The 135,858-nt window shown below is 49.7% G+C and overlaps 7 protein-coding genes across 13 annotated transcripts; 5 read left to right on the top strand and 2 right to left on the bottom strand.

The window, feature by feature from the left end:
* The first annotated feature begins 6,016 nt into the window (after positions 1–6,016).
* SLC9A5 (solute carrier family 9 member A5) lies at positions 6,017–26,451 on the top strand. The gene is made up of 16 exons (XM_053449820.1): positions 6,017–6,137; positions 7,697–7,999; positions 8,691–8,854; positions 14,957–15,035; positions 15,223–15,400; positions 17,413–17,633; positions 17,960–18,162; positions 20,183–20,272; positions 20,476–20,546; positions 20,838–20,967; positions 22,450–22,538; positions 22,845–22,971; positions 23,361–23,525; positions 25,451–25,520; positions 25,676–25,798; positions 25,994–26,451. The coding sequence occupies exons 1-16, from the start codon at positions 6,017–6,019 to the stop codon at positions 26,449–26,451; spliced, it is 2,592 nt and encodes an 863-aa protein (XP_053305795.1).
* Positions 26,452–31,778: 5,327 nt separating this feature from the next.
* LOC128468049 (puratrophin-1-like) lies at positions 31,779–56,445 on the top strand. Its single transcript, XM_053449819.1, has 23 exons — positions 31,779–31,812; positions 37,790–37,987; positions 38,723–40,442; positions 41,335–41,508; positions 41,678–41,801; positions 41,886–41,979; positions 42,182–42,268; positions 43,401–43,517; positions 44,126–44,224; positions 44,320–44,468; positions 45,422–45,560; positions 45,652–45,774; positions 45,891–46,082; positions 50,980–51,872; positions 52,177–52,426; positions 52,723–52,812; positions 53,015–53,239; positions 53,415–53,585; positions 53,701–53,878; positions 55,138–55,254; positions 55,403–55,669; positions 55,787–56,010; positions 56,369–56,445. The coding sequence occupies exons 1-23, from the start codon at positions 31,810–31,812 to the stop codon at positions 56,408–56,410; spliced, it is 5,676 nt and encodes a 1,891-aa protein (XP_053305794.1). The 5' UTR covers positions 31,779–31,809; the 3' UTR covers positions 56,411–56,445.
* Positions 56,446–69,895: 13,450 nt separating this feature from the next.
* LRRC36 (leucine rich repeat containing 36) lies at positions 69,896–76,604 on the top strand. The gene is made up of 14 exons (XM_053449818.1): positions 69,896–70,310; positions 70,373–70,500; positions 70,607–70,799; positions 71,472–71,559; positions 72,076–72,158; positions 72,368–72,441; positions 72,578–72,632; positions 72,745–73,107; positions 73,239–73,534; positions 73,895–74,054; positions 74,253–74,386; positions 75,310–75,433; positions 76,100–76,211; positions 76,325–76,604. Exons 1-14 carry the CDS (start codon positions 69,896–69,898, stop codon positions 76,527–76,529), a joined length of 2,430 nt encoding a protein of 809 aa, XP_053305793.1. The 3' UTR covers positions 76,530–76,604.
* Positions 76,605–77,871: 1,267 nt separating this feature from the next.
* AKTIP (AKT interacting protein) lies at positions 77,872–85,547 on the bottom strand. 3 transcript variants are annotated; one of them, XM_053448953.1, is made up of 10 exons: positions 85,443–85,547; positions 81,778–81,846; positions 81,336–81,544; positions 80,633–80,697; positions 80,404–80,504; positions 79,856–79,944; positions 79,334–79,432; positions 78,831–78,938; positions 78,656–78,716; positions 77,872–78,118 (listed from the first exon to the last, which is right to left on the bottom strand). In XM_053448953.1, the coding sequence occupies exons 2-10, from the start codon at positions 81,820–81,822 to the stop codon at positions 78,011–78,013; spliced, it is 885 nt and encodes a 294-aa protein (XP_053304928.1). In that variant the 5' UTR covers positions 81,823–81,846; positions 85,443–85,547; the 3' UTR covers positions 77,872–78,010. The 3 variants fall into 3 exon arrangements, with proteins under 3 accessions (XP_053304928.1, XP_053304929.1, XP_053304927.1); XM_053448954.1 differs by lacking the exon at positions 85,443–85,547 and adding an exon at positions 83,402–83,534 and having other exon boundaries at positions 77,872–78,115; XM_053448952.1 differs by lacking the exon at positions 85,443–85,547 and adding an exon at positions 83,402–83,533.
* N4BP1 (NEDD4 binding protein 1) lies at positions 84,289–91,373 on the top strand. 2 transcript variants are annotated; one of them, XM_053448938.1, is made up of 8 exons: positions 84,289–84,364; positions 85,451–85,742; positions 86,544–88,042; positions 88,826–88,956; positions 89,201–89,297; positions 89,620–89,727; positions 89,834–89,941; positions 90,682–91,373. In XM_053448938.1, the coding sequence occupies exons 2-8, from the start codon at positions 85,500–85,502 to the stop codon at positions 91,049–91,051; spliced, it is 2,556 nt and encodes an 851-aa protein (XP_053304913.1). In that variant the 5' UTR covers positions 84,289–84,364; positions 85,451–85,499; the 3' UTR covers positions 91,052–91,373. The 2 variants fall into 2 exon arrangements, with proteins under 2 accessions (XP_053304913.1, XP_053304914.1); XM_053448939.1 differs by having other exon boundaries at positions 84,291–84,371.
* A 13,238-nt stretch (positions 91,374–104,611) lies between these two features.
* On the top strand, positions 104,612–112,616 carry SIAH1 (siah E3 ubiquitin protein ligase 1). Of its 4 annotated transcripts, none has more exons than XM_053448951.1 (2): positions 104,612–104,755; positions 111,300–112,616. In XM_053448951.1, the coding sequence occupies exon 2, from the start codon at positions 111,302–111,304 to the stop codon at positions 112,148–112,150; it is 849 nt and encodes a 282-aa protein (XP_053304926.1). In that variant the 5' UTR covers positions 104,612–104,755; positions 111,300–111,301; the 3' UTR covers positions 112,151–112,616. The 4 variants fall into 4 exon arrangements, with proteins under 4 accessions (XP_053304926.1, XP_053304925.1, XP_053304924.1 ...); XM_053448950.1 differs by having other exon boundaries at positions 104,636–104,809; XM_053448949.1 differs by lacking the exon at positions 104,612–104,755 and adding an exon at positions 107,447–107,513.
* Positions 112,617–114,458: 1,842 nt separating this feature from the next.
* LONP2 (lon peptidase 2, peroxisomal) lies at positions 114,459–134,299 on the bottom strand. The gene is made up of 15 exons (XM_053448937.1): positions 134,014–134,299; positions 132,827–133,061; positions 132,245–132,376; positions 131,926–132,048; positions 131,193–131,368; positions 130,513–130,607; positions 126,805–127,063; positions 125,750–125,891; positions 121,865–122,015; positions 121,499–121,625; positions 121,123–121,256; positions 116,810–116,946; positions 116,150–116,357; positions 115,542–115,732; positions 114,459–115,030 (listed from the first exon to the last, which is right to left on the bottom strand). Exons 1-15 carry the CDS (start codon positions 134,244–134,246, stop codon positions 114,809–114,811), a joined length of 2,565 nt encoding a protein of 854 aa, XP_053304912.1. The 5' UTR covers positions 134,247–134,299; the 3' UTR covers positions 114,459–114,808.
* Positions 134,300–135,858: the final 1,559 nt, after the last annotated feature.

The following is a 135,858-nucleotide window of genomic DNA, read 5'->3' as shown; positions in this document are numbered from 1 at the left end:
CCTCTGTGTTCTGTATGTCAGTCGAAGTGATTGACGCTGACAGGTTCTCGTATGCATATTGATGATGCTGACATCCATCGCCAGCGCCCTGTGTATCCGAGTACGCATAGGCCTGGTTGTGGTGATTTTTTTTCTCAACTTTTTCACTGTTTTTTTTTCCTGTGGTTATTCACTAAAACAGGGAATCCTTTGTGTGGAAAATAAAGCAGCATCTGGCCGTCTGATAAGAAATCTAATGATAAATCATAATGAGGAATATATCGGGCTTTTTGTAAGCGATCTCTGGTGTCCGCGAGACGTACCGCGCCAGCTGCAGCGAACTATTGCATGTGATATGCTGTTGGAATGAGAGCGCACTCCGTAACTCTTCAGTAAGTGTGAAGACGCTCTGTGAATCACCGGGTTGTATTGGAAAGGCGAGCGTCCCATTTCGCTGCTGTGTCATGTCTCCTTAATGAGACGTTATTACCCGCGTGTTCGGTGGGCACAGCTGATCACAAGTGCTGCAAAGGTCACTCCGGCTGGGGGGGGGCGTTTGCAGAAAGTCCTGAAACTCGATCCGTGAAGACGAGGAGTCTGGCGCGGTTACGACATCTCCGCACAACACCACGGTGACTCACAGGATGAGTTAATGTTTCCAATTTACTGCCACAAATCCCAGTCCCCTGTAAACAGGTCACCTCGGCGTGGCGGCCGCTTCATTTCGTGAACATTACGGTTACTGGCTGCGAGGGGACAGAATCTCTGCCCTAACCTCATAAATAAAGAATTCGGCTTGGCTAGTCATTATCAGGCTCATTATATCACTACGAGTGTAACAGAACTAGAGTACAAAGAGTAGCGTTTTAACATAACAATCCTCATCACTCTCTTTCCCTCAGGAGCTGCCTTTCACCAACGCCGAGGGTAACGTTGCTCGGCACCAAAAGCTGAACGCAAACCCGTGAACAATTGCTTTTTTTGGTTAATGAAAAGCAGGTCTCCGGGATCCATCTAACTCTTCTTGTAGACATGCCATAGCACGCCCCGCCCAGAGCTGCTTCCTTCATTGCTGTGCCTCGTTATATTACTGTTTATGTACCCGTGTATAATATATATAATGTGTATGATATATATGCATTCCGGACGGCCATAGCACGCCCCGGCCAGAGCTGCTTCCTTCATTGCTGTTCCTCGTTATATTAATGTTTATGTCCCCGTGTATAATATATATAATGCGTATAATATATATGCATTCCGGACGGCCATAGCACGCCCCGGCCAGAGCTGCTTCCTTCATTGCTGTGCCTCGTTATATTACTGTTTATGTACCCGTGTATAATATATATAACGCGTATAATATATATGCATTCCGGACGGCCGTAGCACGCCCCGGCCAGAGCTGCTTCCTTCATTGCTGTGCCTCGTTATATTACTGTTTATGTACCCGTGTATAATATATATAATGCGTATAATATATATGCATTCCGGACGGCCATAGCACGCCCCGGCCAGAGCTGCTTCCTTCATTGCTGTGCCTCGTTATATTACTGTTTATGTACCCGTGTATAATATATATAATGCGTATAATATATATGCATTCCGGACGGCCATAGCACGCCCCGGCCAGAGCTGCTTCCTTCATTGCTGTGCCTCGTTATATTACTGTTTATGTCCCCGTGTATAATATATATAATGTGTATGATATATATGCATTCCGGACGGCCATGGCACGCCCCGGCCAGAGCTGCTTCCTTCATTGCTGTGCCTCGTTATATTACTGTTTATGTCCCCGTGTATAATATATATAATGCGTATAATATATATGCATTCCGGACGGCCATAGCACGCCCCGGCCAGAGCTGCTTCCTTCATTGCTGTGCCTCGTTATATTACTGTTTATGTCCCCGTGTATAATATATATAATGCGTATAATATATATGCATTCCGGACGGCCATAGCACGCCCCGGCCAGAGCTGCTTCCTTCATTGCTGTGCCTCGTTATATTACTGTTTATGTCCCCGTGTATAATATATATAATGCGTATAATATATATGCATTCCGGGCGGCCATGGCACGCCCCGGCCAGAGCTGCTTCCTTCATTGCTGTGCCTCGTTATATTACTGTTTATGTACCCGTGTATAATATATATAATGTGTATAATATATATGCATTCCGGACGGCCATAGCACGCCCCGGCCAGAGCTGCTTCCTTCATTGCTGTTCCTGTGATAGTTATATTACTGTTTATGTACCCGTGTATAATATATATACTGTATATAATATATATAATTATATATGCGCTTGGCATCTGTACCCATGACAGTGACTCTCTGTACTCCGCACAGGATGCTTTTCCTACTGCATGTCCCCCTGCTAATCCGTTGGTTGAAACGTTATCCCGTTACGCAGGCACACGCTCCACGGTAATTACTTTGTGTTTAAAAACTAAAATAAAGCTCACGTTTGTTTACACGCCGCTGTGGAGTCTTCGTGTTCGCACCATTTCTTGCACGTTGGTTAGACTTTTCACGTGTGGCTTATGATTAACTAACCGGGCCTGAGGAGCCTCAGTCAGTCATCGTTGGTCATATTTAGTTGTTTCATATAAAGTGTGTTCAATAATAGCGTGACTGAGCCCCATGCCTCTGTGATGCTTTATACGTACTGAAGGAATAATGGGGCGGAACCGATCGTTCGCTTTGGAGCGTTCGGCCTGGCGATACGGGTTTCTTTTATATTATTTATTAAATCTTAGCGTAAACCCCGAGGTCGCCGGCGCGCTGACTGCTGTCCAGACGGCGTATTCCAAGCATTTAATCGCGCTCTCTAGTAACAAACTTGTGCATCATCAGGGCCGATCTCGGCACCGGGGGCCCCGTATAATGCAACCTAAAACAGAAAAAAAAAGATGGGCCGTTTGGCTTCCGGCTGGCGGAGCGCATTATACGTCCACTGAAATTATTCTTAAATCATGCGCGTTCAGGGGCCTGCAACACCTTTTATTACAAAAACAAACCAAAGAGGCTCCACGTTACACATGCCAGGACTTTCCTTTCCTTTTAATACTATTTTTAACGGCCAGCCTCCAATTCAACCTCCGTTGATTATGTTAAAAAACAAGCGTTCTCACGCCTCGCATATTGTAATCCAGTGATTGTGTGCAATAATATTACGCGTTTAGTAAATATTCCATACGCGTAACAGTCCTGTCTAAATGGGCGACTTTAACAATATTGTTAAATGCTTTTTTGCTTTGTTTTGCCACGTTTCGGCGCAGGATCGAGGCTTTATCATGCAGATTGTTATTTTGTTTTGGGTTATTTTCAGTCCTTTGTGGAGGGACTGGTATGTATATATATATAATATACAATATATAACATATACAATGTATAACATATAAAAAATATATAGCGCCTGCAGAGCACCGATATTAAATGGTAAAACGTATTATTTTTTGTCATTTTGAAGTAGGGGAGGTGAGAGTTGGCCTTTGGCCCTCGCCGGCCCGTGGGGTTAATAGTCAGAGTTTTGTTTGTGCTGTTCGGTCCGTCTTGAACCCTGCTTCCCTTTTAGCTGATAAACAAAGGAAGGAACTGCTGAAAAGATACTTTAATTGTAATCCAAAAGCCGGCGCTATTCCTGTGAGTGATAATTAACAGGAAATGTTTTCTGGAGCTTTGTTTAAAGTTAAATACTACGGGAAATTATAATTACGCCACAATATAATAATAATAATAACAGCTCCCTCCGAATCGCTTTGAAGGTACGCAGCATCCTCGTGTATTTTCAGCGTGCCCGTGTCATGTATGCTACGCTCTCTAACGGTTCCCTGCTGCCTAGTTGGTTACCTGTCTGTAACCGCTGCAGCGAGGGACGGCGGGGCGAGCTGCTGCAAAGGGTGAGCCGCTGCTGCGAGGGACGGCGGGGCGAGCTGCTGCTAAGGGCAAGCTGCTGCAAAGGGTGAGCCGCTGCGGTGAGGGACGGCGGGGCCAGCTGCTGCGAAGGGTGAGCCGCTGCGGTGAGGGACGGCGGGGCCAGCTGCTGCGAAGGGCGAGCTGCTGTGAAGGGTGAGCTGCTGCAAAGGGTGAGCCGCTGCAGCGAGGGACGACGGGGCGAGCTGCTGCGAAGGGCGAGCTGCTGCAAAGGGTGAGCCGCTGCGGTGAGGGACGGCGGGGCCAGCTGCTGCGAAGGGTGAGCCGCTGCGGTGAGGGACGGCGGGGCCAGCTGCTGCGAAGGGTGAGCCGCTGCGGTGAGGGACGGCGGGGCGAGCTGCTGCGAAGGGTGAGCCGCTGCGGTGAGGGACGGCGGGGCGAGCTGCTGCGAAGGGGGAGTTGCTGCGAAGGGTGAGCCGCTGCAGTGAGGGGTGAAGCGGAGCTGTATAGAAGCCGCTGACGCTTGCAGTATACGTTCCATCTCTCAGTGCTCCTTAAACATGTCATCAGTCCGATGGAAGCATGTGAGCGGGGCAATGAGGGACAGCCAGCACTGTGACACGTGTGCGCCATCTGGTGTACAGACAATGTCATTGCAGTTGGATGTCTCGGCGTGGAGTCTAATGAGAAAATACGAAAATGTAAAAGAACTTTGTGTGACTGAAAACGGCATCTCGTGTGCAAAGCTGTGTTAAGGTAGGGTAGGTGCTTATAAAAAGTGCATGCTGCAGGGCGCTGCAGCCTGTACCGCAGCTCTGTGATCCCCACTAGAGGGTAAACGTCACCGTTTGAGGGGTGTTTCTGGCTGAATACGGTGTATTACGCTGTGTTTGTTTCACGGTGGTTTCTGTGTAGGTTGGACAGCGCGTGTTCTCCGGTAATGTCTCACCCCTCCAACCACAGACAGACGGAGACCGAGAGAGCGCAGAGAGACCGTCACACCTGAAGACTGCCGGCTCGGTAAGAGACACACACCTCTACAAGGTGCTGCTGCGTTGTATGCAATCATGAAATGCCCTACATGTGTGTGTATGTATGTATATATGTGTATGCATATGTATGTATATATGTGTATGCGTATGTGTATATGTGTGTATGTATGTATGTGTGTATATATATGTGTGTGTATATATATGTGTATGTATGTATGTATGTGTGTGTGTGTATGTATGTATGTGTGTGTGTATGTATGTATATATGTGTGTGTATGTATATGTGTATATCTATACTGCGAGAGACGGTGCAGCACGCTGTATATAGATCTTTACCCGCTCAGTGCCGGCCCCGGTGTCGGTGTGTGTGTTTCCGGTAACACGTCTGCTGGCGGCGGTGGGGTTGTGTCTCGGTGAATTTGTGCAATTGCTGCCCAGAGATGGCGCTGATATTCCACAGAACAGCCCATAATCATTAGTGTGTACTCGCTACTCCGTGTAACTGCAGCACGCGTGTCACGGCTAGTGCCAGAGGAGGGGGCAGTCGGTGTGTGGCCGCAGGTAGATGGGTAGGGGCCCCAGGTAGATGGGTAGGGGCCCCAGGTAGATGGGTAGTGGCCGCAGGTAGATGGGTAGTGGCCCCAGGTAGATGGGTAGTGGCCCCAGGTAGATGGGTAGGGGCCGCAGGTAGATGGGTGGGGGCCGCAGGTAGATGGGTAGGGGCCTCATACCCATTAAACATTCTGACCTCCTAGAGGAGAGGGGCATCAGGGGAGGAGAGAAGGGGCATCAGGGGAGGAGAGAAAGAGGGGGGCATCAGGTGATGAGAGAAGGGGCATCAGGGGAGGAGAGAAAGAGGGGGGCATCAGGTGATGAGAGAGGGGGCATCAGGGGTTTGGAAGTCCAAACAGGGACTGGACAAATTGTACAGGGACATTTGGCAGATTTACCTCTTTACCGATGCCTTAGAACGAGCACATGGAAGCCCAAGAGTTACATCGTGAGATCAGCCGCCTGTCTCTGCTCGGCCTCCGATTGGCTGAGATGCGTCCTCGTGACGTCATCGCCGGCTTTCGGAGGCTGCAGAGAGCCGGTGGCGGCGCTGGGTACCGGCGGAGAGATGCTGCGGCTGCTGCTCGCGCTCCCGTTGCTTCCGGTTCTGGGCTTCATGGCTCGGGAGGAGAGCGCCGTCCCGGGAGGCTTCCAGGTGGTGCGCTGGGAATGGCACACGGTGCAGACCCCCTACCTGGTGGCCGTGTGGATCCTGGTGGCCAGTCTGGCAAAAATCGGTGAGCGAACCGTAAAGCACGTGCTCGTCACCCCCGGTACCGGCCTGGGCCCCCTGACCCCTTATCTATTACTACAGAGCAGAGACACGCGTAGAATGTAAGGCTGGTTGGGGATAATGTGAGTTGTGCATACAGGGCGCAGGGTTTGGGCGCAGGGGGCTGCTCTCTGTACTCTGCAGATTACTGTTTCTCTGTGAGGGGCCCCTAGGCTCTCTCCGGTAAAGGGCCACAGGTCTGGGCTGTCAGTATACATGCTACCCACAGAGCTTTTATTCTTTTCATTCTCCTGATAAGACATTTTGCTGCATGTATTAAGCATCGCTCTGTAGCACCTGCCAGAAGTATACTCTGTGCTGCTCCTCTTTTTGTGGGTGAAAGGAACGTGTCCTCGTACAGAAGACGTTTCCATGGCGCAGATTCAGCGAGCGGCGTGTTATTTATTGCTCTCTCTGACGGCCCAAATCCACATCTTTTTTTATTAATAACTTTGGTGGGGGGGCAGTTATCTCCTAAGCGGAACGTGTCCTTTTTTCCCATGACGGGAGTTATAGGACGGCGGTGGTCCTCGGCGGTGGTCCTGGGCTACGCGTAAGAGGGGTCTTGGAGTAAGGACATCCTTTGAGGATTTCTCTTAAGGTTCTTGGGGTAATAGGGCAGATTCTCGGGATGATTAGAGGGCCGGTTTGCCTCGCTAGGTTTATTTAGCCGCAGGCTCTGCGTAACTCTTTGCGTGTTGCTTCCGTTCCGTGTAACGTTCCCTTCCCACCGCGGGAGGAAGAGGGGCAGACCCGCTCAGCAGGGGGTCTTATTCGTGGCGTTCGTATAACGTGGGTTGAGATATGAATAAAGTATCGCAGGCTCCATGTTCGGCTCGATCTCTTGAATATCCGCACGCGTCGGCATTATGCCTCGTGTACCGGTATGTCATGTATGCGCACATACGTGACCCGGCGCACACGTACGCAGCACGCTGACTGTCTAATCGTGGTTCTTACTTATACCGATTCAGCCTCCAGATGCTGTGTACACGGGGGTGCGATGTATGTATTAACCCTTTCATGTGGAGGCTCTGCCGTTAGGAAGGGTCCCCGTAATCACCGCTGTCCCGCTCCTGGAGGGTCCCCGGCAGTAAAGCGGTCGGGACTGACTTGCCTGACGCTTTCGCGCATGTGAACGGTGCGTTTAGTAACTAGGGAAACCAGTTCTTATTATAGGAACGTATAATTAGTTTGCAGTTAGCGGGGAACATGTTATGTCAGCGGCGCTACGTATCCTAATTCATTTCCGTCGTGATGCCACCGCCTGGCCCTCAGAGTCCGTCACTTAACCCTTTAACCGCTTTGCTGATAAATGGTCCTTTCGTTAAGCGTGTTTTTCTCGTCGCTGCGCCAGAAGTTGGGATTATGAGAGCGCAGGGGGCGCTAGTAACGCTGAGCGAGCAGCATGTATGTGTCCTGTCCGGTGAATGAAAGCGCCGTGTAGCCGTGTGTCCCCACGATGGTTGGGCCCCGTCACGCGGTGACTTCTCGGTAACGTGCTTATCCCACCCTTTGTTACAGTGTTCCATCTATCCAGAAAGGTGACCACCGTGGTGCCAGAAAGCTGCCTCCTGATTATCCTGGGCCTGGCCCTTGGCGGAATAGTCCTGGCCATCGCGCAAAGAGCCGAGTTCCAGCTGGAACCCGGCATGTTCTTCCTGTTCCTTCTGCCTCCTATCGTCTTGGACTCTGGCTACTTCATGCCCAGCAGACTCTTCTTCGACAACGTTGGTGCGATTCTCATGTACGCTGTGGTGGGCACCATCTGGAACTCTTTTGCGACTGGAGTGGCCCTATGGGGGGTCAGTTTGTTGGGTCTTATGGGTAAGTCAGGCACGGAGTAGCTTTGTGGCATGGAGAGCGGGTGGCAGCGTGTGATTATCCCAGTTCTTTGGCTGGCGCTGATCTCCTGAGTTAAAGTTTCTTACCATTAGGTCCAGCGGCCATGAAATAATATAATAAAATATATAGATATAATATATAATAAAAATATAATATATATACTGCGTATAATCGAGGAAAGTGTGGTTATTAACGATTAGCGTGTTGTTTCCCGTGATGTAAACGGGCAGCACGCAGGCATCAATACTTCTTATCTTTCATACTGACGTTAAAAGACTTCTTTACTGACCGATGTGTGGGTCTGAAACGTAACCCCTACCCGCCACAGCCGTCATGGCTTCATTACACTTCCTAAATCGCACCTTCATGAGCCCCGAGCAATCTGTGAGTGGAAGCCGGGAAGATTTCTTTTCTAGAACGCCAAGGGGCTCGTGGTGGTGAAAGCTGCCCCCGTTGGGGCACTCGGGTGTAGAAGGCAGCTTGGAGCGCATGGAAGGCTCTCCGTCCGCTCCTGCCGGGTACGGGTAGTTTAAGCGGGACGGCAGACAGCACATGGCGACTTCCCTAACCCAGTGTCTTTCATACAGAGCGAGAGCCGCTGTCCGGCCAACGTTTAGGTTGGCGCCGTTTGTGTGATTCTCGGGGTGACCTCTTTCCTTTCTCCATGTGTCAGACCAGAAAGTGGAAGCCGGTTTGATGGATTTCCTGCTCTTCGGCAGCCTCATTTCGGCTGTGGATCCCGTGGCGGTGTTGGCTGTGTTTGAAGAGGTTCACGTAAACGAGACGTTGTTCATCATCGTGTTTGGAGAGTCTCTGCTGAATGATGCCGTCACTGTGGTAAGGATGCGTTACCCAACATGTAGAGCCACTATGATCGTTATTGTTTTATATAGCGCCATCGTATTCCACAGCCCTGTACAATGGATAACAAGTAGTTAACATAACAGTTTGACTTATAGAACAACAGGTGGCGGGGTCCTGTGCACAGGAGCTTACAATCTAAAGTAAGTTGGGATGTATGATACAATAGGTAAAAGTGCCGCTGTTAGGGGTGGAGGATCCGGTTTGCGTGGCGTGTAAGATGTGCCGCGGTAACGCGCTTCATGTTGCTTCCCTGCCACGTCTGTCCAGTCATCACCTATCCCAGTCTTTCCGATATAGAAATCGTGTCTCCAAACGGTGTCGTATCTGTGTACCAGAGCCCTAAATAATCATTTTCTGATCAGATATGCACAATATGGCCAATAATGGCATCAGATGGTCACAGAACGTGAACATCCGCTGATACACGTTACCATATGTGTGTTACGGCACAATGAAGCTGCACGTGTACCGCAGAACATAAAGCGCCTGCGATTCAATGATTGCAGATCAGACACTCTTCATTTTATATTCTAGAACCCCATAGCCATTCCAATCACCCCATAGCCACTCCTATCACTCCATAGCCATTCCTATCACCCCATAGCCATCCCTATCACTCCATAGCCATTCCTATCACCCCATAGCCATTCCTATCACCCCATAACCATCCCTATCACTCCATAACCATCCCTATCACTCCATAACCACTCCTATCACTCCTTAACCACTCATATCACTCCATAACCATTCCTATCACTCCATAGCCATCCCTATCACTCCATAACCATCCCTATCACTCCATAACCACTCCTATCACTCCATAACCATTCCTATCACTCCATAGCCATCCCTATCACTCCATAACCATCCCTATCACTCCATAACCATCCCTATCACTCCATAACCACTCCTATCACTCCATAACCACTCCTATCACTCCATAGCCATTCCTATCACTCCATAGCCATTCCTATCACCCCATAGCCATCCCTATCACTCCATAACCATCCCTATCACTCCATAACCATCCCTATCACTCCATAGCCATTCCTATCACTCCATAACCATTCATATCACTCCATAACCATTCCTATCACTCCATAACCATCCCTATCACTCCATAACCACTCCTATCACTCCATAACCACTCCTATCACTCCATAGCCATTCCTATCACTCCATAGCCATTCCTATCACCCCATAGCCATCCCTATCACTCCATAACCATCCCTATCACTCCATAACCATCCCTATCACTCCATAGCCATTCCTATCACTCCATAACCATTCATATCACTCCATAACCATTCCTATCACTCCATAACCATTCCTATCACCCCATAACCATCCCTATCACTCCATAACCATTCCTATCACTCCATAGCCATCCCTATCACTCCATAGCCATTCCTATCACCCCATAGCCATCCCTATCACTCCATAACCATCCCTATCACTCCATAGCCATTCCTATCACTCCATAACCATTCCTATCACTCCATAACCATTCCTATCACTCCATAGCCACTCCTATCACTCCATAGCCACTCCTATCACTCCATAGCCACTCCTATCACTCCATAACCATCCCTATCACTCCATAACCATCCCTATCACTCCATAACCATTCCTATCACTCCATAACCATTCCTATCACTCCATAACCATTCCTATCACTCCATAACCATCCCTATCACTCCATAACCATCCCTATCACTCCATAACCATTCCTATCACTCCATAACCATCCCTATCACTCCATAACCATCCCTATCACTCCATAACCATCCCTATCACTCCATAACCATCCCTATCACTCCATAACCATCCCCATCACTCCATAGCCATTCCTATCACTCCATAGCCATTTCTATCACTCCATAACCATCCCTATCACTCCATAACCATTCCTATCACTCCATAACCATCCCTATCACTCCATAACCATCCCTATCACTCCATAACCATCCCTATCACTCCATAACCATCCCTATCACTCCATAGCCATTCCTATCACTCCATAGCCATTCCTATCACCCCATAGCCATCCCTATCACTCCATAACCATCCCTATCACTCCATAGCCATTCCTATCACCCCATAGCCATCCCTATCACTCCATAGCCATTCCTATCACCCCATAGCCATTCCTATCACCCCATAGCCACTCCTATCACTCCATAGCCATTTTCTATCACTCCATAGCCATTCCTATCACTCCATAACCATTCCTATCACTCCATAACCATCCCTATCACTCCATAACCATCCCTATCACTCCATAACCATCCCTATCACTCCATAGCCATTCCTATCACTCCATAACCATCCCTATCACTCCATAGCCATTCCTATCACTCCATAGCCATTCCTATCACCCCATAGCCATCCCTATCACTCCATAGCCATTCCTATCACCCCATAGCCATCCCTATCACTCCATAGCCATTCCTATCACTCCATAACCATCCCTATCACTCCATAACCATCCCTATCACTCCATAACCATTCCTATCACCCCATAGCCATCCCTATCACTCCATAGCCATTCCTATCACTCCATAACCATTCCTATCACTCCATAACCATTCCTATCACTCCATAACCATCCCTATCACTCCATAACCATCCCTATCACTCCATAGCCATCCCTATCACTCCATAGCCATTCCTATCACCCCATAGCCATCCCTATCACTCCATAGCCATTCCTATCACTCCATAACCATTCCTATCACTCCATAACCATTCCTATCACTCCATAGCCATTCCTATCACTCCATAACCATCCCTATCACTCCATAACCATTCCTATCACTCCATAACCATCCCTATCACTCCATAACCATCCCTATCACTCCATAGCCATTCCTATCACTCCATAACCATCCCTATCACTCCATAACCATCCCTATCACTCCATAACCATCCCTATCACTCCATAACCACTCCTATCACTCCATAGCCATCCCTATCACTCCATAGCCATCCCTATCACTCCATAACCACTCCTATCACTCCATAGCCACTCCTATCACTCCATAGCCACTCCTATCACTCCATAACCATCCCTATCACTCCATAACCATCCCTATCACTCCATAGCCATTCACCATAGCCATTCCTATCACCCCATAACCATCCCTATCACTCCATAGCCATTCCTATCACTCCATAGCCATTCATATCACTCCATAGCCATCCCTATCACTCCATAACCATCCCTATCACTCCATAACCATCCCTATCACTCCATAACCATCCCTATCACTCCATAGCCATTCCTATCACTCCATAGCCATTCCTATCACTCCATAACCATCCCTATCACTCCATAACCATCCCTATCACTCCATAACCATCCCTATCACTCCATAACCATCCCTATCACTCCATAACCATCCCTATCACTCCATAACCATCCCTATCACTCCATAACCATCCCTATCACCCCATAGCCATCCCTATCACTCCATAACCATCCCTATCACTCCATAACCATCCCTATCACTCCATAACCATCCCTATCACTCCATAACCATCCCTATCACTCCATAGCCATTCCTATCACCCCATAACCATCCCTATCACTCCATAACCATCCCTATCACTCCATAACCATCCCTATCACTCCATAGCCATTCCTATCACTCCATAACCATCCCTATCACTCCATAACCATCCCTATCACTCCATAACCATCCCTATCACTCCATAACCATCCCTATCACTCCATAACCATCCCTATCACTCCATAACCATCCCTATCACTCCATAACCATCCCTATCACTCCATAACCATCCCTATCACTCCATAGCCAACCCTATCACTCCATAGCCAACCCTATCACTCCATAACCATCCCTATCACTCCATAACCATCCCTATCACTCCATAACCATCCCTATCACTCCATAACCATCCCTATCACTCCATAACCACTCCTATCACTCCATAGCCACGCCTATCACTCCATAGCCACTCCTATCACTCCATAACCATCCCTATCACTCCATAACCATCCCTATCACTCCATAGCCATTCCTATCACCCCATAACCATCCCTATCACTCCATAGCCATTCCTATCACTCCACAGCCATTCCTATCACTCCATAGCCATCCCTATCACCCCATAACCATCCCTATCACTCCATAACCATCCCTATCACTCCATAGCCATTCCTATCACTCCATAGCCATTCCTATCACTCCATAGCCATTCCTATCACTCCATAACCATCCCTATCACTCCATAACCATCCCTATCACTCCATAACCATCCCTATCACTCCATAACCATCCCTATCACTCCATAACCATCCCTATCACTCCATAACCATCCCTATCACTCCATAACCATCCCTATCACCCCATAGCCATCCCTATCACTCCATAACCATCCCTATCACTCCATAACCATTCCTATCACCCCATAGCCATGCCTATCACTCCATAGCCATTCCTATCATTCCATAGCCACTCCTATCACTCCATAGCCACTCCTATCACTCCATAGCCACTCCTATCACCCCATAGCCACTCCTATCACCCCATAGCCACTCCTATCACCCCATAGCCATTCCTATCACCCCATAGCCATTCCTATCACCCCATAGCCATTCCTATCACCCCATAGCCATTCCTATCACCCCATAGCCATTCCTATCACTCCATAGCCATCCCTATCACCCCATAGCCATTCCTATCACCCCATAGCCATTCCTATCACCCCATAGCCACTCCTATCACTCCATAGCCACTCCTATCACTCCATAGCCACTCCTATCACTCCATAGCCATTTTCTATCACTCCATAGCCATTTTCTATCACTCCGTAGCCTTTGTATAAGTCTGTAGCCTTTTTCGAGCCCTGATCTATGGGCACCGTGGGAGAAAATAGATGCCGGGTTATTTCTGTGTTAGGCAGCTTGCTGCAGAGCGCTGACAGAAGGACGGGATCGCGCAGGCTGCTGTAAACCTGGAACATGTGAAATTCTGCATTTTGAATTCACAGGCTCGCACGTCCGTGTGATGTCATTAATCTAGCCGGAGCGTGATGACCTGCGGATACCATCATACACGCGTCATACCAACTCAATGCTCCACCACCGGCCCGGGGCCACCGGCTCGCTTTACAGTTCTGTCAACAGCACCGTTTCCACTAAATACCCCCCCCCCAATGTTCCATGTAGTCGGGATAAACCCATCGTACATCCCTGCGGAATATAAACCCTGCAGATCAGGGAGAGATCGGCTAGTTCTGTCTTGCGTATGGAGAGTAACTGTAATATTTAGTATTGTTTGTGTCGTAGCTTGTAACATTGTTTCGTGTATATATATATTAGATTATAATGTGACTGCAAACTACATTTCCCAGCAGGCAACACTTCGGGTCCGGCACTCCTTAAAGAAATGGGGTGAAAGAGCTAAGGGCATGTGCCGCTCGGGACTCTCCGTAGCCCTCCTGATAGCCGGGAGAAGAGCGCAGTAGAGGGCCTGTCGGTGTGGCCTGTGCTGTGGATTTAGCAGCCGCTATTAGCGAGGGCCGCCATTCGATTAGTTCTCTAGCGAGAGCCGGATTTTCCGTTATTTGCATTCCTTGTAAATGCACGTTTTTAGAAAAGATTTGAAGACTTTGTCACCCGTGACCCTCGCAGACTGTGCCAAGACCCCGAAGTCTGTGAACATACAGCGCTCCGCAATATGATGGCGCTATATAAAACAATACAACTCATTATTATCCACGCTGTGCTCCCTGGTTACGTGAGCGATGGCGGCTTGTGGATTCACTCAATAGCCTGACATGACAAGAATCTATTGTGAGATGTTTCGTAACTCGTGGCCTAAATGCGGTCTTCTATTTAATGATGAATGTTTTTCTTTTCACTTCGTAACCCAGTTTTCCTTCTAACAACTTCTAGCTGTTTCTGCGTATGGGGGGGGCGCTGAAGCCGCAGCCGCGCAGGGGCTTTACACGCGTGTTTAGCGTTCTCCCCAGGCCCTTCTCTTAGAACTGGTGGTGTTTGGGTAAACGGTCTGACATTCTCTTTATCTTGGATTCTCGCTCTTGCAGGTTCTGTATAAGGTATTTAACTCTTTCGTGGAAATGGGCCCAAAGAACGTGCGAGTCACGGACTACCTGAAAGGAGTTGGTGAGTCTGTAAGCGAGTGCCGCTTCCCGTATAAAGCGTGTATACAATGTGTGTCGCTTAATCTCACTCGGTGTTCTGACCCCCTATAGACTATATAGAAGGGTGATAACCCGTAGATGCGAGTGTCGGCGGGGGGGGGGACCGGTAATCGTTGCCGTCTAGTGACCTCCTGTTTCGTTTGCCGCAGGGTCCTTCTTCGTGGTGAGTCTTGGAGGAACGGCTATCGGTCTGGTATCTGCTTTCCTTCTCGCCCTAATCACCAGGTTCACTAAGCGTGTTCGGATCATAGAGCCGCTGTTCGTCTTCCTAATTGTGTACCTGGCCCACCTCACGGCTGAGATGGTCTCTCTCTCCTCGATATTGGCGTGAGTGTCTGGAAGTATCCGTTATGTGAGACTACGTTCAGAAATGAATTATTATCGATCATAAATCCTTTGCTGAGCCCTGTGCAGTGTATAAATCAATATGTGATAGTGATAGCTAAGCCTTTAAACTCTCCATGATGTGAGCGGACGCCCAGCGGTCGGACTCTTAAATCTTTCCCTAAGTCACAGGATTTATGTGAAGATGTGAAACGCGTCGTCGGCGCGGCGTCACACAGAGCTGTCGGGACAGTGAGTCACATCGCTGCACACACAACCAGTAAATCGGATAGTTCTGTCCGGCGCTGTACCCTGCGAGAGCTGTTATACAGAACGCAAGTAAAGCCCTGTATAATGTATACTGAAAACATTGCATCGACTCAAGAAATCCTCCCATTAATTATACATTATACAGGGCAGAACAAGCTGAGTGGGGTTGGCCCTTCATAGTACACAGTGACGTCAGCGAAGTAAAATGCTCGGGTCCGCAGCCAGCTCCCAGTTTAGTGAATACACTCCTGATCCGCTTCTTCCTCTGCATGTGCGTAATAGTGGAGCAAAACACTAAATGACCTCTCCCCTCTCCTCTCGTTCAGCAGGATGGAATCTGTGAATGTAGATTGTAAGCCCATTGGCCAAGGGCCCTTCTGACCTTTAGTTACTTGTTACAGCGTGTTAACGCTTTGCACAGTGTTATGGAACATGATGATGATACATAAATGGACAAACAATAACAACAAACAATAACAACAACCAAACAACACGTAATAGCAGCCGGTCGTTTTGTTGCTCAATGGCGCCATCTAGTGGCCACTCCTCACACGTTACGGTTAGCTGTGAATGTCCGTGTGTCTGTACTGATAGACATGACGTCTGTCGGATGTCTCGGGTTAGACTCTTGTTATGCCGACTCAATGCAAAACCTACTCAGGGTAATACGGGAACGCTGCCTGCTCCTGAGCGCAGAGTAATACGGGAACGCTGCCTGCTCCTGAGCGCAGAGTAATGCGGGAACGCTGCCTGCTCCTGAGCGCAGAGTAATACGGGAACGCTGCCTGCTCCTGAGCGCAGAGTAATACGGGAACGCTGCCTGCTCCTGAGCGCAGAGTAATGCGGGAACGCTGCCTGCTCCTGAGCGCAGAGTAATACGGGAACGCTGCCTGCTCCTGAGCGCAGAGTAATACGGGAACGCTGCCTGCTCCTGAGCGCAGAGTAATGCGGGAACGCTGCCTGCTCCTGAGCGCAGAGTAATACGGGAACGCTGCCTGCTCCTGAGCGCAGAGTAATACGGGAACGCTGCCTGCTCCTGAGCGCAGAGTAATGCGGGAACGCTGCCTGCTCCTGAGCGCAGAGTAATACGGGAACGCTGCCTGCTCCTGAGCGCAGAGTAATACGGGAACGCTGCCTGCTCCTGATAGCAGAGTTATGCGTGAACGCTGCCTGCTCCTGAGCGCAGAGTAATACGGGAACGCTGCCTGCTCCTGAGCGCAGAGTAATACGGGAACGCTGCCTGCTCCTGAGAGCAGAGTAATACGGGAACGCTGCCTGCTCCTGAGCGCAGAGTAATACGGGAACGCTGCCTGCTCCTGAGCGCAGAGTAATACGGGAACGCTGCCTGCTCCTGAGCGCAGAGTAATACGGGAACGCTGCCTGCTCCTGAGCGCAGAGTAATACGGGAACGCTGCCTGCTCCTGAGCGCAGAGTAATACGGGAACGCTGCCTGCTCCTGAGCGCAGAGTAATACGGGAACGCTGCCTGCTCCTGAGCGCAGAGTAATACGGGAACGCTGCCTGCTCCTGAGTGCAGAGTAATACGGGAACGCTGCCTGCTCCTGAGCGCAGAGTAATACGGGAACGCTGCCTTCTCCTGAGCACAGAGTAATACGGGAACGCTGCCTGCTCCTGAGCGCAGAGTAATACGGGAACGCTGCCTGCTCCTGAGCGCAGAGTAATGCGGGAACGCTGCCTGCTCCTGAGCGCAGAGTAATACGGGAACGCGATCTCTTCTCTCCGCAGAGTGACGTTTTGCGGCTTGTGCTGTAAGAAGTATGTTGAAGCGAACATCTCGAACAAATCCCGCACCACGGTGAAGTACACGATGAAGACGTTGGCCAGCAGCTCGGAGACCATTATCTTTATTTTCCTGGGCATTTCCGCGGTGGACACCTCGAAGTGGATGTGGGACACGGCGCTGGTGCTGTCCACGCTCTTCTTTATCTTGGCTTTCAGAGCTGTCGGTGAGTCCGTTTCGCGTACGTCCGGTTTAGTTGAAGCACAATGCAGCCTCTCTTCCGCGAGGTTTATTGACACGTAAAGGCACTGTCTCCTTAGCGTGTATTAAAGGACAGTTTGGGGATGCCCGTCTGGTCTTGCTATAACCTGTTAACTATCGGTCTGTTACGTGGCCGTGTCCCATCATTAGCTCTCTGTAATCTCCCGGAATCCAGCGCCCGGGGCCCGGATGCTCGAGCGGTGTTATTACGTGTGGGTATTGGGGTAGATGCGGCACACGGCAGGGTGTATTTGCTGCACAGCTGCCTGATACTGACTCTTTTTGTTACAGGGGTCGTCCTGCAGACTTGTGTTTTAAATCGCTTTCGGCTCCTTCCCCTGGACAGAATAGACCAGGTCGTCATGTCTTACGGCGGCCTCCGTGGAGCAGTGGCTTTCGCGCTGGTTATCCTGCTGGACGGCTCCAAAGTCAAGGCCAAGGACTACTTTGTAGCCACGACCATCGTGGTGGTGTTTTTCACAGTGATGTTTCAGGTCAGTGACTTCATTTATTTGCGTCTCGCACGTTTACACCCCAGCGTTACCTGTAACATGGTTGGTTTATTCACGGTTTACTCGGCGTTCAGCGTTCTGGCTTTGTGCTTTGGCACATGTGTCTATTATTTATAGATATAATAGTCTGTAATAGATATACATAAAGACAGGTATCTGGTAACCTATAGAATGCCTGATTTCCGGAAAGCACTCATATAAAAAGAATACTTTACACGAGGTGACCGGGAGCTTGGATCCAAAATCCAATAAAGTTATCGTTTCCATGATCTGCAGTTCACAGATTCCCCACTAGGGGTCACCACTCTGCCTCGGTTGGGTTCCGGCAGTAAAGCTGCCACTTTGGGCTGATGTTTCTTATTCAGCAGTATGTGGTATGTGTGCCTGTAGGGGTGTAAGTGTGCCTGTAGGGGTGTAAGTATGCCCGTGGGTGTGCCAGTGGGTGCGTCTGTGTGCCAGTGGGTGCATCAGTGTGCCTTGGTGTGCCCATGGGGGTGTTAGCGTGCCCATGGGGGTGTTAGCGTGCCCGTGGGTTGTTAGTATGCTCATGTGTGCGATATATATATGTATATATATATATATATCATATCTATGTATATCTATTTATATATATATATCATATCTATGTATATCTATTTATATATATATCATATCTATCTATATCTGCTGTGCGTTATAACGCTGCAGCCGCTCGTGTAATCCCCTCGAGCCGTGCTTGCTGCTAAAATCTAATCTGCGTTTGATATTTACATTTTTTAAACGCCTGCCGCCGCTCTCTGGCGTGATTTAGTTATTCAGATACTCCGCAGAGTGGGGCATTAACCCCTTTTGCCCCTCCACAGTCGGCTATTTGCACAGAGGACCCTTTCCCATGCGGTTTGATTTCAGCAGCGCCAGCTGGTGCTGACAATGCAGCCGTCACTCGCGATCCGTGTGAATAATAAGCAGTCGATTTAGGAATCTCATAGCCGTCGCTAGACACGCTGCTTTATCCGCTGCGTCATGTGTGTGCGTGGCATGCGGGTGACAAGCAGGTAAGCGGTCACGTTTAACATACCTCAAGGCCACGGCTAGAAACCAAAAATGTACGTTTAAATCTCCAGGTAAAAGCACTTTTTCTGCAATGTTGTTGCCTTGTCTCCTTTCCGTGTTCGGGAGTGTGCTGCCGTTCTCAGCCTGTATAAACTCTCTGCACTCTTACGGCGGCCGCAGTATGTCAGTGAAGCCGTTGCTATAAGCTGCAGAAAGGTTAATACAAGAAAAGAACGGCTGGGCTTTGGAGAAACACTTGAAAGGAGCCATTAAATAACGGGGGTTGTGTAAATTGTCGCGCCCCCTGTGTGCCTGAGATATAAATACACACAGACAGGCGTCTGAACACAGATAAAATACATTATGAAGCGCTGCTAGAGACGGTACATGCGGGCGATGCCGAGTCATCCCAAACGTTCTCCCCGTGTTACCCGAAGCAGGTTGGGAAGCCATTCCGGTAACTCAGTATACAGATGCAGGGGCCGTGCGGCCCTCACCACATACTTCTCTGTAAAATATCCCTCAGCTCCCCCCGGGCGGCATATCTGCTCAGACATAACAAAAACACCTCGGCTGGCTGTAATCATTCTAACAATCCCAAATGACTGAGCGAGTCCCGCCGCGCATGCATTCCCTCCGCCGGCGACACTGTTACTGCCGCTCGCTCATACACGGATCCTTCTGCACAGAACACGCGGGTTATTCCTGACACGGAATGCGTGTCTTATCCTACATGCCAGATATATAGCCGAGGTATTGCGCAATGCAGAGTGCAGGGCCCTAAATCCTGGATCTATGGTATGTGTATCTAGAATGACCAGTAACGGTGAGACGTGTGCCGCGCTACGTCCATACGGTATAATACAGGGTGAGGGTATGGAGAATGGGGTGATGTACCCCGATGCTCCGGCCTGACGCTGCTGGGGAACGCCGGGGCGGAATTAAACGTGGCTGTGATTCTCCGCCGCAGGGTCTAACCATCAAACCTCTGGTGAAGTGGCTGAAGGTGAAGAGACGAGACCACCACAAACCAACGCTTAACGAGGAGCTGCACGAGCATGTAAGTAGAACGCAGTGCGTGTGTAAAATACACCGTTTTTACCCATTTCCACACTTTTTCCACCAAAAGGGGTGTCTAACATAAAGCGCCAATCGTTTGTGTTGCCCGTTTGTGTTTGGGATGCTGACGTCTCCATAACAGAATGTCTGAGAAGATCCACGCGGATCCCGCCGTTGATAACTCTTCTGTTTTCTCCCATCGAGGCTTTTGACCACATCATGGCTGCTGTAGAAGATGTAGTCGGGCACCACGGATATCATTACTGGAGAGATAAGTACGCACCCTAACCGTCTGTCATGTGTTTGGATGTTGTCAGCCTGGGTACCGCTATCGGCCCCTCCTGGCTCCTTCGTTACACCGTCACCGGCAGAGTCCAACCTGTGCTAGAACCGTACCTGCGCTCATGCACTATTTGTAATCTCGCGTAATAACAACGATTCCATCGGTACCGGGTTTTGGATCTGATCCTGAGCCCCGAATGTTCTTGTTACACTTATGATGGGCCGGTCCTTTTCATGCGCAGCTCTGGCTTCCCTAACCGAGTGTCTGTCTGTGCGCTCACTAGGTGGGAACACTTTGATAAGAAGTACCTGAGCCAGTGGTTAATGAGGAAATCTGCCTATCGGATCAAGGACGAGATTTGGGAGGTTTGCTACAAGCTGAACATCCGCGACGCTCTCAGCCTGGCCGATCAGGTACGGTGATTTTTACTGACGGGCGTTCTTTCCGCTATTAAACTCGCATCCATCGCTCACGCCGTTCCGTGCGCTTCCAGCTGTGATATGTAATGTGCAGACTCCTCAACGACCTGTCAAGGAATGAGCTGTCAGCAGCCTGACGGGGTAAAAGCAGCTGCCGGCTGTGAATACCTTATCATCAAATCATCCGCAACACAAAGCGATTACCGGAGACCGAGCTGCGCACGTCTTATATCCCGGTGTGTGCGTAGCCAAATACCGTGTACACGCGTGGCTACAGATACACGCACCGGGCCGGGTCCTGCTGTATACGTATAGACGGGTGGCAGACGGGTGACGGGTTTATCTGTACACAGAGGCATCCGTTCTATCGTGTCGGTGTGCGCGAGCGCCGCTCTCAGCACTGACCGTCCAGTGATCATGCCATCTTTAATTTAGTAGCCAGTAATCCCGGGGAGCGGTCGGCGTCTCTTCCTCAGCTGTCGGGTGTGAAAAGGATCCTCGTATCTGCGTGGCTTGTTATCCGTGGTATACGGGCAGTGCATGCGCGGAATGGCTGTGGGTCTCGGTGACTCACATAGACCTTTGAATCATTTCTCCTCCGTCCGAGGAAGGGCAGCGGCACGTTGCCTGTTAATAACGCGCATGTAGCCCGTGACCAGCCGTGGGGGACCTTTCCAAGCCGGCAGCTGCGACTCCTCTTGCGGAGCGTTAGTGCGTGAATCAGGCCCGGGGTCCGGATCAGACCCCCGCACAGCGACTCGTGACACTCCGCCAAACGAGACGCGGATTCATTCAATCCAGCGATAAATTCAAATCAGCAGCTGCCAATGGAGACCCCAAGGGGTTAAACTAACCAATTTCAGTACAGTAAAAGACCATTAAACTGCCATGCGGGGGGGGGGGCATCCCCGGGGACACGCGCGCGGGGGGGGCATCCCCAGGGACACGCACGCGGGGGGGGCATCCCCAGGGACACGTGCGCAGGGTCGCGGTTGCTGGCGGCGGCATCCCCAGGGACACGCACGCGAGGGGGGCGCGGCGGCGGCGGCGGCGGCATCATCCCCAGGGACACGTGCGCAGGGTCGCGGTTGCTGGCGGCGGCGGCATCCCCAGGGACACGCACGCGAGGGGGGCGCGGCGGCGGCATCATCCCCAGAGACACGCGCGCAGGGTCGCGGTTGTTGGTGGCGCCATCCCCAGGGGCACGCACGCGGGGGGGGGCGGCATCTCCAGGGACACGATTAGAGTGCCAATGATGGGTTTGAACGCGGAATTGTTGGAAGCATGCGCCGCCATCCCTTAGACGTATACCCGGCCCCAACATATACAGCGTTTCTGGCCAGACTCCAGGGCTCCGTCGGTTGCATAATATTTTTTCGAGCGGTTTATAAACCTGTAAGAAATACATCCATGCATCAAGTGGGTTTGGGCAGCTTTATGCACGCTGTAAATGTTTATTCTGTTATTCTTCCGTAGGGAGGTCACATCATTTCCCCAGACAGACTGTCTCTGCCTTCCATGCCCAGCAGAGCGTCAATGTCAGAGACCTCCGTGACCAACCTTCTGTAAGTGGGGGCTGCCAGGGAAATCTTCTCATTGATACCACGCGCCTTCCCCCCAACCGTATCCCAGCATCCAGCGGCCATTAATCTGTGACGCTCCCGCAGATAACGCGCCCATCATCAGAGCGTGCCCGTGCCTCAGATACCCAGTGGAGGGGCTGCAGGGCTCGGGTGCCTCGCCTCACCCTCCCTGTCCGTCTTCACCATCACGGGAGCGCAAACCCGTTATAAAACCCCCCCCTGTATCTCCAGACAATAAACGTCTCCCCGAGCGCATTCTCCATCCCAACATCTCGTTGTTATCCCCAGGAGAGAAAGTGGAAGCAAAGCGTGCCTGGATCTCCAAGCCATCGACACGGTGCGCAGCGGAAGGGACAGAGAGGACACGGTCATGCATCATGTGCTGAGCGGCAGTCTCTATAAACCTCGCCGGAGGGTAAGAGCGGCGCTCGCTCCGTCTAACGATCCAACGAACGCTTCAAACCAGGGTGCCGTCCAACAAACGGGCGCAGTCTGTGTTTCCGGCGAGCTCTGGGAGCACAAGCGTCATAATCCAGAGAGCCCGAGAAAAGGGGGACGCTGCGTGTGGGGGGTCTCACGGCCGCTAGGGAGCGTTAACCCAACGGCGAGACGAACTTCATGCCCTCTGAGAATGCCGTGTAACGATTCACAGTCCGATAACAGCAACTCCTGCCAAGTTTGTAAAGTGCTTGAGCGGTTTTCATGTGTTTGATATGATTGCGTGTACTGATCAAACACGTATGTACAGTGACATCGGTGCGCTTTTCGCTCTGATGCTTGTAACTTGGCATTGTATTTCCACAGTGCAAAGCGAGTTACAGTCGCCACTTCATGACCCCAGACGAGCAGAGCCGGCAGGAGAAGGAGGTCTTCCAACAGAACATGAAGCGCCGCCTGGAGTCCTTTAAATCCACCAAACACAACACCTGCTCGTCCAAGTCACGCGCAAAGAAGGAAGGCCGCAAAAAGGTGCGTTTGGCCCGTAGCGCTGGACGAGGCGCTAGGGATGGGGCGTTTTTCCAATGTTTTTAATGCCCTGGGCGTAGAGAGAGAGGATGGCCGTCACATTGCGTGTAACTTTCTCATGATTAGACGTCATATATGTACGTTGTATGATGAGATAGCGACGGCCTTCGTAAAGAACATTGTGTCACCTCGGCTCTTCCGATAACACGCTCCCCCCCCCCCGTTTGGTTTCCTTTGTGATATAAATACGAATGTAAGAAACGGCCGTTGGGATCTTTGGTGATTCAGCAGCGATGAACAATGTTTGCGGAATAGATGATTATTCACAGAAATAATCGGGTGTCGCGGAGCAGCCCTGTGTGCGCATGTGGCGTACCCCTCCGCTGTAGAAATGTTTCTGTGGGTTATTTCATGCGCAGATCGGCCCGCAGTAAAGGTTATGTCAAGATTTTTCCTTCTTTCCCGGCCAACATTTGCTTGTTGAGATGAAAACCTCAAGCGCTGATTTGGGGCCAGAGAAAAAGCCCGGCAGGATGGAAGTTTTCGGGGGAGATCCAAGTCCTGCGTTCACAGAGATTTAACCCCCTCGCTGCTACGCTGCAGCCCGGGGCCACGCGGGTCACTGCCGAAATATTAAAGACCGATCTGCGGTCGATTCACCTGTTTGGTTATAGATGGGAAGAGCGGGGGACGCAGCCTCCACGGTCTGTCGGAATCACACACGTGTGTACGGAGCAGCACACGGCGACACGTATCACGTGCAATGCATGCGCTGCTCTGGGTCAGAACGTACCTCCTACTAGGCACGTTATCGGCACAGCGGGAATACCTCGCTAAATACTGTAGGGAAAAACCAGCATCTCGTCAGCTGGTTATTATCCAGAACCCGGACCCTGCCCACCAAGCCTGAAGAATATGATGTGGAGAGTCATACGTGTCCTGAGAGCCCGTGCCAGCAGCGGCCCCGAAGCCGTGTTTATTTAATCATTGCTGGAGATTCTGTTTGGGGGGGAAAGCGATGTTGTTGCTGAAGTAATCATTGGATCTGCGAAATAACGCTGACTGCGCAAGCCGAAGGATATTTTCCACCGAAAGCCGCAGCGATAGCCGGACAGCTAATAGCCGACCGCCTCCGACTCTTACCACAGAAACCAAGATTGTGCTGCGCGGCTGAACACGCGATCCCGGCGCCTCCTAAACTATTTCTTACTCCGTATTATTACATATAAGTCAGAAGCCGAGGGAGCCTCCGGAACGGTATCGAGCATCTCGCGGCCTCTAAACCGACTCTGAATCTGAGATCTCGTGGGGGCTTCGGCTCCTTAAAATCCATCTCGGTCTCACAGAGCAGTCCCGTCGGACGGCCTAAACATGTAAACGAGTAACCGCTTATCATGGGAACCGCCTGTGCCCGTGTTTTACCTTCCGCGTGATTCCAGTCACATTACTCGACAAATGTTTTCTTTAGAAGGACGGCAGCGCTGGACCCGCGTAAAACATGCGCGATCCTGTTTAAGAAGTGATCAGGTTATGGGTTATTCATATAGATAATATTATATATATCGGATATTAAAGGGTTCTGTTAAGCCCGTGGCCATCTGTTCTTGGCAGCGATGTTCAGACACACAAGCCCAGAACAGCACATATTTTATCGCAGAATCCTGTTTTCCTGACATTCTTGATTTGGCTGAACCCCCGGCGCCCCCCGTACTCCGAACCACAGGAGGGCCTTACAAACACGTCAGAAAACTGAAAGTGTCTGAATAAAGTCTGTTTGGGGGAAATGGCGGTGGCCTGCTTGGTCTTCTCCCGGCACGAGCGTCTCTTTGTCTGCTCGGCCCCCGTCTTCTTAGTTTGTCGGTTGCTGTTATAGACGCAGATCTGCCATATTGGTTACGTTGGTTCCCTTTTCCCTTCTTGTTTGGTAGAGAAGAAGCAGCCTAGAAAACGAGTTTCGAAACGGAAGACAGAATAAAGTTGTGAGCTGGCAGAACACGGGTACGTTAAGCCGCCGCCGCTTACTGCCTTCCGGGAATAACCTCCCTCTCGGGCTTACCGGCAGTGGGGTGGGACGGTAACGGTGCTGTACTCGGAATGGGTCCTTCTGTGTTGGTGAGCTTGCAGTGTTCTTGTCACTCTTTTTTTCTCCCCAGCTTCTATTGTCGTGACTGCGGACTCTGAGGCTGAGAGTTCGGACGTAGAGATTGGAGATGATGAGGGTATAACCTTTGTGGCTCGAGCAACAGATGAGATTCTCCAGGGTGTTAAAGTCTCAGGTAAATGAATCTGAATACACTGTGACTGCTGCCAGAATGAAGAGACGTAGATCTTACGTGCATGCGCAGAACCGTAAAACACTTTGCCCAAGAGATGTTTCTGTTATAGTTGCTTTGTTTTTATGTATAAAATAAGTTTAATAGCTCGGAACACCTCGACATGTAAAACCTGACAGTATGTGTCTCTATCTGCAGGCATGTTGGGGGTCTGTCAGAGCCCCCGTTTTGTGCCGCCATCCCCTACGTTAGCCGAGAAAGTGCTGCCCTGGAAAAGTAATTTGGATGAAAACACAGTCTGCATCTCGTTGGAGACGACCAAAATAGTCCCCGTGGACCTGCAAAGATCCTGGAAGCAGAGCATCTCATCCCTAGAGAGCGTTGGTTCTCCTCCGGCCCCGGACCTTCACCCTGACGGAGCCAGGCTCCAGAGGCAGGATGGCCGAAGCCCCCCGGTCCTCCAGACGCTGCCGGAGACGTGTAGCTGTTTCCCTTTTAGCGGCGTCCAAGAGCGAAGTCTTCTGGGCCCCGGCCCGCTCCAGCTGCAGGAACTCCAGCCTTTGATGCCACGAGCAGAAGCGACCAGGAGTCCATTGTCAGCCAGAAACACCCACAGCAAGAGGCTGCTGCAGCTGCACCGGCCCTCCAAAATCTGACTGCGGACCCCCAGCGCCTGGCCAAGGAAAGGGAGTAGTGATGTAGCCTTTTGTGAAGGATCGGTTGCCCACCCTCCATAAAATAAGAGGGCAGTTTTTGCGGCAGTCAGCATTTCAGTATCTGTCGGTATCAAACGCCGACGCCTGAACGACTGGCCGGTTTGTATCAGGTCCAGAACAACACTGGCGCTTCAGCCTCTATCGCTTCCTGAAATAAGGTTATTTGGGCAGAGTCTGCTAAACGATGCGCTGCTAATGATGTCACGAGGGCACCTTTCACACGAGCGTCCGGGAAGGACGTGGTTCCCAGACTATTTTCGTGATCTTCGCGTTGTGTTCTTCTGTGGCCGCGTTGGGCGCTGGGACGGTTGGACCTGCAGACACTTGAGACTTTGTCTTCGCACCGTGTAGCCCGCTCCGCGTTCCCGTGGGCTCTGCGCAGGCTCTGCGCAGGCTCTGTGTAGGCTCTGCGCGGGCGTGTCGCATCTCCCCGGGCACGGGTCTCCGCACACGCGTGGGGTTAGGCATCGTTCTGTAGGGCTCGCGTTATTCTTTAGCGAGATGATATACTTTTCTGTTCCTGTTAATAGGATTCTGTTTGCTTTCGATTCTCTGTGGCTGGTCTCGGCTTTTGGAATCATCTCCGTGGCCCCCAAGCGATGTCTCCGTGGCCCCCAAGCGATGTCTCCGTGGCCCCCAAGCGATGTCTCCGTGGCCCGCCTTTAATAAATGTGTCTCCATTTCCTCTGGCGGAGAAGAGACGTCGCTAGCGACTCCAGCAGTCACAGAGGGCATCCCGGCGCTCCGTTATCGTAGACGTGTTTTGGATTCTTTACATAAAGCCAATGGATTTGACTAAAAGCCACGTGTGACGTGGGTTTGTCGGCATGCGCCGTTACAGCGGGTCTCCCGGTTGTGTCGTGGGGTGTGCGTTATGAGCTGTCTTTGGGTGAGTCTGCGTGTTTCTGACAGTTCCGTGTTTTGATTGCGTGTTCCGAGGAGACCAGATAAACACGCATAGAGCCCCCGCTGATGCCTGGCTGAGCGACTGCTGTTCGGGGCTTGCTTGTTGCGCATGTAGGATGTCTGAAGGCTTGGATTGCTAAATGGAGCAGCTGAATGATTCTTCTGCGTGTGTCATGATGATTGAATTCCGCGTGGAGTCTGGAGTCCGTGGCGTGTGCTCCGTGTTCATCTTCAGCAACCAGGGTCCTGCCGCCGTGTGATCCTCCGGCCCAATGATTTAGGTAACAGAAGACAGACATACAGCTGGTGGACGGACAGACCAAAACCTGCGTGAGACAGGTGCGAAGGGGGCTATGTATTTTTGGTAACGTGAGTCTATTTGGGGTAACGCTTTGGGCTATTTACTATCGCTCTACCGTATGACCGACTGAGCGTGACCAAAGCAGCGCTTTAATAATGCTTTATAATATATATAATAATAATGCTTTATAATATATATAATAATAATGCTTTATAATATATATAATAATAATGCTTTATGATATATAATATATATCATAATAATAATGCTTTATAATATAGATAATAATAATGCTTTATAATATATATAATAATAATGCTTTATGATATATAATATAGATAATAATAATGCTTTATGATATATAATATATATCATAATAATAATGCTTTATAATATAGATAATAATAATGCTTTATGATATGGATAATAATAATGCTTAATTTATTGAATTCATTCGTTTCCGTTGCTCCGTGTTTGTTCTGTGCTGGGACTGATGAGCTCTGCTACGTCAGGATTGAATATTTGATGAATAGTTTCGTGTCTCTCTTTATTTTGAGGAGTCTGCCGAGCGAGGCGTTGTTATCCGGCGAAGCTGCGGCGCTCGTGTCCCGGACGTGGAATAACACGGTAAGATTATAACGCGGAGCCGGCAGTCCCACTGATATCAGACAGTTTGTAAGGTTAGGAGAGATTTACTCCGACCGTCTTGTGCCTGATGGGATTTGTCTTCTGCAAACCACGCGCGTCACCAAGGGGTTAAATTGAGCGGTTCAGCCGGAGGCCGCAGCACCCGGAGCCGGCGCACATAACCTGATTATTACTTCTAGGCGGCTGCGTGACTCACCGAGCGATCGCCAATAAATCCCCGGCTTTAACGCAAGACTTGTCACCACCTGCACAGAACCGCCGGCTCCATGCTGCTGCGGGGTTCGTGGCCGCCGGCTCCATGCTGCTGCGGGGTTCGTGGCCGTCGGCTCCGTGCTGCTGCGGGGTTCGTGGCCGTCGGCTCCATGCTGCTGCGAGGTTCGTAGCCGTCGGCTCCATGCTGCTGCGAGGTTCGTGGCCGTCGGCTCCATGCTGCTGCGAGGTTCGTAGCCGCCGGCTCCGTGCTGCTGCGGGGTTCGTGGCCGCCGGCTCCGTGCTGCTGCGGGGTTCGTGGCCGCCGGCTCCGTGCTGCTGCGGGGTTCGTGGCCGTCGGCTTCGTGCTGCTGCGGGGTTCGTGGCCGCCGGCTCCGTGCTGCTGCGGGGTTCGTGGCCGCCGGCTCCATGCTGCTTGATCCTATTATCCAAGTCAGCGAGTCGCACGGCAGCACGCCGGCTCGGGTTTAGGTGGTCGTTATAGTGAATACAGCTGCCGTTCCCTGTGTACGCCTGAATACTGCGCTTCATTCATTACTTCGTTTATTTAATGCGTTTGTTGCTTATGTGTTTTAATTACCAGAGTATGAACAAACCCCCTCTGCCGGAATGCATTTCCATGCATCTACCGGCTTTCTTTTTAAAGCAGGGCTGTACCTGGGCATCCGACGCTGACCTGCCACTATCAATCCCCCCCCCCCCCCCGCTGTGCAGGAGAGAGTAATGTCAGGGAGGGTACATGCAGATGAGGGAGGAGAGGGGAGGCACACGCGGTAAGCAGACACTATGTCATTATTCCTGCTGAGCCTCCCCGCTTTATCCCCAGCCACGGAGCGGCCGATGAAGTTCCCGGAGAGTTTGCCTCGTCTGCCGGCCGGTCCCTGACGTACCTCGCTCAGCACGCTAAGAGTTAAACCCGCGTGATTTCTGCCCGGTCCGTCTCACCGTAAGTATGCAGCCCCTGTCGGCGTCGCGTGCCGCCGATGTGTACGCTGTGCGGATTGTAAGCTCCCGGGACACGCTGCGGATTGTGTATCGTGTAGGAATGGTGAACTAGCCTCCCGAGTCTCTCTCTCACGGGGGCCGCGCTTTGTTGGTTGTAATGAAGTCTGTTTGATGCTTTGAGCAGCTGTTTAAAGGGGAGGCGGAGGACCCTTCCTCTGAATGTTGTCTTTGTAAATATCTCCCTCCCGGCCACTCAAGTGTTCAGCAAGAGGTATGCACCTGGTAACCCCTTCCTGCCTGCTGCTCCTTAACTGTCCAGCGGCTCAGGGGTTAAGTCTTTCCGCGTCTGCTTTTATATTAAGGACGGTAGCAGCGATCTCCCCCGGGACGGCTCGGCCGGTGTGACTGGGAGCTGCCGCCGGTGTCGGCTGAGGGTATTGGGAGCTTTCTTTTATCCCGGTTAGTATAAGCGAGGAGCGGAATAACCCGTGATAGTTTATTAACCCCCCCGTCACGCGTTCTGCGCCCCCCATTACATCATCGTTCCCGTGATGGCGGCTGCTTGTGATGTAACAAGAAACCAGACGGAAAGCTCGGATAATTATGGTTCAGCAGCTTCCCTGCTCCAGCTTTCCGTCTGTAGAGAGCTGTGTTAGAGTGCTAGCTCTGTGGCCGGCCTCACACACAGTAACGCATTCTGCACGGGATTCTGGGAGATTATCCGCCGTACTGTGTGTAAGCGGAGCAGAGTCCGGGGCCGCCGGCTTGGCCCTCACCCTCCGTTATATAACCCTTCGGAGGCTGGAGCGCGGCCAGATTAATGTGCGGCGGCTCCACAAACTCCTAATCCCCTTTCTGCCTCAGCGAAGCTCCACGTCACATCAATCACATCACCTGCAGCCGGCTGTCCATTAACCTGCCACTGCCCAAAAGCACCGTCCAGGCGGCCCCCCGCAGTGCCACTTGTCACGTAATGCCTCAACGCATTTCACCCCAACGCGTTCTGCCGACTTCCCATTGGCTGAACCGAAAAACGTCCTGAAGACCCCCTAACCCCAGCGTGAGGGTCTTTCAGTGCTTTCCCTACAGAGTTATCGCTGGGCGGGTTAGCGGGACCTCCGCGGGATCTCGTGCCGGTACGGAGTCTGCCAGCAGCCAGGGGTTAATTCCGGCTCCTGCGGACAGGTTCATGTCGCTGGGCGAGTGTAATGATGGGATTCCTGTCCCGACTGGTCTCCGAGCCGCACCTGTATAAATACCGTTTGCCTGGCCCTGAGCCGTCGGCTCCATGGCGGCTTACCGAGGGCCGTGGCGGTTTTTTGAGGGCCGTCGGCTCCATGGCGGTTTATTGAGGGCCGTGGCGGTTTATTGAGGGCCGTCGGCTCGGCAGCGGACGGGTTATTCCCGGTTATGCCGTAGGCAGCCGAGGTCTCGGGGGGGCTTGAGGTCTCGGTGCACCACTCTGTGTTTACGCGCGTCTTTATATCTGTATTTATGTATATCGTAGTAACCGGGGCCACGGGGGCCGCCCTCCACCCCACGAGTAAAAAACGCCATTGCTTTACCGCTTTCTAACCCTTTACCCCGGGGGCCACTGGGCCTGAGCTGCCCCTTTACCCCAGTACATTAAAGCGGTAGACGTGGGGCGTGGGTGTGGCAGGCGCTCTATGGAAGAGTGTTTGGCAGGTTGGGCAGAATTAGACCAGCGGGTGGAGGGGCAGGTTGGGCAGAATGAGGCGGGGGCAGGTTGGGCAGAATGAGGCGGGGGGGCAGGTTGGGCAGAATGAGGGGGATGGGGCATGTGGGTAGAATGTGTGGAGGGGGGGCAGGTTGGGTAGAATGAGGCTGGGGGGCAGTTTGGGCAGAATGAGGGGGATGGGGCAGGTGGGTAGAATGTGTGGAGGGGGGGCAGGTGGGTAGAATGTGTGGAGGGGGGGCAGGTTGGGTAGAATGAGGCTGGGGGGGCAGGTAACACCTGATGCCATTCACTGCCCTGCTCTGGCGTTTATATCTCCCGGGGCCGCTGATAGCTGGGATGGGGTATATCGGCACCGGTGCTCCCCGGGGACTGCCCCGTGTATTTGCCCCGTGTATTTGCCCCTCTGCGCCCGTCACAGTCCCCCCTGGCTCTCCCCCAGCGCGGTGTCCCGGCCGGCCGAGCTCTGCCAGCGATTGGAGGGCGGAGACGGGGCGGGGCCAGGGTTTGTGTCTCTCGCTCCGGGGATACGCGGCTCACTTGGCAGCGAGGTGACCGGGCAGCGGCGGGGGCCGCATGGAGCGGCACGGACATGGTAACGTGGGCACGGCGGGGGGTCTGTCGGCGGGGGCCCCGACTTCCGGGGCAGATCCGTGGGATCCGGCGGTTCTCCCGCGTGGGTGGATCACCGTGACAGGGGCATATCTGCCAGTCTGCCCGCGGCAGGTTTCAGGATCTCCTGGGATGATGGCAGCAGGAGCTCTGTCTGTCGCAATGTGCCGGATCCCCTATAGAATCGGGCTGTATGGGGACCCCCTGTGAGCTGATCTATAGATCCTATGGATCGGGTTATTGTCTGGAGTTACCTGCAGGGACAGATGCCAAACCGCTGTTAACTCTTTGCTGACACGGAGGTGCTGCTGACTTGTTACATGTTATGTGTGAGTGTCACAGTGTGAGTGTATGTGAGTGTCACTGTGTGAGTGTATGTGAGTGTCAGAGTGTGAGTGTATGTGAGTGTCACTGTGTGAGTGTATGTGAGTGTCACTGTGTGAGTGTATGTGAGTGTCACTGTGTGAGTGTATGTGAGTGTCACTGTGTGAGTGTATGTGAGTGTCAGAGTGTGAGTGTATGTGAGTGTCACTGTGTGAGTGTATGTGAGTGTCACTGTGTGAGTGTATGTGAGTGTCACAGTGTGAGTGTATGTGAGTGTCACAGTGTGAGTGTCACTGCGTGAGTGTGAGTGTCACTGTGTGAGTGTATGTGAGTGTCACTGTGTGAGTGTGTGTGAGTGTCACTGTGTGAGTGTCAGAGTGTGAGTGTATGTGAGTGTCAGAGTGTGAGTGTATGTGAGTGTCACTGTGTGAGTGTATGTGAGTGTCACTGTGTGAGTGTATGTGAGTGTCACTGTGTGAGTGTATGTGAGTGTCAGAGTGTGAGTGTATGTGAGTGTCACTGTGTGAGTGTATGTGAGTGTCAGAGTGTGAGTGTATGTGAGTGTCAGAGTGTGAGTGTATGTGAGTGTCACTGTGTGAGTGTCAGTGTCAGTGTGAGTGTATGTGAGTGTCACTGTGTGAGTGTATGTGAGTGTCACTGTGTGAGTGTATGTGAGTGTCAGAGTGTGAGTGTATGTGAGTGTCACTGTGAGTGTATGTGAGTGTCACTGTGTGAGTGTCAGAGTGTGAGTGTATGTGAGTGTCACTGTGTGAGTGTATGTGAGTGTCACTATGTGAGTGTCACTGTGTGAGTGTCAGAGTGTGAGTGTATGTGAGTGTCAGAGTGTGAGTGTATGTGAGTGTCAGAGTGTGAGTGTATGTGAGTGTCAGAGTGTGAGTGTATGTGAGTGTCAGAGTGTGAGCGCAGGAGTGCTGGGAAGGTTTGAGATTTTCTCTGGGAACGAATCATGTTGTTGTTGTTAACCCCGTAACGTGCAGGGGAGGCTGAGGAATGACGGCTGAGAGTGGTTGGCCGAAACGCGCGTTCCCGTTAAGGTGTTGTTATTGTGCCGTTAGGGGGTGGACCGGCAGACGGTGGATCGTGTAACAGCCGCGAGACAGACAGAAGACGCGGGGGGATAGGGAGCGTTCCGCGGGGGGATAGGGAGCGTTCTGCAGGGGGGATAGGGAGCGTTCTGCGGGGTGATAGTGAGCGTTCCGCGGGGTGATAGTGAGCGCTCCGTGGGGTGAAAGGGAGCGCTCCGCGGGGTGATAGGGAGCGCTCCGCGGGGGGATAGGGAGCGCTCCGCGGGGGGATAGGGAGCGTTCTGCGGGGGTGATAGTGAGCGCTCCGTGGGGTGATAGGGAGCGCTCCGCGGGGTGATAGGGAGCGCTCCGCGGGGTAATAGGGAGCGCTCCGCGGGGTGATAGGGAGCGCTCCGCGGGGTGATAGGGAGCGCTCCACTCCATGGTAACCGCTGCCGGGGGAGCGCGCCGGGGCCCTCCTGTTTTTATTGACTGCTCCTCATTTAGTGGGCTTTTGCTTCAGAGACCCCACCTCTCTTACCCCGGGGGTCCCCAGATCTGCCCTGGGGGTCCCCAGATAGTGAATGATGGGTGAGTTCCCAGAAGCGAAGCCCCTCGGAGCCCCCCCGGGATGGATGTCTGACCTAAATATAATGGGCTATTTTGGACGGTTTGGGAGTTGGGGAAGGGCCGCGGTATCCGTGACGCGTCGGGGCCTGAGTGACCCGGGGTGACCCCGCCTAGCAGGGAGCGGCCGCGGGATATATTTATTTCGGGGCACTATTAAATGGAGAGCTACTAATTAGAGCCCCGCTGTGTAACGAGGCGCCGGTGACCTCACTCAGAGGGTAGTGTGAGCGGGGTGGGGTGGCCCAGGTAGAGAGTCGGGTGGTACATGGTGGGGTCGTGCTGGAAGGCGAGCTGTCATGAAGCGCAGTAGCTGAGGTTGCGGGACGTCGTGGGGTTAAACGGGTTTTATTACAGGTACCGGGGGCATTGGCGGGGAGTCCTGCGTGTCGTCCGGTCGCGTGTCCTCCGGTCGCGTGTCCTCCGGTCGCTGTCATCCACTCCGTAGGACAGATGCTTACCCGAGGATGAAACATTTCTGTTATTCCTCCCCAGACCAGTCCGCAGTGGCCTATAGCTCATGATAACTGGGGGGGGGGTGTATGTAAACGGCGTCGCACTGCTCTATATGTTACCTGCGCGGGATTTTATCCGTCACGGGAACGGACACGTTAACAACACGCAGAGCCGTCCGGCAGCTTCTGTCAATATTTGCATGTGGGCTCCGTGTTTGCATTGGGGAAAGCGCTGCCTGTCGTTAACCCCTTCCTCCCCGAGCCGCCACTCACTCTAGCCTTTATCTGGTTGCCGAGACGTTAACCGTTTCAAGTCCGTTCGGGTTTTACGCCTTTAGATGTCTTTTATTGGCCTTTGGCGTGACCTGCGTGTCCCGGAGCCCACCGGCCTCTTCATCAGACAGCCCGGGGTGACAATGCCGTGTTTTTTACGTGTTACCTTCTGCTGTCGGGGGCCACGCTTGTATTTTGCAGAAGCTTGTTGCAGAGGCGCTGACCGCCGGCCGTGCGATACGTTTCCCCGCACGCGCTCCCATAGGATGACTGTGTTTCCTGGCTCTGGGACCGGCCGCAGACCCCGGCTGTGAGTATTAGGTGTGGCCGGCGTGGGCGAAGCGGGCATTCTCCAGCTCGCTGACTCTGCGTTTTACCGCTCGCCTCTTGTCTGTTAAACCCACCCTGGGAAATGTGTAATCGGGGTGGAAAAACCGCTCCTCTATCAGCCCATTGTGTGCATCCATGTACAGCCCGCCGCACACTGTGCTTCTTAACTCTTTGTATGACGGTGTAACCACACAGCTGGGTTATGAAACATTTTAAGTGACGCAGACGTGGTCTGTCCCCCGCCGCGCGCATGCACAGCGGCGAATGCCGGTCCGGTGGGTCCCAGGCGCCTGCGGTGCTTGGAGAAGCTTTGGGGGATATTAACCCTTTGGCGAGGCCGTGGGTATGGGAATTCCGAACGGGCAGCGTGTGTCGGGAACGGCCCGGGCTCCTGCACTGTAATATGTAATATGTTACAAGGAGGCGTCGCGAGAATCCCCCCCCCAACCACAATGGGAGCTTTGTGTGCTGCCGGGACACCCGCCAAAACGCGGGCCAGTACCGGAGAGAGTCGCCGCGGGCACAGAGCTCCGCGGATGGCCCACCGCTACTAAACAGGACGTAGTGATAGAGCCGTTAACCCCGCGCGGCCCAGGGCGTACGGTACCTTTCTATGGTTTTTATTCCTTTACCTTACGGCCCCCGAGGTCAGTCGCCGGTGCGGCCCCCACGCCGTGGCATCCGGGGCTCCCGGGAACATCATGCATTCCAGGCCTTGAAAACACAATGTTATGGAACAGAGAGCAGATAAAGCATGCGCCTCCTGGCCACGCTCTCTGCCGGCCGGCGTACCGATACCGCGCGGTGTGCCGACTCCCAGCACTCTCATCCTGCCCTGGGGGTAAATAGTAGAAGGGTGGTAATAGTTCAAGGCTATCTTGTGAAAATCTCACAATGGTTGTTCTCGTGTTGCCCCCATGTGGGGTTAGTAGCCGTGTAGCTGCGTTTCTTTCTGCCCCTCAGTGGGTTGTTATTGCCCCGGGCATCACGCTGGCACAGTGCTTGGCATTGTATTATTCGTGGGAAACTCTGAATAAACGGCTCTGTAATAAACAACAACGAGCCGCGTGAGGAGCGCCGTGCGGGGGCCAGCACTTCACTGCCGCGGCCCCCTCGCTCTCTCCGCTGCCGCGGCCCCCTCGCTCTCTCCGCTGCCGCGGCCCCCTCGCTCTCTCCGCTGCCGCGGCCCCCTCGCTCTCTCCGCTGCCGCGGCCCCCTCGCTCTCTCCGCTGCCGCGGCCCCCTCGCTCTCTCCGCTGCCTTTAAAAGAGGTGTGGCGGACACCTGGAAGCCCCCAGTAACGCTGTGTGATGGCGCGTCTCGGCACGCTGTCTGGGAACCCCCCGGGCTGCCGCGGGTGGGAGTCGCTTCAGGAAGCTCCCCGCGTGAGACATTTTATTATTGGTTAAATGGGGCTTTGTTCGCTCTGACGCGTCCCTGCGAGTTCCTCTGCGTCACAGAGCGGCTCTTTAACCTCGTCCTGGTTTATGGCTCGGGGGATTTACGCGGCGACAATCCCTCCTGCATGAGTTCAGGTGGATCTTTTCGGTGCAGATCGTGGTGACTGAGATGGAGCGTTCTGGCATCTGCCCCGCGCTCTCGCCCCGCGCTCTCGCCCCGCCACCGCCGGGTTCCTTAATTGTTTGATTGGGAGAGATTAAGCGCGATGTGATTACTCGCATTCGCATGAAGACGTGTGACGGGAGCAGCTGATCCGACAGTGAAAGACGCCGGGTTACTTAACCCCCCGCGGTCGTGCGGAGAGAGGGGCTGTTGTGGGTTGGGGTGTCCTTCATACGCAGCAATAGTAATAATAGAGCGTAACGATGGAGCGTAACGCAAGAGAGTAACGGAGGAGAGTAACGACAGAGTGTAACAGAGGAGAGTAACGACAGAGTGTAACAATGGAGCGTAACACGAGAGTAACGATAGAGGGTAACGGAGGAGAGTAACGACAGAGCGTAATGGAGGAGAGTAATGATAGAGGGTAACGGAGGAGAGTAACGATAGAGGGTAGCGGAGGAGAGTAATGATAGAGGGTAACGGAGGAGAGTAACGATAGAGGGTAACGGAGGAGAGTAATGATAGAGGGTAGCGGAGGAGAGTAATGATAGAGGGTAACGGAGGAGAGTAATGATAGAGGGTAACGGAGGAGAGTAATGATAGAGGGTAACGGAGGAGAGTAACGACAGAGCGTAACGGAGGAGAGTAATGATAGAGGGTAACGGAGGAGAGTAATGATAGAGCGTAACGGAGGAGAGTAATGATAGAGCGTAACGGAGGAGAGTAATGATAGAGGGTAACGGAGGAGAGTAACGACAGAGCGTAACGGAGGAGAGTAATGATAGAGCGTAACGGAGGAGAGTAACGGAGGAGAGTAGTGGTCTATTATAATAGATAGACTGGCCAGGTCTCTTCTTCAGGCGCATCGTACGTTAGTTGGAGACACTTCTGCAACCCGTAGAGTGAACGTGAAAGCCGTCGTGTGTTTATTCAGTATAGAGGAGCCGGGTCTGTCTGGCCCCCGGGGGCCGGATAGATTCTGTCTGTGCGGAACGCGACAGCTCGGACAGTTCTGCTTCTCGGTGTTCTGTTGCTGATTTTCACCCTCCTCCTCCTCCATTCTCGCCCGTCTTACTTTGTCTCTGATGTTTGGCTTCCCTGTCCGTCTCGTTTAATCGTCGCGTCCATTCTTGCTTTCCTGTCTCCTTTCTCTCTCGCCGAGCGCTTTATTTTGTGTCGCGCGGATCCCTCCCCGATAGTTTCCTGCTCTCTTCCGCTGCTGCTGTGACGCTGAGGCCTGGAGATAATCGTGGCAGGCGTGATATCGGGGATGGAGGCTTTCTCGTTGGGGACGTTGGTCGGGGTTGCTCGTTGACCCGGGTCGCGGGTGCTCTGACCGGCGCTCTCTTTGTCTCTCGCTGCAGGATTCGCAGTCTCTGGACGGTTGCATTCAGAAGACGCTCTCCTCCTTGTTCCCTCCTTTCGAGTTGACGGCTGCCACGGTGTTGTGCCAGGTTTTGGATGTGGTGGAGAAGACGTACCGCGGGGATGGACTCGCTTACCTCATCGATTTCCTGATCCCTGCAAAGCGTGTCCTGCAGGGGCTGCAGCAGGAGGCCTGTGTGAGTTCCGTGTGCCGCTCCCGGGGGGGGATATTGAGGATTGTCCTGCTTTTCCTCAGGGCAACCAGGGCTTTATATGTTGTCTTTGTTTTGCTAGCGCCCCGCTAGAGCGGAGGGGGCCGGGGTGGAGATATAAACCCAGACGGCTGCAGTACAGAGAGAAAGTTAAGAAAGAGGAGAAGGTGTTATGGGATGAAAGGAGGGTAACGGAGGAGAGTAATGATAGAGGGTAGCGGAGGAGAGTAATGATAGAGGGTAGCGGAGGAGAGTAACACAAGAGAGTAACGGAGGAGAGTAATGATAGAGCGTAACGACAGAGCGTAATGGAGGAGAGTAACGATGGAGCATAACGGAGGAGAGTAACGACAGAGCGTAACGGAGGAGAGTAATGATAGAGGGTAACGGAGGAGAGTAACGACAGCGTAACGGAGGAGAGTAATGATAGAGGGTAACGGAGGAGAGTAACGATAGAGGGTAACGGAGGAGAGTAACGATAGAGGGTAACGGAGGAGAGTAACGATAGAGGGTAACGGAGGAGAGTAACGATAGAGGGTAACGGAGGAGAGTAACGATAGAGGGTAAAACACAAACACCCGTCCTCGATGACACGAAGACTATCTATCCGTTATCAGTGATGATTAATACAGCCTGCGACCCCCGCCGTGTGTATAAACCATGCCGATTACAGGGCAGAATGATCTAGAAATATGAGGCACTGCTTCTCGTCTCTTTCAGGTGCAGTATTGTGGGCTGCTCTTCCGAGACGCCGCGTGGCCTCTTTGCATCCAGGAGAAGATCGTCCTGCAGTTGGCTTCCATAAACTGGAGGCTTCTCCGGCCCGGGGACTTTTACTTCCAGGTCGTGCCTTATTTGAGAAAGACTCCGAGAATTGTTCTGAAATGCCTTGCTCAGGACCAACACAACGTTGAGGAGCTGGTTCTCCCGGAAGGGTCTTACACATCCATCTTCACTCTGGAATGGCTGGACTTCATCAACTCGGGGAGAATGGGGACCTCTCTAGAGAACTGCCTGCTGACGTGTGATGACCGGGTCTTCAGGGTGCCATGGGAAGCGGTGGTTCAGCCGGAATTCATAGAAGAGACAAAAGGGGCAGAGGCCACAAAGACATTGGATTCCTCCCCGCCGTCCATCGGGGAGCCCCCTAAGCCGCATGCGTCGGGTGTGATGGTTCAGGATGAGGAGACTCCGTGCACCAGTGATGGCCAAGCCACGGCCATCAACATCGAGCGGCGTCCCAGTGAGATGGAAGGTGAATACGTGGAGTTGTCGGAGGTCTCAGTGCCTCGTTTCGGACCTCAGTTGGGGTCCCTAACCCAGTCTATAGCCGCAAACTTCAAGAACCAACAGAAGAGAAATAACCCACGCGACGAGGAGAGTCTTCTGCAGAGCGGGACACGCCATGAAGGTTGCTTCTCTTCCGCTCAAGTTGCAACCGAACCTCTACAGCCCTCCACGCGGGGTACTTTTACAGAGACAAACGCGATCCGGCTCGACACGGAGGTTTCTCTAAGAGCGGTGCAGTCACATTTACGGGACGGTCTCGGGTGTAGAGCGGCAGATGGGTCTACAAAACAAGAACCCGTGTTTATTGAGCGGATGGAGACGGACGTAGCGAGCGGTTACAGCCTTAGCGTAGAGCGCACAATGTGCGGGAGGAATGCAGGGAGGTGTGACATATCAGTAGATACACTGAACAGCCACCCCGGGAGCGCCGACACAAACACAGCGAGCTGTGAACGGCCAACTTCAGAGACAGTTAATTTTAGCGCGTCTTTATCACCCCGACTGGAAGTCACAAGCCGCTTTACTGAGAGCATCGGGGATGCCAAAGATATGGAGGAGGCTTCAACAGGACCCGTCGGAGAGCATCCCGGGACACGCGGATGCCCGATAACCGACCCGGCAAACCCCGGCTCCTCCAAAAGCTGCGTCCATCGTGCTAACGGCGACCAAACTGTGCCTTCATTACAAAGCCCGAGTCTCTCGGAAAGCACCGAGGGAAAGACTGGCGACGTTAATGCTGCAAACCAACCCACGGACGATGCCGAGGCCCAAGAACTCCGTGGTTCCAATCCCGCTATAAATATTACAGACCAAAGTGCCCCTGGCGTTCCGGAGGCTGATCGCGCACCTTATCCGCCGGACGAGGCTCCCTGCAGGGTCAGCGCGGAGCATGCGGATGCCGTTAGATCTTCACAGGTTGACGGAGACTCTCCGGCAGCACTGGTAACGGCCGGCGGTTCTGTGGAGCGAGCGGAGCAGGGGGACACCGCCTGTAACACCAGTGAGCACAGCAAGCGAGAGACTCTGGAGTCCGCCAAAGATCAGCCGCCGCTAGAGACGCTCTACGAGGTGACTGAGGAAGAGCTGCCGCTTTCTGGTGCCAACCATGAGCCAGCAGACGAGCGGGAAGCTCGGGACGTCTCTGTAACCGGTAAGATCCGCTTATACAGAGTTTGTAAACCGAGGAAAGGACAGCTAGAAGGGGCAATAAATAAATATTAACCCTACAGTAACCACAATAAATCCCTAACCCGGGAGAGAGGCCGCATTTGGGAATTATTGTCTGGACTGATTTCGGATGAACCGGCGGCATTCTATCAGTTAGTGTCGGTATTACCCTTCTGGGTTTATTATCTTCTTTCTGGCATAAATGAACTTTCCAAATGTTTCCTGTTTGCTTTTATGAGCACCGTTCACCCGCAGGGGCCGAGCGACTGCTTCCTTTCTATTGTCATCTTTAAATCACGCCGGATCCGGTGGCCGCTGCTAACGCTCGCTGGGGATATCGCTCGTGCATTATGCTTTAGACACAATGTCCATCCCTCCATCCGTCCGTGCCGCGTCTGCCCCCTCGCCCCGTGCCGCGTCTGCCCCCTCGCCCCGTGCCGCGACTGCCCCCTCGCCCCGTGCCGCGACTGCCCCCTCGCCCCGTGCCGCGTCTGCCCCCTCGCCCCGTGCCGCGTCTGCCCCCTAGCCCCGTGCCGCGTCTGCCCCCTAGCCCCGTGCCGCGTCTGCCCCCTCGCCCCGTGCCGCGTCTGCCCCCTCGCCCGTGCCGCGTCTGCCCCCTAGCCCCGTGCCGCGTCTGCCCCCTCGCCCGTGCCGCGTCTGCCCCCTGTGTTCTGCGTTAAGAAAGGGAGAGTCTTTAGTTAAAGTACCTTCCTTCCCAACCACATTAACAATCAATCGGCTGTTGATTTGCACCCAAGAAATGCCCCTTTGGCGGCGGGCCGGTGACTCAGTCTGGTAATCCTTACAAATATTCCGGATGGCGGATTAACGCTCCAGGGACCGGCTCAATGTTTCTCACATTTTGTTGTTTGCAGAAAGGGCTGCGGAGCAGGAGCGGCCGCCGGAAAGACAAGTTTGCGTGGCGTCACGCCGGCTCAGTGTGGTCTCTTCACCTGTCCTCACCAGGAGAGGTCACCGCCAGCCCGTACTCACTTTGGCCGACGATGTGAACGTGGAAATCTTAATGAGTGGCCTTGTGTACCTGCCAGGTTAGTCATATGTGGTCTACGACCTTTTACACGCCATACATGTCTGGTGTTATCACTGAGGATGATGGGACTTGTAGTTAGACTGTCTTGCTATGGCTGATTGCAGCGGATGTTAGTCGTGTGAGTGCGTGGTCGCCGGTGCTTTATCCGGACGCTCTTTCTTGTCTAGGCACCCGGGACAGAAGCGGCCGAGCGGTTGTGATCATTAACACGAGGAACACGGCCTGGCTGAATCCGCACTGCAACGCCTCTGAGCTGGGACGCCTCTTGTTGTATCTGTACGGGATTCCCCGGTACGCAGCCGTCTTACGGTATCGCCCGAGCTGCCTGTGTTTGGGAGACGAGTCCTGCCTGATAACATTTCTCTGTCTCTGTAGGCGAGATTGCCGAAGCCTGGGCTTGACGCTGTTGGTGGATGCGCGGCGCTGCTCTCCAGTTCCTGCCCTGTTTAAAGCCTTTCATAGAGTGCAGGTATGTAGAACGTCACGTTTCTATCTGTACCGACATATTCCATAACCGGACGCAGCAAGGATCCAATGCTGACATTACGGGTATAAGCAAAGTAATGGAGCTGACCATGTACCCGGTGCTGGGTGTAAGCATTCGTTTCAGCGCAGGGAGTGCGCGGATATGAAAGCCGACGTGCTGACTCTCGCTTCTGGCTTTCCCCAAGGCTGCCGTCCCGAATTGCATCCACGGCATTTTGTTCCTGGTGGAGAAAGACGTCAGTCTGTCGGTGGATAAACCGCATGGCGTGCCGGTAAGAAGCCGCGCATGCTGGCATCCATCCCTCTTCCCCACTCCAGCGTTTAGCGATACATCCCGGCCAGGGGCGAAGCATGGGTATAACACACGGTTATGTGTAATGTGCAGTAAGTTAGGGTTTGTGTGTTTAGTGCGTAGAACTCGCTCGGAATCGCTCGTACATCCACATGTCTTCAGACCCGGCGGTTGTGAGCGACATGCCTGTGTGTAGCAGCGCATTAAAGATATGCGTAAGTGGCCCATGTCCGCTCGCACGCGCGCGTCTGACAGACGGGTCTAATTAGCTTAGACTCTTAAGTAACCAGCGTTTTGCGTCAGGTTTTTTCGAATGATTCTGAAATCCAATTTTTTAGTCATTAGTGTTGATTTTGTGACTTAATTATGACATCGCATATGGGAGCTCGGGGGGGAGAGGAGGCTGGGGTATCCCCCGAGGGGGCAGCCACGCTACGAGGTCAGAATTAGCATAGCTTTGAGGCTGACCTTCTCTTCTGTGCGGTGACGAGCCAGCGACGGCCTGACACTCGGCAGCGGCTAATTTGGCAGCTTTCGTGCTCGGTTATTGTTCTCGGATCATTAGAGCCGGCTGAGGGTGAACAATGTTTGCTGCGACCTCTGACCCTCAAACCGTCAGCTCTCCGACTGATGATTTCAAAGCCGGGGCATTTCCTGCGCGCAGTCTACATACACGCGGTCTACATACACGCAGTCTACATACACGCAGTCTACATACACGCGGTCTACATACATGCAGTCTACAGGCACGCAGTGTACATTCACGTTACCCCCATGGAAGGGGCAGATTCTAATAAATATGTTTGTTCGGTCTTTCAGTGATAGTGACAGCGAGCGCGTTTTCCCTGTAGGTTGCCCTATCGCCCGGTTCCTGGCAGGCTGATGTGAGGAGGGGGTACAGAGCGGGTACACGTTGGTGTAACAGTCGGCTGTCATTTCTTGTCCCAAAACGTTGCAAAACGTGCTATCGCTTGTATAGACAGACCCCGCTTTCCTGCCATTGTTCGGAGGGCTGCGCGGTTAGCAGATCCCCTGTTGTTTTACGCCTCGTGTGAGGAGAGTCAGCTGTTTCCTTTCCCTGTAAGAGTCTCTCGATGTTTTCTCCTCCTCAGTTGGATCTCCTCACATCCACAAAGTCCTTGCACAAGCATATAGAAGCCTCTCAGCTGCCGCTGGAGTTTGATGGATCTTTCCCGTACTGCCACAGAGACTGGCTGGCGTTTCGAATGGTGAGTCCTGACTTCGTCCGTCCGTCCGTCTGTCTCTCCTGGCTGGATCCAGTTCGCTGGACTGTCAGAGCAAATACACGTATCACACGTGCTAACTGTATGTAACCACGTGTCCGTCCCGACCTGTCCCTGCGTAATCTTCTTATAATCACAAAGTCTCCTCGCGCCGGGCGTATGTATGTGAATAATATGTCTCCTCACCCTGGGCATATGTGTGTGAATAATATGTCTCCTCCCGTGGGGCGTATGTATTTGAATAATATGTCTCCTCTCGCGGGGCATATGTGTGTGAATAATATGTCTCCTCACCCTGGGCATATGTATGTGAATAATATGTCTCCTCGCGCTGGGCCTATGTATGTCAATAGCATGTCTCCTCGCGCAGGGCGTATGTATGTGAATAGCATGTCTCCACATGCCGGGTGTACATATGTGAATAGTACGTCTCCTTGCACCAGGCGTATGTATGTGAATGGTACGTCTCCTCGCACCGGCCATACATATGTGAATGGTATGTCTCCTCGCACCGGCCATACATATGTGAATGGTATGTCTCCTTGCACCGGGCGTACGTATGTGAATAGTATGTCTCTGTTCCATGGTTACAGAAGTTGGAGCACATGCAGGAGGCGTGCCGTGATGCCTGTACATTCCTACAGAATGCCATTAAGAACCTGCACGCTGGCGCTCTGCCAGACAGGGCCGAGGTGAGTGACTTCATTCATTAACCTCTACCAGTCGCACCGACCCGCAAGATTTATTTCACTGCAGCCTGTGGGGGGCGCTGTGTCTTCGTCTCTAGGAAGCCAATCGACTCCTGAAGAAATTTGGGCAGCTGATGAGGACGGTGTTAGAAGACACTCGATTGGTGAAGCTGCAGACAGAGGGTGGAGCTATCCTTGCACGGCTGAGGAAGGAGGAGTCATGTGTCGCGGTCACTGAGGATTATAGGTGAGTGCCGAGCACTTGCGTGTTTGTGAACCTAGATGTGTATGAATATAAACGTGCATGCGCCGGTAGTTAGTTTGGGGCCCCTGTGGGTTTCTCGTGAATATATGAAATGTTACACACCGCGTGGGGGGGGGGTGATGGATAGTGGGAAGCGGGTGTCTCGTGTACTGGTGACCTGAGCGTGGAGGGGTTACTCCAGGGGTGATGGGTTATCTGCCAGACGGACGCCGCCGCCGTGTGTGGAATCTCATTGAAGTTTTGGAGCTCTGAGTTTGTTCCGTAACCGGTCACCAGGGGCGTTAGTTCCTGTAACGGGGGACGCAGCGAGCTGTAATGGGGGTCTTCCCTGATCAAATGGGGAGCCCTATTAAACCTGCCACTATGTCCAAAATCCTGTGTGCACCTGTCACATGCTTCCCTCCGGGACCCCCATGCAGGGCCGGATTTCAGGATCTCCTCCTGGTTGCCCGGCGGTGATAGAGAGGCCGGTGCCGGCCCTCTGTATTTGTAGCTGTTAGTAATGGACGCTGTCACCTGTGACGCATTCTGACGTCCATGAGCAGCGGGCAGCCCCTCACAAACGCCTGGCCGCTACTCATTAATGCGCTCGCCCCCTGCATTCCTCCCTCTCTAGTCAAACATGCCATTCCCGTTTGGTCAGCGACTGTAAATGTATCGTCTGTGTTTGAACTTCCCAGGGCTGTGTGTTTGGGGGCCGGTGACGAGCCCCTGTGAGAGGGTGGCAGGACCGAGCCGCGCGCCCCTCCGTGCGCAACATTATTACAGATAACACCGTTTTTATTTTATATTCGGGGTTTTAAACAAAATAAGCGAGTCTGTTATAAATCCTCCCTGTGAGATAAAGGTGAGCGTGAGTCGCGGTGGCCCTGCTCGGTGAAGTGTGCGGAGTGTCTGCTCCGGTCGCCTGACGTCTCTTGGTGTCGCTCTGCTAGGGACGCGGTGGACGCCGCTGCCGAGCTGTATAATCGGGTGGACGAGCGCGTTCACAGCCTCGCTCAGCTATCCAACAAGCGCATTCAGGACATGGAGCTGGTGATGGAGTTTGAGGCCTTCGAGGAGACGTTTCAGGAGGTGAGGATGCCGGGCGGATGTCTTTCCGCCGCTCTGAGGTTTGTATAAAAGGTGCCGTAAGATCCTGAGCCGTAGTCTTTGTGATCTGCAGATCAGCGGCTGGATTGAGAACGTTGGGGAGCGCTTACTGAGTGAGTGCGGTGTTACGGAGGACTCTCTGGAAGTGGCCCTCCAGGCGCAGAGACGCTTCCGGGAGTTGGATGGTGTGGCGTGTGTAAGTATCCCGGGGCCGCCGCCTGGCTAGTGAAAGGTTGAGGAAGGGACCTCGTTTTCTGGTTGCGGTACTCGGCTCGTTGGCCACCTTTTCACCCGTATCGTGTTTGATGGTAGGAATACTGCAGACGGGGGCAGGAGATCCTGAAGTCCATGGAGAGATGGGAGAGCCTCTCGTCCCCGGACTTCCAGAAGCACAGATGGAGGCTGCAGACGTACAGAGAGAGAGTTTGGGGTTTCTGCGCGCGGCTGGAGGAATCCCGCAGCAGGCTAGAGAAGACGGTGCGGCTCTATCAGTTCTTCGACAAGGTCAGTGGCAAACACGCAGCTATGATTAGCAACTCATAACACGACGTCCCGGCCGTTATCGCCCGGGGTCAGGGCTGCTGGGCTCGGAGCCTGAGGTTTGTGTATTCATGTTCCTGTCTCCGGTTTAGCGGGTTTCTTGCATGATTTGTCCCTCTAGCCGGTGGTCTGTATGTCTTCTGCACCGTGCGGGTTACCAGCTCGTCGGGGGTAACCCTGTGACTGCCAGGCGGGTGTAATAAGGGTTGAGACAGACATTGTCCATAAGACGTATTATATTGTTTTATGAATGTCTCCCCCGGATGTCACGCGACGCCTCTGTATTGCGTGTCTTCTGCCTGTAACATGCGTGTTTTCTGTGCTCCCTGTGTCTGGAATTAGGAAATGTTCTCTCTGCTGGCCGGAGCTGGTAATGCGTGTAACATGTTACATGTAACTTTAGACTGTTAATAGAGTAGAAGTGAGACGCGGATTAGGATTATTATTTAATGGACCAAAAACAATTCGGACAGATCTCATTCTCATTTTTCATTCTCATTCCCATTCACACTCACACGCTCTCACTCACACTCTCATTCCCATTAACTCTCTCACTCACACTCTCATTCCCGTTCACTCTCTCTCACGCTGTCTAAATGTTTCCCTACCTTCTCTGCCGACCACTTCCGCATCTTCTTCTTCCATCTTCCTCCTCATCTCCGCAGACATACCCCGGAGGTAACTTCTGCCAGAATGGCTGCACTTGTGACGCCCTCATCCCGTTTGGATTATCCCACCGGGTTATGTCTGCAGGGATGAAGATAGAAGGAAGAAGATAGAGGAAGCAGAAGTGATCAACAGAGAAGGGAAACATTTAGAGAGCGTGAGAGAGTGAATAAGAGCGTGAGTGAATGAGAGCGTGAGTGAATGTGGGCCCACGAATTTCAGACAGATATTTTGAGTTTTCTGCTCCCTTTTCGTCCGCTTCGTGGGGTTCTGACCTAGTCTTTCAATTTAGGCGATTCTGTTATTTGCTGTCCTCTGTTTCTGTAGGACCTGTGAACCCAATTACTGTGGATTATTAGTGTCTTTCATGCCCTTTAGGGTGAAAACACTATAGAATGTTCCCTGCATGTGGCGGCTCGGCGTGATGGGCTCAGTGATGCTCAGCACATTAGTTGTTAGGCGCAGAGATAGATTGTGATATCAGGTGAGGGGGGGCTGGTTCTTGGACTCCGTGGGGTAATTCCATGTAGAATATCCTCCCAGGGGGCTGCATCCGGGGCAACTTGAAGAGTGCCTCGGGATGCTCCAGTAAAGAGGGGGGCGCGCTGCAGCTGGCCTTTGGGCAGGTGTTGGACTTTCTGCGGTCCCCACGGGGAAATGGCTCGTATAGGGGGCCGAGGATGGAGTGTCGGGGTGGGTCGCGCTATACGGAGCGTTTTATACCCCGGATAGTGTATTCTGATGCCAGCGCCTGTTACTCCAGTGTCTATTGAGCTCCCCTTCCCCCTCTCGCAGACTTCAGACCATCCCCCGGCAGTCCTTTCTCTTGGTCCAGGGGCTGCCCATCTGCTCGGCTGCCTCACATTTGCTTGTGAATAGCTGGGCTTGGCAGGGTGCAGGCGGCGGGCGCCGGCCCCTCAGTCCTCTCGCCGGCCAGGAGAAGAGAAGCATCAGCCGCGGCGCTCTGAGACATGCTGTCCACCGACACACAGGTACGGAAGGGATTGTCCGAGAGAGAGGGTGAGGTCGGTGCGTGTAGAGAGGAGCAGGAGAATCGCAGAGACCGTGGGAGCAAAACTTTATTTTCTTTCATTTCTGGTGTTTTTAGTTTAATGAAATTCTGTGTGTTGGAGATTTGGGTTGAATTTAAGAGATTTCAGCATTAGCCGGTGGGGTCGAGTAATAAGCTCATTGTGAAGATCTGATGGAGCGTCCGACTGGAACGCGAGCCGAACGAACACCCACCGGCTTTACATTAAACTTCTAACGCCGCACAGCACAGGTGTCTTCGCGCAGGAGTGAACTGAACCCAAGAGCTTACAGTCTGCTTATCATAAATTCCAAATGCCGCTGGCTGGGTGTGCGTTGGCGCAGGTGGCTGAGGGTAATGGGAGTGGAATGCTCTTTCAGGCAGAGGAAAAGTGAAATAGTCATTTATCTGCGGGAGAAGCTGCAGTGCAACCCCCTCTCCGTGGTCCTGTTTTTGCACCACCGTTTGGCTGCTTTAAGCCAAGTGCTCTCTGCGCATGCATGCATGGGGTCTCATCTGACTGAACCCGCGCCGGAACTAACTGGTAGTGAGTATCTCACATAGTCGCCGGCAGCTCGAGGTGGGTTTCCCAGAACGAATCTCCTGCTTAAATGCGTTTGGGTGAATTCTACATTTGCAGGGTGGGGAGGGGGCAAAATTTTAAAATCTGTCCTTTATCCGGTGACGTGTGGGTGGCGTGTGGGTGGCGTGTAGAAGCCGGGGTCGGGGGAACTTGTCATCTTTGGATCTCATTACTAGCGCCGCTCGGTAAGCTCGTCTCATTGGCTGGTGGATTAAGGCTGACTTCCCGCCGCTCTCATTTCCCATGGAAGCTGATTATTTGTGATCCCGCAGAAACCGGTTTGGTGTATAATTGGCGCTTGGATTAAATCCGTGCCGGTTTCCAGAACCGTTGAGCGGTGAGTACCCACCGTTACACGGCCAGCAGTGTACTTACAGGGGGGTCCGGTAACGCGCTGGGACCGGAATCTGCCGGCCGTATAGTGTCTGGGGTGCCTCAGCGGGCCGTTACCTGCCATGTGCTATATGATGGCCACGCTGTAGCCGAAATGTCCAATTAGCTATGCAAGGGTTAAGCCTCAGGAGGATCTAAGCGTAAGCTCTTTGGGCCAGGGACTTCCTTTCCTGATGTATTCCTAATCCTGTGAACTATCGCTGTGTTTGCAGACCGTGTTTTATAGTTTGCCTGTATAGATAAGTCTTACTATGTATGCCAAGTGCTCAGAATTGCCCTCCGGGTGGTTATTTGCCCCATAGTGGCAGCGGATTGGCAGATACTGGAGGTAGTTAATCGGGGGGCCGTGCGTGACGCGGGGAGCTACGTGGAACGGGTTTGTGTCTCCTGGGTCTTTATAATGAGCTGCTTTGGTTCTGGAAACATCTCAGCCCCCTTGATTGGGGTTGAATAGGGAGTGGGGTTGTAGACGCGGCCCCCCGGAGTCGGATCTGCCGTGTAGGGGACAGGTTAGGGCGCATCCTTCGCTGTGAATCCTTTCCGGGCTTCTTTAGTCCTTCTCTGATGTTTCCCTGCCGTGTTAGTCCGCGGGGGGGTCTATAAGACGCTCTATTCATTTGGGAGAAATATGTGCCGGACTTTTGTCCCAAATCCTGGCTCTCCTGAATTGCCCCGAATCGGAGATCTCGGCTTCCCCTTTCAGGACCTCCGCGTGCGCTAATTCCTTTCAGCCGAATTAAAATTCCTGCCGCCAATCGGCCTCTATCCCCGAGCATTTCTCACTGAGCCGGAAACCACACTGGGCGACTGAACCGTGGCGGGCATCGGGTACCCGGTCCAAGCCTCGAGTGCCCGGTCCAAGCCGCGAGTGCCCGGTCCAAGCCTCGAGTACCCAGTACAAGCCTCGAGTACCCGGTCCAAGCCTCGAGTACCCGGTCCAAGCCTCGAGTAACCGGTCCAAGCCTCGAGTACCCGCTTCAAGGAGAGTCATGTCCCGTGTAATGTTACGGGGTTTCGGCCTGTGTCTTCTCCCAGTACCTGTCCGTGCGTCGGGCGATGGTTGGAGAGCGTTTCCCGGGCGGCGTCGGAGCCGATGTCTGTCGCAGCTGCTACGGGTGTCTTTTCTTTGGCCTCATTCATAAGCGAGTGTGTGGCCTCCGCTCACCCCGACGCTGAATGGGAATGAAAAGGATGTGCATCTGTCTCATTCTACGAGCAGATGTGATCGCCATACAAGAGGGCCGCTGGGGCAATTATGTAGTCAGTCACTGAAGTTTAATAGCCCCGGAACAAACTTCAGCCCAGTCCTGCCGGGTCCTGCCATCGGTGTATATGTTTATATACAGAATACAGACTTATCTGCCCTGCTGCCGGCCCCTCCGGAGAAATATCCAGAAAACACCCCTCCATCTAACACACGGTTACACCATGCGATTGAAGGGAGGGGGCGTAGAGTGGCCGTGGGGGCCGCGGGTGTGCTCTGTGTGTATCTAACGCTGATACTGGAGCAGCCATTGTCATTCCAAGCTATTATTCATTGTCTGGTGAGTGGGAATAGACCCGGCCGTGTCACCTCATTCATTACCTCATTCATTACACGCACATCGCGGCAGCAATACGGAGCCGCTCCGTGAACAATCAGCCATTCAGAGAATTACTATTATCGGTTATTGATTTATATCGATATGGTGAGGAAACACGAAACACGACGACAGGGCAACGCTTCCAGAAACAAAAAGCCAAGCGGACTTTCCGCTAAGTTAAGTGGAAGGCTTGTGATATGTGTGTGTGTGTGTGTGTGTGTGTGTGTATATATATATATATTTATAATGTGTGCAGAGACTACCCTGTAAGAGCTGCTTTCTGTGACCCCTGATCCGGTATTGTGGGGGGACGCGGCAGGTACGTGGGAGCGCTGCTCCTGTGAACAGCCCCTGCTGTGTCCTCCAGTGCCCGGCTGGGGCATATAAAGGATTGCTTGTTTTCTTCATGTCCTCATGTGTTGGATGAACACCAAACTTTCCAGTATCAGCCAATATCGTTGGGGATAAATCTTATTCGCAAAACATCCCCCTGTGCCTCGCTCTTTCAGTGATGTAGAGAGAGGGTTTTCTCTGAATGGCCTCTGACGCAGATCTGAGTCTCGTATCTATCGTTTGAATAATGATTGTGTGTTTTTTGTTGTTTAGGCGTATGAATGGGCCCTGGAAGGAATGCGCCGCCTTGCCTCCATCAGCCTGGATGACTGTAATTCCCCCGATCTGTGCGGCGGCGCCCTCGAGGGTCTGGAGAGATACCAAGCGCAGCACCCCGAGATCGGGGAGAAGAAGTTCGAGGAAATGAGGGAGCTGGCGTGTGAACTGAAGAGCGAAAAAGGTGCCAAGCAGTGGAGGTTTGCGTGGTCCAAGTGCCAGGAGGCCCGACACGTTTTTGAAAAGAAGCTGGAGGCTGCACTAAGGACGAAAAGGGCATTATCTGCCGAGCGGCGATCTGCGGGCTCCGGTGCACAGAGGAGGCACTCCGATAGCACAGAGGAGAAGGAGAGCAACGTGTCATATTTCCATAGCCAGCTACTGAGCCCCCCACCCTACTCCAGGGAGAGGAAGCCGGGGCAGGTACTCGGTAACCGATCAGAGCTCGTGGGTGACCAAGCCCCGTATAAAAGCAGCCATTTGCCGTCTGCTGCCTCTGTGCTGGCGCCGGCCTTCAGGGTACGGAAAATGTCACTGCAGAGCATCCCTGGGGAAGACCTTCCCTTCGAATTCCTCCCCCGTCAAGCAGCCAGCTCCTCCACACCCAGCGCCCCCGCTCGGCCGCCCACCAGGCACATGCTGCGGAAGGCACAGAGTTTTGACCTCCCTTGCAGTGAAGGAGGAACTTACGGGTGCCAGAGGAGGCTGAGTGAGCCCGCCAGACATGGCAACACCGGCGTTTTCATCAAAGGCCTGGAAGTGAGTAGCACCGAGTTAGTAGACCGTCCCTGCGCTCCCCGCCAGCCCCTGCCGGTGGACTGGTCATCTGAACGACTCCACGGCGAACGCAGGAGCAGCGTCTCGTCCGCTGAGGGACGGAGCCGCAGCAGGTAAGGGGCTTCTGTGTGAAATGTGCGTGTTTTGTTTACAAAGATCATCCGTGAGCTGCGGAAGCTGTCCAGGAGAGCTCCGGTCCTCGGTTGCCCCGGTTCCGTTCAGAAAATTTCAAAGTGTTCGACAAAGCGTGACGGTAAACTTAGTGCCGAAAAGGGCGTCAGGGCAGGACGACCAAATGCACACGTCCTAAATGTGGCCTTTTAGCCCCAAACAGCCCGACAAACCCCTGCGTGTGGGGTATTGCTGCACTCAGTAAGCCTTTCCCCGCGCCGTTCTTTACCTGCTCTTCTCTTCCAGTAAACTCCGGCACATTATTGATGAGATGGTCACCACGGAGAGGGAGTATGTGCGGTCGCTGTGGTACATCAGTGAGAATTACTTCCCGGAGATGGAGAGATTGGACCTGCCTCAGGACCTGCGCGGGAAGAGGGGCATCATCTTTGGGAACCTAGAGAAGCTTCGGGATTTCCACAGTCAGTACTTTCTAAAGGAGCTTGAGAGCTGCTGCAACCATCCGCTGAGAGTCAGCCACTGCTTCCTCCGCCACGTAAGCCACAGCCGCCCCGAACTACGTGAAAATCGCGGGGGAAACGCTCTTTTCTTACGTTTCCGTGACTTTCCAAATGTCGCGTTAGTGGGGATGTTGGGGATCTCTGTAACACCCCACCCTGTGATCTGCCCCGATATGTATAAATGCATCTAATTAAAGAAATAAGTCTTCAGCTTAGCTGATAAATTCCAAATTCTTTGTTAAAATTTGAATCTGATGGCTGAGAAATATTCTGCCGATTAGATGCCTTTTACTAGATGTTTAGAGCTCCTCTTTTTACTCCTCTTCTGTAGAAGGATCAGTTTGGGATGTACGCTTTATACAGCAAGAACAAGCCTCGGTCAGACGCGTTACTCGCCAGCCACGGGAACGTCTTTTTCAAGGTAACCGGAGTGAAACAAAGTCATCACCTGGAGGTCGAGGGAAATCTCTGCTTGGCCACAGGTGGAACGGATTTGGGCTTGACATGCAGTGCTTCTTCACTGATGGCTCACGGTCTTTAGGCGTCTGCCGCTCTATAATCATAAAATATCATTCATTCTCTTTTGCTTCCACGCCGTTTGATTAATTTGTGTGTTTTATCAGAACAAGCAGCACCAACTGGGAGACAAGATGGACCTCGCCTCGTATCTGCTGAAGCCCATCCAGAGGATGAGCAAGTATGCCTTACTACTGAAGGACCTGATCAAGGAGTGCGAGGAGGCCCAAGAGCAGGAGCTCGTTTACCTGCGAGCCGCCGAGGAAATGGTGAAGTTTCAGCTCCGCCACGGCAATGACCTGCTAGCTATGGACGCCATCAGAGACTGCGATGTAAGTGCGGCAAACGGAAGGCCTGGCTCGGCCATCTACCACCTCTGCTGAGAGTCAGTTCCTTTTTTTCCTGGAAATATTCAGGCTTTGCTAGACTTGAATTGAGCAGAATAAGTCGAGGTCTGTGTTCCGTTTGCCGTTGTGCTTCATGTCGCCTTTATTTTTTGGGAAACAGGTAAATTTGAAGGAACAGGGGCAGCTGGTGAGACAGGATGAATTCACTGTCTGGCTGGGGCGAAAGAAATGCCAGAGACACGTCTTCCTTTTCGAGGATCTCATTTTATTCAGCAAACCCAAGAGAATAGAGGGTGGCCTCGACGTCTTCATTTACAAACGCTCCTTTAAAGTAAGAAGAACATCCTAGTGCGAGAGGGGCAGACGTGTCCCAGCGCCGCGGCGGATCCACCGGGTGAATCGCATGTCGTCAGGGATTCTGCTCTAATGTATTTTATCGATTGCAGACGGCAGACATCGGGCTGACGGAGAATTCCGGTGACAGCGGATTGCGCTTTGAAATCTGGTTCCGGAGGCGTAAATCCAGCGATACCTACATCCTACAGTCCAACGGCCCGGAAACCAAACAGGCCTGGACGGGGGACATCGCCAAAATCCTGTGGCAGCAGGCGACCCGCAATAAAGGTGACGTTCTCTCGGCACGGGGCGCTAGCTGTATAATTACCGGAAATACTGCGTATCGCGCCGAGCCGTAGAAAATCATTTTATAGGATTGAAACGTTTAAAATTCCTTCTAAAGACCGGGGCTGGCGCTCAAAGACCGGGGCTGTCATTTGAAGTCGAAGCATGGTACGTAGGACAATTGTCTGGTTCATATAGAAGACGAGTATATAATCCCGCAGGTAACGCAAGCGATCATGCAATTGGTCCACCGCAGAGAAAGCTTCCAGTGCGCTCATCGTACAGCCAGAGGGGACGGCATCGTCTTTAGGTTCGTCGGCATGAAGACTTTTCCTGAAGAGCTTTAAAGCCCGACTCTTGGACGCGTAATCCCAAACCTCAGACTGTAAACGCAGCAGGAGAAAGTCGCTGGAGGTACACCGGATTCAGAGAAGATTCCAGAACTTATCATATGAAGAATCATTGACTGGCTGTGACTTTTCATCAGTGCCACCGTTGTCCCTGAGAGACCCGGTCTAGCAAACAGCCGCATCTCACCTGCCGGCAGCCAGATTCAGATGCACAAAAGGACCCTGAAGAGGGAATGAGGGTCTGTCTCGCAACTTCAATCACCGGATAAAGGCTTTTGCACTCTTATCGTCCGAATAACTGGACCCGGGGGGGATACCGTAGACCCCAGACATGGGAAAGAGCATCAGAGGCTGCCGGGTGACGTTTTGGAAACGGACGGAATAAAGCATCAGCCCTTCATGTATCCCCGAATACACTGGACTCATTCGATGATACAGACTGCTCGACAGCCTTACCAGCTGGCAAGAGTTCTCGATATCTATGTGCATGAAGGCCTCTTCCTCGAAAAGTCACTCACTGGACCAGCTTCCACTAATAGAAACTGCTGGAAAGCACCTCGATGTCCTCCTGCAGCTCCTTTTAAGGTCCACTCAGGGACCCACAAGTAAGAGAACCCCAATTGCTCCCAGCCACCCAACCGAGGGCGGAGGAAAGGGCTCTCGCTTATCATAAAGCGCAAACGCCGAGGAAGAAGCTGGTGTTTTGGGTTTTCTGCTCTGCCTATAATAATAATAATAATAATAATAATAATAAGGCGCTCGTCTCCTTACCTGTGCTACCAGAGCTAAAAACAGGTTTTTTGGAAGTGTTTGGTAAATGAGGTTTTATTTGGTCATTAAATGGCGGTGCTGCCGTGGTGTGAGCTCCTCACGCTCCCGTTCCTTTTGTAAAAGTAGTTGTTTTTCACGCAGAGATCCGCATGCAGGAGATGGTATCCATGGGAGTTGGGAACAAGCCATTCCTGGACATAAAGCCAAGTGATGCGGCGATAAATAACAGAGCCATCGATTACATCATGAAGGGCAGAGGTATGATGTAATGATCTGTACTTGGAATAGTGCGTTGTCCTGCCTGGGATCGGGGTGCAGCGTGTTGCATTTTGTAACTCGAGTGGCTCTCGGGCTCCCGGTTTTTTAGGTCTGGCTGTTAACGAATATTATTTTTGTCTGGTTTTAGGAGCACGAACAAGGGCTTCCATTGCAGTGTCCCTATTTGACCACTCCGATCCTTACAAAAGGAGTCAAGCGTCCAGTGCTGGCAGCTCTACACCGGCAGCTTGCGGACCCTCTTCTGCCTCTTTACTGGGACCCCTGAACCTCCACATGTACATCAACCAAACACTCCTTCCGGGGGTACTTCCTTCCAAAAGGTCGTTCGAGACCAGCATGTGTCTTGAAGAAGACGAGTTGGAGAATGAGACGAGTAGCAGCCAGCCCTCCATGAGTGAGTGCATCACTTATCTGTAGCCTCGTGTAGCGAGTGCCAGCGAGTGAGCTCATCGCATGATGTCCGTCACGTGGCCGGCTTGGATCTAATGGCTGAGCTGTCTCTCTCTTTCAGCCACCGAGAGCTCGGGGTCCTCGCAGTGCGTGTCGGGCGCTGGGTCCAGCGGGTCTGACAGTGGTTGTGTGTCCGGTATTCCCCAGGACAGCCTGTCAGAAGACGCTGCTTCTCCTTGTGATCCGTCTTCACCGTATTCCCTCCAGGAAACAAAGAATCGCTCCAGCCTGAGGTCTCCAAACGCGGAAAAATCGAGGTTTCCTAACCGGCAATACATTTCCGCAGTAAGAACTGATTTTATCTGCCTACTTAGAAGTCATTGCAGAGGTGCAGGGGACTGGATCAGAGAGGCAAAGAGTTCCACATCTGGCCCATGTCTGCTTAATGCTTGTCTGTTGCTTAATTTCTCCTTTGCAAAGTAATTCACTGAAATGATTGCTAACTACTTAAAAATAACACTTTCCATGAAACAGTAAAGCAGCGTGTTTGTAGCGGGATGGGATTTGTAGCGGGATGGAAATGGAAGAGGGTGCGCAGCGTTTTGTGTCCCGCATTGCGTGTCGCTCAGGAGTGACCCCGCGTGTATTTGTTCAGTCGGGGGGGAATTCTAACCGCTCACTAACCGCTCATTTTTCTCCCCAGAACACAAGCCACATTTCCCTAAGTCCTTCCACTATAGTGTGAGCTCCTCCTAACCTGCGCACTCAAGTAAGTGGAACTTTCCCCGTATCTAACGGAGTCTCTGAAAGCAGATCCCTGCATGCGCAGCGCTCTGTAACTCTACTGACTGCCAAAATGACTGTCTCTGTATTTTACACCCAGAAGGTAAACCCAATTACTGCCCCGCGAGGTTCTGCTCCGCAAGGTTCTGCTCCGCAAGGTTCTGCTCCGGGGTTAATCTGACCTGCTGATGCGTGACAGAGGGCAGCCCGGTCGGGCTTGTACCCCGGCGTTTCCGTAAACCCCTGCTAACCATCCGTCCTCCTGTCTCCTTTAGGTGTGACCGCACCGCTCCTATACCCACGGGCACCACGCGGTGACAGCCTCAGCGAGTGGATTTGCACCTTTCAGAAACGTTCTTTTAGAGTAAATGAGTTAAAAGATGATTTTCTGGACTTGTAATATTTTTGGCGATTCCTGTACATAGTTTGCTGTTCCCACTCCTATCGCTTCCACGACCGTCGGCACCGGCGCGGACCCAAGCGGAGGGAATTCATGTAGAAGCTGCACAGTTTTGTAAAGTTTATTGAAAAAAACCCACTTGGAAAATATATATATTTAAATAACTGAAAAGACAAAAAATACTACATCTTATTTCTCTGTTTTTAACTGGAATTTGACTCTTTGTGTTCTAGCTGTTCTTCTGTTAGAGATAATTTATGCACTGGAGGTAAAACTAAAATCTGAATAAACCGTTGCTGTGTCGCTGGTTATTGCACGGAGCTGACGGGCCGGCGGCCGCTGGACATAAACGGGCCAGATGTAGGCTTTTGTTTGCCGTGTTGATTGCCGGAGAATGTATGTGAATCAGTGTGGCTGTGCATACGTGTAAGTCTGCAGCGTTACAGTAACTGTGACCACGTCAGGGTGACAGGTCGGCTGGAAGTCGTGGTGCAGGGGCAAGATCAGGCTTACAGGGGGGCTGTGGGTAGGACGGGTGCTGACGTGTTGCGTGGCACATGGCTGACGGTTGTAGCCTCAGACTTTGTTTTTGGTGATATCCTGCGCAGTAGACAAGCCGGGGGCTGTAACCAGGTTGGCAGAATCAACGTTGTACAAACCGGGCAATCTGGATAGGTATCAATGTCTTTCAGGAGTCACAGCCAGAGAACCGGATCTGCGTTCAGAATCCACCAAATCAAGCAAAGAGCCAGGCGCCACAATGCTCCGGTGAAAACGCTGGGCCAGGTTAACCCTTTAATAAACATCAAAAATATAAGAAATATATTCGCCTTAAAGACAGTACGCTCCGGCCACTTCAGTAACTGCCCTGATGCTGCTTTATTCGACTGACCAGTCTACGGCACTCGCTGCTTCTGCAGAGCCAATCAGGTACAGACACAGCTTATATATATTTACATATACAGGAGTCACCTGGGATCGATCCAGCAGCCCTTTCTGCTGTGAGTCAGGCGCCGAACCATTACTCCGCGAGACAGATTTTTTTTTTTTTTGCCTCCCAGTGGATATATGATGGCTGCCTATATATGAGGTTCTGTGAGTCAGGATCAGGCATTATATAACCATGGAGAGTGACAATGTCTGGCTATCTTGTGGTGTAGAGGTTAGGACCCTAACCTAAGATCCAAAAGCTTGTTGGTTTGATCCCCATCTAAGTATATAGCGCTATAGGGGCTGTGTGGGTAACTGAGATTGTGTGTGTGTGTGTGTGTTTCTGTTTTTACATTTTATGTCCACAGGCAGGCATCATATGTCCATTGGGAGGAATCATTACCGGGTATCTTGTGGCGTAAAGGTAAGGCGACCTTATGATCTAAAAGGTTGCTGGTTCGATCACCGTGTAAGTATATAGTGCTATAGGTGCTGTGTGTGTTTTGGTTTTTAGATCGGCGGATTTGAGGATATCTATCGCGGACGAGCTCATTCAGGTCGCTGCTCTTGCGGCTCGGTGCTAGGCGCTTTGCCTGCCATGTAGTTGGTCCTTGGTTCTAATCTCCATGAGTCCTAGTAGGTAGGTGGTTAGATAAGTGGGCTGGGTGGGCGCGGCGGTGTGGTGTGTGAACGGAGTATGAGTATGATCGGTGGTGTGTGAACGACGTGCGGGTCGGGACAAATGGGACTTAGAACCAAGAGGCGAAGCACCTAGTTTTTTGTCCCCGAATGTAAATATAATTAATGTAAAAATATAACGTTTCAGTGTTTATTTATTTTGAGCAGCAGGTAAGTTGTTTCTAGTGGGAATCGAACCTGTGCTCCGCAGCACCATAGGCATCACAGCTACCTGCTATGCCACCAGGCAGCTTGACTGTGTTGTTTCCCACGTACATATTATGCCTGACCCGCGAAAACTTTAACTATACAGATGGTCTTTATAACAGCATCCAGCAATCAGCGGGAAATAGAGCCAACAACCTGCTGGATGTAAATTAACACAATTACCCTCTACGCCACCAGATAGCTAGACTGTGTGCCTCCTCCTCACTCACATACACTCAAAAGAACCCACTCTGTGGACGTGGAACATACAGGCATAATATGGTCGCGGGAAGGCAGAAAGTGCAGCTTCTTGGTGGTGTAAAGATTATGCCGCTATCTATAATATGCAGCTGAGATGATTCTAACCCTCTTGCTGTCTCCAGGGGTGGCAAAGGGAGAGAGAGAGACACAGAGACAGACATAGGCAACACTTGGAGAGACACACAGGGACAGCTAAAGGTGGCAGAAAGAGACAAACCTGGAGACACCTCGAGGAGGTAGAGAGAGACACACAGAGACACCTAGAGGAGGCAGAGAGAGACATACAGAGACACCTAGAGGAGGCAGAGAGAGAGACACACCTGGAGACACCTAGAGGAGGCAGAGAGAGACACACGGAAATAGCTACTTAGCTATAGGTGTCAGAGACACACAGGGGGCAGGTATAGGTGGCAGACACACACAGGGGGCAGGTATAGGTGGCAGACACACACAGGGGGCAGGTATAGGTGGCAGACACACACAGGGGGCAGCTATAGGTGGCAGAGACACACAGGGGGCAGGTATAGGTGGCAGACACACACATGGGGCAGGTATAGGTGGCAGACACACACAGGGGGCAGGTATAGGTGGCAGAGACACACAGGGGGCAGGTATAGGTGGCAGAGACACACAGGGGGCAGCTATAGGTGGCAGAGAAATACAATGGGCGGTTACAGCGATTCACAGCCAACTATCTGCCCCCAATCCTTCCTCCTCCTCCGGTTGGGAAGCCCTTTGGTCTCACGCCTCGTCCTTTCCCCTCCGAACTCTTTCCCCCTCAGCTCAGCCTCTCTTAGGTTCCCCCCACAGTTGGCCGCTGACCGGCCGCCACCTTCCGCTTTCGCACATCTTGTCACTCAGAGCCGTCACTGTGTTCGGGGGGAGAGGTGACAGGTCTCGCCCGGGGTTCCTGCTACCGCCGCCGCTTCTCCTCCGGGTACACGTCACCAACCAGGGCCGCAGCCGGAACTGTCACGTGATCGTCGCGCTGCCTACCGGGAAGTGTAGTCGTGCAGGGCAAACTGGGGCAACAGAAGCAGGCATGGCACCTCTGTCAGCGGGCAGCAGACGGTAACAGGGGGCAGAGGGCAGCAGACGCAGGTAGGGGCAGCTGACAGAGGACGGCAGGAGACAGTGAGCAGGGGACAGCTATCAGGGCCCAGGTGACAGAGGGCAGGTAGGACATACAGGATGCTGTGCGAGTCAGATATTCTTCAGTGATGTCATGTTCGTAACAGAGCAGAAAAGCACCACCTCAGAGGCCACACCGCAGCCACGGGGGCCACAATGCATACATGCCCCACAGTGGCGTCAGGGCTGACTGGAAATTAAAACCAGCCCTGGTAATAATTGAATCCCATCTTCCATGGTACCGTTTTTGGGGACACTGCGCATGGCGGGTTCTGGCCCCAATATTTCATGTTAAGAATAGGGGTAAACCCTGTATTTTAAAGCGGGTGTATATGTCACATTTTAGGGCGGGTGATTATGATTATATGCAGAGCAGACGGGCACTCTGTCTCATGCCAACTGTTGGCGTAATGGTTATAACACCCGAATGGTTGGTGGTGGTTACCCCGGTGTAAGTATATAGCGCTATAGGTGCTGTGCGTGTTTATGTTTTTAGATCGGCGGATTTGAGGATATCTATCACGGACGAGCTCATTTGGGTTGTGGCTCGGTGCTAGGCGCTTTGCCTGCCATGTAGTTGGTGCCCGGTTCTGAGGCCTGCGAGTGGCTGTGAGTCTGAATGGTATGAGTATGAATGCGTTTGAGTATGAACAAAGTGGTGTGAGTGAAGTGCGTATAAATGTGAGTCAGGATGAATGGGAATAAGAACCAGACGGTAGTGCCGTAACTTTTTATGCCTGCGTGGAAATATGATTGCTTTGTGTAAAAATATCACACTGCTGCGTTTCTATATTTTTAAGTTCAGAGCCCTGAGCGTTTATTGTCTGAAAGGTTGCGTGTGAAGTGCCAGAAAAAGGAATCGAGCCGGCACTCCCCAGCACTATAAGTATCACAGCTAACCGTTACACCACCGGGCAGCTTTACTCTCTGCTTGTCACATGGATCTATGATGGCTGAATGTTCCACGGATACTTTAAAACATTCAATACACGCACAGCCACTATAACTCTACATACTTACATAGAAGAGTCACCTGGGATCGATCCAGCATTCCTTGCCACTGTGGGTCAGATGCTGAACCGTTACTCCGCGAGACAGTTGAGTATCTTTCGCCTCCCCGTTGGACATATGATGCCTGCCTATATGAGTCAGGATCAGGCATTATATAACCATGGGGAGAGAGCATGTCTGTCTATCTCGTGGCATAGAGGTTAGGTGCCTAACCTATGTTCCAAAAGGTTGCTGGTTCAATCCCGGTGTAAGTATATAGCGCTGTAGGTGCTGTGTGTGTTTTAGGTTTTTAGATCGGCGGATTTGAGGATATCTATCGCGGACGAGCTCATTTGGGTCGCTGCTCTTGCGGCTCGGTGCTAGGCGCTTTGCCTGCCATGTAGTTGGTCCTTGGTTCTAATCTCCATGAGTCCTAGTAGGTAGGTGGTTAGACAAGTGGGCTGGGTGGGCGCGGCGGTGTGGTGTGTGAACGGAGTATGAGTATGATCGGTGGTGTGTGAACGACGTGCGGGTCGGGGCAAATGGGACTTAGAACCAAGAGGCGAAGCACCTAGTTTTTTGTCCCCGATGTAAATATAATTAATGTAAAAATATAATGTTTCAGTGTTTATTTATTTTGGGTAGCAGGTAAGGTGTTTCTACTGGGAATCAAACCTGTGCTCCACAGCACCGTAGGTATCACAGCTACCCGCTACACCACCAGGCAGCTTGACTGTGTTGTTTCCCACATACATATTATGCCTGACCCGCGAAAACTTTAACTATACAGATGCCCTCCATAACAGCATCCAGCAATCAGCGGGCAATAGAGCCAACAACCTGCTGGATGTAAATTAACACAATTACCCTCTATGCCACCAGATAGCTAGACTGTGTGCCTCCTCCTCACTCACATCCACTCAAAAGAACCCACTCTGTGGACGTGGAACATACAGGCATAATATGGGTGCGGGAAGGCAGAAAGTGCAGCTTCTTGGTGGTGTAAAGATTATGCCGCTGTCTATAATATGCAGCTGAGATGATTCTAACCCTCTTGCTTTCTCCAGGGGTGGCAAAGGGAGAGATAGAGACACAGGGACAGACATAGGTAACACTTGGAGAGACACACAGGGACAGCTAAAGGTGGCAGAGAGAGAGAGAGACAAAACTGGAGACACCTCGAGGAGGCAGAGAGAGACACACAGAGACACCTAGAGGAGGCAGAGAGACAGACACACACAGAGACACCTAGAGGAGGCAGAGAGAGACACACCTGGAGACACCTCGAGGAGGCAGAGAGAGACATACAGAGACACCTAGAGGAGGCAGAGAGAGACATACAGAGACACCTAGAGGAGGCAGAGAGAGACACACCTGGAGACACCTAGAGGAGGCAGAGAGAGACACACCTGGAGACTTCTAGAGGACGCAGAGAGAGACATACAGAGACACCTATAGGAGGCAGAGAGAGAGACACCTGGAGACACCTAGAGGAGGCAGAGAGACAGACACACGGAAATAGCTACTTAGCTATAGGTGTCAGAGACACACGGGGGGGGCAGCTATAGGTGTCAGAGACACACAGGGGGCAGGTATAGGTGGCAGACACACACAGGGGAAAGCTATAGGTGGCAGATAGCGAGGCATTCATAGACACCGAAAACGCAACCGGGTACGCCGTGCGACCGCTCCGGAAACCGACCAAACGCAACTGCGAGAGAGTGCTGACTTCCGCAATTATAAAAACAAACAAGTTTTCTAGAGAGTCTCTCCAGGCCCCGTGAAAACGCTGAGCTCCCCCTGCTGGTTGGATACGGGTACTGCAGCCAACCATGCAAGTCAATGGAGCCCAGCTCACTGATCACAATGTGAAAAAAATAACATGTAAAAATAAGTAAAACAATAAATAAAAAGCTGTCAACAGGTGGAAATAATTCCCCACTGATGTCACCATCAGGAGAACAATCTGGTCCCAACAAAATGTAAATAGAAAGTATGAAGAAGTCCTAAAAGCGCTGTATCGTCACAAAAATCCTTGCATGGAAAGAGTGAAAATACTGGCATTATAAATACCCGTGGAGCGTCTAATGTTCAAAAATAAATATATGATATGATGCGGTAAATATATGATATGATGCGGTAAATATAGGATATGATGCGGTAAATATAGGATATGATGCGGTAAATATAGGATATGATGCGGTGAATTGACCGGCTTCACACATGGGGAGAAGGACCAGATGTGTGAAGCCAGTCAGTTCAATTCACGGCATCATATCATATATTTTTGAACATTAGACGCTCCACAGGTATGCAGCTAGGGTGACCGCATCATGTCTTTCAGGACACGTATAATTTCTACATATTGCTGACAGCCCAGATAAAATGCTGCCCTGCAGTATGGATAATGTACAACTGACTATAACTCTATGGAACCAACCATCGCATTAAGAGGCTTTTTGTAGCGGTAGCTCTAAGGTTACAGAGCTCCTTCAGTCCCCCCTGCGCTGTCCTCGGGGCGCGAGCTCGGTGTACCAGTCGGACCCTGATACAAGCTTTGTTCTTGGCATAGATGCTGGCATCCCCTCTCTTTGATGCCCTCCTCTCATTGGGCATCTGTGATGAGACCTACATACGAATTGTGCTGTAGAAGGAGACTCTCTTGCGGGTCCAAATGTCAAATTATTTCACCTATTCTGAATGTTTGAAATGTTTCTATTGTTTAAGTTATTTTATTTCTAGGAAGTTGCTGAAAAGGAAGAACCTCATTCACCTGAACACTGAATGTATCCGTTCCTCCTCTTTACTAACCCTGATTCTTTGAAAGACACAAAGTACCTCAATTCAGCGTTTATAGATATAAACAGGCCTTTCGCTCACATTCCCCTTTTCAGAAAAACAAAGGGGGAGCCATACACTTCGTATACATCATATACATCACATCATACACTTCGTATACATCATATACATCACATCATACACTTTGTATACATCATATACATCACACACTTTGTATACATCATATACATCACATCATACACTTCGTATACATCATATACATCACATCATACACTTCGTATACATCATATACATCACATCATACATTTCGTATACATCATATACATCACATCATACACTTCGTATACATCATATACATCACATCATACACTTCGTATACATCATATACATCACATCATACACTTCGTATACATCATATACATCACATCATACACTTCGTATACATCATATACATCACATCATACACTTCGTATACATCATATACATCACATCATACACATCGTATACATCATATACATATTATATATCATACACTTCGTATACATCATATACATCACATAATACACTTCGTATACATCATATTCATCACATCATTCACATCGTATACATCATATACATCACATCATACACATCGTATACATCATATACATATTATATATCATACACTTCGTATACATCATATACATCACATAATACACTTCGTATACATCATATTCATCACATCATACACTTTGTATACATCATATACATATTATATATCATACACTTCGTATACATCATATACATCACATCATACACTTCGTATACATCATATACATCATACACATCGTATACATCATATACATATTATATATCATACACATCGTATACATCATATACATATTATACATCGTATGCATCATATACATCACACCATACACATCGTATACATCTTATGCATCATATACACCATACACATCATATACATAGTACACATCGTATATATCACATACATTGTTTACATCATACACATATAAATCATACACATCGTATATATCATATACATCATACACATCGTATACATTGTATGCATCATATACACCATACACATCGTATACATCGTACACATCATACACATCAGATATCCCTTTACTACCCACTACTCCCCATTAAAGCATTCCAGATCCTATCCCTCCCCATCTCTCTGCCGTCAAAGCTATCCCAGTACCTCTACGCTAAACCTTTATATGTGAAACCTACCTATATTTGCTCTACTACTCCTGTCCCCCACATAGTCTTCCCTATTCCTATCACTCTAAACCAGCAAACTCAATCAACATGCACAACCTAACCAATCTTATTCCTATCATCTCCAACCATAAGCTACCTCCCGTCTTTAACTGCGCCCTATGGAGTGCCCGCTCGGTGTGCAACAAACTCGCTTGTATACATGACCTTTTTCTATCCCATGCTTTTAACCTCCTAGCTCTTACTGAAACCTGGATCCCCTCCCATGACGTTACCGCTTCTGCTGCACTCTCCTTCGGAGGACTACACTTCAGCCGCACTCCTAGGCCTGATGGCAGAAAGGGTGTTGGTGTAGGCATCCTTCTCTCACCTCACTGCACCTTCCAGAATATACCAAGCCCTCCCTCCCTCTCATTCGGTTCCTTTGAAGCTCACACAATCCGTCTTTTCTCTCCACTCTCTCTTCAAATTGCTGTCATATATCGCCCTCCAGGTCCTACCTCGCAGTTCTTTGACCACCTTTCTGCCTGGCTCCCTTTCTTCCTCTCTCCTAATATCCCCTGTCTTATTCTGGGTGACTTTAACATCCCTTTAGATATATCTAACAACTCTGCAAGCTCCAAACTCCTCTCCCTGACATCCTCCTCTGGTCTCTCTCAATGGACTAATTCCCCTACACACACTGAGGGACACTCACTTGATCTGGTTTTCTCCAGATCATCCTCCCTTTCAGACTTCTCCATCTACCCGTTCCCTCTGTCTGACCACCACCTTCTATCCTTTTCTCCAGTGCTAACCCCTAACAAGACAAACTTACAGCGCTCACCTCATACTTGTAGGCCATTACCAGAAAATACCATTACCCAACTGTCAGCCTCACTCGAACCTCTCTTACCTTCCATGTTAACCCTTTCCTGCCCAGACACAGCAGCCTCTTTTTACAACAACACACTTGCTTCATCCCTCGACACCATAGCTCCAATTACTACAAGTTACCCCCGACAATTTAAACGCCAACCATGGCATACCAAAACCACACGGTATCTTCAGAAGTGCTGCCGCACGGCTGAGCGTTACTTCAGAAAATCCAAATCCAGCGAAGACTTTACTCACTATAAATTCATGCTTCGCACCTACAACTGTGCCCTCTCTCTCACCAAACAGCTCTACTTCTCCACTCTCATATCCTCTCTTTCTTCCAACCCGCGACGCCTTTTTTCTACTTTCAACTCCCTTCTCTGTCCCTCCACACCCACACCACAAACCTCTCTCACTGCCCAAGATCTTGCTACCCACTTCAAAGAGAAGATCGAGACTATTAGAAAAGACCTCTCTTCCTTACAACTCCCTCCTACACCACTCAACACCACTCCCTCCACTCCTACTATACTAACTGCCTTTTCCCCTACAACCGAAGAAGAGATAGCCACTCTTCTTTCTTCCTCTCGCCCAACAACCTGTCCCCTCGACCCCATCCCTTCACACCTCACAAAGTCTATATGTCCATCACTTACCCACCTATTTAATCTTTCTCTATCATCTGGATCTGTACCATCTGCCTTCAAGCATGCGCTAATCACACCAATTCTAAAGAATCCTTCCTCAGATCCCGTCTGTTTGACTAACTACCGCCCTATCTCTCTGCTTCCTTTTACCTCTAAGCTGCTTGAACAGATTGTGTCCAATCGCCTCACTAACTTCCTCTCCTCTAATTCCCTCCTTGACCCTCTACAGTCTGGTTTCAAACCCCTTCACTCTACTGAAACAGCTCTAACAAAAGTCTCCAATGCCTCGCTCTCTGCCAAAGCAAAAGGTCACTTCTCTATTCTAATTCTACTGGATCTCTCTGCTGCTTTCGATTCTGTTGATCACCACCTTCTTCTAGACTCACTTGCTTCTATGGGCATTCGAGATACAGCTCTCTCCTGGATCTCCTCATATCTGTCTAACCGCTCCTTCTCTGTCAACTTCTCTGGCGAGACATCATCGCCCCTTCCACTTTCGGTTGGTGTCCCCCAAGGTTCAGTCCTTGGCCCTCTGCTGTTCTCTCTTTATACTTCCTCTCTTGGCAAACTAATCACCTCATTTGGCCTCCAGTATCATCTATATGCAGATGATACCCAAATCTACCTGTCTTCTCCTGATCTCTCTCCATCTCTCCTGTCCCGTATTACCAATTGCTTGTCTGCTATTTCTTCATGGATGTCACAACACTACCTGAAACTTAATCTTTCTAAAAGTGAACTCATTATCTTCCCTCCTTCCATCTCCACCCCACTACCTGAATTCTCTATCACCATTAACAACACGACTATCTCTCCTACTAACCAGGCCCGATGCCTTGGGGTCATCCTTGACTCAAACTCTCCTTCATCCCTCACATTCAGTCCCTCGCCAGATCCTGCCGCTTGCACCTAAAAAACATCTCTCGTATCCGCCCATTCCTCACCCAAGAATCCACAAAAACTCTGGTTCATTCCCTTATCATTTCCCGTCTTGACTACTGCAACACTCTTCTGGTTGGCGCTCCACTGTCTCGACTCTCTCCTCTACAGTCTATCGTAAATGCTGCTGCTAGGCTCATCTTCCTTGCACGTCGCTCCTCTTCTGCTTCCCCCCTCTGTGAATCCCTCCACTGGCTCCCAATTACCTTTAGAATTAAATTTAAGATCCTGGTACTGACATATAAGGCCATCCACAATACTGCTCCTCCGTACATTTCTGACCTCATTAGCAAATACTCTCCTACTCGATCCCTACGTTCCTCCCATGGGCTAAGGCTCTCCTCCTCACTCATCACCTCTTCCTTTTCCCGTCTACAAGATTTCACTCGAGCTGCCCCATATCTCTGGAATCTCCCCCCGAACCTTCAGAATTCACCCTCCCTCCCGACATTCAAGAAACATCTAAAAACCCACTTCTTCAGAGAAGCATACCATCTTAGCTGCTAGAACATCCTTGTCATCGATACAACCACCACACTACCTCTCACCCTTTCTCTATGCCTTATGTTTGTCACCCCATTTCCCTCTAGATTGTAAGCTTGCGAGCAGGGCTCTCCCCACCAAATGTATCGGTTTGTCTTAGTCTGTCAATTCTTGTCATATCCCTTGAATTTATGTATTGTATTAAGCGCTGCGTAAATTGTTGGCGCTATATAAATAAAGGATAATAATAATAATAATAATATATCATATACATCATACACATTGTATATATCGTATATATCGTACACATCGTATACATCGTACACATCTAAATCATGCATATCATATACATTATATACATCATACACTAGGAGCTTAAAATCTATTTGCTCAATGCAGCCAAAGCACCGATACCCAAGAAATGGAGACGCGCTGCACCCGTGGAACGTGACGGGCCGGCGGAGTCGGTCTGAGCTCGGGAGAATCTCACCCATACGGCAGGAGGTGCAGCATGGAGAGAGGCGGTTTGCCAGGGCTGAGTGTATAAAGTCTAGAAGATGTTTGGATCTGTAACAGACGCCACAGATCGAAGCCTCTGATTGTGGTTTTTAAACAGCCAAACTGTAAGAAATGCTACTTGTACTTATTGTCCTGTAACCTGCAAAAGAACATAAAAACATGGAAACGTTGGGTATTTCTGAACTCGGGACAAATAGAAAAAAAGCCAAAATTAAGAAACGCCGCATAGACCTTCAGGAAGTCTCATCCGCTCGCACAGTTGCTTGTCCTGTCGACACTCACACCGGGGCTTTTTCCATCCAGGGCAAACCCAGAAGTGGCAATAAGTTCTTTAGGTGGGCAAATAAAGAGCCCAGGGAAGATCAGAGGCAGAAGCCGGCTGCCTGGGAGTATCTCACGTCCCCGCTTGTGTCTTGGATCTTCCCGAGGTGGCTGCTCTCTGATCGGCTGAGGTAGGAAGATTTCTGGGAGAGGCTCGTTGGCCGGCTATCTAGAAAAGAAAACCATATTCATTGCACATTTTTGTGAACTGCACTGGGATGGGTGAAGCACCGGCAAGAGGCCGAGCCACAGTTTACAAGCAGTTTACAAGCAGTTTGTGTGTGTGTATATATTATATAGATATATATAGATATAGATATATATATATATATAGGGGGTAGTCTGTATATATTAGGGGGCAGTGTGTATATATTGGGGGCAGTCTGCCACTACAAGTAACCCCCGAGCTGTTCCCGGGACCTCGTTATTCCCGCGGGCCCTTTGCTCACACTATTAGGCTCTCCTGCCCCCCAGAGGCTCCTAGCGCGCATTCCTGTCAGTAGTAGTGATGTCCAGTTCATGAACGAATTGTTAATTTGTTCATTGACTGAAAGAACTGTTCAGAGCAGCTCTGAGTCATCAATTCACTGACTCAAAGAACCGTTCAGAGCAGTTCTGAGTCACCAGTTCACTGACTCAAAGAACCGTTCAGATCAGTTCTGAGTCACCAGTTCACTGACTCAAAGAACCGTTCAGATCAATTCTGAGTCACCAGTTCACTGACTCAAAGAACCGTTCAAACAGCTTTGAGTCACTAGTTCACTGAACCGTTTAATGAATCATTCGAAATCAACCGATTCACTTTACTGATCCCAACTTCCCATCACTACTCGGTACCTGCCGCCGGAACCTTTCTTCGCGCGGCGTCTGTTTCCCTCTGTTGCCCGGGGAGTGTTTGCGGCGTGACTCCCGTTACCAAGGCAAAGGAACGCATGGCGCAGAAGGGCTGGAGGTTGGATAGACAGCGGGTGTGCCGGCGGGCCGGGGTACTGCTGGGCACGGAAGGTAACCTACCCCCAGCATCCTCAGCCAGCTTCTGGTGCTGAGGACTGGAAACATGTCATCTGCATCCCAGCAGCTGCTGTGCACTACATCTCCCATCATCCACAGCCAGCAGCTGTGCACTACATCTCCCATCATCCTCCGCCAGCAACTGCTGTGCACTACACCTCCCATCACCCTCAGACAGCAGCTGCTGCGCACTACATCTCCCATCACCCTCAGACAGCAGCTCCTGCGCACTACATCTCCCATCATCCTCAGCCAGCAGCTGATGCGCACTACATCTCCCATCATCCCCAGCCAGCTGCTGCGCACTACCTCTCCCATCATCCCCAGCCAGCTGCTGCGCACTACATCTCCCATCATCCCCAGCCAGCAGCTGCTGCGCACCACATCTCCCATCACCCTCAGCCAGCTGCTGCACACTACATCTCCCATACTGGAGAAGATCCAGACGCTGTCATGGATCTGCGGGTAACTTTAGCGTGTTTTGGGGCGCACGCCGCACTCTCTTAGCGTGTTTTTGCTGCAGGGACGGTCGAGACGCTGAGCTTGCAGGGAACACATAAAGAGAAAATCTCTTCGCTGGGCGATGCCTTCAGACGTTTTAACATCCTGCGCTGCCTGGACCTTTCCAGAAACGCTCTCCACAGCTTAAAGGTATTCACAAGCCGGGCGTCTCGAGAAGAGACATCCGGGAGATATACGTAACCATCTAAAATCAGATGAGTCATTTAACCCCTAACAGACCTCGTTCCTCCCGCAGGGGATCGAGTATCTGCGCACGCTCCGCTTTCTGAACCTCTATTACAATGACATTGCGGCAGCGGCAGAACTCTGGCGGCTCCGCTCGCTGACGCAGTTACAGACGCTGGATCTGCGCCTTAATCCCGTCACCCAACGCGAGGGGGATTACCGGATTACCGTGCTTCAGATGCTGCCCACTTTACAGTCTCTGGGTGAGTCCCGATATCTGCGCCTCACACGGGGCGAGCAGATCGTGCCCTTCCGCTGCATCGTCTTTATATCACTACATATATACGGGCCGCCACCATGCTGCGTCCCCTATAGAGAAACGGTCATCGCCATGATATAAGTAACATCGCCTGCACACGGAGGAACACCCCCCCCCATTCATGGTTATAAGTATTTGGTGATAAAGTAACTGAATACACCAAGCTTCCGCCTGTATATATACCGTATATATTTCTATATATTTCTATACGTTATAAAGGATCGCTTGGCGCCGGACTCTGTGTTTAGTAATCCCAGCAGGAAGTTGTGGGCAGCGTCCTGTCCCGGTTTCTGTTTTGTGCTACGTTAACAGTTGCCATGGCGACCGCAGGAGTTTGTTTGGTAAATGCCTTGACTTCGTCCAACTGTCAGAGAGGAGCTCACCTTACACTCCGGTGATGCTGCCTTACCTGGGCTGAAGCCCCACTCCACGCATCGCACACTCAGGGAAGCCCTGCTCCACGCATCGCACACTGAGGGAAGCCGCGCTCCACGCATCGCACACTCAGGGAAGCCCCGCTCCACGCATCGCACACTGAGGGAAGCCCCACTCCACGCATCGCACACTCAGGGAAGCCCCGCTCCAAACATGTCAGCGGCTGTGTCCATGTTTTCAGATGAGCGCGCGGTGAGAGATAGCGAGAGGAACACAACGGCGTTTCCCTTCCAATACAGGAAATACAAAGCGCGTGAGCCGTCACAGAGGTGAGAATGGGAACGGATGCCGGGGGGAGGTGGTAGCAACATAATTCTCCTACTCACATTCCCTGTTTATTAGGGCATTTATAAAGCACGCGGGGAATAGGCTGCTTCACATCATCTTTCATTCAGTCTGTTTCAGCCATCTGAGGGCTTGCTAAGCATCATGGGAGTTGTAGTGCAGCAACATCCGGATAGCTGCCTGCTGGCTTCTCGTAGGTTAAAGGGCTGGTTACCGGCGCATGTGGGGTGCGTAACGTTTCTGGGGACGGACGGGTGAGGACTGGCAAAGGCTCCTGACATGTATCCGCCGCTTAAACATTTATTGCTAGACTGTAAAAAGTGTAGAAACTGTTATAAAACATGTTAATCTCCTGATCACATTCGCGTTCCTTTAACTCACGTTTAGAAGATAATACCCAGAATGCAGACTCTGAACATGTTTGGCGAGCGTGAAGGCCGTCGGGGCAGAGTGCCTTAACGTGCCAATATCCGTCGCACTAATACTCTGTATCCTTCTAGAGAAAATACAGCAGAGAGCGAGGATCTCGGGGAGATCGGCCCCAACGAGAACTTATCAGACCTCCAAACAAGGGGTCCAGCAGGTGACCGGTTCATTTTAATCTTCATCGCGTTTGCCGTGGCTGCTTGATGAATTCCTGGAAGTATAGGGGTTAATCCACCTCATGGGTTAAGGGGTTAATCCACCTCACGGGTTAAGGGGTTAATCCACCTCACGGGTTAAGGGGTTAATCCACCTCACATCAAGCTGCGATTACTGCGGGATGATTCCATCTCATTTTTATCATTGCAGAGATGAGGGGGACGCAGCAGAACGTGGAGCCCAGGGACGGTTTTAGGGGCCGCTCATCACCATCCAGATTGACGGTCAGTATACATTCCAGGGCTATAATTAGCAGACATCACCTATAGCGTCCCGTTTAACCCATCTATACCCAGGCTAGAGGAGAACGGAAGGTATGATTGGGAAAGTGTAACGAATGCTCTGCTGGTGTCGTTGCAGGGACCGGAGAGCCGGACGTACAGGAAGGAGCCGGACGAGCTTGAAGACGGTACTGGTGTAGTTTGCGCAGCGAAGCATCGGCCGGCATCTAGGTGCAGAGTCCGCTGCAGCCAATGCATTTTCTGGTTGCAGAAATGACAAGGCTTTGCTACTTTTTTGTGCCCTAGAATATCGCCCTCTGCCCTCGCCAACACGATCATCCCTTCGCTCACCTGGAAAAGGCTCCTCTCTCCGTGCCAAAGAAGGTGTCCGCGTTACCTTCGCAGACAGCAGTCTGGACACCTCGCCCGCAAAACACCAAGAGTGCGACTCCAACCTCATCGCGGCCAAGAAGCCCATTCCCGGCAGCACAGAAAGACCCCCCGCTCTCAGAAACGACCACAGAACGTCAACTCCTCTTAGAAAGGAGAGCGGAGGAAGCGAGGAGCGGACACGCGGGGAGGACTGCTCACTAGAAAGCGGGAAAGATTCACCAAAATCATCTTACACGACGGAAACCAGCAGCCAACGGCTACTAAGACTCAGCTCAGGTAACTACTTCTCACGGCTTACGTCGGAGACCAGGATGTCTCACGGGTCCCCAGGAGCAAAAATACAGAAGAAGTAGCGGTAAGCCGTGGTCCGACGTCACGACCCCTAACAGACGTGTCTTCATTCTCAGACTTGTACGTCGCTACTCACCTGAATGACCACCCCGTGCCTTCAGAGCCCTCCTACGCCTGGAGAAAAGGACTCGGCCACATCACAAAGACCTACACCCTGCCATCTAAACCCTCCATGGCAAATTCCTACCTTTACCCAGCCAAAGCGGAGAGCCGCCCCGAATCCAGAGAGAACGAGGCGTGGGAGCGTGAAAGGGACTTCGGGTTAGGGCTTCAGAACACATCGAAGACACAGAACGGGATGAAACGCTCCAGCAGCCTGAACTCATTACTGCCTTCTGCCCCCGAGAGATACGTGAGTAGCCATACATGACTATAGGCGCCATCACGTAGCTGATCAGATCGCTCGTCACGCGTCGTCTCTATACGGCAGGGCCGCGCACGCTGCACGAACAAACTTATTTCAACTAAACTTTAGGGCAGCTGCAGCACAGGCGAGTCTGCAGGCTTGGTTGAGTGTTTATGTTAAACTCGTATCTCCATGGAGGCCGGGGATCAGCTAACTCTGTAACCAGTTTAATTTATCACTGGGGATAATGCATTGAGCAGAATACCGCGCACGCTGAACCACGACGCCAGCTCGGATCACTTCATTAAGTCACGATTAGACCCATCGATCGCTCTGTTAGTAATTATCGGTTTATCCCTTGCCCAGGCTCGTGACAACTTGCTCTCTGATAAAGGCCTTGCGGGAAGAGACAGTTTCGCCGGTTCTGAGGAAGCCCCCCTCGCAGATGTCATACAGCAGCTTCTGGACTTAGTGGATCGTTACTGGAATGGATCCGGCTCGCTGATCCAAAACATGAAGTTTATGGGTAAGTTTTGAACCTGCACGGGTTCCACCTTATTCCTTGTGACACTTTTAAAGTCATGAGAATGTAGAATATAGACCTGCTTTCTGGAGAGCTTGAAAACTCCTCTCTATAATCTGCACTTTAGCAAAAAAGCGAGGGACTTACATCTCCGTCTTGTGTATTTAATGAGAAGGCGCCTCTCTTCTGTGTTCCCGTTAGTGCCGGCGCGTGAGTTACTCTCCCGCCTGATGGCCGCACGCTCACATTACGAGGATGATCGTCTGTTAAATGACAGAAGCAAAGCAAACGTGTTCCAGAGCGCCCGCGGACACGCCGGGGAACACGACAGCACGGTCAGTACAGTTCTCAGTTACGGGCTTAGTTACTGTATCGTGTGACGCAGATCGCGATAAACGCCTGCCTACAGCCGACAGATAAGCACTAACCCCGAGATCTGCCTGCCATAGCACAGGCGCAACGTGAAATACATTACAGTGACACCACTGGGGGATCCAGCCCCCCCCCTCAGAAAACGATGGCAAATAATCCATGTCCCACAATGCTTCTCATTGGAGGAAAGGTAATTCCGGAGTTTATGATTCCAGTGCCGGATAAAAGTGAACTCTGTGGAATTACCGGGTTACCAGTTCCAAAGATTCCTTCAAGCCTCTAGCGGTTATTCTAGGGTTCCTCTTTACCTCCATGAATCCTCTTTGGCCACTTCTAGGGAGAGTGGCCTCCATACTAAAGTGCCTCCGTTTATAAACAGTTTGTCTAACTGTATGCTGATGAAAATGTAAACGGTTACTTTGTCACCCATTCCATCTTTATGCAAATCAACAATTCTTGATCACAGGCCTTCTGAGATTTCCTTTTTGCGAGGCATGGCTCCCATCATGGGAATAGAAGGCACAAAATGTTTGGGTGGTTTTTTTTTTTTTATGTCTAAGTAGCTCTAAAACTCACCCCCGCTCCCGATTCAGTGATCGGACTCCAGGTTTGATAACTCCTGACTCCAGTTAGCTTTTGTTGAAGTGATGAGGCGGTTCACATACTTTTTCTACCCCTCACTCTGAATGTTTCATGTATTCAATATGGACAATAGAATAATTTGTGTTATTTGTTAAAACAGATTGTTTCTTCATTATTAACTTACATGCAGATCACAGGATATTTTAAGACTCATTACTTACTTTGTCTTGCCGCTGTATGTTTATTTGATCTATGAGGGAGTTCACCTGCGGTGTGGCTACCAACAAGATCTTTTTTTCTTTAGGAATCTTTAAAACAGAAATTGCTAAAAGTCATGGAAGAAAATCGCGTTCTAAACTCAAAAATTTTTCAACTGGAAAACAGTGCAATTCACAAGGAATCAAGCGCCCCCCAGCTCGGCTCCCAAGGTACTGTTCGCCAGCTGTGCGCTCCGGTAATGCCACGTTCAATTGTGCCGATCTATTAAATGAGATTTCAGATCTCATACGCACGGCGATGACTCTGATGAACTATTGGCAACTTGCCCTCTGCTTCTCAATGGTCCTTTAAACTACGGAGAAAGCACCGCATTGTACTCATTATTCACCCCACAAAGATTCGGAATTTCTAATAAATCCCCTCCTAACGCAATTGAAATCTACATTTGTGCTTTGGGATGCATTTTCTTTAATCAGAAGCTAAGTATTAAACAATTAACACAATATTAAGCAATAATAAAACTATATTTCAGACAATTTTCTAGTCAAGATTATAAATCATTTTTAAAGAATCTGGAAAACGTTTGTTTTAAATGTCGCTGTTTGAGCGTCGCATCCCACTGATTTTAGGGAAGCCTCACATTATTTATTTGAGAAATCGCCAAAAAACACTCGGAACAAACATTTTGCGGATGCCGTATTCACAGGGGCCGGACCTGCTGCGGTACTTCAGGGTTGAGGTCCCCCTCTTTGTGATAATAGATTATCATTTCTTCTTATACTATGTTTATGTACCAAGTGACGATGGTTCCAGTGACAGGTAGGCTGGCGATATAATACATGTTGAATTAACCCTCCGATCTCCGTATCGCGCAGGTGACTTGGCTCAGAGATACGAGACGTTGAGCGCACAGCTGGACTCCTTACAGCAGCAGCTAAAGTCCCATAACCTGCAGGACACCATGAACCTTTTACACGACAGTCAGAGGTAAGCGATCGCCCCGGTCGCTCGTACGGATCTAGAGACAGTTTGTGTGTTGGACAGTTAGTTTACGAAGAGCATAGAACGACTTTTAACCATTCGTGTTCTATTACCCGTAGGTCCTTGGTCAGCACTAATGAATACCTCCTGCAACAGCTCAACAAGCTCTCAAGGGACCCGACGTCCATCACCGCTCCACACAAGCAGAGGAGCACGGCGGACAAACTATACTACTCCGACCTGAACGGACTCTCCTCCTCTCCATCTGCCCCCACCTCGGGGCAATACCGAAAGCCAGAGCGGCTCAGCCAGTGCCCCTTATAATCACATACAATGCCAGCGGCGGGCCTGTGGGGTCCGAGATTCTGAACAGCCCTGCACTAGATGGAGACGGTGGAAAAGAGGGACACTTGGCTTTATCTTCAGTGGCGCCTGTCAGGGGTAACTATATACCCTCTAAATGTATTCATACCCACCTGCGCTGTGGCCTTCCTCCGCGTGATGGCGTTAAGCGCTTCCTTCTCTAGATAACGCACGGGGTTCTTTGTAATACTATCGTGGACATGGTTTCCCCACCACAACCAACATTTTATACTATATTTAATGTTTTGCTTTTAATTGAACAGGACTTTGTTCTATGTTCTATGTCTCACGACTAAATCAAATGTATAAACACTTATGAAGGTATATAGGAACCCCCCACACCATTTGAGAATCTATTATAGACCCGATCTTCCCCCTTCTCCGAATATAGAGAAAGACCAATCACGCCAACCGTATGCACGACCATTTACATAATCACAAGTCATACTTTTGTTTTTTACCCTTTTGTAATAAAAATGTACCTTTGATTAAATTTGTGTAATAAAAATGATGCGGTAAGCATGGCAACGGCTTGTGTTTTATGGCAACCAAAAAAAAAGAGACATGTTGGGGTCTATTGACTAGAGGAAGACTGCCGTCAATATTGACATCTCCTGTAATATGTAATATTTTTGTGCCTGTTTTGGCCCCGTATCCGTGGCATCAATGTCACTGCAGAAGCTGACAAAGGGATAAGCCGAGAGAATGCATCCATACCCTCCAATAATAATGCTCAATTTTATCATTTTATTAAACGAAACCAAGTAAAACCGTTTTCAAAACAAGTGGTCGTTAAGGAAAAGATTGCATCGGTTGTCTCTTTCCATTTGCACGCACGTGAGCGTTTGTGACCGCTGGATCATTAGAAACGGCAAAATCAAACATAAATTCCAATCTTCCCCGCAAAGTGCTAAACGTGGAGTTAACAATATTTACAATTTTATATTCTAACAGTATTTACAAAAAATCAGAAAAGAAAAAAAACAACCCACAATTTAAAACCGTTAAATACTAAAGACCATTATTTGTAAAGTATAATGAGCGCAGCTTCTCAGAAAAGATAAACCTCGTCATCCCTCTGTACAGAGACCCCCAGCAGCAATCCGCGTGCCGCTAAATCCAGCGTTAAAACCTACAGCTATAACACGCAACAAGCTGAACGATATCTGCATGTGGCAAACGAAACACAAGGTTCACCACCGGCCCCACCTCAGAACATACGCAGCCTCGACCCCCCGGTTTGAGAAAAGGTTACATTTCTTCTGTGAACCATTGTGTTTAGCCGGTTTAAAAACCGGAGATCCACGAGAGGAAAATAAAAACGGATTAGGAGACTTCTCCACGGCCAGAAGGGCCAAACCCCCAGCATACAGTTAATTTCACAATTAAATTAGAGATCAAGTCCACATATTTGCCTGGTGCCGAAGTGCGCAGAGCCGGCACTATGTCTGCAGAGCGTTCTCCTCTTTGCTGAAGGGCAGGACAGAGCCGGGTTTCACCCAAGATAATCCAGACACGTGGAGACCTTTACTTTGTTCTTCTGACTTCTTCTGGGCGGAAACAAAGAGAAATGCAACTGAAAAGCCGTTTCTCCAATAAACAGTTTAAGAGCGTTGAATGCAAACAATTGTGAGCGTGGAGTGGTATTGCGCAATCACACACACACACACACCCTAAACAGTCACTCGCGGAGGGCACACATCTGACAACCCACAGCACAGCAATGAGCATTTAGACTGTTACCCCGGGAATCTCGCAGCACATGAACACAGTCAGCACAAAATGCATTTAAAGCCATCCGACATATGAACAGAGAATATCCGACATCCCACAGAGGTCAGCGACAGTCTAATCTCCACCGAGCGCGATCGGGAACAGCAAAGGGGCTTCAGATGTCTTTACCCCTCGGCCGCAGCGGATAAATGCCTTGGGGGGCTTCCACACACAGCCAATAACGCGGCTAATGCCAGTCACCGTCGCCAAGCACCATGCACACCAGCAACACATCCCAGTAATGCCCAGTCTAGAGTTCTACCCTACAGCTGGGTGACACGGCTGCTCACATCAACGCTATTTCAGGTGCATACTTTTTGCGCCAGCATTTTTTCCCTGGCTTCGTCGTGTAACGCTGGATTCCAAGGAGAAAAGCTGGAAAATAATAAAACATAGAATCAGCTTAATTCACACAGATAATAAAAGCCCCGACGCGCGATAATATAACAAAGAGCGAAATAAAAGAAACGAGGGGGTCGCTTTACTTACATAATGGCGTAGGGATCGTCTATTTTCGGCTTATCGAATAAGTGACTGTTGCATAGCTTAACACTCTCCACCAGTTTGCTCTTAAACAGCTGGACGTCCTTCTCGTAGCTGATACAGAAAGAAAAGCAATGAGAAATCCTACAGCCCCAGCACACGCGTCACCAAATCACGTTGGTTAGTTTGACACACGGATGGACACGTTTGCGACACAAAGACCGGGAGAATATCGCGTGGGTCGCTCAGCCTCATCGCCCAATGGGTTTCAGCACTTACACGTATAGGTTACAGACACTATATACTCATTTAGTAAAGGCTGTAGAGTCATTTGTGCCGGTCGCTGAGCAGTTAGATAACGTTTACTTTGTTGATGCAAGAACCGTCACGTATCCGGATGCATCTAACGGACGAGGTCTAACGCACGATACTTGCTTTGAAACCAGTGAAAAAGAAATGCTCTTGGCGAGTTACTCTATAGAACCATTTGCCGCTCCTCGGGCACTTACAGCACGGCAGCTTCGGGGTTAAACGGACTGGTCGTGTCTATCTTGTAGAAGATCCTCCGTGCGTACATCAGCACCTGCCATATGTGATTGTGATTCCTCCTAACGGAGCAAAGAAACAAAGTTCTCAGTTAACAAAACAGAAGACATTCACTAAAGCGCTAGGATATCACAGGCCAGCGCGAGGCTTTCACCATCTGTCCTGAGACGTTGCTTTGCTAACCGGTGACCGGGGGGGGCGTCCATAACTCTGTTTCACATACTCTGTATATAAAAACATTCTAAGCAGAGTATAAAACATAACCGCTTGGCTACAGAGATCCACCTTAATGGCACCTGGAACGGTAGCAATACACAGTTAATGAAACCCTGCTGCATTACGCCAAAGAAAGGGCTCCGCTCAGTCAAAGCACTAACAAGGGATCCAGGTCTGTGCAGACGCCAAAACAAAGAGGAACTGGGCGCTTGTTATCAAATATTACACCTCGCCAAATAAAGCGCTTCGCTCAGAAATCCCAAACTCACCTCCACTTGGTGAACGCTCGCTTAACATCAAGCTCGCCGGAGACCGGATCTACTAGCGGATGGAAGACTGGGATGTCGAACACGAGGCGCTGAGGGGAACAGAGAACAAAATACTAACGTTATTCACGCTTAACAAAGAATAAGTGAAGACAGTCACCGGATTAGTAATGATCTGCATCCCGGGAGGAGGCAGCTCTGCTTCACGCAGGGAGTTTCCTTTTAGTCTAATGGGATCTGATTGTGACAGCAGATCATTTAGTAACGCGCTCTATAGGTGCTGCATCACGTCCACCCCACCGCCAACACCGTCCTGCGGCAAAGGCGGTTTAGCGGTGTTACATGGCGAGGAGCAGCTGGTATACGGCCCGTATGCTCTGTGACAATAGACCGTTACACCGGAGTTCATCCAGTGACACTGCGTGTCCCACAGTATATATCATAACCCAAGGAACTGACTGGGGCAACAAGCCGAAGCGCATGGGAAAGCAGCTCCTGAGGCAGAGAGCCACGGGCTGGAGAACGGACACATCAGTAGCCAAATCACTCACCGGACACTCTCCATCGGGATAGTTATCAGGGATATAGACGGTGAATTTAAACACACCGTCCTGGTAGAGTCCATGTCTAATAAATATGACCCCAAACCACACTGGAAAACAGGAAAAAGGGAATTCACCGTCATGAGCAATCACACAGGTAACAATGTAACGACGTATCAAACGATCCGTAACGTAAGCACATCTCCTCATTTAATAGGAATAAAACATGGAGTCTTACTGAGGGCGGACTGGTACGACGGCTGCACGTACACCCCAGGGAGCTTCTGTTTTACCATCAGGGTGCTGGAAAAAGAAATACAATAAAAACATTAATTTGAGGACCACGACAACACACTGCTACTAATGACTATTACACACTGCTACTAATTACTATTACACACTGCTACTAATTACTATTACACACTGCTACTAATCACTACTACACACTGCTACTAATGACTATTACACACTGCTACTAATGACTATTACACACTGCTACTAATGACTATTACACACTGCTACTAATTACTACTACTACACACTGCTACTAATGACTATTACACACTGCTACTAATGACTATTACACACTGCTACTAATGACTATTACACACTGCTACTAATGACTATTACACACTGCTACTAATGACTATTACACACTGCTACTAATCACTACTACACACTGCTACTAATCACTACTACACACTGCTACTACACACTGCTACTAATCACTACTACACACTGCTACTAATCACTACTACACACTGCTACTAATAGAGAAAATGAAGTAGTGGGGGTAAAGTCTGACCCTCTATGACCAAAGTCTGATGCTGGTCACAAATCACATAGTTTAGGGATAATCCGCTGGGGGGTTTTCACTTAATAAACATTTTAACGTTAAAAGTGTAACAGGAGAGGAGAGGAACCCCTCACGGGAAACTCACAATTCCGCCAGCAGAGAGTACTCCAGGTAGAAGGGGCCATACGAAGCGTGGGTGCCGTTTGTGGACTGCGCGGACGGGGACGGGGAGATGGGCTTTGTGATGGGAACGGCATTTTTGGGGATGGAAGGGAGCTGCTTCTTGCTTGAGGAGGAACGAGGGGGGCTGATTTTTTGGTCCCCCGCACCGATCTTCTCCTCGCTGTCTGGTCTCTGAAAATCCAAGCAGGAAATGATTTACCATCCGGGCCAAAATGACAAATGATTCTAAAGCACAATTCAATTGTAACGTCTCTTCTTTATGAGACTCAAACGCAATAATGTAAACCCCGACAGTCACAAGGAGTGATAGGAGTGGGATTCCACGAGAAAGCACAACGCTTGCCTCTGTTCAGCATAAAGATACAAAGAGACAGACGTCATGGTTACTGTTCTTCGGCACCCACCTTCCGCACAGACCCGGACGGCATGCTCCAGAAAGGGTTCATCATTTCAGTTCTGGAAGATCCACCTCACTGTAACCCAAACACACCCGGTTAGCAGAGAAGACAGACTGATAACAGCGCCAGGTCCGCTTCATCGAGTGACAGATAGCGATCGGCAGCGGGTAGTACTATAGCGGACACTCGGTTAGAAAGCTTACCGTGTTCTCTGATGTATTCTGATACAGAACGTTACACTAAAATCTTTACAAAACGGGGCGAGCGTCAGACACATCGCACCGAGAGCGTTCATCTGCCTCGACGAGATTACCTAAACGCAGCAACACTCGCAAGCGAGCGACGACACGCAAACCACGGCAAGAGTTTATCGCGTTAACTCCAGGCCTTCGCTGGCACAGCCATCGTATGCATAACTCCCAGAGTAATCATGCATAGTTACACGCCAAGCGCGTGGCAGGGGACACGGGATATTTTGGGAATGGCGTGTGCCAGGCCTCGCAGACAGCTCACAGGGGCGCGTCGCCAGGAATGCAGATTTACGGTCGATCTAATAACAGGGCAGGGCTGGCCAGTCCCTGCCACACTGAATGGGAAAAGCTGCATAATATTCCTCCCCAAACACCACGAAGAGGGGAACGCGCTGCGCAGGATTACCCAGGGTGCCGAGGAGCCGTCCACCTCTACCTCCTCCAGGGCCTTGCACAGACACTCTAAAATTCTCTGCTTTTAAATGATATATTTTATTTCATGTATTATTTATAGCAGCTCATTATTATATGATTGCGACGGACGAGTGGCGCGGTTCCCACCCAACGCATTCTGGAAAGGTGCAGAGAGATCCGGCTATCACTTTACAGCAGCTAATAAACTCTTCATTCACTATCCACACGGCGCCGCCACCCAGCAGACATACAAGACGTCACTTATTCAATCGGCCACCCGGCAGCCCTTCACTAAACCTCACCGAGCTGACAACGCAAATGATGCCAAGTGGGGTATGAGAAAAGCCACACCGTTAACGACAATAAATGCCACAAAATCAACTGTCATGCTACACAGCTCTGAGATAACAGAGCTTTTTACCATTTAATACCAAAACACAGCTTAGCAGACAAACACCGCGACGGGTTACGAGGGACCGGCAGGCAGGGCTGGGGACCGGCAGGCAGGCAGGGCTGGGGACCGGCAGGCAGGCAGGGCTGGGGACCGGCAGGCAGGCAGGGCTGGGGACCGGCAGGCAGGCAGGGCTGGGGACCGGCAGGCAGGCAGGCAGGGCTGGGGACCGGCAGGCAGGCAGGCAGGGCTGGGGACCGGCAGGCAGGCAGGCAGGGCTGGGGACCGGCAGGCAGGCAGGCAGGGCTGGGGACCGGCAGGCAGGCAGGGCTGGGGACCGGCAGGCAGGCAATCGGTAAGCTCCAACCTGCTAAAGGGCCTGGGACACTGGCACCGAACTTGCAGTACTGGCACCGAACGTCAGTCATGCTCTCTGCAGCTGCAGATTGGACGCAGAAGTGCAGCAGCAAGAATAACCAGCGCGCAGATTGGCTATCAACATAAAGCGCCCCTCGGGGATGACGGCACAGTGTGGTTATACTCCGGAGCTGGCCGGTATCTCGGGCACACTCACCTGTCAGACTCCGTTACTCTAGGGAATATTACGCCACTTATCCTACTGACAACAGGCGTCATCTAGCCGCTTCCGCCTAAGAGCGGATATCCGGCGCACCTCGCAGCTCACTGGCCAGCACGCCTGTCCCCGTAGGCTCTCCGTAGTTCGGTGCAGCCAGTACGGAAAGCCTACTGTAAACAAACATCTGCGGCCTGTCTCTGTAGCTCATACGCATTGGCCGCTAGATTTGTCACTCAGAAGGACCAATGGCCTTGGTGTATGGGCGGATCCCTCCCCAGGCACTAAGGTGGGGCTTAGCTTCTGACTGACAGCTCCCCTGCCTGAGATTCGGGGTCCCCGCATCCCCTGCCTGAGATTCGGGGGCCCCGCATCCCCTGCCTGAGATTCGGGGGCCCCGCATCCCCTGCCTGAGATTCGGGGGCCCCGCATCCCCTGCCTGAGATTCGGGGGCCCCGCATCCTGCAACCTCTGCCTGAGATTCAGGGGCCGCGGAGCCCGGCTGGGCGCAGTCCCCTCGCGGAGAGGTATGTCACAGTGTAGGTATAGCTGTGATGTTTATCTACGGCCCCGATAATGCGCAGCAGGAAACGCTCTATAAATGACATCTTGTGAATAAAGTAAATAATTACTCTTAAACGTTTTTACTTATTATAAAATCTCCCCGCAAAGCGACCGGATAGCCCCAAAGCGAACCTGCCAAAGTGCCAATCACACGCCAAACCGTCTAAGGCCGCCCCCTTGTATGGGTGGAGCCTGCACAGCAGGGTGATCTCGCGCCAGCCTTTTCGGGACTTTTACTATTGACGCAGGGAGGTTTACGTAACGTGCCCCAGACCCGGAAGTGTTCTTACTCTTATCGGTGGGGTATACCGTAGAATCACAGGCGTAGAAACAGAGGCGTTCAACCACCCTGAACCCGGCCGCAAGGGCGAGCCAGAGATAGGCGCTTCCAATGGGCCCGTGAGTAGTGCGTGTGCCGTCCGAGGTTCGGGTGACACCGGGGGGCTGCCTGCCACAGGCTGGGCTTGACACTGGGGGGGGCTGCCGGCCACAGACTGGGCTTGACACTGGGGGGGTTGCCGGCCACAGGCTGGGCTTGACACTGGGGGGGTTGCCGGCCACAGGCTGGGCTTGACACTGGGGGGGTTGCCGGCCACAGGCTGGGCTTGACACTAGGGGGGGCTGCCGGCCACAGGCTGGGCTTGACACTGGGGGGGCTGCCGGCCACAGGCTGGGCTTGACACTGGGGGGGCTGCCGGCCACAGGCTGGGCTTGACACTGGGGGGGGGGCTGCCGGCCACAGGCTGGGCTTGACACTGGGGGGGGCTGCCGGCCACAGGCTGGGGTTGACACTGGGGGGGCTGCCGGCCACAGGCTGGGGTTGACACTGGGGGGGCTGCCGGCCACAGGCTGGGGTTGACACTGGGGGGGCTGCCGGCCACAGGCTGGGGTTGACACGGGGGGGGCTGCCGGCCACAGGCTGGGGTTGACACGGGGGGGGGGGCTGCCGGCTACAGGCTGGGGTTGACACGGGGGGGGCTGCCGGCCACAGGCTGGGGTGACACTAGGGAGCAGGATGTGGAGCGGCATATACTGGGTTCATGCAGGGGGATCGCAGGTGACTGTGAGGGTGACTGATTACTTCCAGTGGTTTGTTTACGTTAAAGTGGTGGTTAATGGTTGAAGAAATGTTGTCATTACGCTGTGTGCTCGACCCGGTGCCTTTAGTGTTGTGTGTTTGCTGGTTACGGACACCTGCTATTAAGTGAGGAAAGGTGTGGGAATTGCACCCCACGGAATAAACCTCAGCGTGATTCCCTCACCTTTCCCCAAATCTGGAGCTTGACGTGGGATGGATCTCTGCGCTGTTACAGCCCCTGAGCCGTAAGGAGAACGCAGTTATCTCATCCATCCCACCCTATCGCTCCTGTAGGACCCCCCGGCAGAATTCAGCTCTGCTGCGACTCGCAGGTTAAAGGATACGTTGTGAAGAAACTCCAAGCCTGCCGTGTGTTACAAACCACAACGATCTGATTACCTCTCCAGGTTGGCAGTGCTGGGCACCAGCGGAGATCCAGACTGAGGACGGGGAGGAATGGCTGAAGCTGCTGCACCCGGCGGATCAGGAAGGGAGCTCGTCGATGAATTCACCGCCCCTGCGGACAAGAGGTCCCTGCTGGAGAGAAGCAGAGGCCGGATTCAGGCGCTCTTTCCAGTGCTGTTCACCGTGCTGGGCTCTTTGGAGAGCTTCCATTATGCAGAGAGAGAGGATGAGCGAAGCCCTGGTCACATCTGGCTGCAAATCAAAGGGGAGAGAGAGGCTGTGCGTAAGGCCAAGGTGCGTATACGTTCCATATGTCTGATATTTGCCTGTACATCTGGTGCCGGTGGCCGTTCACAGCTGCCGTACAGCCCTATGCTTTAGGTACACGTGACGCTACGTTAGTTGGGGAAATTGCTTGTGCGGGTCATCGGGTGTATTGATGCTATTTCGGGGTATGGAGATACATGCCTTCTGACTGGTGTGTAACTGGTTAAACTGGTATTACTTCATAGTCACTGGTAAAAGGAAGCTGCCGGGTCACAGCCCGGCTCGGCACTCAGGAGATCCATATCTCTTAATACGTGCTAAAAATTCCAAGACCTGCTGATTCTGACACAAGCTTTCTCGTTTCCGCCACGTTTTTACTTATTATATTATAACGTAAGTGGGCTGTGAAGTGTTTTCTCGGCACTTGGAAGTTACCGGCTCACACCCCAAAGGAATCCACAAAGGAAGATTCCTGGGTTGCGCATGCTGGCCGCTCCGACTGGAAAGCCCTGACCTGGGGAGTGGAGCGAGGAGGAAGCAGCGAGCAGGGTATTTCCTTACGCGAGGCCGACGTCGTGATCGTTCAGGAAGTATTTGCATTGTTGTGGTTGAGCCGAGGTCTGTGAGTGGAAACCGGTCTGTGTTTGGGAAATCCCACATGGTGTATGCGGGAGCTTCTGAGAACTGAGAGAAAAGACTAATCGCAACATGTCTTCCCAAAATATATTTTTACAAATACGAGAAAGTAACCCGTGAGCGTTGTTTGAGCGTCAGTCGGGCTGCATTGTTTGACCTGCAACTAATATGGCGGCCTCTCCTCTGTTCTAGGAATACGTGAAGGGTCTTTGTGAACCAGAAATGGAGGCAAAGGAAAGCTATCCAAAAGAAATGCACTGCATCTTCGTCGGGGCCAAGAGCCTGTTTCTTAATCGTCTCATTCAGGATACCTACGCCAACATCAGCGTGTTGGAAATCGGGGTCCTCAGTATCAAAGGGGCCACGGAACCTGTAGTGATGGCTCAAAGTCAGGTCCAGCAGTTTGTGAGCCTCTTCAGGAACAACGAGAGCGTGCCGTGCGACAAAGAGCCCGACGTGAAAAAAAAGTTCAAGTGTTTCGTGGAGGCGCACGCGGACAAGTACACGGTGGATTTATTACTGCTGCCCAGTGCCCTGAAGGACGCGCTCTTGGGGCTGACCGGGGACGACCGCCGTTGGGAGAATGACGATAGTTTGGATGCCCAGCTGAATAGTTCAGATCACTCATCTGAGCACCAAATAAACACCAAGGAAAAGCGTAGAAAGCAAGCGGGGACGCCTGTCACAGAGCTGACTTGTCAGCTGGACTCTGTTTTTTTCAGTGTTTCTGACTCCGGTGGAGGGTCGTTAAACGGGAATTCATCCCTAGAGGAGCGTCTGTCGGTTAAAAGGCGTTACTCTGAAAGCGACGAAAGGTGCGCAAAGAAGCTCTTCTCGCTGGACGGCATTCAGGTGGATGGACCCGTCTCCAGAACTGACGACGCGTCCAATGTTCCCATTATTGACTTGGTTTCCGAATCCAGTGACTGGGAAGATTCTGTGATACTGGTGGAAGGCGAGGACCATGTCAGCGCAGAAACCGAATATAAAATCCTCGTCAACTTTTTTAAAACGATGGGATATTCCCAGGAAGTAGTTGAGAAGGTTATTGGTGAATTTGGACAATCAGAGGAACCCCTTAAACTCCTGGAGGAAATTGAAAAGGAGAACAACAAAGTGCAAGATCTCCCCTGTGTTTCCAATGGTGGTACCAGTACAGACCAGTTCAAGCCTAACAAAACCATTCCTGGGGGAAAAAACATTAGGCTGCCTGTCAAAGAGTCCTTTCCGGTGCAGGAGGTGATCATAGATTTAACAATCCACAAGGGTTCCTCAGATGACAAGACTCCCCCGAGCAGCACGTGTGATATAGAGAGCGACGCATGCGATTCTTTCAAATCCAGACTTCAGGCACAAAGGACAGCGCTAAAAAATTTTGATTTTGTTGCGAGAGGCGCATCCGGTCCGTCTCCCCCATGTACCGATTTGATTGTTTTAGACGGTGCAGGACCTTCCAAGATGCCTCCTGTGACCTCTACAAACAGAAGCTCGCAAGGCCCTTTAGCCCACAGGGGGGAATTGGCTCCGGCACCAAGCGAGAGACCGCCCCGATGTCAGAATGACCCTCCTGTAACCGGAGTTCAGATATTTCTCAATTCCATTAAAGTTCCTTACCGCTTAGAACTGAAAAACGAGCCCGGAAGGAGAGACCTAAAGCGTGTTATTATCGACGGCAGTAATGTGGCCATGAGGTCTGTGTTCCTTGCTGACTTGACAAGTTCTGTACCGTGGCGTAGACGTAATTTTCCTCTTTGCCGTGTATCATACGTGGGTCATTTACGGTGGGCTGCACACTTACCGGTGGGATCAGTATCTGGAGTTGGTTATTATTACTTGATGTCTTCTTCGTACGCGGCCAGCATGACACTTCCGACTCTTTTGATAGAGACACCAGGCTATGAGAACTTGTCAGTGGGTAGCCCCACATTAGGGGAGACTTTCTCTAAGCAGCGAGCACTCTCACTAAATCCCAGGGCTGACATAAGGCTAATAGCGTTTCAAGCCCTTGTAACAGTAGATCAGTCAATCGGTAAAACTGGAAAACACAATAGGGAAGCGAGATTTCGTGTCTATAAATGAAGAGCGTTGTGTGAGACTGGTTTCCAGAAGGGTCACATGCCAGCAGATATTGCATTAATGAGAATTTCATTCATGAGGAAGCCAGTCTGTCAGAAATGAGTCATAGCCGTGTCATGAAGTAACGCCAGCGATGTATTTTGGTAGAGACCGTCATCCTTCTGTGTGGAGGGGTGACCCCTCAACTAGGCAAAAACATCTATTTAAGTATCCGCCTATGGCTGACTGTACAACACAATGTGTGTGCATTAAATACGCGGAGATAACCAACCCTCCGGCTCTCTGCTCTGTTTAACATCTTTGGGTCTAGGCGCAGAATAATTTGACGTTGTCGAGGAGTAATTGTGTGTTCTCACTTACACCCTGTTGTAATGTACTTTATTTTGTCTTGTGTTCAGTCATGGTTTGAATAGATTCTTTTCTTGCCGGGGAGTCGCTATAGCGGTGGAGTACTTCTGGAAGAGAGGCCACCGGGATATAACCGTGTTTGTCCCACAATGGAGAACCAAGCGTGATCCAAATATAACAGGTAAGGGAGCACTCATTCATTCATTCACTCATTGTATTAGTGTAATGGGGTTAGCTTTGTTTTTGCGGTGCGCGGTTACACGTGGAATCCTTAGAGAAAGTTCAGTGACGCTGAATGTAGTTCTCAAAGGATCAGTTCCTTAAGTGACTCTAAAGATCATCGAGGGGCGAGAAAATTGTGATGTATTATTTATATGAGTTTAGAGGTGATGCACCCCGGTTCTAAGGCCAGCTCTTGTTCACAGAACAGCACTTCTTACAGCAGCTACAAGATTTGGGGATCCTGTCTTTCACTCCGGCCAGGACGGTGCTGGGTACCCGAATTGCATCGCACGATGACAGGTCAGCTGGTGTGCTATTGTCCAGTGCTTATTGATCCTCAGTTACTGACAGCCTGTTCCCATCAGGGTTATTGGGTAAAAATGTGAGATTTTTGACTTGCTGCTGTTATATATTTGTAGCCAGCCAGGGGCAAACGGTCTTCTGAGGTCTAAGTAACTGGTAGTCTTGAAACCATAAGCCCAATACTCTTGGTGTTCTGCATTCCTTAAAATGAGGTTGGCGTAGACCCCTTCTCTCGATAAATATGACCCCGTTTTTCCTGGACGCAGCTGCCGCTGGAGAAGTGTGCGGAGGGTCTCTGAATGCGTCTCTTGCGTTGCAGATTTCTGTTGCACCTTGCAGAGAGGACGGGAGGTATAATCGTAACGAATGATAACTTACGGGAATTTGTTGTGGAATCTCCCGTCTGGAGAGAGATCATTAAACACAGGTATGTCTGCGGCATTATAGCGTAACGTCGCCGCGTGTGTGCTGGATAATTATCTGCGCTGGAAGACGAGGTAGCTGTAGCTGTTTGACCGGTTCCTGAATTTCAGGTTGTTACAGTATACGTTTGTCGGAGATCTCTTCATGATCCCAGATGATCCTTTGGGAAGACATGGACCGAATTTGGATGACTTCCTTAGGAACCACCATGACATCTGGTAAGAAACCTAGATCGTTTTATTTATAACCAAAATCTTGATCCAGTTATTCATCAAAACAAATGTGCCAAGCCTAAAGAAAATCATTCTTGGCTAATAAGTAGTTATGTCAGTGCTGAGTACATTAACCTCTCCTTCTGTAATAGGGTAACGAGCAATAGCTAGGTGTGTTGGGCTGATGAACTGTTAGTGGGGAGTGTAATTGCGATGCATGTTTGGCATGCACGGGATCTGGGAATAGTACCCGTTTGTTCGCAGTGAAAGAATGAGGCCGTATTTTTACTACTGAAGCCAATGCCGATAGAGCGTCCGCCGCTGACGACTTTGGAACGGAAGACTTTGGACAAGACACGAATTTTGCAGCGTCACTTCTGTAGTTTAATGCCAACCTGTGTGTTCAGTGTCTTCATATCCATCATATTATATACAATAAGCATTTACTGGTAATGCAAGGAATGAATAAATAACTTGCAAACTACCTGTTACTTTTTGTTTTTTTGATTGAAATGGTTGGAATCCTAATAAAAATGGTTTTGGACAATGTCTGCTGGCTGCGGTGCAGAACACGCTCGGCTATCGTACCCCTCTGCCCTGATGGGCGGATGCGATGTCTTTGTTATTCCCGCAGCGAGAGTCATACCGATCTTCCTTATTGCTTATTCCCCAGTCAGTGCTTTATGTGAGATGAATGAATGTGGCCGTTACCGCTGAATACACCAATGTTTATTTTATTCCTGTAGGAATGTGCCCGGTGGTCATGCACTCAACGGAGGAATACATCGTCCTGTCTCTACCTGCACCCCGCGCCAGTCGGTGGCAACCGGTGTCTGCGCCCCGCGCCAGTCGGTGGCAACCGGTGTCTGCGCCAGCAATCCCTGCCGCTTTCCGGTTGGGGATGAAAGGCTTGCGTTCAACCCAACACTTCAGAATATTTTGCGGCCTCTCCCCCTCACCCCCCCGCAGAGGACTCTGGCCGAAACCTCACAATTAAAAGAAGCCCTTCTAAAGATTTTCCCAGAATCGAACCAGCAGCAGAAAATCCATCAGATACTTTCCTCCCACCCCTACATGAGAGACCTCAATGCGTTATCAGCCATGGTCCTGGACTGAAGAGTTTGTTTCTCTTTGGAAAGTCACGTTTTGTGACACAAAGTGAATATTTCATGTTGAGTTGCTTATTTTATTTGTACTTTTTATTATAGTTTTGTTACGTTAAAGGTACCCTCGTGTGTAAACACTGTACCCTGTCCACAATTCCCAGCGGATAATCCCCTAAGGGCCAAGTGCCTTTGTGCCTCTGTGTATAGTTTGGGACCAGGCGATACCCCGGTGTTTGGGGCGCTTGTACCTAAATTTAAAGAGAATTTGCGTTACCGAAGGAGCAGTCCCTCGGTGTGACTTTTACCGGCTGCTTCGGATGGAGATTGTGTCCTGAATGGTGCAGAATCCCGCTGCAGGTAACTGTACCGGAGTTCAGCGAAGGCGGTTTCACGTGAGAAGAGGGAATCATTCCCACCAAGAGTTAATTTTGAGTAGAGCCTTTTTATAATTTGCTGTATAAACGGGATATGAGAGTTTTCTTTAACGAAGTCATGAAACCGTCGCGCTCTGTTGGCAATCTGGAACCCCAAACGCTACGTTATTTATCCGAAGACTACATTTCTCGGTGCTGATTATAAGCGCATGATTTGTTTTCTTTGTGCATTGAGTGAAACTAACTTTTTTGCAAGAAAACAATACATTTTGTTAAGTTGATGGAATGTTCCAGGATCTATAGTGTTTAAATCCCTTTCTTTTCCGTTCTTGCTTATTCTCTTCTCTTGCTGCTATCACGTCTGTCTGTGGTTACGCAGGGGTTGATGACGCGAGGGACGGGGCAATCTCACCACAAGACATCTGCGAGGAAAGCCGGCAGGAGGCAACAAATGGCTTAAATAATACGGCATCTACCCCTCTCCCTCAATGATAGAGTGCCATAAGTCCCGGGGCATTAACCAAGGTGGCAGTGCTGTATTGTAGTCCTAAATACCAGCATAAAAGCAGGGAAAGGGCTTGTATGTAAAACAATATTACTGAAGCACTGTCCTGCTCCACATCCTATAAATTCTAGGCGTCACGTGGCATTATTCCCATAAACCAGGGCAAGTAACTCTCTTTGTTTGCGTTGATACAGAAGGTTTTGGGAGTGGGCAGTTGCTACTCCAGAATGCAAGAGATAAAATAAAAATATTTTGAATAAACCGTTTGTGTATTTCTTGGTTTCTGGCGTCCATCAACGCGGGACGAGTGAGGCGACCGTCACCTTCCCTGCCTCTTTCCAGCCGGCGTCGCCACGTGCGGATCTGCCACCGCTTCAGGGGTTACACAGTATAATTTGCAATGTGTTTATGATCCTGGGGACTCCCACTAAAGGATATAATCAGGGGAGAAGACGGCAAGTCCGATCCGACGTGCCGTGACAGATGTAACGATTACTGACACGTATACTGTTATACAGAGATGGGAAAGCAGATGCTCCTCCTTAGGCCGGCGTGGTCACGTTACAGCAGCTGCCCGCCTGAAGACGAGGGGTTTCCTACAAGGAAGCAATAAGGCACCTGAGGTTTATCCATCTACGTAACGCATCGCGTATCCAGTACCTCGCTTGGTCCTGTTGTGGGGAACCGATACACCGGTAACTTTTTTGCGGTTTATGGCTGGTTGATAGAGAATTTTTGTCCACAGTGGGGCAGTAAAGCCTTTCGGATGAAAACCTGGCTCTGGTTCTTGTTTTCTGTAATACACTTTCATGAAATAAGCTGCAGCAAAAACTGAGTGAACCTGGCTGCTGGTGGCTCACTCGCTTATATTGTTCACTCAATATTTATCTCACTCTGAGTAAGACGGATCCCTTCTTAACAGCTCTGAACTCAAAACCGATGAAGTGCAATTCTATTTACACTGCTTTACAGTAAACAAGGACTTTGTGCCATGGGAGCGGTTCTGGTGCAAAGTTCTAAATGCGAAGCAAGCAGCAGGCACGTTCCAGTGGTTTCCATGGAGATTGCCCCGGCTGTACCCGTCCCGCAATCACTCAAACAGGCTTTTCCAGGGGGGGAAAGCAGCTGGATATAGGAGGCTACAATGACGCGCCTCATCAGCTATTCGCTCCGTAAGCCGCCTTTCACATATCAGGCTGCAGTTGTCCTCGGCCCTTGTCCTGAGTCCCGGAATCTGACCGCGGAGCCGGCCAAAGACGCCAGGAATTCTCCTCTTGGAGCAAACTCAGCGCAGCTTTTCCTGGCCGTGAGACAAATTACCTTTATGACTTTGGAGATTAGGGACCTTCTGAACGTCCTTCCCATGGCGTGAACCCAAGTCATCGCTGGATCTTGTTTGCTTCATTCCGTTTTTTTTTCTCGTTGATGGATCCTGGTGACATCCATTCCGTGCATGTAACAAAATAGTCACCACACATAACCGCAGCCATAGCCAAGCCGGGAATCTGCCAGTCCTGTCCCTGCTCAGAATGAGAAGCGAGCTGCGGGGAATACATAATTCAGAAAGGAAAGGTTCTCTGCGTGACTTAATGACTTCAGACTCACGAACGTTACAGGTCTCTGCGTGTAACACGGACACATTTAATACGTAGATACTAAAATAGATTTTGTCATGTGAAGCTTCACCAGACAGAGCTGCTCTGTCATCCAGGGGCCGAACGCCTTGAACTGCTAGCGAAAGAACGACACTGCAGGAATTTTCTGTATGTATACACACAGACGTCAGACACGTCCGCTCGTGGGACCTCTCTTAATAAATAATTTATCATAATAAAGGTTTGAAAGGTCTCTTGGGAAATGTAAAATGTTACTTGGATAGGCAACATGTGTCCAGGTCTTCCCAGGACATGAATCAGTGGCATGCACGCTCGCAGACGTGTCCTTGTAAAACATTTTCACGTTTGTGAGACGTTTACCGGTTTCCAGCTTTGGAGAGCTGTCTTCCTCGGATGGCAAAGAGGGTTAATGCCCTGGGGAGTTTAAAAAAACAAACAAAAAAACACCATGCTGCATGATTTTTAAAACCCGAACCCAATAGCAGGCCGTTCACTGATTGGTACCCCACGGGTAATCAAGTTATTCTCCATAAACCAGTGGAAGCTTGGTGTCACGGCACATGATAAGGAAGCATTTGACACTCGGCAGCCGAGTTACACAGTAGCTTACGTCAAGCAACGGCGATTAGATAGAGCGTTTCTAATTTGGGACTTTACTACGGCTGCTTTATGTAGTTAATGAGAAAATTCCGTGCGAGAGCAGGCAAGCGGAACGCCGCATCTCCTTATATTTTCTGTGCATCCTGGCAGATAGAACAATTAGGACTTGAGGAGCTCTGCAAAGGATTCACACGGCTGTCTCACCAAGTTCCTTTAGTGAACATTTCTGTCATCTCTTCGCTAGCGTTAACTATGTACAAACGGGGTCCGGTCCCCACGACTACTTCCTGGGTCTTATAGAGGTCTATAATGCATCAACTTGGTCTCAAGGTAGTTTCTCGCAGATGATGTCATCGCTATGATTCCGTAATAGTACACAAGCCTTTTCAACACAGGAGAGTGATCATCTCATGGTTAAGACGAGCTTCATGAGAAATGAGAGCATCCACGTTAAATTACACAGTACATTATTAATAGTCCAGAGAGGACTTGTCCAGAGTGAATGTGAAGTTACAGATCTCTGTATGTTTGATTGCCCCCTATTAACTTACAAAGAGTTTGGGAATAGTTAAAATAATCCCAATTATATCTTTATGGCATTCAAGTCAAAATACTTAAGGACTCTGCTCTGAAAAGCAATTTCCACGTCACGTATAATCATTTAGAGCAGTCCCGCCGAAAGCCCGTTGGCCACATAAAAGCCTCCAGCCAAACAAAAACAGGCAGCGACCGTAACGGTGATCTTCCCGGCGGACGTCCCTGCACATCTTTTATGTGTGTCGTATGAGATTCACAGCCGAGTTTGGCCCATTCCACTTATCCGGGATGTACTTTACAGGGTCTCACTGGTTCTGGGGGTTACAAGGCACTCAGTGAAGATAATGTGGACAGTGAATGGCAGGTTGCTGTGACAGCTGACAAGTCCTAGACACAGTTGCTCCAGCTCTTCACTCAAGTCGAGTGGAATAGTAGAAAATCCTTTGAAGTTTACATGAGTTTAGGAGACGACGGAGGTGACTGTTGAGGGAAAAACAATGACAGATGAGTGAAAGCTAAGAAGATAAAAGAGGCCCGTGAAACGTGTTTGTCTGAGACATGTCACTGGAGGGCGAAAGTCGTCGTGGATGAGTGTGAGCATACCCCTATTACAAACCTCTGATGGCTTTGCGTCCTCAAGCAGGGACACTCAGGCAGCGGGGTGCACAAGGTACACTTATAAAGGGTCACTCCAGTACTGGGGTTCACAAGGCTGAGAAAAGACAGCATGAAGCGAATGGAGCAATCAATCTTACAGTACGGTTACTCTACTATATTGCACCACCACACACAGCCAACATCACAAAGAGGGGACCGTTAGAGCATACTCATTCAGTGAGTGGCTCTCATTGATCTGTAAGCAGATGGATCACTCTATCAGAGACCCATAAAGAAAATTGTCTCCTTCATGCCAATAAGCAATTATCTTACTGCAGCACGTTTAAACGGTCAGTACACTGGAGCAGCGATGGACAAAACCAAGCTCTGGAGCTACCAGCTCATTCGCATTTGGCTTCCACTGGCCGCTGAAACCCCTCGGGGGGTGGGAATCGTCCAAGCGTATCAGTCTATAAAATCCATACATTACACCACAATAAACGGTAAAATAAGATAAACAGACAAAAAATAAATAGAAGAAAATGCTTTAAAGGACTAATTCAAGTAATCCTTTAAAAAATGAACTTTGTAAGTCTTTCAGAAATAAAAGTCTATAGATCTCCAGGTGCTGTGACGGGATCCCGCCGGGAATAAATATGTTTATTTTCTTTTTTGTCCCAGTCTTCTCAGCTTTATGGGTGTTTTTTTTTAAAATGTGAGGAACCGCAGCAGAATGAAATAGCGGTAACGTTATATGAAGTTAAGGCAACCGTCACTTTGGAAATTAACTTGGAAAGGTGCCGAATGTCCTCAATATTCAGGAGACAGATCAGACCCAGATGTTAACACGGAATAAAATATTAACAAATGGCCCTCGAGAGTAGAACAAAAAAAAGAAAAGAAAATAGGAGGAAAAAAATCCATCTGCCATTGAGTGGAAAATATTCTTAATGAATGACAGAAACCTACTGAACATGACAGGACGGAATCTAAGAATAACAGGAGGAACAAAACATGATTGCTTTCATAAATATTCTGCACAAGCGGCAATCGCTGTAGGTGCCCGGCGACAACAAAGCGTTAAGCAATGCATGCCTAGCTGCTTGCTGTACATTAATATCATATACTAATGTGATGGGCATTAATACGGCAGATCCTGAACACGGGGATCTTTAAGAGAAAGCATCTGGCCCATTGATAAAACTGTGTTTAATGATGTCATAAGGATGAGAGCGGATGCAAGGTATGAGACCATTCCTGCTGCCCAGCATGATCTGCATTATATATATATATATATATATATATCTCCGTATACGTAGCTGTGATATTGGCCGTGGTCACTCAGTGTATGCCTTCTCCTGGATGTTAGATGTTCACGTATCTACGGAATATGAAATATTCAGAAATCCTGCACATCTGCTGTTTTTATCCTATCCCACGTAAAATGCCTAAGGAAAAACATAAATTCTACATAAAAGCGGAATGCGTGGACCCTGGAGAGTAAAGAAGACTTTTTGAGAGAAGCTCTAAAACGGTGCGCCTGCCAAAGGCTGAAATAGAGATTTCCAGAGAAGAGGGATTCTGGATTAGCTTCTCTCCATTATTTCATGGACCTCTTTCACTCCTGGCCATCTGTCAGCTCTTCCCCGCGCGGTCATTTGCACAAATAATCTGCCTCTGTTTTGGATACAAGAAAACTGTTTGTTCAATGTCCCTTAGCAATTTTTAGCCCGAGTTGATAAAAGCAAATCAACAAACAGAGAGGCTGCTTTTGGAGCCCTGTCGGCCATGTATCGGGCAAGTGTCCATAGAATGCTGCTACCTCAGCCCCTGTAGGTTATCCGAGTGGGCATGTGGAAAGGGTTCAAAGCGGCCTAAATAAACTAGCTGGCTGTAGCGCTGCTGAGAGTTTCTTGGCACGGTCGCTTGGCTCCTTGCCATGGCAGTTTAGGGATGCTGTGGAGGCTCGCCTGCCCAATGCAATGTGAGAGGCCTGGGTGCAGGCTGGGAATGGCGGCCCCCCAGCTCTACTTATCTGAGCTCTCCAAATTCGCCATTTATACGTGCATCTGATGGAAAGCCACTCATCGGCTCCCTCTTTTTCTCAGGGTACAAGTCGAAGGTCCCCAATAATGCCAAATATTTCATTTAATACGATTATGGCTACTTCCAGGCCTTGTAATGACGATTGATAATAAGTGTCACGTCAAATGAAACATTTGCAGAAGCAGAACATGTAATAGTTCGGTGTCTGTTCTATTAGGATGCGGTGGTGACGTCAGATCCTTATTTTGTCCGCTCTTCGAATGATCGGCATTCTGGTGTCACTCTGATCCCCATCACTGCAGACCCCGGCTCTGCGGGTGACAGCTGGTGGGGCCAAAACACATCCAATGGAACGAGATTTCACTCAGTCAGAGCCCATACCATTCCAGCTGCCTCAGTAAACATACAACCTGCCGGCAGATTGGCCCCACTCGGCCCCTCTGGTCTGCCTACCTGTTTTTCCTGCTGTAAGGAATCAAACCTTAATCAGTCGTTGGTCTCGTCTTAGATTCAGGAGCCGTATGTCTATCCCATGCATGTTTAATCCCCTCACTGTATGAGGCTCTACCACCTCTGCTGGGAGGCTGTGCCACAAAACCGTTTACTTCAATAACACATTGTTTGCACTGCCTAAGAGCAGAAAACCCTGCAGATGCTAATGGTTAATTCAAGTCGCTTTGCCTCTTCAGTCCTTATTTCATATGCTTATTTAACAAAGGCTTTACCAAACAGTCAGATGAGCAAATGATTGATTTCAGGCTAATTGCGGTCTGCAGACATCGTCATCCAACCAAGTTTTAAGCGGCGGGACCCGGGGCTAACATCTCTCTGATACAATGTTCTTGGCGTGGAAGTCACGCTCCGAGCCAGATGTCTCATCTGAGTTATTTCATATTGTCGGTTGCTAGGTGCAGTTTGCAGGACCCAAAAATAAAAGAGAAAATAAGTATTACTATGAATCAACTTGGACAATCCCAGAGGGAACTCCGCGGTCTCCGGGACGTTGCATGCCAGCAGTTTTAGCTTTATAATAGCAGCCGAGGACAATTCTGCATTCCTGGGATAATTTGGGAGATTTACTGAGCTGCCTGTGGTGTGATTGGTTATAAAACTCCTAAACCTAACGGATAAAGTGTATGGTTTTATAAACAGAGCAGCTCGCATTTCAGAATAAAAACATTAAACTTGTCATCTGACTTCTTATAATATTTTCAGCGTTTAATTTCCTGGAGCTTCATTCTGGCCACAGATTTTTGTGCGAGCCATTTCCCTCGTGTGTGTGTTTTAGTGGCGTTCAATGCACAATTTTCCCAGATTGTATACTTTAAACGGATTAAATCTGTCCTTTTTTCCCCTGAATAAAGGAAAGCTCTGAGTGTGTAAACTGACGTTGGGCTGAAGTGAGCTCTATTTCCGAACGTAGCCCTCACTTCACTAGAGAGAGAGAGAAAAAGGCACAAAGGATCCAATTAGTGTCGAGTAGTTAATGAAACTTTCCCTTTTCTTGAAGCGGTTCCAGGTCTCAGCACAATGATTCTCTTCTGCGATGCTTTTAACTAATTGGAGGCATCCACATTCCTCACAAACGCTCTTAACCCGATCCAATGGTGCGGCCGGCAAATTGAAATCTACACACACACCAGCTGCTTTGTTGCTCTCTCGTTGCATGGGTACTGGGGATAAAAAAAGCCAAATGTATTCTTCTGTTTGAAAACACAACTTTATGGCCCCAATGGACTCTTTTCAACAAATGCGGTGAAAATGCCTGGCATTCTGCCAGGGATTTTTTCCTAAGGGTTTAGCCCAAGGAATTTGTTATTTTGGTTATTTATTACTGTTTGCAAAAAAAAATGACTTCATCCAAGAGTGAATGGTTAACCCTCCATTGCCTGGGGCTTAAGAAAGTCTTTGTGCCAATTCACTCCCTTCAACCCACGATCACTTTATGACTCTGCCCCACAGACGCCCCTCTGGCATCAGGAATACACCTGCCATGAGGTCCTTTGTCGGGTGATCCTGAAGCTGATACCGGCTTGTTGGCTCCCATTCACAAGCTGTGAGATACAGCTTTAATCCTCTGCGTTATATGAGGTTATGAAGCAGCTGCAGCGGCGCACATTTCAAAGCCAAAGTGTCTGAGGACGGTGACCTAAATCGCCTTTACAAGAGATCGGTGGGACGTGGTCCTTTGTCAATGCAGGACGTGGCATCTTTGTCTCTGTGAGTGGGGACTTTCTGAAAACGAATACTATCCTGTGGTACACACCCTTCTAACTGCATTATGTCATGTCTGAATGCTCTAATTGTCTGTGATGTTGTTTGTTGACTTAATTTTATACCCATAATTCAGATGGATTTGTCCATATATAAGGGTGGAAAAGTTCCGAGTGACTGATCATCTTGACATGCATCGGAAATTCTGCGGCAATGCTATAATGTAGGACTAGATACATTTCCATTTTGCAAAGCGTTAAACAGATATAAACGTAAATACATATCAATTTAAAATGGCTCAATGACGTTAGATGCCAGCTATAATGCCTTAAAATCAGACCCCTAATACATTGGATAATATAATGTGATGGCTGATGCCCCTCATATTAATATGATGTACCGAGTCCATAAATAAAATGTAACATTCCAAATAATATTATAACCCAAGCCTGGGCTGCATACATTGTGTCCAGGAAAAAAAAAAATAATGTAACTATCTCAGAAATGAAAACGTAGCAAATGAGCCATACCTTTTCTGTGAGCGGATACCTCTGCGGAACTGTCTCTTAATTGGCGTGCGGGTCTACGGTCCGGCTTCATTCAGCCCTGGAAAAGCACAATATTACAAGAGTTACTCTTACTAGACATACACCCCTTACCATTCCACATGGCCAAAGACAGACACTTTTATTTTAGGGGACTATTGCTAGGAGGGGGCGACATAAGAAACGAGCACAGACCCCGAAAAAGAGGTATGCATTTGAAAACCTTTGCTTCCACAGCTACGCTTGCATGGGCCAAGGGGGGCACCCAAAGAATAGTAACTCATTATACATCGAGGTGTAAAAAGTACGCCTTGCATCCGCACATAAACACAGCATATATCCTAAAATAGTAAAGTGTGGACTATAAATGCTATATTTCACCTGTATGCACAACGGCAGCAAGTCTTTCTATTTTCTGTTGTTAGCGAGTTTGAAAAAATCCATTAAGCGTATTTACTTAACCATGAAACCAAACACCTCCAAACAGCGCTTGCCGGTGAGTGTCACGCCGACGGAGGCCTCCCTCAATTATTCATGGCCCATTTCACCGGAGTGTTCCGTCAGTGTCTCCATAAAACCAATGCCAGTGTTTACCTAAAACCATCATTTTACAGACACGAAAGGATAAGTATATTCTACAGGTCAATTTTCTCTTCTGGTTCCTTTGATCTGAAGAGTGAATAATGTGAGTCCTCAGGGCAGACAAACGAATACGACTGATCAGTGTCTGAGCAAAGACAGAGCAGGGAACATTCAGCTCTCTGACGGCTTTGGGCTATGTCCCCAGTGATGCTGGGCTAAGCTGAATGGGAGTTATAGTCCTCTGCATCTGTGCTACCAGAGGCTGCCTCTCTCTGGCCCCAAACACATATTTCCATCGACAAACATGCGCTCAGTCAGTGGTGTCCTTAAAATCTCTCGCTTTCTCTAAATTCCTTTACTCTCCTCCATGAGTACCTGGCCTAGCAAAACAATTCAAAGCAATGTGAGACCCTTTCGGGGGCTAATGGGTCACATATGGGGTGCTTGAAAGGAAACTTCATGCCTGACATTTCTCTGCACCAACAAACTGCTTGCATTGCGCAAGATTTTAATGCTCACCATCTGCCGATCCGACATACACTCCGGAACACGGTGAAATCAGCAAAAAGCATGTTTGGATTCTACGCCATCTGCTAAACCACGCAATATGCCTATAGCTTTTTGTAAAGCTTACTCGACGTGGGGGTCCGCGGAAACAAAACAACTGCGCTGCTAAAACAAGCGACTGGGACGGCACGCCAAGCACAACACTAAACATAGGATAAGAGCGGGTTAAGAGGCAGCAAATTATTCCGTTCCAGTTGGCTGTGGACCACCCTGGCCCCTTATAATTAAATATTTTATTATGGGCCAGAAACGTTGGGTGAGACTCAGATTAGATGATGCGAGGGGCTGTAGTTCTAGCTTACTCAAGGAAATGAAACGTTAGAGGGTCTTAAATGATACATTTTCTTTTTGCAAGGTATTTTGGCACATTGTGAAATGACCAAAACACAACGAGTCATCAGCCAGGCAATGGAGGAAGGACAGAAAGTGCCGCTTTCACAAATGGCTGGCATAATTGCGTAAGACACAGGTATGACTGTCACATGCGTCATTTAACAATCGCCTCCAATGTATCCCTTCCTCTAGATTAATGTTTCGCTGTTTGCTCACAGGCGTGTCGGATCCCAGTTTAAGGACTAGCAGAGGCTTTCATCTGTGTATCATTTGTACCTCTCTATACGACACCCGGTACTGGATAAAACACAACTTCTGTTATTCGCTCCTGTTGTCATACCAACATGTTACAGACGTGGCCACCAGCGGCCCCATCTCATCAGGTGACACTGAGTCAGAGAGGAGATCCCGGAGGTAAGAGCTGATGTAATCGGACCTGCTCTCACGTTACTGCTGACCCGTCATACAGTCTGCCTGCGCTGCAGGAAATGTCTCAGACTTCTTCTCTTCGGGGCATGGAACCTGTACAAGCGTCTCATAACATTACGCAATTCTGTTTATTGTAGCGATTTCATCAGACCGCCCTCTAATATAGTTGTAGAGGACTTAAAACCACACACCTCAAAAATCACTTATGTCGTTTGAAGATGCAAAGACGTCTTAAAAGCAGCTTATCCACGTCTGGCTAGAGTGCAGCACAAACAGGTAAATCACACGAGATGACGGGATGCTCTCGGAGCCTTCGCCGTCACCTAAAAGCAAGACTTGTCATTTGACATTACGTTTTATTTGTACAGCACCATCGCACTGTGTGGCTCTGTTGAAAAAGAGAAGTACAAACTAACCATAATATTAAAATCAACAATTACTAAAAAATTACCAAAATATGACCTTGTTTGACCCTTCTCGAGAAACCCATTAAATACGGTTATTGTTATTATCGCTAGAGAAGGCCGCAGTCCGGTTGACAGATTTGTTGTCAGACAGCGGCTTAGAGTTGTGGGAGGTGTCGTTTCCAGTAGGTCCCTGAATAATCTGCATGTGTTTCTTATATTACCTTGCAGCCCTCGCTGTTACTGGGAGTTCCCGTCTGCAAGCTACGACTTGCTCGCTCTGTGAAACTGCTAGGTTTCGCCTGAAAGCCGCCTTTTGGAAGCCGTTATGGTCACACGGCGCGCGGAAACGTTGGATTTAATCGATTATCTTAGTGTCTGCACAGATTTCCGGTTTATATCAGTGTGTTTAATAACGAGTGTGTAATAAAGTAACACTACGGTCATTCTAGAGGAAAATCAAAGGGATAAGCAACAAATTGTTTATGTAACCTGTTGGGGTAAATTCCCACAATGTAGGCTTTGTTTGAACTTACATCGTCTCTACGAGGAATGGGCAAGAACGGAATGATCCTTTGTAGGCAGCCGCAATATATTACATGAGTTTTTTAATCAATATTCTGGATTTTTACACCAGCAATGGGACTTGTAATTCGGCCGATTTCATTTAAACTGGAACTGCAGTTTTGTTGGGGGGACAGCGACTTAAGTGTCCCACGCAGCAGAGGTGAGTGTCAGACTGCAGGCACGGTGACAAGGGACAGAGACATCCTCCATATGCAAAAGCACACGACTGACCCTATGTCGGAAACGCGTGGGCCTCATAACACTAATACAGTCTGAAGGTATGTTTAGAGCTGTTGGCGGGCCGAGACGGGACGTGACGGTGTGCCGTACAGTGTGATCACTGCTGTAATGCTCAGTATCGCTGTACGGCGTCACCTCCCGTCCGGACCCTATTCATCAGTGTCGTGCATTTCTTTAAATAGAATGCGAACGCCTAAAAATAGCTAGCGTTTAAAGCGATAAAACAACATGTTATCTCAAAAGAACATAAACGAGGATTAGGGGATGTCGTAGAGTGCAGTGATATCCATTAAAGACAGATCTGACTGGATGACTGGATGCCACAGGAATCTGCATTCTTAAGGTAAAAGGAGCCGGAGCCGGCAAAGGTTCTGACCCCTGGGTATACGAAAGCAGTTTATTCCAAAATTGTCATCCACGGCACGGCATACAGCGGCAGATAGGAGACAGAAGGGTAAAAGCCCAACGCGTTTCGCACTAATTCACAGGCCACACACAGCCATACGTACTGCCGCCAACTTTAGATTTGTGACATCATCATGCGGCTGTGACCCGGGTGTACGTGTCAGGGGGTGACGCAAACAATCTATTAACTGTAACACCTAGAATGCGCTTGGCGGGCTCACCCTGAGGCAGCTACTGACAGCCGATCACGTGCGGCAAACCACGAGAAGAAGACCGAGGTGACGGAACGGGGTCGTCCACATATCCAAACGCCTCCACCTGCAAAAGGAACAACTATCATGATGAGGAAACGCGCCGGTGTAGTTTTGGTTTGGAGCCCTGCGTACCACCGTCACAAAATGCCCAAACGAAGCCGCGGGAGAGACCCCGCTCTGTTATTATTACAGCACTGAGAGGGCTTTGGATCAGGCCTGCAGCATATTGTTACAATGTAATACAAGATACTTGAGTAACAAACATGTCTCTGAGGTACAGCTGACAAGTCTACCATCACCGAGTTTCCCTTTCCCCTTTTTTAATGCCTGCTGTGCGGGTAATTGCAACTTTTCTGTCCCATGTTGCTATTTTTATGGCGGTTTTCGGAGTGTGGGGGACACGGGGGGTTAATGCTTATGTTTTTCAGTCAGAAACCCCCTTTTGTTACATTTTAAAGCCGGCTGTGTGTAAAGCATCGCCTCACCTGGTGCCAAACTAAGACTGTTTATAAATACATGTCAATAACCGGAGCTGACCTCCTTCACAGTAACGGGAGGGGCCCCTGCCACACGTTCGTTAACGACGCTGCGAGACGCCACATGATGTACCCGGGAACACAGCCCCCCTGGCGCTCAAAGGGCGGGAAAGCCGAAGGAGGCAGGCGGAGGGCGGGCTTAGTCTCGTGCCCATTGACACGAGCATATTTGGCGACGAGGGCGCGCGCTGCGCGTGCCGGATGTGACGTCAGGCGGCCGGTCCCGCGCACGTACGCACGCTCCCTCCGCAGTGTGTTTCTTTGAGGGCGGCCGCGCGCTGGGCACGTTAACGGCTTGAGGAGACCGGGGACACCGAGTATTCGCCGCACGCAGCTCCGGGAGACCAGGCCCTCCGCGGGAAGGTCAGTCTGTCGCCCGGCGAACCCGTGCCCTACTGGATAACCCCTTCATGGCTGGTGGGTTAACCCCTGCGCGCCCTGGGCCTAGTGTTAACTCCTGCGTGACTGGGAAATTAACTCTTTGTTCCTCATGCTACCTTTTGAGTTTCTGCGTCCCTGAAGAGTTAATGTTTGGGGGCCCGGGAATGGTTCGTCGCCCCCTGGACTTGAAGTTAACCCTTATCTGCCTGAAATGTTCACTAGAATGAGCCCAAGGCCCAGACCCCGTTACGGGAGAATTAACCCCTGTGTGTTCAGTTACCAGAGTTAACTGTGTACATGTTAAGTATACCTCCAGATTTAACTCTTATGCTCATATGCCACAGTCTCGGTGGAGAGCTGGCCCCCAGTGGCCCGGGGTACCTCCCCTCTCGCTACGTTTCTTCTAGGGGCCCGGAATTCAGCTTAACCCCCTGTGTGCTGTGATGTGTTTGCTTATGGTTGTCTTAGATACTCTGGGGAACCTTTGTCTTCCTGGAACATATGTTGTGTGTGTGTGTTAACCCATGAGCACCCGGGGTAATGTTCAGGTTACACAGTGTAATGCAGTGTAGTTGGTGCTCCTTACACCTGTTGTGTTGCACACTAGTTGTCTTGGCTGTAGAAGGATGATCAGTAACAACATAAGCCGGTGACATGTACCGAAAACACAAAAATTCCCATGAAACCCCAAACAAAACCTGTTGCTATGTTTTTAAAAAAAGGCAGACAAATTGTCGCTATAAGGGTTAATTCCTGGGTGGCAGTGTGGCACTGTATGGGTTAATCCAGCGGTGATCCTTTGTATGTTGGAGGTGTCCCGGGAAGCATGCGTGTGTGTTTATTGTGTACCCCGTAGTGTATTGTCTTGTGTTGCCAGCCTGAGGCCTGCAGCCCAATCCGTTCTTTCCTCTCCCTTTATCCGTGTCCTCAGTCCCCGTCAGGAGGGTCCCCGCTGCGGCTCCCGGGCCCCCTTTGTGCCTCTGTGTGCGGCGGGGATGCGCTGTTTGTTTACTTGGACTGTCGCTGGCTTTGTTGTCTACAGAATAGGAAGCTTTCCGTCTGTTCTGCCAACATGGCGGGGACTGAATGCATTCCTGCCGGTCTGACACTTCTATTGTTCCAACCTATGTGGCTGAGAGTGATGTGTGCCGCTTGCGGTCGGAAGGGATGTGTTTCTGTTTATCTTGTTGTGTTTTTGTTAATCTGTTTGTTAGATTTTTTTTCTTGCTGTCGGGAAGTGCTGTTTTTATTTAGCATGCCAGTGATGTAACGCGTTTTGCCAGAGCCGGTGGTTTTGTTGTGTCTGTGCGTCCGTGGGTTCTGTTTTTGCTTCTGCTTTGTGCGCTGCTATTCAAATGCGCTTTTACAATTATTGGGTCATGCGCTGAATTCTCAGTTTCTGTCACAAATCTGCCATAAGGTAGCTCTGGAGGGGCCCGCGTGCCGTGGGTGGCTGGAGGGGCCCGCGTGCCGTGGGTGGCTGGAGGGGCCCGCGTGCCGTGGGTGGCTGGAGGGGCCCGCGTGCCGTGGGTGGCTGGAGGGGCCCGCGTGCCGTGGGTGGCTGGAGGGGCCCGCGTGCCGTGGGTGGCTGAAGGGGCCCGTTATTGTTATGAAGACCGCACACGTTACTGTCTCTATGCGTTCATATGGCGGCGTTCAACTTCTTAGTAACAAGGTCTGCATTTAAAAATGTTCTCTTCTGCTGAGGCGGAATCTCCCGCTTTATGAAACGTAACCGATCCGTTTCTAACTTTTTGAAGGAAATGCTCTAAAAACGAGTTCCTTCCCGGTTGTTTTTTTGCCTCATTTGTAAGTTTATCTTGGAATACTCAGTTGTCAGGTGACAAAAGTACTGATGGGTTGTTGCCATAGAAACAGAAAACGGATGTATTGTTTAGTGGTTCGGCCCCTGTAACACTTTGTAACCCGTTTTAAATAGTGCGAGCGATGGGCGAGTGCAACCCTGACGACAGGTTTTATGCTTTTTAACGCAAACCAACACACGTCAGGTGCATGCCGGGAAATTACAAAAGCATGTACTTTGGTTAGACGGTTTCCCTTAATATAAATGACTATTTATTATAAGATGCAAACATGTTGAGCATTGAAAGGGAAATGTTCACTTACCGTGGATGTTTCTTGGGCTTTTCTCATTATGGCTCTCGTTAGCGGTGCCGGGCCGGGGGCTGCCATTCCTGGAGCCAATTGAAATGACATTCGCAAATGTAATGAATTTACAATACAACCCGATAAATCGCTGCTGCGGCTTCACTTACCGGTCCATTTGCCTTAAATTGGAATAAAGTTTTTATATACTTACTTATATATGTCGCCGCGAGGGGGGGGTGAAGAGGCCGATATGTCGCCGCGAGGGGGGGTGAAGAGGCCGATATGTCGCCGCGAGGGGGGGTGAAGAGGCCGATATGTCGCCGCGAGGGATGCGTTAACTCATTTTGCATACATTTGGTTCTGCGTTTTTGCAGCGATCCCGCTGAACTTTTCCCTATATTCGCCCCGGCTCGGGGAATGGTAATGACCGGTGATGGTGGTAAATACATAGATGCGCATTACCTGCCGCTACGAGGGAGGGAGGTCGGGAGCTGGTGCTCTGTGTGAGGTCACATATGATGTCACTTTCTTTCAGGACCCTTCTGTGGCATATGAGCGGCGGCCCCTCTGTGTTACTGATCTGCGTCGCGGACGTGTGCTATGCTGGAAGCTGGCAGCTGCTCAGACTCAAGTGAGTGGCCCTCGAAAGGAAGTGACGGGGTAGTCTGTGAATACACTGCATGTTACTAGTTAGCCCTTCACATGTGACTATTCATCGTTTTCTGCTTTATTATTTCACACGCTATAAGCAATTATAATGCATGCCTGGTAACAATGATCCACGTTCCTCCGGCTAAATCCCCCGTAACATGTTAGCTGCCCTGCGCGGACCCCCTGCTGCCCGTTGCTTCCGGGGCCCCGTGTATATAGGTGGAACCCCTGTGTGTCATATTTAATACAAGCGGACGCTAAGCTTATTTACCTTTTGATGGATATGTAATGCTCGGTCCGCTCTTGCCTGTTATCGGTCCCTGCGTTGTTGTAGATTACACCACAGTGTGACTTTGTCTCATCAGTGGGCCGTGTGTTCCCGCAACGAGCCGTTATCCGCTCCAAAGGCCTGGAGAGAAAAGCTCGAGACATCCGATAAGAAATATCTTTTCAGTTGGTGCCGGTCGCGCCAATTTGTGTAGGGCATACATGGACCTGGTAGAGATGGTATGGTTAATTTCAGCATGAGAGGGGTTAATTCGATTGTATAGGCATGTGGTGCAAAAAGGTCTTATGAGATAAATTTGTCTTTTGAAGCTCAGACTCCAACCCGGCCCTCTGCAAGGTGTGAAATGTTACAGCGGAGGTGCCGTTACGTCTACTTGCAGAGTGATCCACCATGCCTGGATCCCCTCATAGATAATGGATTCTTTCCAGGGTCATATCCAACACATATTATAGGTACCCCTGCCCTCTGCTTATACCCCCTCTGGGCCGGATTGGAAACTCGAGATGAACTGGAAAAGTTCTAAAATAAATTAGAGGAAATTGGTCGGGGGGCTTACTAGGGGCCAAGATCTTCTTTTGAGTAAGTCGCCATCTTTCCGGAGCCCTACGGACAGAAAAACTGTTACTTTACCGCTCAAGTGAGTAGGTGGGTTTTCTGTCATTTCTCCTTTTTATTTTTACCTGTTTGGTGTAAATAATCTGTTTATCGAGTTTTTTGGATGCACTGTTTTTGTTCATAATAAATATTCCTTAATCGAGTTCAAGGACCCCATGTATAAGTTGTGTTGGTGGTGGCAGCGTTATATTAGTTATCATTATAGTTAATTGCGGGGGTATTAAGGGTGGATATTTTTATCACTATTCTCGGTCTAGGACAGACAGTGAATTTTAACCCTTTTGCCACCAGAACCAAGTCACGCGCACGCTTGGCGTGCGTTCGTGGCAGTGGCGATGTCTTGCTGGTTGTTCGTGTTTATGTGGGGATTGTGCTGAATACAAAGTAACGTCCCCCTTTATTGTGCGATTCTTGGTGAGAAGAGATGTGTTTTGCACTGGGGTCATACATGTGTGAGATCATCCCGAGTAAGTTAGATGCTGAGGTTGGGGAGGGAATGCCTATATTATTATTATTGTTTTATGTAGCGCCATCATATTCTGCGGTGGTGTACAAACCTTTTTAAAATAGGTGCCTGCATTTAGTCAAACGTTTCAGGAGGGCCAGCAATCCCCCATTAGGTCGTGTTTTGTGTCATTGTGCATTTGTGTAGATTTGGGCCGTTGTGTTTGTGGCGTGTATTAGGCATGTATTAGACGTGTAACGGGCAGTAGATGTGCATTGGTGGAAGGGTTGTTCCATGGGCTTCCAGTTAATGAAATGAGCCATAAATAATGGGATGTCTGGCAGCCTGGCCCTGAGTGCAGGTATCTAATGGGTCCCTGGGGGCCCTTTCCTTCCAGTTCACATCTATCTCCCCATCTCATTACTCTGAGCCATGAGGAAGTGTGCAGAATAGGGGGCGGGGCTCCTCAGTATATAACTGTCTGCTGTGTGTAAGATTAGGGGAGGGGTCACAGGGGCCGTTAATACCATAAGGGGGGGTCAAACTGTGGGTAATGTAACGGCAGGGGGGGGGTCAAAGCTGTGGGTAATGTAACGGCAGGGGGGGTCATAGCTGTGGGTAATGTAACGGCAGGGGGGGTCATAGCTGTGGGTAATGTAACGGCAGAGGGGGGGTCATAGCTGTGGGTAATGTAACGGCAGAGGGGGGGTCATAGCTGTGGGTAATGTAACGGCAGGGGGGGGGTCATAGCTGTGGGTAATGTAACGGCAGGGGGGGGTCATAGCTGTGGGTAATGTAACGGCGGGGGGGGTCATAGCTGTGGGTAATGTAACGGCGGGGGGGGGTCATAGCTGTGGGTAATGTAACGGCAGGGGGGGTCATAGCTGTGGGTAATGTAACGGCAGGGGGGGGGTCATAGCTGTGGGTAATGTAACGGCAGGGGGGGTCATAGCTGTGGGTAATGTAACGGCAGGGGGGGTCATAGCTGTGGGTAATGTAACGGCGGGGGGGGGTCATAGCTGTGGGTAATGTAACGGCGGGGGGGGGTCATAGCTGTAGGTAATGCAACGGCAGGGTAGGTTGTTTAGAATATATCAGGGGTGGGGTAATGTAGGGCTGGGGGAGGGTCTGCATGCCGTCTCCTCCCGTCTGCTCGTCACACCCTGCCGGTGTGGGCGATGACTAAGGGTAGGGGCGGTCCGTGGGCGGTGCCGCGGCTATGATGTAGGGGGTGCAGTGCGCATGCTCCGTCTCCCTCTTGCGGGTGTGGCCGCGCTTGGAGCTGCTGCGAGTCCCGGGGAGGCTACTGCATGATGGGGCCGGGGCAGCGCCGGGTTCTGCTTCACTCCCCATGACCGGCAAGGCCACTCACCGCGTGCTCTACTCATGGAAAGGGGTACTCCTCACCTGCTTGTCCGGGACTGAGCCCAGGAAACGCAAAGGTAATACCCGGGGCAGGATCACCCCCGGCTCGCCTGCCTCGCGCTGCCGCTAGTCTGTCCTGGAGCTGCTGCTGCTGCCCCCACGCGGGTTTACGCGTCGGTAGAGGCGTTATGTCTGTGATTAGCGCGGCCGGAAGATGCATCGGCGGCCGGTAATCGGCTCGTATTGGAGTATTCGGCGTTAGGGAGACCGTAATAACACTGCTCCCCGTCTGTCTGTGCTGTGCTCCGGACAGGCAGTACCCACGGGGACGTGGCAGGGGCTGGAGCTTTGGCAGCGGACACGGGCCGTCTGATGGCTTAAGCCATGTGAAAAGTTACTTAATGGGGCCCTGAGACTCCCCGGTTTTGGCTGGATTACAGTGGGCTGCGGGGGTCCCTCTTCCTCTAGCTCAGTGGATTGGGGTGTATTTCTGGGTTGTAGTGGATTATAGTGGGCTGCGGGGGTCCCCCTTTGGTTTAGCTCTGTGGGTTTGCGTGTATATCTGGGTTGTAGTGGATTATAGTGGGCTGCGGGGGTCCCCCTTTGGTTTAGCTCTGTGGGTTTGCGTGTATATCTGGGTTGCAGTGGATTATAGTGGGCTGCTGGGGACCCTACGGGTTTGGGTGCATTTGTGGTTTGTAGTGGGCTGCGGGGGTACATCTGGGTCTAGGTGTATATCTGGTTTATAGTGGGTTGCGGGGTCCCCCCGGGCTTGGGTGTATATCTGGATTATAGTGGATTATAGTGGGTTGCAGGGGGTCCCTCCCGGGTTTGGGTGCATTTCTGGTTTGTAGTGGGCTGCGGGGTCCCCCCCCCCGGGTTTGGGTGCATTTCTGGTTTATAGGAGATTGTAGTTGCTGAGACTGATATTCCGGTCCTGGGTCTGGGCGTGCCGGGTTTGCTGTTCAGGTTTAATGATAGTTTGTCATTCTGTGTTCACTCCTTTACGGCCCTTTCATTAACGCTAATTACTTTTCCCGTCTTCCTTACAGAAATGAGCCGTCAGACTGCTACAGCCATCCCGACTGGTACTTCCAAGTGTCCTCCATCCCAGCGAGTACCGGCCCTCACGGGAACGACTGCCTCCAACAATGACTTGGCCAGTCTCTTCGAATGCCCCGTGTGCTTCGACTATGTGCTGCCACCCATCCTCCAGTGTCAAAGCGGACACCTCGTCTGCAGCAACTGCCGGCCGAAACTCACATGCTGTCCGACCTGCAGGGGCCCCCTGGGCTCCATCCGTAACCTGGCTATGGAGAAGGTCGCCAACTCCGTTCTCTTCCCCTGCAAATACGCCAGTTCTGGATGCGAGATAACCTTACCCCACACGGAAAAAGCGGATCACGAGGAGCTGTGTGAGTTCAGACCTTACTCCTGCCCCTGCCCCGGAGCTTCGTGCAAATGGCAGGGCTCCCTGGATGCAGTAATGCCCCATCTAATGCATCAGCATAAGTCTATAACGACGTTACAAGGAGAGGATATTGTCTTTCTGGCTACGGACATTAATCTCCCGGGTGCCGTGGACTGGGTCATGATGCAGTCGTGCTTTGGCTTTCATTTCATGTTGGTCTTAGAAAAACAAGAGAAATACGACGGGCACCAACAGTTCTTTGCGATTGTACAACTAATAGGAACGCGCAAGCAAGCGGAGAACTTCGCCTACCGGCTGGAGCTAAACGGCCACCGGAGGAGGCTGACTTGGGAAGCCACGCCGCGCTCCATTCACGAGGGAATTGCGACGGCCATAATGAACAGTGACTGCCTAGTTTTTGATACCAGCATTGCACAGCTCTTTGCAGAAAACGGCAATTTGGGAATTAACGTGACCATCTCCATGTGCTGAGACTGTATTCAGACACTTCCAGGGCCAGTGTTCAAAATCCCCCCCCCCCACACCAGTTACCATTAAACAGGCAGCCGAGGAGCCGGGGCTGCACGTTGCATGTAGAAACACTAATATTTAAACTCCTAAACCACTGAGAGAGAGAGAGATATAAACGTATAAAGGCACCCAAGCTGGGCATCTTTTGTATTTAAACAGAAAATCTTTACAAAAATTAAAAATAATTAAAGTCAAAAAATGAACGTGTAAAATAATCCCGAATTTGTGTTTGTAGTTTGTACAGTGAAACCCAGTTTGTGTTTCTTCCCCTCCTGTGACGGAGAAGCCATTGTGCGCGGCGTGACGCCGCTGCGCCCCTCATTTGTAAGTCACTATATAGCACTGCTGCTGTCTGTACATTTTCAGTGTATTGCTAATTTTTATTAACTTCTAGTTTTTCATTCAATAAATTTGACTTTTTCTGTAATGAAGGTTTTTTGGGTACATGTTTGCTACGCATACATTGTGGTTTAACGTTATTGTTTTTTGTTTTATTTGGAAAAGGTTTTCTCCGTTTACCCGTTGGCTGGTACGATTTGGAGGAAAGCTAAGAGATTGATTTTTGGTTGCAGTTAGAGGATGACGGGTGACATGTGGCTATTCATGCTCATTAAGGGATCGTAGGAATTGTAGTTAATTGACGGTGGAAAGCCCTGTATTTAGGGAGTTACATCCCCCCGCTGGATGACTGTTTGACGAAGCAGGGTTTGGTTTACGGAACGCTCGTTTATTTTTTTTTTTGTCCTGTCTTGAAAGAAAATATTTCAAAGTGTCGTTCTGCGACTTGCTTCCGGAGGCGAGGATAGTTTTTGGGCTGTTTCAGTAAAAAGGGTGGATTTGTTTTTGTAGCGCAAGAATTCATTGTCTGACAAATATAAGTGAAAGCAGATATTGTTAAAGAGCTCTCTGGGGAATGGGACGTTCTCCATCTTTTTATAATTGTGGTTTAAATGTCTATTTGGCAAACTACCAGCTCTCGGCTTTAATTTGTGTAATCGTTCAGTACTGGATGGGATTTGTTTGGCTTTTTTTTCTTCAGAAAAAGCATAAGTTTAAATACCCCTGTGCTACTTGGTTTTAGGCTAATTGTGGCTAGGGGTGATGGGAGTGCATCTGTGGTCTGCAGTGTATGCCCTTTAGTTGTCTGTCAGATACAACCTTTAATACCGTTACATTTACGAGTTGCCTATTGTGCTGACACGGGGCCTGTTTCTCTATACGGGTCGGTGTATTTAAAGCCCCCTCTAAGGGCTCCCCTGGGTGCACATTGTTAGGGTGATTGTTCATTTTAATGTTTGACCTCAGTTACTGATTAGAGACTCGGATAGCAAAGATCCTGTCTTGTTTAAAAATGTTTTTGGTCTCGTGATGTTATCGAATACAAAGAGTATCCCAAGCTCTGCCTCATGTTCTATTAATAAAAGAAATGCTTCAGCAATGAAGAAGCGTTCTCTCTCCTGATTTATGAGCTCCTGCGCGCGGCGGTAAGCCTCACATTTGTCCATCCAGCAGATGGTATTTTTTATTTGGGATACGTGGCCGTATATAAAATATAAATGCAGGACCCCCATCCACACTTCACAATTCCCATTCCTTGTTTCAGCATTTAAAGGACAGGTCTCAATGATACTGGATCTACACGAGTTAACGTCAGCAGAGGCTGACCGTGGGAAATCTGTACCGTGGGACTAGCGTGTGCTTTGTTCTGTAAAGATGCCTCACATAATGGCAAAGTAACATTTATTTGCTAGAATTATTGTACTGTTTTTTCTTTGCATAGCGCATGATCCATAGATTAAATACCAGACATAAGCAAGCGGATTTTACGAATTAAGTGCTCAATTTACAGGTAATAGAGACAAAACATAATACACATTAAGCTTTTACCTGCTGCGCGGCGTAGACCACAAGGCGCGTTCTGCGGCTGTTTCTATCACGCAGAGTGGGGTGATAACCATTGGTAAATGCTATCGGAATATATTAATCCCGGCCCCAGTGCAAAATAATCACTCCATCAACACAGGGCAAAAAGGGTCCCCAAATACTCTTAGTAATTAATTAGTAACCCACCCTGATACTCTGATCATCGCTTGTACTAATGTGATGTCCGCTAATAGACCTATAGATTCCTTATGTAGGTCCAGAGGTCAAATCAGGGATCTAAATCAGTAAGATTAATTGCCTTCATCGGATCTAGGACGGTCTCTAGCAAACAGAGGGGACACTGAATACTGCTGGAGCGCTTCCCTTAATAACAGCATGTTGTATGAAACTGCAAAGATAAGGAATGGGGATGTACTCGTGACTTATTCCACTCGGACATTAATTTGTGTGATTAAAACACAGCGGCCAACATGAAGCTGGGCCGGGGTAGCACGACTACCACCTTCAGAACGTGCCAGGAGGTGTAGTGCCACACATGGGTAGCCACCCGGCAGGCCGCAGTGCATTGAGTACAATTTATAACATGTTGATCATTAAATTAAACCTACCCTTCAAAGTCTCGTGTCGTAATAGTAATGCAGCGATCTATTCAGAACGTCGCGTTCTCTGGAATCTAGCAGGACTCGCTCTGTGTTTTGGCAGAGCCCTCGGGACAGGAGCCGCTGCGCAGGCGTTTCACAGTTTACTGTTCAGGAGCTCAGGTGGGGTTTTTATTAAAAACCCCCCAGCGAAAGCTGCGTTTAGAACGTCATCCAACGAGTCCGCCAGTACGAAGCTCAGATCGCGTCTCACGTTAAGAGGAATTTCTTCCAGGTCCTTGTCGTTCCGCTTGGGAATAATGACCCGCTTGAGGCCGGCTCTGTGAGCCGCGAGCACTTTGTCTTTGATTCCTCCAACCTTAAAAAAACAATTTGGATCATTAATGTACAAAAAATACAGTAATATTTTAGCCCCTTAATGGATCTGAATGAATACTCTATCTACAATAGAAAGTATGAAGACATTGTGCCAATTACAGACCAGTATCTGAGTAATCTTCAGACCCCATCAGTGCTATAGGTGAGTGAATTAAGTCACTCATCGTTTATCGTATAGGAGGTTACAGCTGTTAAAAGGATATTTAAATGTGTTTTTATATGGGGTGGTAAAGCAATAAATACAGAAAAACGGAGAGTGACATGTGACCCAGATTAGCCCCTAATGGGGGCAGTATGGAATCATGACTCCCGTTTCTGCAGAGTGTCTCCCAGCAAGAACTTCTTGTCCTGATTACTTGTGAATGAATGGGAAGGACGACGCTTGTCCTGCACAAGCCTCCTGGTGCATCGATCACTGATGGACACCGCCATTAATCCGTCTATAAAACCAACCCCGCAGATTGTTAAAGGGCTCAGGTCCTCCTACTCACCGGGAGAACAAGTCCCCTCAGCGTGATCTCGCCTGTCATTGCCACGTCCGAGGACACCAACCGACCACTGAAGAGAGAAGCCAGGCACGTTACTATGGCGACCCCTGCAGATGGTCCATCTTTTGTGACAGCTCCAGCAGGGAAGTGGAGATGGATGTCCGTGTTGTCAAGGAGATCAAAACTTCCAGATGCTGCCAGGAATAAAGGAGACGGGGACAATTGTTTCTTGTGCAACTCTCTTTTGAACAAGCCAGACTACACTCGACGTTACATTAATCTCATTACAAGTTACTCTTCAGCACACATCATTCATGCAGCTTTCACAGCCTATCCTGCCACTGCCTGACTGGACTTCCTGCGTAAGGGAGCGACTTCCCCCCCACAGCGCAGGAAGTGTGAGCTTACAAGCTGCAGCCCCTCGCTGCTCCTTACCTTTGTAAAGCGATCTGAGCTTGCATTAAGTAATTTATTGTACTTTGTGCTGCGCCACAGAACCTGTTGGAATAGAGGCCATGCCACTTCTCTTCCCCTCCTTACAGCCTGAGCTCTGCCTGGTAACGTTACTCATTCTCGGGGAATAAGCCGCCGGTGCCACCGCTGCCACGTACCGTTAGTTAGCTGGTATTTCTTTGCATTGCTGCGCAGCCAGCTGATTGCTAGATGGGCCGACTCTTTCATGACATCCCCTAGCTGTCCGGTAAGAGTGAGCTGTCCCTCCCCATCCATGCGACTTGCCTCCACAAACATGATCTCGCCCCCGAGAGGGGTCCATGCCAAACCAATAGCTACACCTGGCTGGCTCAGACGTTCAAACACCTGCAAAGGGAGAGAAAATAGTTTGTGTTAAAATAAAGTGTTTTCGACCTGAAAAAGTAATGGCTCAAAATAAACTCCCTGCACATCATACACCTGCCTAACTACGCAGGTTATTTCTGCCGTTCACACAATGCATTCCCAGTCATTTGTCCCAGAAACCCAAAATAACTTTGAGCTGTCGGAAGGTTCGCCAGCGCCGGCCACAATTTAATAAATTCCCTCCCGTCTTATACATGAAAGCAGATGCAGCTGTTAATGCACAGGCTGCAGCTGACTCTCTCTTTAAAGCACTGACGCATACACACGCGTGTACAATACACGTTTTTCATCTGATAATCACATCACAGCACCTGTGGGCACGTCTGCTAGCCAACCGTTACTTTTTCTGCTCAAATTAAATGGCGGCTCCAGGCAAAAAGCAGCATTTCCGTGTCAGTTCTATGACCTCTTACCTCTACCTCATACATGGGAGGCCCAAGGATGTCCTTCAACGCATGGCGGTCAATAAGAATCGGCATTTCCGGCGGCAAAGCCAGATCCGCTGCGATGGCTCCGGATTTGGGATCTTCTGGGAAAGTCGCCTTGGGTTCTGCGATAAGAAAATCACACGGGACAGTGAGAGGATTATTAACGACACCAATAAATGAGATGGACATGAACGGCCTCATCAGCTAAACGAGACGTCTATAATAAACTAATAAGGTCCCCTACGCAGCGTACCAAGGGACATACATTATTTACCTAAATAATACCAGTCTCCATTCATCTTATGCACTTAAACAGCAGGATACGTGGCATGACGACGTGAATACACAGGTAGATGTGAACACGTATGTACATTTACAGACCCCCGTTAAAGGGAGACTCTTCGTGGCAGGTTTCGTTTAAGGTAGGGCTGCAACTAACGATTATTTTAATAATCGATTAGTTGGCCGATTATTTTTTCGATTAATCGGATAAAAAAAATGTAAATTTTTTATTTATTTAAAATAATTTACTAAACAAATGATGTTAAATACAAACAGCAGAATAAAAAAACTTTGATAATACATTTCTTGTCTTTATTTCCCAACCAGCCCCCCAATATATGAATATTTGAGCCCAGGCTTGCTACGCTGCCTCCCAGACATGCCATGCTGCCCCCCCACATATGCCACGCTGCATACCACAGCACTCCACGCTGCCTCCCACATATACCACACCACGCTGCCTCCCACATCTGCCACTCCACGCTGCCTCCCACATCTGCCACGCCACGCTGCCTCCCACATCTGCCACTGTGCCTGATACGCATTATACCCCCTGAAACACCACTCCATCCTCCCCAGACATGCCACCCTGCCCTCCCCACATATGCCACGCCATGCTGCCTCCCACATCTGCCACTCCACAATGCCTCGCTGCCTCCCACATCTGCCACTCCACGCTGCCTCCCACATCTGCCACTCCACGCTGCCTCCCACATCTGCCACTGTGCCTGATACGCCTTATATCCCCTGATACCCCACTCCATCCTCCCCAGACATGCCACCCTGGCTCCCAGACATGCCACTTCTCTACCCCCAGGTATGCCACTCTACCCCCAGATATGCCTTATACACCCTGATACACCACTCCGTCCTCCCCAGACATGCCACACTGCCCTCCCCACATATGCCTTATATACTGTACATGCCTTATACCCCCAGATATGTCACTTCACTGCCCCCAGGATTTAGATTCCCCTAAATTAACCCTAAACTCCCCATTAACCATAACTGCCCCTAAATTAACCCTTAACACCCCCTTAACCACAGCATCCCCTAAATTAACCCTAAAGACCCCATCAACCACAGCATCCCTAAATTAACCCTAAACACACCATTAACCACAACTGCCTCAAATTAACCCCAAACACCCCATTAACCACAGCTGCTCCTAAATTAACCCTAAACACCCTATTAACATAACTGCCCCTAAATTAACCCTAAACACCCAATTAACCATAACTGCCCCTAAATTAACCCTAAACACCCCACTAACCATAACTGCCCCTAAATTAACCCCCACCTCCCCTAACTTTCAGTAGCCCAAATATATATATATATATATATATATATATACACACATATACATATATATATATATATATATATACACACACATTATATATATATATATATATATATATATATATATATATATACATACATATACTTACAGTTAGATGAGTGTCACAGCCATGTGGTTCTGGCCTGGAGAAGGAAGGGGCGGGGCCAGTTGTCACAGTGATTACAGGGAGGGGGAGTAAGTAGGAGCTGCTGCTGTGAGACGGTGAGTCAGACTAAACGGATTATATAATCGGGGATTTTTCAGAGCGTTTGCTCTGAAAAAACCCTCATTTTATAATCGATAATAATCGATTCAACTAATCGATAATGAAATTCGTTGCCAACGAATTTCATTATCGATTATTATCGATTTTATCGATTAGTTGTTGCAGCCCTAGTTTAAGGTTACTTGTATTATTAGTGACATCAGGCGTATGTTATAGAATGTTATAGTGATGGGGTTATTTCGTTAGATCTGAATGCAGCCGGCGTTATCATGGGGCATGTTTCACAGAATCACAGCGTGAAAGCACGCAGGATAACGCTCTATACAGATATCTGCCTGGTGGGATTACTATGTACTGGTACACGCAGGGTTAATGCCTATTGCCCATAGGGGCAAAGCAGCAATCGGCTGCATCCTTCTTACAGCAAGTGGTGACAGCTGCGACAGGAGAGGAGGCAGAACCTGCCCCAGCTGGGGGGTGACGGGTAATAAACGCGGCCGGATGGCATCACATTTAGGGCCCCAGTGTATAATATCTGTACCGGGCACATTGCGAGCACGAGGAGTTAACTTTTACTTTACAAACTCAGCAAAATATTCATTCCAAAATGCGCGAAAGGGAACAAATGTGAGAGTTATTGTGCTCTGGAAAAGCGAATTCATCACTTAGCACTATCCAGCCTGCGCGGCCGCGTCCCGCTACACATCTGCCCCTATTCCGGCTCCGAGGCGGAGGCTGCCAGCTTTCTTTCCCCCATGGACTCATGCAGTCAGCTAGCACTGGCACCTCTAATAAAAATCAACAGCCCGAATAGCAATAATCTCATGTCCCCTCCGGTTAACCATCCGGGCGTCTCTCTGCGCAGAGAGTAACCTCGCCGTTAAAGGGAAGAGGGAGATCGGGCCGGCTGCCCCTTTAAAAAGGTCCCGTAACCTGCCAATATTCTGAATGTCAGCCATGCGAAGCGATATATAGCCTGTCCTGCCAACGCCTATCAGGTTCCCGGGCCGGCCGTGCCAGCAGCCCGCAAAGGTCAGGCACACTTACGCCTCGGCGGTCAGATCCTGCGCGGTGGTGGAGGGGGCATTTCGGGGAACAGAAATACGCTGGGGCAGGCAAAGGTTTGCTACGTCCGGGTGCAATGTAACATAACGCGCTCGGAAACAGGATCTTGGGATTGCGTTTCCAAGTCTAACGGATTTAACCCTATAACGCCACAGGAATCCAACTAGCTGACACGAGCCGAAGCTTGGCAGAATGTGGCCTGCGATCCGGGACTATGAGCGGCTGCCTGATAATAGCGCGCAGCGCGCAGCAGCCTCTCGGGGTACACCCTCGGCATTGTTATTTTAGGCCACATGGACAGGAAGCGAGCGTATTCTCCTTCCCTGCAGAGCGTTTTGTTTGTGGAGTGAAGTCACTTTCCTCCATACTGCGCGGAGGGAGCAGCCTGATCCCATAAAGCGCTAAACACAAGTGTAACAAATCCAGCCATACATCACAAAAGCCTTATTAAAACATCAGTCCTACGCCTAGTCACGGCTTTTACTGGAGGTAGTGTCACCCGGATCCGCCTTACAAACCCTCCATACAATGTTTCACAGCCGTGAGTAAAGCATCAGTCAGATGCTTTCCAGACTTGTTAGAGGAGAAGGGACTGAACGGAGCGCAAGCTTTCCCCAGCGAGTAAGTAAATGCACTCGAAAAGCAAACGCGGCATCTGACTCGGAGCAGACGGCGCTCGGTTACAGGCTGAGGGGGTCACACTTGCCGTGTCGGGGGGGGGGGACGGTGCACCAGCTGGGGCTTTAATACCAACGGGTGAAAACACACGCGGGTTCCATGCAAGCAGGCGGATGATGTGCCGATATCCTAAGGCATGCAAAGCGCGTGAATAAACACACAACACGCACAGCAGCAGGTACATTCACAAGGGGGGGTGGCGACAGCCATCGCTCCCCCACACTAGTTGAAAGAGAAGAGACCGGCAGGCGTCATAAAATCATTTCCCCTGTAATAACACCGAGGGTTTCCCGGCGGCTGCACGTTAATCCTTTGAGAAGGAGCACTAAGCTGTGCGTTGGAGACAGGCGCAGGGAAGGTGGGAAACGTCCTGCGCAGAACGCGTCGGCCGCTCAGGAAACGAGCGCATTAAATCTGCCAGGTGCCGGAGGAAAGCCACGGAGCGAAACCCTGAAACCGACCAAGGGGGCTGCTTCACACAAAAAGTATTTTTCAGGTGTTTTGGCCCAGGGCCGACCTAGCAGGCACGGGTTACGTTTCAACATTAACGATATTCCTTCGCACGTTACCTTTACACCTCAAAAGTAAACGAGCGAAGCATTACAGAAGAAAGATGGACACGACAATGTCGCTGCTTCAATGTGGAACGTGAAGGGTTAAACAGGCCATTAACATTTACATTTAGGTCATTGATCATATTCTGACCTTCTGCGCCAACCTCATACGAGGTCCCCGTTTTGGGCTCACGATGTTGTCCTTCCGCCACTTTAACGGCAACAGCTCTGCAAACGGCCCCAAATTTCCGTTCCAGCGAGCGCACCCCTGCTTCCCTGGTGTACCTGCGCGAAAAAGGCAAGCATCTCTCAGGGGTCACAATAAAGATACACCGAACGGTACGGACATTTATTAATAATCATTGTGTGACATCCCTCGCTGCCGCGGCTAATGAATCCGATGCCCTGCTAATGCTGTGTACATTAAACATCCCCCAGAGTGCACTGCTTCGTCATTCACGCCGGCTCTAGAACTAGAATCCCGGGTATTAGAGACCGCAGTAATATTTGTTATCAGGTTCTATTACCTGGTGATAATTTCTAGTGTAGTTTCTTGGGGAATCTGGATCTGCTCTGGAGTCAGTCCGTGCTGGGCCAGCTGCTTGGAGATCAGGTGTCTATGGGCAATCTCGATCTTCTCCTCTTGGCTGTACCCTGAAGAGAGCGGGGTTACGTGTTACACACAGGACACACGTTGCCCCTCCGTAAACACGCCAAGCCAAAGACACATGCAAGAGACCCCCATTCACCAAAACAAGTGGGGAATTCTTAAGAAAGGTAGGAGGTCTAATTAAATGGTTAGGGCCACAATAAATAAAGATCAGTCTAACCCTACATGGCGCATATCAGACCAAGGATTCTGCCTCGCAAAACAGAGGGCAGCTAGCACTTACCTGGAACCTCTAGTACTTCCATTCTATCCAGAAGGGCCGCTGGGACGGTGGCAGTTGTGTTGGCAGTGGCTATAAAGAGGACCTGGGAGAGGTCGAAAGGCACGTTCAGGTAGTGGTCAGTGAAGCTGTGGTTCTGCTCTGGATCTAGGACCTGCGCAATAGAGGCATCAAATGTTAATATCAATACCTGTGGTTACGAGAGAAAGAATACTGGGGTTTGGACAGTCACATTCGGTATAACCCCACACGCAGACCTCGAGGCGGCCATGTTCTACCAGCGGTGTCTGTACCAAGTATTTTGTGTTGTCTCAGAACAGACTGGGAATCCCGTCTGCAATCTCACCACAGTGGCTTTTACGCCGCCGGCGGTTCTCAATGAGACAATGCGATTTGTTACGTTCACGGCGGAGTAGCGGACATCCCACCCCAAGCCAGATGGAGCAGGGGTCGCAATGTTATTTCAATCCCTGGATAACCTCGCAGCTGCTCTCGGGTAAAGCCCAGGATGGCGGGCCTCATACTGGAACGTAGACGGCAGGGGAATTAAAGCAAAATAGTATTCCGATTTCATAACAAAGAGTGCGGCCAACTTACAATAATATGGCGGATTATCAGATTTCAGCCGCGCTGCTTTAACCTGTGGGAATCTATAAACAGGCTGATCCGGATACTGGGGATCTGACAGGGAACAATGAGATGTTCCAGCTGCTGCCCATCGCAGAACCTGCAGACGCACTGTATACAAAAGCAGCCTAGAACCTGAGGACGCAGAGAAGAAATCATTGTATACAAGAGCAGCCTAGAACCTGAGGACGCAGAGAACAAGTCCACTGTATACAAGAGCAGCCTAGAACCTGAGGACGCAGAGAAGAGGTCACTGTATACAAAAGCAGCCGAGAACCTTAACGAACAATTAACTGGGACACTAAATTCCCAGCACATAAAACCACACAGACCGGTTGTTATAGGACCAGGATAGTGAATAAAGAATCCCACTCACCACCAAATAAACGCTCTTCATCCCATGACATTCCCAGCAGCCAGACACATCAGCAGATCACATTAAAATAAAAAATCAAGCCGACTACGAACATCAGCCGGGTCTGCCACGCAAATTAAATTATTTAGCATAATATTGTATTAAAATAATACACTAGACAGGGCAATCCAGGTCAGCGGCTGCCGCCCAGAGCTGATATTATACAGTAAATGATACTAAGAAGGAATAGACACAGAATCTGCCACCATAAGCCAGACCGACCGGTCCTGTTTTCCGTACACTCTAGACACCCGCTTCTTTTTTATTTACTTTGTGTTTTATCTCTCACTACAACGGAGGGATCACTGTCAGGGTACGCTTTATGTTTAATTAAAAAAAGGCTGCAAATGTAACCAGTTAACTTTCCAAATGCCTTCTTACATTTATCGAAACTTCTTCCTAAACCTATGTCCAGACTTTCGCTGTTTGAAGTGTCGCCCAAAGAACTGTCAAGGGGTTCTGTGCACCCACCGACTGATCCGGGGGATCTGTATGTCTCCTGCTTCCCGCATAGATCTTAAAAACACGGAGCAAGTCTTCCAAACCAAATAAATCCAGTTTACAGCCCAGTATAAAGCAGGGAATGTACGCCAGGTTGTGGGATAAAGTAAAAGTGTATTTGTGCCACCAAATGAATAGTTTGCAGCCACCATCTGGGCCCTACGGGAAACACAGCAAGCTCCATGCGCGATCCGTTAGGACGGCTGAGACTGCCCCGTCTTTCCCCGAGAGGAAAAGAAAGGTCACCTAAAATTAGAACAAAGTCCCCCTGTTGTTCCTCGGGGCTTGGGAACAGGAAGGAGTTTTGTTTTCCTTAAAGACTTGGAGGACAGGAAGTACGGGCCATTCGGCGATCTGTCACGCGCCGAGACGTACACATCCTGCGGGGGGCGGCACGCGATCACACGACAGATATTGCCCCTTCCGAGGTGTTTTTTAGTTTTACGTTAATAGTGTAGGTTTATAATTTTACTTTCCCAGTCCGTGAATGCTTATGCTTATGACGAATGCGTGGATCTCGGTGAAGGAATACACAAAGATCGGTATACATTGTATACATTATTAAAAACACGGCTAACTACAGTGTTGCAAATACATCCGTCCTGTATAATTCAGAGGCAGGGATCTGCGCCGTGATATCATGTCCCTCCCTGCTTGTTTCCTAAAGAAGAAATAAAGCGCAGAAGTCACGTGGGGCAGCTGACAGTATACTCGGCCATGTGCCTGCATTGTCACGAGGCCAGACTAGTGGTAACCCCCATATGAACACGTAAATATATCCTATACAGTGATATTCCCGTATGCCGCAGTAATAAGCCATTGTCATTAATGCAACCTATACCCGCTGTGAATGGCCAGTTCATGTACAGCGTGCAACAGAAATGTTTGGGAAAAGAGACGACGAGTGTTACCAGAACGGCCAGGATTTGGCTTATCCGCTCCACGTGTCCCTAATGCCCACGCTTTTTCTGCAGATCGGCCGATCCATGAATGGGATGGAGGCGCAGAGGACATCGTGAGATCGTTTACGACCAGCTGCCGATCCGAGGGCCTCCTGAGGTCACGCTAAACCTTAAGGCCGCTTCTACAGCAGCAAACAAAGGGTTATTCTTCTCAACAGCGACCTCAGCAAGGCTACCCACCAGGGGCCAAATTACCCCAGGCACAGAGACCACGCCGTCAAAGGTTAGGCACAGTTTGAACATCATGAAGGATAATCTATAATAATAAAAATGTAGCCTCTCTCTCCCCTCACATGCAAGGATCAGGCTTTCCGAGCAATTTCTTTGTACATAACGCGATCCCTCTTCCCAGGGCCGGGGGATTATAAAGCCCCCCATCTACCCTAGCAGTAGAGAAACCAGGAGAATCTCCTTCCAACAGACAACGTGGAATCGCTCGAAGCATCACGAGGTTTAAATAATTCTCCTGTTTAGAAATCACGTGGCAGTCAGCTCCGCGAAGCATACGGGGCAAGCTTCACGAGGTCTCTGCTAACGAACGACCACTCAGAAAAATCAGAAATTCCATTTCCATTTCACCGGACAACACGAAGGAAATGGTATTTTAATCTGTTCTTCTAGGAGAGCTCGGGGCTCATGGCTGCTACCGTATCGTTCCAATGAATAGAGCAATCTCAGACGCACACACACAAATATGTTTAGGGAATATTATCCTCGCTGCCCCACAGGGCTTAACAGCTGCGAACCCATTAACGTTTTCTTGTTTTTCATGTGAATTCTTCTGTAATGTTGGTCGAAATTGGTTTTTTTCTTCACATTCGGCCACCTCGTAATTTTCTGGCTTTTTACAACGGCTCTTAAGCTGCGCCATAAACTGTGGAATTTTCAGCCAGATTTTGCTCCAAAATGAGTCCCTTATAAAAAAAATAATAATAAAGATTGTGTGCTTTGGCCACGGTTCTTCTGCATTTGCTCGGCTTTTTAGACCTTGATTTCGTGTTTCACACACATAGCCGGTCCCAGCAGGTGCTGAAACGCTGTAGGTTCCTTACGCGTCATCCGGTTCCGCTACATCGACGACATTCCCTGCGAGAATTTCCCTGCGATTGCTCGGGATTTGTGAAGATAACAATGAGGTGGCATTGTCAAAATACACACGGGCTTACGCGACTTTACATCGCTTTCTACGTCAAGTAAATAAAACGTGATATTAGATTTATAGTCCCCGGCAGAGTTATCAGGAATATTTTATGCAACCTCACAGACCTATCACGTTTCTGTTTTTAACAAAACAATACAAATATAAATAAATGCATTTTTTAATATATATATAATAAATATATACAATAACTAAGGAATGGCCCCAGGATTGGGAGAGTTTACCTCTAAGAGAGCTGCGGCTGGGTCCCCTTGTAGACTTTTCCCCAGTTTGTCAACTTCATCCAGGAGGAAGACGGGGTTATTGACCCCAACTATCTTTAACCCGTTGATTATACGGCCTGGCATACTGCCCACATAGGTACGCCTGGAAAGCAAGTACACAGGTGAATGAGACGAATATGTTTCGGGCCTTCATATAGCACTGCGTGGTATTAAGGGTTTTGAATGTGATATGCTCTTTAACTCTATCATTGCCATGGGGCCAATAAAGCCTAAACGGAGTCACAACGGGAGTTAACTTCTACATTCTTAAAGACACAGATTAAGAGGTTCCCCAGGACAGTGCAGATAGTTACAGATATCAGGTGTGATAAGTTTCCCTGGGGTGGGAGGACGTTTACTGCGGCCCCCTGACAAGTAGAGAGGACCAGCGATATCGCCATCTGCTAAAGGTTCAGCTGTGAAGGACAGGATGGGAATTCCTGATTTAAAACGCTTATCTCTCCGTGGTGTATACAAACGGAGTATTCTGCTGAACAAAATGCTGTGTTTGTGAAAAAGGAAAATTCCCCAGACAAAAAGATTTGTAAAACAGATATTAAATCTGCCAGGAATGTTTACTTTCCAATAAAGACATTATTAGACGCGTCACTTTCTGCACTGCTGTTCATTAACACATGCAGCACACAGACAGCTGGGAAACCAACACCCTCCACATTCCAACTTCTGGCCCTTTTGGTCTTTATATCCATCAATTTGGCTTAACAAAAGCAAAGATGGATTTTATCTTTGCTTTTGTTAAGCCAAATTGATGGATATAAAGACCAAAAGGTTCAAACCACCGGATGAAAGGGAACGTGTTCCAGGATTCTGTTAGCGAGCACATTTACGACGGCTACCGTTAATTAGTGCTGCTTGGCATATGGCTCTGCTCTGTATACATTATAAGGCAGGAACCGGCGCAGAATAGAAAGTGCGTGGATACACAGAGTGTATGGGGATGGGGTAAACACAGCGAGTGGCACCTCGCATATACGCAGAGGATACAATGACGTCACCTGTGTCCTCGGATATCCGATTGATCGCACACTCCTCCTAACGCGATCCTGTGGAATTCTCTGCCCAAGGTTTTCGCTATGGACCTTCCAACGCTGGTTTTACCCACTCCCGGGGGCCCTACAAAGCAAAGAATTGGCCCTTTCAGGTTGTTCTTCAGCTGTCTAACTGCCAGGTACTCCAGAACTCTCTTCTTCAGCTTGGCCATGGCATAATGATCATTATCCAACAGGATCCGGGCCGCTCGGATATCCAGGCGATCTGAAAGAAATTCAGAGTCACAATACAGCCCAAGTACATGTCCGGCTCCCACTAAGCGCAATGACTGCCCACAACACAGGCCATTTCCCAAAACGTTGAAGTTTTGCCCTCTAAGTAGCAGCATTTGCTTATTATATATATATATATATATATATATATATATATATATATAACACTTCTCATAATGATAGTTTCTTACACTTTTTTTTTTTTAACTTAATTCTCTGTAATCTTAATTCTCTAATTCTCTCTATTTTTTGCCAGTACATAAAACTCTTAAGACTCCCTATTCCCCGTTTCTTTAAATAGCAAAAAACGATTGGAATGTATTCTGGTGATCGTTACATTTTACTTTTATTACAAGTGATTATTTTTAGTAATATGCTGCCGGTTTAAACGGTCCTGGGACTGACGACAGGCGCCTACTTGGGCCAGATCTCATAGTTAGTACATTGATACGTGTTTTGTCATCATTAGTGGGCACAGCGAGATCGAATGGCACCGAGCCGAGAGTCTATAGCGTGTTCCCCTGCGGGCAGAGCACTTTCGGGGTATGAAGGCGAGGCGGTGGGACTTCAGCCGTATCACATGGCTGGAATGTCAGACTTTCCCCTGGGAATCTGTGTGTTATTCCGCTGCGAGGAATGAGCCTCTCTGGGTGGTTAAAAGGTTATTCTTTACTCTGCAAAAACAATTACTTGGCGCGTCCCCAAGTTTTCTGCTTCCCGCTCTGCTCTGATTTTCTTTTCTTTTCCTAAATTGCGATAGGGAGAAGTAGCGGGCATGGGAACGTTTGAACCCAAAGCGTGCAGATAGACGCCATAGTAACGTTACAGGGAAGACGACAATATCTTTTCCACTTTCAGCAAGAATCTTTCAATTTTGGAGCCACTGAAAAACTGGGCTTTGCCAATATACGGTATCACAATATACGGTATCACAATATACGGTATCACAATATACGGTATCACAATATACGCTATCACAATATACAGTATCACAATATACGGTATCACAATATACGGTATCACAATATACGGTATCACAATATACGGTATCACATGACATCCATCACTATTAATGTTGTTGCAGTATCTCGCATCTAGTGTTGTCATTGCAGATGCCTTTCGCACTCCTGGTTTGCATGTATAGCTCACCCTGTGGCACCTAAGGAGTTAAGGGAATATACAGTGGGTCTCTAAGCATCCCTTGAACGAAGCCAAACATGAGATGTAAGCCCCCGACCATTGTCTCCGCGGCTGTACTTGAAATACTCAGTATTAACCCTTTCAGCACTACGCGTCTTTCTTGCTTTAAACAGTAAAGCTTATGTTCTACATTGGTCTACAAACCTTACTCTCCCGCCCCAACATTGTACAAGGCACCATTAACCCCTTCGGGACATGTGGCATCACACGCTAACATGGCTGATGAGTACAAGAGGGGTCACCACATGAACAAAAGAAAAGTCCATGCCAATCCCCGGAGGTCAGTTAATAATGTAAGCCTGTATGCAGCGTGTGATCCACCCACAGACCGAGGCAGCCCAGGAATTCAGACAACAATCACACCAGTCATCTGGCCACAGCACACAACAACACACAAGCAGCAGCGTAAGGGCCAGTGCTGGCCACAGACTAGTCGCATATATTGGCAGCTGGCAACGATTACAATGCGTGACTACCTCAGGAAGGATCACACTGACCGCTAAGAATCACATTCCCAGCCGTAGATTCCATGCTTAATGTTTCACTAGCCATATGTTATAATTTAGGAGCTGGCGTTCAATATATTTATGTATAATTAAACGAAAATCTACAATTCAACAGGGAATTCCCACTCAGTCTGCCTAACTGCTACTAGAAGCACACATAACAAGCGTTGCTACTACTAGTACTACAGATATGAGCCGCAAGGGACTGTAAACATTTATAACGCAGCTTTAAGGGTCTTCACTACAGACTACTATATCCGCCTGAAGGCAAAGCCATGCACCCACAGCAGGACCCGTCTGCCAGAAAGTCTTCATAGTGATTCTCTATGATATATATATACGGGTAGACTGGGTCCCAATCTGTGGCAGCGCCGAGTTCTGTACGTTCATAGTATGTGCGAACTCGGCCACCTTCTAGGTTTCTCTGCTGAAGCGATTAATGATGAGAAACCAAATGCATGAAATACTGACGGGCAGATCTGAAGACTTACTTTTCTGGCACGCTGACACGGAAATGTGAATACCGCGCCGAATCTGTAAATAGGTTATGTAATAAAATCACTCTTACCTTCCACTGCCACCTTCTGGCAATTTCAAGGCACGTTTAAAGAAAATCTACTTACCGAGAATTTATTTGCCTCGCTAATCTCCTAAACTGCAAAATCACCCCCTATCCCTATCCATGTAATTAAAAATACATACCAGAAGGTAATGCAAAATATGAGTTTTTGGAACAAGGGCTGCCAGAAGATAAGCAAAGAAAATAAATTCTCTGTAGAATTTTACTTTTTTCTTGCAATTCCTGGCAGTCGTTAAACTAGAGACGCCATGAAAGTCACGGGAGGAATCTGAAAGAGGTTTCCTGCAGAGGCTCAAACGGATGACAAGCCCTGAAGGACAGCGAAGGTGCCTGTGTAAAAATAATACATCGGGAAGAACTCCTTTTCCATCTCTGGCAGGGCAAGAAAAAAAACCGCGGGAAGGGTATAAGGCTGGGGAAATTTCTAGGTTTGGTTCTTGCTCTACCTGAGATGGGAGGAGTCGTCATTATATATATATATATATATATATATATATATATATATATATATACACACATACATAAATACATACACACACACATATACACTTTGACAGACCATCTACCGATTTATCCTGTAAAAACCTCAAACCCAATTCGATCCTTGGTCCTGTCTTATATAGCATGAGGTTTGTACCTCTGCACCTCTGTGCTCAGCCCCGCACCTGCTTCCAGAAAGTCTGCTCCCCCTATTAGAGACATAGAATTTGACGGCAGAACAAGTTGGTCAATCTAGTCTTCCATCCGGAAAAAGGTCGTTTTTAGTCATTGATCTTGTCTTGATTTAGGATAGCTATACGTCTATCCTCACTATATTAGCATGGGAAGAAATGTGCCCTTTGTCTCACAATGCTGGCAGACCCCGCAAGATTACTTAAATAACATCAGCTCTGATGGCTGACATGAGATATCTGGACACACACAGGCTGGAGAAAATACTTTGAACACAAAGAAGGGATTATTACACACAGAGCCCCAAAAACACTAAAAATAACTGAAATGTTCAGTACCAAAATGAAATATCACCCCCTAGTTTCCCATCGGACATTTCAGGGGCAGGAGGGATACGAAAAAAAACACTCCATGATACCAAGGTAAGACTCAACCGTGTCTTAGGGGCACGGGAAGCAGAGTCAGGAGCAGCCACACACTTACCTGTCGTGCTTTTACTCCATGGCAGTTCAGACATCAGCTCCAAATAGTTCCTTGTTAAGGCATACTCAGGCATGGACTGGGGCATTTTCTTCAGCCTAGAAGGGTATCAAGCGAATAAATTACTCTCCCTGCTGTTTATACATTTTATGGACTTTGACTATTTTACGATATGCATGATATTTATATAGCACTGTGTGTGAGAATATTAAACATTTTTTTGCTAATTTACCCTGTTAACGACGCTTCAAGCGCTCACACCGGTTTACTGTTATTGTATCCATTTTCTCACGCATCCCTGGGGGCGTTAGAGCTGCCACTACTCCTTTTTTCACTCTTTTTTAAAAATCTTTTTGACCTTCTGTTCTTTCTTCCCACTGTCTCAGGCTCATACTGAATTTCATCTTATTATAATCACCCGCTGGCATCTAAAGGCTGCCCACACATACTAAACCTGCCCTATCCAGGTCGTATTCCCACGGCTGGGTTTGTGTGATACCCCAGCTATTCCATTAACACATCCCAAAGGCACAAGAGAATAAATCACGTCAGTTTGCTGGCTGAGGACACAGTTAACACAGCACGTTATAGGTTAACATGTTCCTGGCAAGCAAAAGCAACACGGGTCCCCTTTACAGAGCGGCAGAAGCCTGATATTTCCACGCGGGGTGTAAAGCCTTTACCTTTTTATTTCCTTCACGCAGACTTTTAGGGCTTGCTCAGGCATGTTTGAGGATTTGATTTTTTTCTCCAGGAGGATGATGTCATCTGAATCTTCCTCCTCATCTTCCGTGTTTTCCAGGGAAAACTGCTTTCCACCGATTCCGCCGATTTTCCTCAGGGGCCGTATTGCTACCACCTAGAGATAATTCAGAAAAGTACATCACTCAGTACATTGAAAGGGGACAGAACAGCCATTATCTATCTTATTCTATATGCATTGCACCAGGAACTTTCAGGGTTGGCTGACAACGTGAAGCAGGTTTACTGACTGAAGTGAGCTTGACTGCCATCTCAATCACAGATACTCAACTCTACTGACAACAAGTTGCTATGAAAAGAAACTCATCTAGACTAAAATCAAACTCACTGAAAACAGCTTCAGCTCGACCCCTAGCCAGGAAGCCACTTAAAAAAGGGAAGCCCAAATTGACCACTTCACATGACATACTGATAGCCGACACCAGCAATCAACTCGACGGACACTGAACAAACTGCAGCTGCCAAACGGAACTTGTCTGATTCAACAGTTTGTGAACAGACCAGGAGCTGTACAAGTTGGCTCAGTCTTAACCAAGTTAACCAAGATGTCTTAACTTGAAAAGCAACTGAGAAGTCAGGGAACAGAGCTACTACTGTCATAAACAGGGATTTTAACGATAAGGGTTAAACGCTTGCGTTGTTAATCCAACAAACCCTTTTATCCTCGTCCAATTTGGGGTTTCGAGTCTTTTGCAAGAGTTTTAATCCTTCGATTTGTCTCAGTAACAGTGGGATGGTCACTTTAAAACGTTCTTCTAGACTAACAGCATCCAAAATCTGAAATAAGAAAAGAAAGATTACATTATGCACAATTAACAAACAAGAGTTCTGTATAAATATCGATTTGGTATACACTGTATAATAGTGGAGCGATCAGTCGGAACAGCTGATCGGTTGCTATGATGATCGCCCCATTTTTAACCAAAGAAAATTTACACACAGAACGATGCAAAGAATAAGTCCGGCCTCTGACCTGAAGTTTTTCTTCATTCGTCGTCCGGATTATAGACGTCAGGACGTCCGGCAGCAGCTCCCGGGGCAGGTTATTTAATAAACGCTTCAGCTTGGCTACGGCAGGGACGGAGTTATCCAGCATGTCCACCAGCTAGGGCAACACAGACAGGACACGTAAGACACAATGTGGCGCAAACCAAGCGATCACTTCTTCAAGTATATCAAAAACGTCACTTTCAATTATAAAGTAAAATGTGACAATTTATACTGTATACAAAAAGAAATGAGTAAACTGAAAAAAAAATATTTATATAAAAGTAGATTTCAGGCATTTGCCGTATTGGCATACATGTCAGAGTTTCTCACTTACTTCCTGTGATGGATTGAACAGTTATTGTCAAATTATGGCGACTTGCCTAAGAAATACAAAAATCCCACCTACTCCTGACTCACACTCAGTGAGAAAAGTGAAACATGGCGCCAGGAGTAGAACTAGCTGCAACTAATCATTAGACAGAACCTCATTTGATTTATATGGGGCACTAACTGGCAGACACAATCTGTACAGTACAGGCATGCAGGGATGAAGAAGCGCACTAACCTGCATAGCGTACTTGTAAAACTGCTCTGACAGATCCCCCAAAGCTTCCTTGAATTCAGCTTTACTGCTCAGCTGCTCCAGCCGGTCTAACTGCTCAACCACTGCAATGGGATAAGGTCTCTCCGTCAAGATCTCCGCCACCTGGAATCGGCAAAGGCCCGTGACCAGCAGAGTGAAATGAGGCTTGGGCCAGTTACTGCCTACGACCTGGACCGCCAGGGCTGCTGTGCCGATCCTGCCGGGAAAGAAGGAATGAGACAATTAGCCCAATACGGGAATAAAAAGTAACGCAGTCCCCACCGTCTACACGAGATATTTGCGGCATCACAAGGCGACATTACCCGACCCGTATAAAGATGACATTCTTACCATTTTACTCTGTGCCTTGCATAGCAGAACAGAGACGGCACACGATAAAGCAGCAATTTGGAAAGAGGTAAAAGGCCGTTGTTCAGGAGGCGAGAAAAGTTAGCCAACTGAACAGCGACCTAATCTATAGATTATTTCCACGGAGTTGTGGGACTTGACTTGGGTATTAACTCCGTGCTCAGATAAATACCCATCTTCTTCTACCCTGGCACCTTGCCATGTCACCTGTCCTTGTGCCCTCCTTCACTTAGCAGACCTCCCTCTCACCAGTCTTCTTACCCCTATACCTAATAAAACTGCCCTCTCACCTGTCACTGTCATCTTACCCCCATCACTCATCAGACTGCCCTCTCATCTGTTACTGTCTTCTTACCCCCATCACTCACCTGTCACTGTCTTCTTACCCCAATCACTCACCTGTCACTGTCTTCTTACCCCAATCACTCACCTGTCACTGTCTTCTTACCCCCATCACTCACCTGTCACTCATCACACTGCCCTCTCACCTGTCACAGTCCTCTAACCCCTATCACTCACCTGACTGCTTCTCACCTGTCACTGTCTTCTTGTCCCCGTCATCTGCCCTCTTACCCCACTTCCTGTCACCTATATTGTTCTTGTACCCCTATCATCAGACCGCCCTCTCACCTGTCACCCTGTCCTCTCACCTGTCACCCTGTCCTCTCACCTGTCACTCTGCCCTCTCTCCTGTCACTGTTTCCTACCCTTCCCTATACTGTTCTCGTATCCTGTCACACTACCCTGTCACCTGTGTCTTCTTGCCCCTGCCACATGCCTCTCCCCGTGCCCCCTGTCACCTGTGCAGGGCAGGTAGCTCCTCGGTGTCAGTGGCTGGGTCGCTTGTGTTGGGTATAACCCCGATAATGGTGCTCTTGAGCGAGGTTCCCCTCAGCAGCCTGCTGCGCACCAGTTCCATGTTCCCGGGGGTGTCCACGCTGGTCCGCATGGTGGAGCCAGGCAGCAGCACCCCCTCCTGTGTCAGCAGCAGGGGCAGGCGCCTGGGGATTTGGATGAAGCCGCTGGACGCCATGGTTCGGGGTCCTGACAGGAAGATAGGTGAGCGTTAACCAGTCGATAGCTAGAAACGACCGGGGCAAAGTGCAGCTGAAAGAACCACAAGGACGGAGAGCGGCGTGAGACAAACTACCTCCAATTCCTGAGCGGGCTGTTCCCGCCAGAGGCGTCTGCTGCCCCCTGGAGGCCAAACGCCAAACTGCAGGAAACACAACGCGCTTCCGACAGTCAGTGTTTGCTGCCCCTCGGGTACCGAGCCCCCCGAAAATTGCTGCTAGGGTACCGAGCCCCCCGAAAATTGCCCCTAGGGTACCTAGCCCCCTGAAAACTGCCCCTGGCCTATTCTACTCGTCGAAAACAGATTCCTGGACTATTGTACAAACCGAGTATTACACCCAGAGCACTGTGACCCGGTGACCCTGTTTACCTCAGATACTGCCACGCTAAACTGAGGTAATTATCCCCTTCAAATGCCAATATACTGTACACTAAGGTACTCACCGCAATATATATATATATATATATATATATATATATATATATATATACACCCCAGTATGCTGTACAGTGGGGTATTTATTCCTTTCACAAGCTGGTATATTATACTCTAAGGTTATTACCCCCCCCCCACGCCTGAATATAAGATACACTGAGGTAATTAACCCCTCATATAACCCAATATACTGTACACTGAGGTAAATACCCCCATACACCCCCAATAAACTGTACACTGAGGTAATTACCCACATACACCCCAATATACTATACACTGAGGTAAATACCCCATACAGCACAATGTACTGTACACAGGTAATTACCCCCCATACAGCACAGTATACTGTACACTGAGGTAATTACCCCCTATACAGCACAATGTACTGTACACTGAGGTAATTACCCCCCATACAGTACAATGTACTGTACACTGAGGTAATTACCCCCCATACATCACAATGTACTGTACACTGAGGTATAATTACCCCCCATACAGCACAATGTACTGTACACTGAGGAAATTACCCCCCATACCCCCCAATATGCTGTACACTGAGGTAACTACCCCACTTATAGCACAATATACTGTACACTGAGGTATTTACCCCAATATATACCCCAGTATGCTATACACTGAGGTAATACTAATAACCCCTCCATCCACCTTAATATCCTGTACACTGGTAATTACCCCCATACACCCCAATAAACTGTACACTGAGGTAATTACCCACATGTACCCCAATATACTGTACACTGAGGTAAATACCCCCATACAGCACAATGTATTGTACACTGAGGTAATTACCCCCCATACAGCACAATGTACTGTACACTGAGGTAATTACCCCCCATACAGCACAATGTACTGTACACTGAGGTAATTACCCCCCATACATCACAATGTACTGTACACTGAGGTATAATTACCCCCCATACAGCACAATGTACTGTACACTGAGGAAATTACCCCCCATACCCCCCAATATGCTGTACACTGAGGTAACTACCCCACTTATAGCACAAAATACTGTACACTGAGGTATTTACCCCAATATATACCCCAGTATGCTATACACTGAGGTAATACTAATAACCCCTCCATCCACCCTAATATCCTGTACACTGGTAAT

This window comes from Spea bombifrons, chromosome 10 (genome assembly GCF_027358695.1).
Source record: "Spea bombifrons isolate aSpeBom1 chromosome 10, aSpeBom1.2.pri, whole genome shotgun sequence".
NCBI lineage: Eukaryota > Metazoa > Chordata > Amphibia > Anura > Pelobatidae > Spea > Spea bombifrons.
Note: the sequence above shows the minus strand (reverse complement) of the source record. Positions and strands in the feature narration are given on the sequence as shown.

Excerpts from the sequence above, each read along its gene's own strand:
- SIAH1 (XM_053448948.1), top strand. The coding sequence starts at position 110,234 with ATGACCGGCAAGGCCACTCACCGCGTGCTCTACTCATGGAAAGGGGTA. Across the intron at positions 110,325-111,299 it reads TGAGCCCAGGAAACGCAAAG|AAATGAGCCGTCAGACTGCT; the intron begins GTAATACCCGGG and ends TCTTCCTTACAG.
- AKTIP (XM_053448953.1), bottom strand. The coding sequence starts at position 81,822 with ATGATGAACCCTTTCTGGAGCATGCCGTCCGGGTCTGTGCGGAAG. Across the intron at positions 81,545-81,777 it reads CGTCCGGGTCTGTGCGGAAG|AGACCAGACAGCGAGGAGAA; the intron begins GTGGGTGCCGAA and ends TTGGATTTTCAG. Across the intron at positions 80,698-81,335 it reads TACTCTCTGCTGGCGGAATT|CACCCTGATGGTAAAACAGA; the intron begins GTGAGTTTCCCG and ends TTCTTTTTCCAG.
- LRRC36 (XM_053449818.1), top strand. The coding sequence starts at position 69,896 with ATGTCATCTGCATCCCAGCAGCTGCTGTGCACTACATCTCCCATCATC. Across the intron at positions 73,108-73,238 it reads GCTACTAAGACTCAGCTCAG|ACTTGTACGTCGCTACTCAC; the intron begins GTAACTACTTCT and ends CTTCATTCTCAG. Across the intron at positions 73,535-73,894 it reads CTTCTGCCCCCGAGAGATAC|GCTCGTGACAACTTGCTCTC; the intron begins GTGAGTAGCCAT and ends TCCCTTGCCCAG.
- SLC9A5 (XM_053449820.1), top strand. The coding sequence starts at position 6,017 with ATGGCTCGGGAGGAGAGCGCCGTCCCGGGAGGCTTCCAGGTGGTGCGC. Across the intron at positions 8,000-8,690 it reads CAGTTTGTTGGGTCTTATGG|ACCAGAAAGTGGAAGCCGGT; the intron begins GTAAGTCAGGCA and ends TCCATGTGTCAG. Across the intron at positions 15,036-15,222 it reads GGACTACCTGAAAGGAGTTG|GGTCCTTCTTCGTGGTGAGT; the intron begins GTGAGTCTGTAA and ends CGTTTGCCGCAG.
- LOC128468049 (XM_053449819.1), top strand. Across the intron at positions 41,509-41,677 it reads TGGCCTTGTGTACCTGCCAG|GCACCCGGGACAGAAGCGGC; the intron begins GTTAGTCATATG and ends TTTCTTGTCTAG. Across the intron at positions 53,879-55,137 it reads GCAGGCGACCCGCAATAAAG|AGATCCGCATGCAGGAGATG; the intron begins GTGACGTTCTCT and ends TTTTTCACGCAG.
- N4BP1 (XM_053448938.1), top strand. The coding sequence starts at position 85,500 with ATGGCTGAAGCTGCTGCACCCGGCGGATCAGGAAGGGAGCTCGTCGAT. Across the intron at positions 88,043-88,825 it reads GGCAGTAATGTGGCCATGAG|TCATGGTTTGAATAGATTCT; the intron begins GTCTGTGTTCCT and ends TCTTGTGTTCAG. Across the intron at positions 88,957-89,200 it reads GCGTGATCCAAATATAACAG|AACAGCACTTCTTACAGCAG; the intron begins GTAAGGGAGCAC and ends TCTTGTTCACAG.
- LONP2 (XM_053448937.1), bottom strand. The coding sequence starts at position 134,246 with ATGGCGTCCAGCGGCTTCATCCAAATCCCCAGGCGCCTGCCCCTGCTG. Across the intron at positions 133,062-134,013 it reads GAGCTACCTGCCCTGCACAG|GATCGGCACAGCAGCCCTGG; the intron begins GTGACAGGGGGC and ends CTTTCCCGGCAG. Across the intron at positions 116,358-116,809 it reads CTCCCATGTATGAGGTAGAG|GTGTTTGAACGTCTGAGCCA; the intron begins GTAAGAGGTCAT and ends CTCCCTTTGCAG.